General features: G+C 44.4%; 2 protein-coding genes, 1 long non-coding RNA gene and 1 pseudogene across 5 annotated transcripts in view; 2 read left to right on the top strand and 2 right to left on the bottom strand.

Annotated features, from left to right (window-relative positions):
* The window catches only part of SLIT3 (slit guidance ligand 3), a 591,752-nt gene extending 550,922 nt beyond the window's left edge, over positions 1–40,830 (top strand). The window contains exons 24-36 of one of the 2 annotated variants that reach the window (XM_032403687.1): positions 126–197; positions 1,892–2,055; positions 4,451–4,575; positions 10,473–10,570; positions 14,818–14,957; positions 17,934–18,027; positions 22,867–23,004; positions 24,540–24,780; positions 26,196–26,326; positions 34,459–34,613; positions 36,024–36,309; positions 37,034–37,239; positions 38,797–40,830. In XM_032403687.1, coding sequence (XP_032259578.1) covers positions 126–197; positions 1,892–2,055; positions 4,451–4,575; positions 10,473–10,570; positions 14,818–14,957; positions 17,934–18,027; positions 22,867–23,004; positions 24,540–24,780; positions 26,196–26,326; positions 34,459–34,613; positions 36,024–36,309; positions 37,034–37,239; positions 38,797–39,032 — 2,086 coding nt within the window. In that variant the 3' untranslated portion in view covers positions 39,033–40,830. The remainder of the gene's footprint in view (positions 1–125; positions 198–1,891; positions 2,056–4,450; positions 4,576–10,472; positions 10,571–14,817; positions 14,958–17,933; positions 18,028–22,866; positions 23,005–24,539; positions 24,781–26,195; positions 26,327–34,458; positions 34,614–36,023; positions 36,310–37,033; positions 37,240–38,796) is intronic. The other variant, XM_032403688.1, reaches the window with a different exon arrangement.
* Positions 40,831–78,335: 37,505 nt separating this feature from the next.
* On the bottom strand, positions 78,336–119,071 carry LOC116631912. The gene is made up of 3 exons (XR_004299320.1): positions 118,975–119,071; positions 117,511–117,595; positions 78,336–78,456 (listed from the first exon to the last, which is right to left on the bottom strand). It is a non-coding gene; the product is annotated as an uncharacterized LOC116631912 (long non-coding RNA).
* Positions 119,072–119,336: 265 nt separating this feature from the next.
* Positions 119,337–143,375, top strand: PANK3 (pantothenate kinase 3). 2 transcript variants are annotated; one of them, XM_032403685.1, is made up of 7 exons: positions 119,337–119,690; positions 126,496–126,848; positions 129,542–129,795; positions 131,649–131,825; positions 132,871–132,994; positions 135,056–135,181; positions 136,309–143,375. In XM_032403685.1, the coding sequence occupies exons 1-7, from the start codon at positions 119,663–119,665 to the stop codon at positions 136,357–136,359; spliced, it is 1,113 nt and encodes a 370-aa protein (XP_032259576.1). In that variant the 5' UTR covers positions 119,337–119,662; the 3' UTR covers positions 136,360–143,375. The 2 variants fall into 2 exon arrangements, with proteins under 2 accessions (XP_032259576.1, XP_032259577.1); XM_032403686.1 differs by lacking the exons at positions 119,337–119,690; positions 129,542–129,795 and having other exon boundaries at positions 126,765–126,848.
* Positions 123,587–124,503, bottom strand: LOC116632092 (annotated as a pseudogene).
* Positions 143,376–144,179: the final 804 nt, after the last annotated feature.

Raw genomic sequence — 144,179 nt, 5'->3', positions numbered from 1 at the left:
CTGCTAGGAGCAGTGGGGCTCTGAGCACAAATGAGGGGCGTTGGGGCCAGCCTGGGACCCCAAGAGCTTGCTGAGCTCAGAACCATAACTGGGGGTTAACCTCCGCCCTGTGCTTCCACTTTCAGGACCCTCCACGGCAATGACATTTCCAGCGTTCCCGAAGGCTCCTTCAGCGACCTGACATCTCTTTCCCATCTGTAAGTAGCCATAGTTCTCCTTGGTGTGGATCCACTCAATATCGTGATCGTGCCAGGGATCATGCCATCCCTGTTCCCATTTCAGTATATGTTCTTTCCATACGCATAGAGCACGTTCTATAAAAACATACCCACATGGTGCACCTCGTGTGTTCTCTGCTTCAGATGCCTTAAGAGGCGTCATCAATTATGTAAACAATGTAAATGTTTAATAAGAAGAACTGACATAAAACTCTTACTATGTGATAAACACTTTAGATGAATTATCTCATTTACTTCTTACAGCAATAAAGCATTTTTATCCCCTTATTATACACAGCAAAACTTAAATTGAAAAGAACTAAAGACTTTGTCCAAGGGCTGCACAGCGAGTAAGCAGCAGAACCTTGGTTCAAATCCAGGTTCACCTTGACTCTAAAGCACATACTTGCTACCACTCTGCATGAGGTATTCCCTCCCCATTTTACGCAGGGGAGGCCAAGGTCTGTACATGTTAGCTGTTACCTACCTCTGCCAGTGACCGTTTTTGAGTCTGTATACCGACTCTATGCATATTTAATTGTTTTCATATTGCATGCATATACTGTGATACTGATACATTATGTATGCACCTTATAAAACATTTAAGAAATAGAAATGCTAAAGGATATGATTTTTAAAATAAGCCAAAGTTCTTGTATTTTCTCTCCGGACACCCCTGTGCAGAGGTCTGCACCAGCCTGTGCCATCCCCCATCCTGTGCATTTTGAAGCTGACTGGTGTAGTCAGCTTCTACCCCCTTAGGTCCTGTGGCTGGTCTAAGAATTAGACGGACATAAGGCAGAGCAACCGGAGAAAAGCATACAAATGTATTGGGTATTTTTATGTGTACATGGGAGTCTTCAAATGGAAAATGAAGACCTGAAGAAGCCATTGGGCCCAAAAACTTATATACCTTTTTATACAAGGAATGAGAAATTGTGGGGATGGGACAAGACAAAGGGCCTTGGACTGGGGCAGTCCGTTGTGGGGCAGTGGCTAGGAAATATGCGGAGGGACTGTTGGAAGATCAGGTTTGTTTGTACGGGTCCATTTTGGCATTGACTCCCAGTCTCTAGTGATAAGAATCTTCTCATTATGGTTCAGGGAAGGCATCTTTCTCACGGGAAACTTTATGACTTGCTTTTAGGTAGAAAGAGGGAGTTCAGAGAGCCCCTACTGCATCTGCCATTTCTCAGGTACCTTTAGCTCAAAATCATCAATATGCCAACACAGCATATCTAGGGGTGTCATGCTCTGAGCCCTTTCCATGGTCGGAAGCTTCTCCCTAGGTTGCTGTGTATCAACACCTTCTCTGCAGAGTACATCCTTCGATGGACCCTTCAGTAGGGCAACAGAGTCAGATAGTCAGATGGCCAAAGGTTCCGAAGCATCCTGGAAGGGCTAGGATTGGGGTTGAGTTGAGGACTGAATCTTAGCAGGGTAGGTGCGAGCAAAACCTCGGAGGTAGGAGGGCCTTAGGTGGGGTGGAAACATCTGGAGGGATTGGAAGTACTATCTGGAGTCTGGTGGAAACTAGCCCGGTGGAAACTACTTCTCCATTGGGCCTCCAGTCAGACACCCCTAATCTAGCCAGAGTCTGAAGATTCTATTTTTCCACGAAGCCTCTGGGCCAAGCTGAGCAGGGGGCCCTGACTTCCTGCTCTGCCTTCTAGGGCGCTGGGAACCAATCCACTCCACTGTGACTGCAGTCTGCGCTGGCTGTCGGAGTGGGTGAAGGCGGGGTACAAGGAGCCTGGCATCGCCCGCTGCAGTAGCCCCGAGCCCATGGCCGACAGACTCCTGCTCACCACCCCCACCCACCGATTCCAGTGCAAAGGTACCTGCTGACCCTGCCCTGTGCTTCCAGGGGTCTGCTCTGTCTCCGACAGCCTGTCGGAGCTGGGCATCTCAACAGATGCGACATCTGCAACCATCGCCCCATCTCTTCCGTGGGCCACACGGAGAGACTCAGATGCTTTGTCTTCTCTCCTCAAAGTCCCTCTGCTGGCATCTCTAATGTGTTCCTCCCTGACTTCTTTCTCTACGTAGTTTTGCATAGAGAAAAATCTTTAGCCTGTGTTTCTTTACCCAACATTCTTAAAGCATACACATTTTCCCATTTTTACTACAGCAAGCTTTTGGTACATGAGATTTTAATCGACTACATCATTATGATAAACAAACTGCTACTGCGTTCTTCTGTGCTGGGCATGGTGTTAAGCACTTTTTTGTGTGTTATTTCATTTAATTCTCACTTTCCAAGTATTAATTTAATTCCCCGACACTCTCAGCAGACTTCAGTATTACCCTTATTTTTAGAAACAAGAAAGCTGAGGCTTACCAAGGTTAAGTGACTTCTCGAGACTTCTCTTAGGAGGCTCCCAGGTCTTTCTGATTCCAGAGTATACTCTTGCCCACCAGGCTATCATATTCGGCCATAACTTCTTTAACCAGTTCCTGGTTCTGAACCTTTAGTATTCACTGGGTATTTCCAATTGTTTTCTACCACTAATGCATAAAAGTTATTTCTCTATTTAAAATTATATCCTTAGGGGCACCTGGGTGGCTCAGTGGGTTCAGTGTCCAACTCTTGATTTCGGCTCAGGGTCGTGAGATCGAGCCCTGCATCGGGATCCGCACTCCACACAGAGTCTGCTTGGGATTCTTTCCCTCTCCCTCTGCCCCTCCCCCCCCTTCTCCCTACTCTAAAAAAATAAAATTATATCCTCAGATAAGATTCAGAGAAGAGAAACTACTGAGGCAAAGTATGTGATCATCTTTAAGGTCTTCACACATATTGCCAACTGGTTTCCAAAAAGGGTTGTAAACCACTTTATGCCCCAAACAGCACCGTTTGAGCACATTTTTCATCAGACTTTTGCATTATTTTATCTCATATCATCTCATGCTAATTAGAAAGGTTTAAAAAAATTATACCTCCTATTTTGTCTTTTCTTTGATAACTGTTTTTTTTTCAAAAATGTACTTTCAATTTGTATTGTGTATTTGTCTGTTAATGTCCTTTGCTCATCTCTTAGAGCCTTGAGTTTGATTTACATATATAGTTTGATTACCCTATAAACTTCATGTGTCTCACGGTTTTGCTTAAAGCAGGAAAACATTCCACTGGTTTTAAGCTAATTTTTCATGTTCCTCCTCCTGCTTCCAAAACATCTGACTTGATTGATGCTAAAGAGGCCCAGCTCACTCTAAAATAGTAGTTCTCAATCTTAGCTGTACATTTTGGAATCACTTGAGGAGCTTTTTACTGGTGCCTGGGCCCCACACTCTAGGTTTTAGATTAAATCGGTGTGGGGTACAGCCTGGGTGTGCTGGGGATATTTAAAAGCACCTTGGCTGGTTTTACCATGAGGTGACCAATTCATCCCGGTTTGGCTGGGACCTTCTGGTTTTTGCACTGGAAGTTCTGCATCCTGGGAATCCTGGCAAACCAGGACAGATAGTGTCCCTTTTCTAATGTGAAGCTGGGGGTTGAGCCAGCTAGTAGAGACTCTCAATCGGGCCGTTCTTTCTGTTCCCCCTACCCACAAATGGTGAGACTCCCCCTGGGGTTAATCTCAATCCAATCTCCAAAGCTCTGTGCAGGGACCATGATGGCCACCCCTCCAGCCTTTACAGCTGAAGAGAACAGGACACGGTCGGAATTGTCATAGACGCAACGTGTGCCTGAGCATAGTTCGCCATCCATCGTTGACCTCATTGCTGTGTCTTTCGGCATCACTTCTTCCTTCCTCCTGCCAATTCAAGGGTTCCATGAGGAGGAACCTTCCTTTGGCCCAGGCACCATGCCCTCCTTAGCCTAGCCTGAACTATTCCATGGGGAGCGGTGTTTGGGGGCAGAGGAATGGGAGGTCCAAATGGAGGCTGGGCCCAGAGCTCCCAGAACATAAAAAGATACACAAGGGGCTTCTAATTATGGTGCCTTGTTTGTAGATTAGCTCCAAAATCGGATCAGGCTAATTATAGTAATTGATTTGACTGCAAAAGTGCTTCTGAATGATGTCCCACTGTGATTTTTTTCCTCACTGGACAACGGCTGCATTAATGGGACTCTAGCTAGACTGGATGGTGCTGGCTGGGGAGGGCCAACTGCCCTGTGTGTGCGGAGATGGAGAGGAGCTGGCGGCTGGCTGAGGATGGGGCCAGAGAGGAGGGGAAGGGAAGAAGCGGTGACCTCGACCTGCTACCAACAATCTGGTTTTGCCGCCCAGGGCCAGTGGACATCAACCTTGTGGCCAAGTGCAACGCCTGCCTCTCCAGCCCGTGCAAGAACAACGGGACTTGCAGCCAGGATCCCGTGGAGCTCTACCGCTGCACCTGCCCCTATGGCTACAAGGTAAGACGGGAAGCCTCATCCCCACCATTCATGGCCCCAGGAGCGGCCCTGTGCCCTGCTGACCCTCCCTTCTCCGAGGGCGGCCTGGAGAACTCCATTTCGCAGGTCACTCCAGAGACGTCTTTGCCAGTAACACTCCTATTCTACTGCTACCCAGTCGTGCAAAACACAGAGAACCCCTACAGTCTCGACAGTGACACTCAGAGATAAGGAGGAAATGTAATATTTGTATGGTCCTTGCTAAACATGGGGACGCTAAGTCTCAAAGAGTTCACATGCTTCCAAGCAGAGGTGTCCGTGGAACTCACTATCCTGGCTTCCCTTCAAGGGCATTTCCAGACCCTCCCCTCCGCATCCCCAGCTCCACCCTCGGGGTGGCCAGGGCTGGAAGCGCTGGCTCCAGTTCGAGAAGGATACAGGGATGGCGAATTGAAAAGCCTGGGGGCTGGCTGCCAAGCCAGCACACTGTTGAAAGGCTTGGGTCAGCCCGTAAGGGGATGGAGATGCCATTTCTCCTGGGCACCCTTCCCAGAAATCCAGGCTAATTCCAGAACAACTTTTCCTCCTTTCTTCTCACCCAGCACTATCTAGATCATGTTATCCTGCCTCCCTACTAACATCTATATAGAGTATGGACTACATGGCCAGCAGTCTACTTAGCATTTTAGCCACCTTTTCTTTTTAAACACGCCCTATGAGGAAGGCTCATTATTTCCCATCTACAGATGTGGAAACTGCACCTCGGGTTGGTGAAAGGGCTTGACTCAATGTCCCAAAGCTCATAAGCAGTAGGGTTGGGATAGGACCTAGCACTATATGATTCCAAAGTTCCTGGTTTTTCCCCTGGATAGCCGAGCCCCTCACTGTGTCTCACTGGGGTCAGCAAAGCTGTGGCTGAATCCCCTTCCCCAGGACCTTCCCAGCTTCCCACCTCCCCAGGGCGCCCATCCAAATGGAGTGGGCAAGCCAGGAGTTCCAAGACCACCCCAAAGCCCATCTAACACCCATGCCTAGTGTGTGGCAGACTGGGAGGGAGCTGTCATCGCTGGGTCTCCTGTCCCCTGGAGCATTTGTAAGTATAGTGACCAGCTTGAGGGGCAGACTCAACTCTGGGGAACGCACTAGTTGTGCCTCCAGCAGACAGTGTCAGAGTGCCACCTATGGGCCTGGCCGAGGAGAGCCAGAGGAGGCTCTTGGTAGCCAGCCAGCCAGCCAGCCTTGCCCCATCCTATGAGTGCGTATACAGACACTGCAGGGAAGTAGAGAAATTAAGATGACATACTCGGGCCTAGGTCCTCACACTCCCTTGTATTAATTCGGTGGAGGAAACAGGCTGTGGAATTACACAGAGGGCAAGTGTGAACTCCAGCTTTGCTGTGTGGTGACGGCCAGTGGCCTCACCTCAGCCTTCCACTGACACCCCAGGGCCCATCTCACAGGTGTGCTGTGACCATCACAGGGACATCGGCAGTGCACCCAGGAGGGTCCTTCAGTGTGCATTCAGTAAGCCGGCACAGTGCTGCCTTTTCCTTCCCCCTCACTGGCTGGTTTCACCCGGGGTTCTCAGTCCGTGACACTGAATGGCCAGAGACCATCAGTGGCTCTCCTAGAGAGGAGACATGTACATCTATGACATGCCCAGTTCCATACCCGTGTAGTTAGCTTTTTATGCACTGACCGTGTGCCAGACACCCAGCTGGACGTTTGTATTTATTCCCTCCTCTAAGTTTTATAATCGCCTTTGAGGTGGACGGTATCGTCCCTCTTTGAAAGATAAGACCACTTCACATTCTGAGTCTCGCTCCCTTCTCTGTCAAATCAGCCTGAGTCTGAAAGTACTGGAGCTCGGTTTGAAGGCCCGGCTGCTTCCTGCCACACTTCCTGCCACACTTGCGAAACTGGCCTGGCCATGTGTGTCAGAGCAAAGAGTGCAACCACAGGGCTCTTATGGGGTAATGCCGCTTGTTTAGACTTCGCTCGTAAGAGTCTGAATGTCTTGTGGAAGAATCTGAGCAGGGATTTGGACCTTTAGGAAACCGCTGGGGTCACACAGGTCTGGGGTACAAGGGGGAGGAGGATAGTCGTGGGACGGTACATGATGGTGATGATGGTGATGACTATCACACCACCAGGAATATGAGCGGCCAGCATTTAGTGAGTGCCTACTGCATACCAACAGCATACTAAACAAGGTACAGGCATTATCTCGCATACCCCTCCTCAAAGCCCTAGGAGGCCAGGTCCATTTTCCAGTTTAGGAAACTGGGATAGTAGGTGAGACAGTTGGGATTCAGAGCTCAGAACCAACTGATTCCAGAACCCATGCTCTTGACCACTGCATTCATGGCCCACTGTCAAGCACCATAAGTCCCTGGCCATTTGGGACCTGTCAGAGTCTCCAGAACAGGGAAAAGTAGGGTGTGCTGGTGGAAGGAACACCAAGCAGGACCCCCGGAGCTTGTCCCTACCTGACTGTGTGACCTGGAACAGCTCCTACTCTCCTCCCCACCTCAAAATGCAGCAGGTAGAACCAAAGAGGTCCCTTCACTATGGGTTGCATCCTACCCCCTGCCCTGTGTTTGATCCCCCTGCTCTCCCTTCTTCTGGGGTCGGAGCCCACCCGAGCAGTGACTGAAGTAGTAGTTCTGGGTGAGTTGCTAAGTTGACAACAATCAGCAGATACCCACAAAACCATGCTCAACGTTCTGACACTTGTCTAGTTATTTCCCAATATCTCAGTTTTTCCATTGACTATCTGAGTGAACGTGGGAAGCCGCAATATTACCCAAAAAAGCATGGCCCCCCGCTGCGTAATGTTTAGTGACAGCTGCTGTTCATCTGTAATGCCAGGCCTTTGTGAAGCAATTTAAGCACATCACACTCTCTTTTATCCTCTGAAATAAGTTTTGTTATCCTCTTTTGGTAGTTGTAGAAACTGAGGTTCAAAAGGATCAGATAACTTACCCAAGTTCCCACACCTAGGAAGCACGTGAGCTAAACCCAGAGCCCACCTCTCCCTGGCAGGAAAGTCTATCCACTCAGCCCCCCATGAGTAACGAGTTCCATCTGAGCCTCACATCCCCTCCCCCACCTGCACATGGAGGCAGAGCTCCTACAAGGATTGATAGGGTCATGTATGCACTTGGCCTGCCTCAGAGCCAGGATCCAGTAGACACTTCACAGAGAGAACTGGTTTACAGCTATTCTAACACTGGGGGAAATAAAATGTATGTTTGGGCTCATTCTGTTTCAGCCATTTAGCTTCATGTACCTCTGTTCAATGTCCCAACACAGCGCTCCTCACACTGTAATGTGTACTCCACCTGGAGATCTTATTAAATGCAGGTTCTGACCCATTAGATCTGAGGTCAGGCCCAAGTTTGTGCATTTTGACCAAGATCTCAGGGAATGCCAGTGCTTCTAGCCCAAGGACCGTAGTTTGAGTAGCAAGGTCCTGGAGCAGCCCTCCTGGCCCCATCTCAGAGAGAGGGTTCCAATGGGGATAGCTACTCCCAAACTCCTTTAAAAGAAGCCAGAAGCCCCAGCCATGATGTCTGTTCTCCCTCTCTCTCTCTCTCTCTCTCTCTCTCTCACACACACACACACACACACACACACACACAGCGGTGGGAGACCAAGGAGCATCATAAATCTAGTAGATCTGAGCAAAGTGAGGCTGAAGAGAGTTGAACTGAGCTAATTAGCCAGGCATTGACAATGGTGATTATTTCTCAAGGACATGTAAGTGACAGAAATCCCCACCTCCAGGCCCAATTAGCACATCATCAAGAGCTAGGGTCAGCCTCCTGGATTTCTGAGCTCAGCGTAAGAGACTGGAGGAAACATCACCAACTCCACGTCACCCCCATCCCACCCCCAAGGGAAGATCCCACCTGGAGTCCCTGATACTTGAGAGTTCCCCAGAGCAGACAGACTGGCCCGGGCAGGGACTAGGAAGGCCCTGCCTTGACCTTGATCCAGGTTCTCTTGTGCTGCTCTTCACGGCTCATCCATCTAACACACAGTCACACACATACACACACTCACACTCCTGAACAATTCCGTACCAACCAAAGGCCTGAAAAAGTCTTTGGATCACCCCCCTCCAGCCCTGCCTCAGACCCCTGACGTCATCCCCATCTGAAGAGCTCTTACTTCTTACTTCTGGGGCTACCATCACATGCCCGGTGCTTGTTATATACATGTGTGATTTCTAATGGTTCATTCCACAGGGGAGGTTATTATCAGAGAAGTCCCCGGCGCTGGCTTCCCATTGACTGGGTGTCTGGCTGCAGATGCCGCCCCGCCCCACTGGCTGCAGGGCAGTCTGGGACACGTTAGCTCACTCTCCCAGTCTGCCTTTGCGATCTGAAAATGGCAGTAATAACAACCATACCAATCTCACAGGCTTGTTGTGAACATTACGTGTGATCGTGAACACAAAACCCTTAGTGTGAGGCCTGGAATGGGAAATGCGCTCAGTAAATTGAGAATGAGTATTGCAGTTTCCACCGCACACAATGACTCTCCGAAAGGGATCCCGCTTCGCTCTGGTTTAGGATAAGCCCAGATCCCACCCAAAACTGCGTTCTCCTTCTCCCCCTCGAGAATCCCCGGTCTGGCCCTTAGCGGTGAGAGCCGTGAGCGCCAGGCGCACGTGGCCGTGCCTCCCGGCTGCTGGGGACTGCGCCTGTGGCTTCAGGGCTGGAGACAGGAGGAGGGTCGGAGGCCCGCTTGGCAGTGACCTCGGGGCCGGGGAGCCCAGCCCCCCTCCGTCACAGGCACTGGCAGCAGCAGAGGTGGGAAGGGGATTTTCTCAGGCAGATGGTGAGCAGGTGGCATGGCGGTGGGAGGGCTCCCATGATCACCCCCGCTGGGCACGGTGCCCACCCCAAGCCCACAGCCCAGAAACAAATGCCGTAGATGCCTCCGGAGACCCCGCAGGTCCTCCAGGGGACTGCTTGTCAAGACTTAGATGCAGCGCTGGGGCATCAGTCCCAGAGGAGAAGCTGGAGCCAGAGGGCCAAGCATTGGGCTGCTCCCTAGGACACGGGGTCTTAACGTCCACAGTGTCTGCCTTGGCCTCCCTCCTCAGTGCCTTGGCCCCCACTGTCCTTCTGCCTGGCACGCTCCTCCCCACCTGCCGCACAGTTGGCTCCTCCTCAGCTCAAATGTCCCCTTCCGAGGGGCGTGCTCCAGAGGAACGCCCCTCCACCCACAGCTGTCTGTCGCAGAGTCCTCAGTGTGGCCTGGAGATCAGAATCAGAATTTTCAATACCAACAACCAGGCCCACTTCCAAACCAATCGAAGACGGGTGTCTGGGGGGTTGTCACTTTACAGGGGCAAGGTCTGCTCTCCACACTTCAGCCCTAGTCTCAAGTTGTGGATTACATGGGAGCGTCCGTGTGGCTGAGAACACAGTCATCGGCAAACACGTATAGAGTGCCTACTGTGGGCTAGATGTGGCATATACTTTAGGTACTTCCTTACGTGAAAGGCTGCCTTTAATTCTCCAGCAGCTCTGAGAGGTAGGCTGGGAGAGGGTAAAAGGCTTATACAGGTCATGGTCAGCCAACCAGAAAGAGATGAAGCTGGACTGTGAAACCAGGATTTCCTGTGTTCAAAGCCCACGCTCTTGCCCTGCAGTTCAGGATAGAGAACAGGATGTGAATTCTGGGAACTAGTGAAGCTGCGGCCCAAACTCCTGAGTTCTCACTCGCTCCGAGGGCCCCCTTTGGCTTCCTCCAAGCCACACAGCAGACTGGTCCCGGGGCTTCCTTGTGGCCATCTGCCCGGCCTCATCCTGGAGGATGCTGGGGGCTCCAAGGGGCGTCCTGGTCCAGGCTGCCACTGACAGCCTCCCTAACCCGGTGCGTCTCCCTCTTCTGCTCCTCAGGGCAAAGACTGCACTGTGCCCATCAACACCTGCATCCAGAACCCCTGTCAGCACGGAGGCACCTGCCACCTGAGCGAGAGCCACAAGGATGGGTTCAGGTAACAGCTCACCCGTGGGCCTTTCCTCCCTCCCTCCGAGGGCTTTCTGGGCAGACTGCTGGGGCAGGCTGAAGAAGCACAGCTGCTCACCGAGGGCCTACCCTGTGGCCACACTGTGCCAAGCCCATCGTGTGGGTGATCTCAAGGCTCTTCCACCCTATGAGGGAGCTACTGTGATCGCTACGATGCAAATAAGAAGGTCGGGGCGCCCACAGGAGCAATCCTTTGCCTGCAGTGACACGGTTAGTAAGCACGGGTGCAGGGAATTCGGGGAGGCTGTCTCCAGAGCCAGGAGGGCACCAAGGGAGGCCACAGCTGCTGGCAGAGTCAGAGAAGGATGGCATGACGACTCAGAGCCCCACCAGCACGGCAATTCCACCACTCTTCTGTGTGATAAAAACAGTGATAACAGGTGACATTGACTACATGTTCATTATGAGCCAGGCACGAGCTAGTCGTGTAGTATCTCATTTAAACCCTCACAGTGACCCTACCCACTACAGGTTGGGGCTAGCCCCATTTAACGGATGAAGAAACTGAGACACAGAGGTGGATTTGCTCTGGGTCACCTATCCTGACGCTCATTCCTGGGTCTTCCCACCCAACCTTGTTCCTCCTTAAGAGCTCAGGAAGAAAAGAGGATAGAAGCCACTTACGTTTTTCCCATCCGTGTTCTAAAAGCAGGCTTTCAAGGCCTCTGCCAAACCCCAGGCCCCCTTCCTACTTCCCACCCTTCTCAGCTGCTTTCAGATGCCCAGTTTTCCCGACCCCTGGCCCTGGCAAAAGCAGACCAGTGGGAAGTGGTTCCTTTAGCACCCCTAGTGAGTGAGTGGGTCAGGCAGGAGAGGAGGGGTGCCTGGTGCCAAGCTGTGTGTGGATGTGTTAGAGCTCAGATTGCAAACAACTATTGAAGGCACTCTGGCTGTGTGGTCTGCGAAAGAAATCAGGTTCTGGGCTCCCAGTTCTCCTCCCCGGGGAACCCAGTCTACCCCTGTGTCCACCTGCCAAGCCAGTGAAAAGTGAAATTCAAGGCAAGTTTTGTTTTCCTGCCTGAAGTCGGCCAAACCACCCACTCCGACCTTCACACTGGGAGCAGGGGCGAGGAGAAACCACACAGAAATCTCACGGAGGTGGCGATGTGGCCCCAGCCAGGAAACACACCTCCAGGGTCAGAGCCTGGCTCTGCCCTCCCAGCCAAGGGATGGAGGTCTGCAAGAGGGAGGAGTGCCCCCTGCAGGCGACTGTCTCTCCCCTCTCTGGTTCCCTACGCATTGCACCCCGCCCCCCTCTTTGTAGGTATCTCTCTCCATCTCTGAGGCTGCAGGTGAGCAGAAGGATCCTGTTTCCACCCTCAGTCGCTGAGGGGATTCAAATAAACTGGAAATATTTGTAGAATTTCATTTTCAAGGAAAAGGGCCCAGACCTACAGGATTAGGGAAATGGGGTGGAGGATTAAGGCAATGAGGCCCACATACTGGGGATAGCATAGTTTGTGTGGACCTCCCAAGGAGCAGCAACACCCTCCCTCACTAGGTGAGTACCTGATAGGTTGGCAAAGCGAGGGACACCTGTCAGGGAAGCTCTGCTCCCTTTTTCCGTCCTGTGTCTGTTTGCTAGGACGGCTGTAACAAAGTACCACACAGGGCTGGCTTGGAACAACACAAATGTATTCTCTCACATTTCTAGAAGCCAGGAGTCCAAACTCAAGGTGTCAGCAGGGCCATGCCCACCCTTAAACCTGTAGGGGAAGGGCCCCATCCTAGCTTCTGCTGGTGCCTGGCGATTTGGGGCCGTCCTTGGCTTGCAGCCGCCCCACTGTGGTCTCTGTCTTCATCACCACGTGGCGTTCACCCTGTGTCTGTCTCCTCGTGCCTGTGTTTTTGTAAGGACGGCAGTCATAATGGACCAGGGGCCCACCCTCCCCCAATATAACTGCATCTTAAGTTACATCTGCAATGACCCTATTTCCAAATGAGGTCACCTTCTGAGGTGCTGGGGGTTAACATATCTTTTTGAGGGGACACAGTTCAACCCATAACACCTCTTGCACGTCAGAATTCTAGAAGTATCACGCGCCTCTTCATCAGATGCTTCTCCAGTCTTGATGCATTATCTGCTCACAAAAAGAGCAAAGACTAGCAGAGCTGGCCAGGCAGGAGACCAAGACGGGAGATGGGACCCATCCTACAACCCCACAGCTAACTGGATGCTCTTGGAGTCTCCTTGACAACCCCCTGCCAAGGTTTCCAGTTTGGGCAGAGGAGACTTTAGTCTCCTTCCCACCTTCTGTCCACTGCATGAGCAACCCGTTCCCTCACCAGCCATCCGTATCCCACTTTCATGCAATTCTACAGCTCTGGGGACAGCCAGGGTAACTCATTTCAGGAAAATAGGCAACACTATGGTTTCAGACCTTTGAAAGCCTACCCTCCATCCGACTCTGAGGAAATGGCTTTTCATGAACACCCAGAGTCCCTCACAGAAAAAAGGAATGCATCATTTTGCTCCACCTCAAGAGCTCAGACTGAAGAACCCCCTCTGGCCTTCTGTAGAAAATGTGACACAGTTTTCAGGTTGTAGAGGAAAGGAGGTTAAGTAGGATTCTAGAAATCCACTTCCTATCAGTTTAGTTTTGTAGCTAAATCCCAAATCAGAGCAATCTCTAAAACAGAGAAAGGCCTGGAATCCTGGGTCTGAAGCTGGAACAGACGTTCATGAATGGGGTGTAGATCCCTGACGGGGGGCTGGGCTGCAGAGGGAGTAACTCCCTGCAGCTCATTTAATCAGATACTCACCTCCCACCCATGCCCCTTCTCATCTGCTCAGCTTCTCTGTCCCGGCTTAGTTTGCAGGTTGGGCAGAGGATGGCCAGAGGTTTGAGGTTTTTATCCAAGAGATGCAGCACTCCAGAGACAAGTTAAGGGACTGCATCATGCGATCCAGTGTTTTAAGCCAAGCTCACCGGAGAGCCTCAGCGCTGGCATCCTCCTGCCCCATCCACTTATCCCCCAGAAGCTGGAGTGGTCTCAGAAGTAGGCGTACAGGGGCGCCTGGGTGGCTCAGTCGGTTAAGCGTCTGCCTTCGGCTTAGGTCATGATCCCAGGGTCCTGGGATCGAGACCCACATCGGGCTCCCTGCTCAGTGGGAAGCCTGTTTCTCCCTCTCCCACTCCCCCTGCTTGTGTTCCCTTTCTCGCTGTGTCTCTCTCTGTCAAATAAATAAATAAAATCTTTAAAAAAAATAAAATAAAATAAAATTTAAAAAAAGAAGTAGGAGTACATACGGGGACAATGGCATCCCTGAGAAAGAGTAAGGAGGCCAGGTATGGAAGTATCCAGAACTGAAGCCAGCTAACATGTTCTGAGCATTTTCTATGTGCCAGATCCCCTCCTGAGCCTTTTACTTGTTTTTTTTTTTTAATAAAGATTTTATTTACTTATTTGACAGAGAGAGACACAGCGAGAGAGGGAACACAAGCAGAGGGAGTAGGAGAGGGAGAAGCAGGCTTCCCCCTGAGCAGGGAGCCCGATGCGGGGCTCGATCCCAGGACCCTGGGATCATGACCTGAGCCGAAGGCAGACGCTTAACAACTGAGCCACCCAGGTGCCCCTGAGCCTTTTACTTGTATCATCTCCTTACTCCCCACAACCACCACAGCGGGGAAGTAATACTCCCCCAGTCACTAGATGTGGAAACTGAGACACAGAATTTAATTAATTTGCCTAAGGTCTAATAGCCAGGGAGTAGCAGACCCAGAATTCATTCCCCATACTCGGCTGCAGATCCTGATCTTGGCTACCATGTCCTATTCGGGCTCAAGGTAGAAAGCCTGCCCTTGAGTAGAAAGTCACTCAAAGGGGGATGTTTGTTACGCTGTTTGTCTCTTTGTCTATAAACCACTACCCACAGAGGAGCCAAAGGAAGACAGCTGGAGGCATTTAAGCTCTCGCCAGGAAACCACTTCCAGCTGGGGGAATGGTGCGGGAGCAGGCAGCCATCCAGGGCCGGGGGAGATGGGAGTATTGCCCGGAGACAGCGGGCTAGATGAAATGACCTCTCAGGCCCCTAAGGGTCTTCCTGCACCGGCCCCCAAGGCTTCACGTGTACATGGTGCTGCCTCGGACCTCCATCCAGAGAGAAACCTGACTAATTACATGCCCCCCAACCTTCTTTTCTGCCACTCCAACCCCACCCCACTCCCTGACCCCTGGCTCCCCTCCTCCCCACCCTGCACGATCTCCCCAAAGCTGCTCCTGCCCTCTGGGCTTTGAGGGCCAGCGGTGTGAAATCAATCCAGATGACTGTGAGGACAACGACTGTGAGAACAATGCCACCTGTGTGGACGGGATCAACAACTACGTGTGCGTCTGCCCTCCTAACTACACGGGTAAGGTCCCCTGGCACCTGTGCACGGTGGTGGGCCAGCTGTCATGCGCTAAAGATTACTCTTTTCTTAGCTTCTTTCAGGGCCCCCGCCCTCTCCCCCTGTGGACAGATGTGAATCCCCAAAACCCGGTGCTGTGCCAGGAGGGGCTTCCCAGAGGCCTCTCTGCTTGTCAGCCCCTCCTAATCCCCCCCTGCACATCACTAGCTCCTCCTGGCTTTGAAATAGGTTCCCAGGGCACTCGCAGCTGTCTGCTCCGCTAGCTGATGGCCATCCCCTCCTTTGGGAACCCCAGAGACCCAGTGGTGGTTGAGGCCAGCGAGAGGTGTTTGCATTACATTTCTGCTTTGTTCAGGTCTAGTCTGCTTTCTCTGGAAATTTACACTTTCTCGACACTCTGCTAGTTGCTGAGGATACAAAAATGACCAAGACAAAGTTCCCTCTCCTAAGAAGCTCATCGTCAAGTAGAGAGAGACAGTATTCAGTAGAAAGAGAATATAACACCTGTAAGCCCCAGGGGGTCATGGGATCACAGAGGAAGAACCTAACCCAGCCAGAGAATCAAGGAAGGCTCCCCACAGGTTATTCCTCAGGATAATCATCCTACCTACCCACCCCCAAAACGCAGCACCTTTATTTCCTATATTAACAGCCCCTGATGAGAATAGTTAAGTAGACTAGATGATGAAGCAAAATGCCACCCAGTGGTATGAGCACAGCCTCCTTTGTTATAGGATCAACCCGAAGTGGAATATCCCAGAATGGAATTCCATAAATTCCATGAGTTCTTTGAGGAAAAGCCTCCAGGAACAAAAAGTTGGAGCAGCACTGTATGTAATAATACCTCCCTTCCACATGATACAAAGCAGTCTATTAGAGGTTCTGACAATTCTTGCTTGAAAGAATGCTATTTAACTTTGTTTAACCCAGCAAGTCCCAAATTTATTTGAAGTCAGAACTTCCCTCCTACCCTACCCGAGAACTCCTTCCCAATGCAGACTTTGTGTGTTGCAAGAAACACATTTTAGGAAATAGCAACCTAAGGCAAGGATGAAAACAAGGACCAGGCACCCCAGGGACTGCTATGCTCTACCCTATTGGCACCTGGCTTGACATCAGGAATGAGGTAGGAGATGGGAATACACAGACGATGATTAGAGGCAGTCCTGAGGCCTATAGAGAAGGAAGCCAAATAGCCCCCATTGTCCCTCAGGACCCTGTGCCTTATGCAGACCCCTGGCCCGTTAGCCAGGTATTCCCCAAGCACACTCTTGGGACTGTGGTAGAGTACGCCAAGGCCAAATGAGAAAACCACCTGCTAGTCCTCAGCCTCCCGGAGTCCCAGGGAAGGCTTTATGCTGGAACAAAGTGCAGGGATGGCCTGATGGTCTACTCCTCTACATCTTCCACCTTCCCAGAGAGGAGTTGTAGCCAAGAGTTAAGTTAGGAAGAGGCAGCACTTATTATGCATCTACTGTATACAGACCACTGAATTAGCTGCTAGGGATACCAAAAAGTCTACCAAAAAGTCTAAAAGTAGGCTCTCAAGGGGCATCTGGTCTACCTAGATGAGAGGAGTTGTCATATAGGGTTAAATCGTTGGTCCAGAAAAATCTGCTCAGTACCAGAAGAGGGACAGTAAAAATCCCAGCAGTTAAAAAAAGAAGGCAAAAGGACTCAAAATAGGCTTTGGGGCAAAGGAAGGGCGTGAACTGAATTTATGGTAGGCAAATGGGCAGTGGAACGGGGGCTGAGGAGACACTGAGGTGGCTTCCTGCCCCAGTTGAATAGCATGGCCTGTGTCTGCAGTTAACTGAAGTGCATCTCTACCTGCGGATGGGATGTCATGGTTTTCTCTGTCCCAGAAAATGCTAGTCCCACACAGAAGCTTGTCTGCCTCTCTGGGTCTCTCCAGTAAGTGAGGAAGAGGAAACAGCTTATAAAGAACACAGTGCCATCTGTGGTCTTGAGTGGCTGGCAAAATGAGGATAGGGTAGGGGTCAGCTTGCCCCTTTCACAGCACAGAACAGACTCTGGGGCTGCGTTTGTCATCCATTTCCTCCCCAGCCACCCTCAGGACCTTCCTCTGCCCTGCCCCAGCAGCCTTCTCTGTCCGTGTTCCCACCCCCACCTCTGAGAGAAATTCCATGGGTGAAGTTTTCCTCTCTTAGATCACTCTCCACCTGGCTTGACCACGTGGAATTTAAGGGAACCCAAAGCTCAGGGGTGCTTCTGCCACTGCCCTCCCCCCTGCTGTCCTGTCTCACTCAGCTCCACATTCCCAGAATACATCTCAGATGGTATGAGCCTTGGGAGCTTATTATGGAAGTGCCATCCCTGGGTATTTATGACCCATTAGGCATTCCTTGGCACGATGAATTTCAAAGGGAGTGTATTCAGAGACCTAAATTCCAAAATTCCTGTCATAGTTTCTTCTCTGAGAAAATCCAGGGGGCTTACTTATCTACAGCAGGTGGACTATGCTAAGCCACGTCTGCTCTTCCAGGAAGCCTCTGGGTTTCCACGGAGTTTACCTCTGTGGTCACACATCTCTGTGTTACAGTCACCTACTGATTTGTAGATCTGCCCCCCTAGGCCATGGGGAGGACAAGACCAGGTCACTGTTGTGTCCCTAGTACCTGTCACGGTATCTACCACACAAGGATGTGGAATGAAAAAAAGCAATTAAGCATAGCCCGAGGTCAGGGGCTAGCGTCCTGTGGTTTCAGCTGCAGCAGCCCCTGAACAATCAAGTGAAACAACCAAAGGATGGTGCTAGGACAGTGCCCGGGGGAAATGCCAGAGTCTTCCCAGCGCCACTGCTAGGGAGACCGAGGCAGAGGTACAGGAGAAAGGATATGCCGAGAGAGTGAGTGCAGGACGCCTGAGATCCATGACCTCCTGGATGACAGGGCTCGATGGATCTGACCTGCTAGCCAGGGTCTCCCAGGCGCCTGACCTTTCTACCCACCCCCACAGGTGAGCTGTGCGACGAGGTGATTGACCACTGCCTGCCCGGGATGAACCTCTGTCAGCATGAGGCCAAGTGCATCTCCCTGGACAAAGGATTCAGGTGAGGCTTGGCTTTGTGTCCCCAGCAGCATAGGGTCCTGAGGTCTCTGCCTCCAATGGGGCCCTCTCCATTCTCTCCCTCTCCCGATCTCTCTCCGCCTGTTACTTGTTCATTACCATGTGCTTCTCCGTGTCTCTGACTGGTCATGGTCTAATTCTTTCAGTCTCTTCATTTCCCTATGCATGTGCCTCTGTCTCTGTCCCTTTGTGGTTCTCTCTCTTTGTAAGTCTGTCTCTTTCTCTCTGTGTGTCTATAGATAGACAGACAGATGAAGATAAAGATATCCTCTCTTTCCCTTACCCCTCTCCTTCCCCTCCTGCTCCCCCTCCTTCCTCTCTCCCCACCCCACCCCCTCCAACCCCAGCATAGCTTTCCTTTCCAGAGCTAGTACAGTAGAACAATCCCACTGAAGAACTGAGTCTGAGGGTATTTGGTCACCTTCCTCATGTGCATCCTTCACAGCATTCTGCCCTCTGTGGCTCCAGCGAGTTTGCCAGCTTATGCACCTGTGTATGTTGGGGGGCCAGGGAGGGGAGAGGGAGCACTGACTGGGTTCAGCAGCCATGGCCACTGGTGGAGCTGTCTCCTTGGTGAGCAGCAGAGCCCACAGGAGCTCAGGGAGCACAGGAGCAATTCTAAGGGTGGAAGGAGAGTCTGCCTCAGGAGAAAGCACCAGTTCCAGAGCCTGAGGATCAAATGACACCCCCTGGGAAATCACTCCCGGGCTCTGTCCCTACTTCCTCCCCCACCCCTCCTTCATGAAAACATGTACCATTGCCTCTTCTGGAGAAAACCCTGAGATCCTTGAGTCTGGGGTCATCTGACATCAGTAGGGACATCCCAGAACCCTAGGGCCAAGAATAGTCTCCCCTAAACACTCTCCCAAAGCTGCCTTGCACACACAGTTGTCTCCCCTTGTCCCCAACAGGCTCTGTCCAACACTGAAGGGGGGGTGGGAGCCTCTAGCACCAGAGAATCTGGGGGAGCATGCAGACCAGAGCAGCTGGGGGCACCCCAGATGAGCCTTCAGCAAAGGTATCTGAAGTGACTCCACAGAGTCACCCCTAAAGATGAGGCATGTGGGTCTGGAGCTCCATGCCTATGCTGACAAGTCTTTAAAAAGAATCCTGACCAGACTTTCATCCAGTAGCATCTCCAGCCTCTGGAGCTCTGGGTCTAGATGGCTCTAGATCTGTCATCAGTCTGAGTCTGTCCAGCTTTCAGTCATAAGGCAGAGAGTTCCCAGACTCGGAGGAGGGTTTTTGAGACTATGATGCTATGCTGCAAAGCTTAGCACTTCGAGGAAACCCAGGATTTTAGAAATCCTGAGGCTAATGACATCATAAAATCACAGAATCTTAGGGACTTAGGAACTGTGGACTCTTTGATTCATAAATCTCTAAGACCTAAGAACTAGAAAACTCTTAATGATCCTAGAATCTAAGAATTATGGGTTCTAGTTGTTGTCCCTCAGTGAGCCGAATCTTCAGTCCTCAAATTCTCACTGTGATAAGTGCTGTGGGTATTGCAAGAGGTTTCTGATTCCCTCCCTCTTGAGGCCCTTTCTGTGGACCTGAGGGAGGAAAATTTGACACAAAACAAATGTGTAGAAAGAAGGCATTTCTGGGGCCCTTGATTCTGGCTCTGAGTGTTGATGGGGAGCTGAGGGGAGAGGAGAACCTGCTAAAGCAAAGGGAAGTCCTCACACACTTTAGGAGGTGAGCTGAGATGGGTGGGATTTGAATGAGCTGGGGGGGGTGGCCACGAGCAGGAGAAGGGTCTAGAATAGGTGAAGGTGAGAGAGTGACATGAGCATGTCTTATCTGGTGTTTTCCTTTCCTATTTTGACATCTCAAGCCTAGAGCTTGAGAGCATCACCTACAGCATCACCAGGGAAAATGCTAGAGGCCTGTTAGGGCCTCTGGTTTTGCTGACAGCAAAGGAAGCTTCAGTCCTTCCATGCCCGTACCCTCATTCAAATCTGCCTTATCTGCTCTGCTCCCCTCTGAGAGGTGCCACGTGGGCTCTTAGGTAGTTGAGCTGCGGGAGTGTAAGTAAGGGTGAGGGATGCCTCCCAACCCCTCAACCCCACTTTTCCTACTCCTGGATTTGGCTTCAACTCAGGGCTGCTCTTTAACTGAAGGAAGAGGCCAAGGGGAGGCAGAGATGCATAATACAAACCTGAACCCAAAGCAGAGCAGGCTGGACTGCCAAGCAGAGTGCTCTGGGGGTGCCTACGAGGGGCAACAGTGGTGACGAGGCAGCTGAGCTGTGAAGGACAGTAGAAGATCCATAGCTGGAAAGCAGGTCAGTGGCTTCCTCGAGCTCAGAGGACAATGGCCTGACAGAGCACAGTGAGCATGAGAACTGGTCCAAAGTGGTCCATCCAGGGTATAGGTCTGGGGTTGGGGTGTTAGGGACTTGGGACCAGAGACATAAGCAGGGCCAGAGATCATGACCCTCTGGTACTTGTCCCTAGAAACCTCACTCTACTGTAGCCAAGGCCCCTTGAGTTCTAGGGGAATATAGAATATGGAATAGGAAGAATATGGAATATAGCAGGAAACCAGTCTAGCTTTCAAAATCCTGAGATGATATAGTTATGCACAGTGTATCCTAGCATCTTGAAGAGGTCTACGGGCCAGCTTAATAATGTGAATTTTATTAAAATGCATTTAAATCAAAAACCCCTTCTCCCAGGGCAACATCTCCTAATCTTAACCCTCCTCCCCTTCCCTCCCTCTCCTCTCCTCTCCTCTCCTCACCCATATCCCAAGGCAGGCTGCAGGGACAGTAACAAGAGACGTGCAGCCAATGCAACCTTTGCCCAAGTTTGGAAATGCTTATCCTTGAAGATTTCCTTGTATGATGTTCTAATGAGGATTCAACAGAACAGATAAAACTATATAACTATCTGTGATATAAACACATAATCATAATGTACCAATCATAATGTACCAAAACCCAGAAAATAATGAAGCAGACTGCCCGTGAACACTGGGAGTCATAATGACAGAAACACAGATCACGATGATTACCGCGCGCGGAGGACTTCCTGTGCGTCAGGCGCAGTGGCCTATCTCCCGTCGCGCTCCGCAGTCTTAGGCTGTAAAACAACTATCCGCTTGCTAGGCGGGGGCTGAGGTGCCGCGAGGTGAAGCAAGCCACCCGTGTACTCACACACAGAGACAGCTGGGGCTGCGAGTCAGTCCAGGCCTGGCCGATTTATTAGCTAAATCCGGAGACTCCTGATGTCCTGGGACCAAGGACGTCACTTGGTTATGCCCCCTTGTTCAGAATCAAAGTCCTATACATAACAAAACCATCTAAGCCTTACACTTTAGAAGAAAGGCAAGGGGAAAACATTTGAGAACATTAGGAAATGCAGGTGATACCCCCAGACGCTTCTCTTTAGCAGATAAAGAAATGGTGCCTAGATCCTTGCTAAGGGAAGCGAGGTACAGGACCCAGCGGCAGCCGCATCCCAGGGGAGCTTGTGGGGAGTGCAGATTCCCAGGCGCCACCCAGACTCCCTGCTCAGAAGCGGCATTTTAACAGGATCCCCAGGGGGCTTTGTTGGCGAAGCACAGGTGTGAAGAGGGCTGTAGCGTTGTCAGGAAGAAGGACGGGAGCACATTCACCTCCAGATCTGCATGCTGTCTGCGAGGGAGCATGGCATCCCCTCTTGGAGACCTCCTCCGCCATCTTGACCCCATGCCTAACAGGCTGGATCTTACCCTGCAAGGACTGAGTGGCGATTGTTGCCTCAGAGAGGCTCATGCGGCTTGAGTTGTTCGCAGGTACTTCTTAGAATTCAGGAGACACAAAGACAAATGCCTCCAGGGGCCAGCCTTAACACTAACAGGGTATACTGAGCGTATGTCCCCACAAGAGGCTTGCCCAATCGGTCTCTTTAAAAACTGCGGTGGAGTGTGGGCTATGACATGAAAGTTTGCACTTTCTGGGGCAGCAGTAGATCAGATACTTCAAATTTACCCTTCAAATAAGTAAAGGTGAACAGGTCAGATCTTAGCCGATTTCAGTTTCTGAATGCAGGCTCAGTGGATCCTCAGATTCTAGAGCTTGTCCTCCTCCGGCGACCCCCCACGCCCCAAGCGTCTTAGCTAGCCATGAATCCACAGCACACACCGTGCTCTGCCCACAACCCCAACAATGCCAGGATCCACTTGTGATTCTACTCTATCCACTCCTACAGGGGGAGGAGCAAGGAGAGGGCGCAGGGAGGATCATCCCTTTGTCCTGATGCTTCTCAGGCCAGGCTCCTCCGTCCCATGTGTATTCAGAGGTCTCGCTTCCCTCTCCGCGATGGCCACCTGTCCCACCTTCCTCCTCTGACCTGCGTAGGCTGTGGTTATCATCTGTACCCCGCCCAGTAGAATTCAGCTGCCGGGCCCGAAGGGGTACGCGGGCTCCCAGCCTGCAGCCGGCAGAAGCGCCCGGAAGTGTTGGTGTTCGCATGTGCCTGTGTGTGCGTCCGCCCCTGCGAGTAATGCAGTGCCTTCAGGTCTCTTTCTTGCTGGGCTATGGGCGCACCTGGGTGCACCTGGGCCAGCAGGTGGTGGGGGGCTGCAGCACCCACCCTTCTCACTGAGCGCCGCTGCCGGCTCCTAACACAGGAGCCCCCACATGACGCAAGCAGACATCAACCTGCGGGGGGACCCAGAGCCCACGGATGGCTGGTGAAGCCGACCGTGGGCCAGGCTCCGGGGAGCCCTCAAGAAGTGAGAGGGACTTAGGACCATGGGTGCACAGAGAAGACAGGCGGCCCCCTGGAAGCCAGCCTGGCCCACAGAACAGCCTTGCTCTGCTGCGTTCCAGGTGCGAATGTCTCCCCGGCTACGGCGGGAAGCTCTGCGAGGTGGACAACGATGATTGCGTGGCCCACAGCTGCCGCCACGGGGCCCAGTGCATGGATGCGGTCAACGGCTACACGTGCATCTGCCCCCAGGGCTTCAGGTATGGTGGACGGGGCCCTCAGGATGGGGCCTGCAGGCTGGGGGACTGGTGGGCTAAGGCAGGCAGGGGAGACACCCACTCCTAGGCAGCACCAGCCCCTGGCCTCCTGGGCCTCCTTGGAAGGTCAGCCCTTCCATGTCCGAGAGCAGATGTTGTGAAGCCCATGTGACAGACGGAGAGAAGAGCCATCCAGGGCAACTGGGCGGGAGTTGGACTTAGGATCCAGCTCACATGATGTCAAGCTTGGGCATGATTCCTTCCAACGGAAGATGCTACCGTCTCGGAGCTCAGCTTACGAGGTGGGGGTAGTCACACAGTCACCCTGGCAGGGATCTTCTTTTTAGGCTGGGGAACAAAAACATTATTGTGCCCAAATGGTAGAAAAATGGAGGTAAACGGGAGAGCTTGGGGTTAATCACTGGAATCAGTGAAGCCGGAAGAGAAAGAGGAAATGGGAGGCACTGGCCAAGTGGTCAGGAGAGGTCTGTGGGGTATGTGGAAGGAGAGGCTGGGTTCCAGCCCTAGCGCCCACACTGACTGGAAGGGAAGGTGCAGGGGGCACTGGAGGGGAGGCGGGGACCAGACTGAAGGTGGGGGGTGGGGGTCGGATTGGGGACAGTTCCGTGTACATTAGTACTCGCTGCATGGCATAAACCCAACTATGCAAATGACCCTTGGTCACAGACTCTGAGAAGGAATCATGAAGAAGCCCAGTTTTTCCAAAGCCTGAGACCATCTACATGAGGCTTATGAAAATATACATTCCTGAGCCCCACCCCAGAGCTACTCAATTAGAATGGGGCAGGGGGAGAGGGGCTAGGAATCTGCACTTTCTTTTAATGTTTTTAAATTGTGGTAAGATATATATAAGGTAAAATTTACCATCTAACCATGTTTAAGTGTATGGCTCTTTGGCCTTAAGTACAGCCAACACCACCATCCATCTCCAGAACTTTTTTAATCTTGCAAAACTGAAACTCTGTACCCATTAAACACTAACTTCCCATCCCCCTCCCTACGGCCCCTGGTAACCACCATTCTACTTTCTGACCCCATAAACTTGACCACTCTGAAGTACCTCATGTAAGTGGAACCATATAGTATTTGCATTTTTGTGACTGCTTTATTTCACTTAGCATAAGGTCCTCAAGGTTCATCCACCTTGTAACAGGTGTCAGAATGTCTTTTTTCAAGGCTGAATAATATTCTGTTGTATGCATATACCACATTTTGTTTGTCCATTCGTCTGTGGATGGATGAATATCTGTGCTTTTAACAAATTTATCCCAGATGATTCTGATGACACTAAAATGTGGGGACCAGCACTCATCCAACCCCATTATTGTAAAAATGGGGAAGTGGGGGCTTAGAGAAGGAAAAGGGCTTGCCCCAGTTGGTGGGAGGGCTGGAACAAGTCCCAGTTCCCATCTTTCTTCCCTCTCTCTGCCAGTGGCTCTTTGGCCCAAATAACTATGACTGTCTCCTCTCACTGTCCTCCTCTCACCCCTCCCCCATCCTCTCTCCCCTCCTCCCAGCGGGCTCCTCTGTGAGCAGCCCCCACCCATGGTCCTGCTTCAGACCAGTCCCTGTGACCAGTACGAGTGCCAGAATGGGGCCCAGTGCATCGTGGTGCAGCAGGAGCCGACCTGTCGCTGCCCCCCAGGCTTCGCCGGCCCGAGGTGCGAGAAGCTCATCACCGTCAACTTTGTGGGCAAAGACTCCTACGTGGAACTAGCCTCTGCCAAGGTCCGGCCCCAGGCCAACATCTCCCTGCAGGTGCGCTTCACTCCAACATGCCCCCAAGCTCCGACTGTTCTGAGAACGGCCACTGGTATTCGGCCGACTCCTGACTGGCTCTCACCGCAGATGGCAGCCCCCACTCCTATTCATTTACCTAGAAAATACTCAGATGTTTTATGTCAGAAACTGTGCTGGCCCTGGGGATTCAATGGCGGACAAGACAGACAGCGCCCCTTGTCTAGGGCAAGATGACAAGCAGAGGGCCAGTGCCAACCCTGGGTGTTGTGGGAGCACATGGGTGGGACAGAGCTCCTCACCTGCTGGGAAGAAGGAGGAAGGTTCCCCAGAGGCAGTGATAACTAAACTGAGATCTGAAGGACGAGTAGGAGTTTGCCTGGAGAAGGATAGAAGGGTGAGGGGATGCCGTCTAGCCTGAGAGATCAGCACGTACAAAGGCCCAGAGGCACAAACAGGCAGGGCATTTTTCAGGGAATGAAAAACCATTCAGTATGAACCAAATTCTTTGCTAACTAACTTCTTTCAGGCTCCTTACCTGTGGACCTGAGCACATTTATTCCAAAATGCATCTCTGGGTAACCTATATGCCTTCCTCTCTGTGTCCCACCGACCCAGGGACCCGAATTTTGGGTCCCAGCTAACCAGAGCAGCACGTGTGCCGCACACATCCAGAGGTCCCATCAGACTGTCGGCCCCATTTCCGGGCCTTCAGGCTGCACCTGTGCTGGGTGGTGAGCGCTGACAGGCTAGTCAGAGGATCCCATCCCTGAAGCATGGTGCCCTCTGGGCGGCAACTTCTGAAACCAGGGGCTCTCGGCCTTGGCACCACATGAGAATCACCTGGAGAACTCCTAAAATTATACTTGCCGGGGCCCCACCCCCCAGAGGTTCATCTGGAGTTGGTTTGGGGTAAAGCCTAGACATGGGTGTTTTTAAAAATTCCCCAGATGACTCTTTAACACAGTGCCTAGTTCATAGTAAACACTGAATGCAATGGTCATTGTTAGCATTTTGTTCATAATTATTATCATACTTTATACAGAGAGACTGAGGCCCTGAGAGGGGCAAGGATTTGGGTGGGATCACATTGTATGCTGGTGGGAGAGGCGATTAGAACTCAAGGCTCCTGACCCTACCCCACCCCCACACACAATAAAATAATATACATGTTATATGTAATAATCTAATATTTATATACATAAACAAAGTGGCACATAGTGGGTCCTCAGTAAATATTTACTGAATTGAATTACTCGATCAGCATTTGCTGGAGTGTAAGTATATGCCCTCTTGGAAATTCCCAGACTAGACAGGGACATGGGTTCAGATCTGGGGTTCATCCAGAAGATGCCGCCTGCAAGAGGTCTCTGTGGGGAGGTGGGGTTGGGGAGGCTAGGCCTCAGGGGAGCCCTAACCCACCTGCCTCTCTCCAGGTGGCCACGGACAAGGACAACGGCATCCTTCTCTACAAGGGGGACAATGACCCCCTGGCGCTGGAGCTGTACCAGGGCCACGTGAGGCTCGTCTATGACAGTCTGAGCTCCCCACCGACCACGGTGTACAGGTAAGAACCCAGCCCCTCCCGCCTGCCTGCCCTCCGCGCCGAGACAGGATGCCCAGGGCCGCTTCTCCCTGCCCCCTGCACACTCGCACACTGTCCCTCGCTCAGAGCTGCAGCGGGGAGGGGGAGAGGCAGTGCTGGAGGAAGAGGCAGGAGCTCATTACTGTAGGATAAATGGCCAGCTGGCTACTATGCGGGAGCGTGTGCGCCAGTGGGGATGAGGCCGCTTAATGAGGTGCTCTTTTCAAAATGTCATCCTAATCTTTTATTAGTTTAAGAAAGAAAACAGGGGGAGATTAGCATGCAACTCAAGGGGAAGAAATCCCAGAGCCCGAGGGAGCAGGACTATTCCTTAAGTGACTTTCAAACTGTCCTGAAGGATGGTTTTCCTCTAAACTTCAGTCTTTCCAACAGTCACCCTGATTTTTACGTAAAACTGTAAAAACACGGTATGTCAGCCGTATGTTACATAGCGGGCTACCTTACATCAGCTTTTAAATCTGCGCACTCTTTACATTTAGTTTCATCTTAAGTAAGATCATCGGTGAAATCACAGATATGCTAGATTTTTTCTTCTACCCCTCAGTAAAATAAATACTAAACTGTTAGTTACATTTTTGTAATAATTATAAAAATCACCAGTAAAATGAGAAATATTTGTGTTACACCTCAAATCACATAAACCTGACTGTGGCAGGAAAGCCATTTCTTGGGAGGGGAAGCACGTCCACGAGAGAGACCCACATCCAGAGGCCGGCCGTCCCCTCCGGAAGCAGAAACACATTTGACTGGGATTGGTGAAGGCTAGCAGTTTTCAGACTTTTTTTCCCAGGAACTAAGTCATTTAGTCAATCACAACTTTATATTGAAATCAAAATACTAAATACACAGAAGCAAAACTGTCCCACAGGTCTGAGAGGGAGCAAAGTTTCTTCCCTCACACTTACTCTCATGAAGGCCCCCAAAACAACTCCAACAAGCCCAGCTGAAAACCATCGGTTTAAACCAGTGGTTCTCAAAGTGGGGTCCCAGAGCAACAGCCCCGGTCAGGAACTTGTCAGACATGCACGTCTTCAGACCTCACCCCAGGCCTACCGACAGAAGCTCTGGGGTAGGGCCCAGCCATCTGTTTTAAGGAGCCTCCAGGTGATTCGATGCCCAAGTCTGAGAAGTGCCAGCTTACACAGAATGCCCAAGCCTGAGAATGCCATTTGTGATGGGTTTTGAAGAAAGGGTGGAGTTACATGAGCAGGGAGAACAGGTGGGCAAGCGGGCTGGGAGAAGAGCAATGACAAGCCTAAAGGACAATACAAAGGGGTGGACCAGAACAGAGGTGCACAGCAGACGGTGGGTGGAGGGAACCGGCCAGGTTAGGACAGTTGGGTACAATGGACACCAGGAGAAGGAGCTCACCTCAGGAGCCTCAGAGTTCCCTGGAGTCAGGGCCTCCCAGCATCTGTGTTTCTGGAGCGCTCATCATGGTCATGGGCCTGTGGTGTCAGACACACCTGAAATCCTGTATTTAAAATGGGTTTGTTTCCAAACAGTCTTGTCGGTGGCAGGACTGTTGGTGTCCCTAGTGCGCTCTTTCACGCACTCTGGAAACATCACTTTCCTCCCCTGTGCACTGTGCAGAATCGCAGGATGCATTTCAGGGGATGTTGTTGAGGGCTGGGGGGTGAGAAAGTGCTTGGCAAAATGAGCCTTGATGTGGGCATGTCGCAGACAGAAGGTGACAGCCAGGCTTCGAGAGAGGCTGGGCTCTGTCCAGAGCTGGGAGCTGGGAGCCCGCACTGACGTTAGCTGTTGGGGGGTGGTTCGGTAAAGGGGTGATGTTGTCGGTGAGAATGCTGGAACCCTTTGCTGACGCCTGCCTTGGGATGTGAGAATGAAATGGGAACCTAGGGAATTGCTCTCTCCTCCAGCCCTTGTCAGGGAGCCAGGGGGCTGAGGGTTAGCACGGAGCCCTGGGGAGACCCCAGGCTCTTTCTCTTACCCATGGGACAAACCCAGTGAAGGATGCCCATGCCTAGGTCCGCATGCCAAGCCTAGCGACAGACCCTTAGTGTCCTGCAGCCCACAGACTAAAGGGCCCGAGGCTCCAGAAATCCTGCATTTAAAATGGGTTTGTTTCTAGACTTCTCGGCGGCAGCACCCGCTCTGCCCCCGCAGTGCGCTCTTCCGCTCACTCAGTAAACATCTCCCGGGTGCCTTGTGTGGGCCGGGTCCTGGGCGAGGGATGGGGGACACAGAGTTAGACAAAACACAGTCCAGGGAAGAAGGCAGGTGTATAAACAAGCAGTAGTCACACAGGCAGGATAAAATAGGTCTCCCAGAAGACACTGGTAGATGCTATGGGACATCGAAGGAGCAGACATTTCTGCTCTGAGGATCAGGAAAGGTTCCCTGGAAGAAGAGGTAACATCTGAGCTGAGGCTGGGGCCAGGGCTGACAAGCATTTCCACAGGTGGAGAAGTGAGAAGGCCCTGGGCGGGGGAGACCCCATCAGTATGCACAGAAGCCATGCTGTGGGGGGCTGGGGTTAATGGAGGGCACAGAGTCGCTGTGGTGACCTTTGGCCATCTAGAAAGGCCTCCTCAGCCTCAGGGCCAGGGTGTCAAACCAAAGCTGATTTACTCAGGGGAACTGGCAGCTTGCAAAGTTCTGCCCACTGAGGGCCCCCGGACAGCCCCCTGAGTGAGAATGAGCAGTCAGCACTCCCAGCAGGGATTTACAGGCCTGTGGCAGCTGGACACTGAACCACCTTTATGGGGTGCCTGATATTTTTCATCTGCCCAGCTGCATTCACAGGTGGGGGTGCTGGTGCTTCAAGGTCCTACTCCAGGCCCTAAGGCAAACACCCAGAAAAGCCTGTCTGAGCCTCTACCAGCATGGGAACAGGCTGCACTATTCCTGAGTTCCAAGACTTGTCAGAGGGACTTCAGGCATTATTTCCTACGGTGAGGCCCAGGGGCCAAGTGAGGTAACAGACTTGGGGCAAGTGGACGGTGGAAGCCTGGAGAGCATAGGCTTTGTCCGAAGGGACCGTTGACCTCAGCTCCAGCAGATCCTGCCATGTGAGAATGCAGATCATCAAGAGAAGCTAGAAACTCGGGGTTTCTATGTGAAATAGCTCAGTGTTTAAATGTGGGCCACAAGAGAGCTCTATCTAGCCCACAGTGCATGCTCCCCGAGTCTAAATTACCACAATCCCATCCACTGCCAAGGTCTTTGTCTCACTTGCCCCTCACCACAAGCCCCAGGCAAGCGTCATCACTCCTATTTTAGGGATGAGAAACATGATGCTCAGATGAAGTCTTTGGCCCCAAAGCACACAAGCCAGTAAAGTGGCAGAGCTGAGATTCAAACCCAGGTCAGGCTCCCACCAGAACCCACTTTCCCACCATGCTGAGGCATGAAGGCCAGGGCGGGAGAGAGTGGGACCATGCAGCCAGGGTCCAGGAGTTGGGGGCGGGGCGGGGGCGGGGCAGGGGGCGGGTGTCCCTGCAGTGTGGTCTTGAGGTCTCAGGCTACTGCTTAACTGAAATCCAAGGGACTATTTGGTCCTGTGAGGCTCTATCGCCACCTAGTGGCCACAACTCGGCATCCAGGTGAACATGCCCAGTACCTGGAGGAATGACGGTTCATCCCCCAGTGGAGTAGAGTCCTGTGGCTTCGGAGCTTGGGTTTCAGTCTTGCCTGCACCACTTCCACTTTAAGACTGTGAGCTGGACACCTTAAGTCTCTGAGCCTTAGGCCTCTTATCTCTAAAATGGAGAAAAAATTGTACCTCCCGTGTGGGGGTTGTTAGGGTTAAATGAGAGAATGCAGGTCAAGTGCTTAGCACAGAGTAGCACAGTGCCAAGCCCTGTAAAGCACTCGATATTAAAAGCAGAAGAGAGGGGGCGCCTGGGTGGCTCAGTCGTTAAGCGTCTGCCTTCGGCTCAGGTCATAATCCCAGGGTCCTGGGATTGAGCCCCACATCAGGCTCCCTGCTCTGCGGGAAGCCTGCTTCTCCCTCTCCCACTCCCCCTGCTTGTGTTCCCTCTCTCGCTGTCTCTCTCTCTCTGTCAAATAAATAAATAAAATCTTTAAAAAAAAAAAGAAGAGAGGGGCATCTGGGTGGCCCAGTCGGTTAAGTGTCTGACTCTTGGTCTCAGCTCAGGTCTTGATCTCAGGGTTGTGAGTTCAAGCCCTGTGTTGGGCTCCACCAGGGCAAGGAGCCTACTTAAAAAAAAAAAAAAAAAAAAGGAAGGAAGGCTCTCAGAGCCCAGTTGTCTCCCCTGTAATCCCTACATGTCTCTCCAGGAGACTAATTATGGGGCTTGGAACCACAGTAGGAAAAGTGGAAAAAAAGTAAGAAACGGAGCCATCCTGATTTGTGAGATAATGGTGAAAAATCAGGGACTGCAGCATCACCTACCCCAAACCTCCAGGGACCTACAGTCTGAAAACCACTGGCTTTAGGCATCACTTCCAGGACCCTATTAACCCATGAGCACCTACTGTCACAGGTTATGGGAAGTTTGGATTTGGAACCAGTCCTGACTGAACCTCAATTCCACCACTTCCTAGCAATGTGTCCTTGGTCAAGTTATTTAGATTTCCTCCCTGTAAAATGGGGCTCATGAGTGCCTTCCTCAGAGATGGTTATGAGCCAGTGGAAGCAGACAGAAACCCAAAGCCCTGGGCAGCTGGAAGGTTGCGAGTCAGTAGAAGAGTTCTTCCAGGGTCCACGAACCTGCCCCCCGACTCTGTCCCTCCTGCCACACCCAGCTCCTGCAAGCCCAGGGTCAGGGTGGAGGAGATCATCATTCCACCTTCGAGCGCTTGCTAGGTATCAGGGACCGTGTGTTGTCCATCAGAACATGGCGAGGTCGACATCCGCACCATCGCTGTAGTGTGTAAGTAGAAACTCGGGTTTACGGAGTGATGGGACTTGCCCAGGGTCCCTCAGTTGGAAGACCCATGTGAGACCAGATCTCTCCACTCCCGAGCATGAACTAGCAGAAGAGTATAGCTGGAGGAAGGGGCCTGCCTAGGACTCTCCCTTGTGGGAATCAGAGGAGACCCTCCACAGACTCAAGCGGCTGGGGCACTGGGGAGCCTAGCACTTAATCGGGGGCAGGGGGGTGGCTCACATGCGCTCTGCTCCTGCAGCTCCTACCAAACCACTGTCTCCAGGCTGGGGCCCTCAGTGGAGGTATACCAGGGCCTGGGCCAGCACAGGGAGCACAGGAAGGAAAGCAGCAATGGGCTTGGAGCCCGTGGCCAGGAAGGGGTTAGTGGTGTGTGTTTGCTGTGTCTGTGTGTGTTTATAATGGAAAAGCAGCTGCCTCGGACTCCCTGAATTTTAATGTTGGAAGGGAATGCCAAGACCACCCACCCAGAGTCCCAGCCTCTCTACGACTCCCTGACAGGTGGCTACCCAGCGTTAGTTACACGGCTCGGGATGGGGAGCTCATTCAGGACAGCATCAGTTTACCAAATGGTTTGGGGATACAGCTGCATGTTCTTGCATGTATGTTTAAAAACTGTGCTAGGACTCCAAGTCAGAAGCTTGTAGTCTCTGCACACCAGCCCTCATTCCCCCACCCACCATCGACTCGTCTGTGGGAACACAGGTCTCCGCCTTATCCTCAGCTCACTACTTAGAGTAGTCAGAAGCTACTGAAATAGAACAGCTCTACCTTCGTATGACTTCTTGGCTCCCCATCACAAATGAGATCCTCCAATGGACTCTTAGCTACCACTCCACCCCCCATTGCCCTATTTCTTGACCTGACCTTACACTGATATGTTGGTCGTTTGGTTTAGAGGAAAGGCTAAGGAAATGTGAGCTTCCTGAGTGTCCTGTTTGCCACCGATCCCTAGCACCTAGGACGATGCGGTTCCTAGCAGACATTCAGTGGGTGGGTGGGTGGGTGGGTGGATGGATGGATGGGAAATGGAGGCTTGGAAGGGTAGATGATGGATGGAGGATGGATGGATGGGAGAGAAGAGAAAGTTCATGATGGGTTTGGGAGGGTCCTGAGCTCCTGCATGTCCCCCTCCACCACCACTTTCTCCCAGAGCAGGAGTCCCTAGGTTTGCCGGCAATGGTAGGTTCTTACAGTTGTTAATACTCCCAACTAACACTACTGATAATGGCTCACGTTTTCCCAGGAGTTTACAGTTTACAAAGCACTTTCAAGTACGTCCTCTGATTCAATCATCACGGTAATTCTGTCAGGTTGTTCTCCCCCTTTTACAGACTGAGACCAGACGGGTTCTGTTTCTGAGTGGTCACAGTCCCGCCAAGGGGCTAGGACAGACTATGCTTTCTCTGCTCCACCCCAATTTAGCCTCTCTTCCCCCAAGTATTTTCCTCACCTCTTTGCTGAAATTCACTTCAGTCACTGAGGCTGCTCCTGCCTGCCAGGTGATCTGGCACGGGATCCTCTTATTGGAGCCAGTTTACTAGGGGATTCGTCAGGGAGATCTCAAGTGGACACGGAGCCTCCGTATTCACCACCCACATTTGAATGGATAAGGCAGAGTTCAGCCGCCTCCTCAGAGGGCCCTTTTCAGAGAGGAGTACCACATTTCCAAATGCCTATCACCTGCACTCACTGCTCCCTCCCAGCCCCAGCCAAGGATTGAATTGTGGAAAGAGCAGAACTTTGGGAGTCCAAAGTTTTGCCTATGCATTCTATCTCTGGAACATACTAGCTGGGTGAACTCCGACAAATCCTTTCACCTCTCTGGGCCTCAGTCGTCTTACCTTTGAAATGGGGTATCTGACACCACTTTATAGAATGATGATGAGGGTCCAGTAATAGGAGAGAGCCATTCAGCACGATGCCTGGCTCTTGGGCCTCATCAGCCCTCGCTGAGGGCCTGCTGGGACTGCGGGAGGCAACATGGGAAAGGGGCATACACGCGGGCTTTGAAGCCAGATGTACCTCAGTGTACAGTCCTGCTCTAGGACTCATTAGTTGTGGGGACTTAGGAGCATTAGTTGACCTCCCTGAGCTTCTGTTTCCTCATCTTTTTTTTAAATTTCATTCATTTATTTATTACTTATTATTTATTTATTTATTTATTTGAGAGACAGACAGTAGCAGTGGGGGCGGGGGGGGGGGGGAGAGGGAGAAGCAGACTCTGTGCTGAGCAAGGAGCCCAACATGGGACTCGATCCCAGGACCCTGGGATCATGCCCTTAACCAACTGAGCCCCCCAGGAGCCCGTTTCCTCGTTTCTATAATGCTATTAACATGTGGAGCAGCGTTGTACGGTATTAGTAATCCACATTCGGTAAGAATACTGCGGGAGGTGCAGGAGATGAATTTAGATGGGACAAACTATTGACACTTTGAGATCCTTTTTTTTTCCTTATGTACTAGGAAAAATATAAATAACCCTGAAATATTCTTTTCATGGACAGTATTCTTTAGAACAATGCTAGCTTATATTCTTACTGATGTTTAAGGGGGAAATGGAGCAACTGAAGAAAAACATGTTAATAATGGTCCTAGTGGCATGCCGTAGAGGAAAAATTGAGAAGGCGGTCTAAGGAAGGCATTTGCTTAACTCTGTAAAATTCTAGAAAGAAATGCGAATAATATAACCGAGTGCACAACCTGACCCTAGGCTGAATCTTGTACTGGAAGGGGAAAAATGCTATAAAGATATTTTTGGATCCACTGAAAAATTAAAATTCAGCCTGATTAAATACAAGTGTGGTACCAATGTTCCAAAGTTGAAAACTGCAGTGTGCTTATGTAGGAGATTATCCACGTCCTCAGGAAATGCACACTGAGGCATCTGGGGATAAGGGTCAGGTATGTAACTTCTAAAGGATTCAGAAAAACTATGTACATATGTATATACATATATGTGTATGCATGGCTATGGAGATGGACATACAGACAGAAAATAAATGATAAAGCAAATGGGGCTGATAGGAGAATCTATGGGTGTAACAAGTACTCTCTGTACTGTTTCTACGTTTGCAACTTATTTAAGTTTGAAGTTATTTCCAAATGAAAAATAAAGCAAAATGCAAGTAATGCTGGCCAAGTTCATGGCCCAGTGCCTGGCTGTGGGAGGCACCCAGCAAACCCTCTCATTCTCACCCCTTCTCTTCTGCCCAGTGTGGAGACTGTGAATGATGGGCAGTTTCACAGCGTGGAGCTGGTGATGCTAAACCAGACCCTGAACCTGGTGGTGGATAAAGGAGCCCCCAAGAGCCTGGGAAAGCTCCAGAAGCAGCCGGCAGTAGGCATCAACAGTCCCCTCTACCTCGGAGGTAAGGCCCTTCTCCCCTCCCATCTCCACCTCCTCCACCTCCACCTCCCACCCACCCTCTGTGTTTGGGCACCCACCCCGGCCTACTGGCTGGGGTTCCCCTGATCTCAGCATCCACTGCCAAAGCATATCAGGGAAGGCTTCCTGGAGGAAGTGACAACCAAGCTGATCCCTAAAGGGTAAACAGCCAGATCGCGGGGAGGAGGAGGAAAAAGGAGAGAAGACAGGCTCCTTCTGGGGAAGTACAAGTGTTTCAGGAGATGAAGATGGTGGGAATGGTGGGAAGAGGTGAAGATGGAATGGGGAGGGAGGAGATGGAGGTCAATCCAGGCCCCACCATCTGCAGACTTCAGTCACATTCCCTCTGCTCTGCCACCATGTCAGACACTGTGAGGCTCAGGTGACACATGTAGTCCGTGTTTGAGATGAAGGCCGGAAAGGAAGTAACCACCTGGCTGGCAGAGCCTGGGCCTGAAATGCAGCCCAGGGTCTGTACTAAAAGGGTTATGTGCAAAAAAAAAAAAAAAAAAAAAAAAAACATCACCAGAGCAGCTTGTTCAACAAAGAGATTCCCAAAACCTCCCTGCCAAGGAATGCCCCCTCTGGAAGGCCCAGGAATGTGCATTGTTAACAGCTGGTCCAGGTGCCAAGGGCCCAGGGAAAGCCTTCAGTCAAGAGCAGTCCCAGGGGGCGCCTGGGTGGCTCAGCTGGTTAAGCTACTGCCTTCCAGCTCAGGTCATGATCCTGGAGTCCCTGGATCGAGTCCCACATCGGGCTCCCTGGTCAGCGGGGAGTCTGCTTCTCCCTCTGACCCTCCCCCCTCTCATGTGCTCTCTCTCTCTCTCAAATAAAATCTTTAAAAAAAAAAAAAAGTCCCAGAAGGGACACAGTTTCTCCCCCCACTGAAGATCCCCAAAGTTCCACACATCAAGGCTGCTCCCCCACACCCGTTCTCTCCCAAACTCTCGCTCTCCCACCCTGTGCTCTGCAGGGCTGTGACAAGGGGAAGGGGAGGCCTGGTGGGGACAGCAGAGGAATGGGATACACCCTCTGTTCCCTGCCTGGAGGGGGTGGTCCTCCTCTTTCCCCCACTGTGGCCCTGTGGCTAGCCAGATCTTCTCTTGTTTTCTAGAGAAGCTTGAAATAAGGGTTTTTGTGGGACGTTTTCTATATTTAAAATGTTGGCAACAAATTCACATTTTTTTAAAGAGAGTGCAAGGCAAAGGATAGGAGCCCTTGTGTGGACAAGGTCCCAGGTTTTGGTCCCTTCCCTCTACCTGAACAGCAGAGGCCCAGAGCTGGGAGTGCTTAACTGTGAGCACGTGGAGACCTCCTTGGCGCTCTGAGGAGAGGCCTGGGCTGGTGGGCAGGGGAGGGTCTTCAGGCGGCTGTCCTGGCACCCCTCCCCCAGGCATCCCCACCTCCACGGGCCTCTCGGCCCTGCGCCAGGGCACGGACCGGCCCCTGGGTGGCTTCCACGGCTGCATCCACGAGGTGCGCATCAACAACGAGCTGCAAGACTTCAAGGCCCTCCCGCCACAGTCCCTGGGAGTGTCACCGGGCTGCAAGTCCTGCACCGTGTGCAAGCACGGCCTGTGCCACTCCGTGGAGAAGGACAGCGTGGTGTGTGAGTGCCACCCAGGCTGGACGGGCCCACTGTGCGACCAGGAGGCCCGGGACCCCTGTCTGGGCCACAGGTCAGTGTCCTGCGAGCCCAGGCTCCCCGCACGGACTCAGTCCCTGCCTCTAGCCCGTCCCCACCCGAGAAGTGGCCCTGGGGAAAGCCGGAGGGAGTGCAGTCAGACCATACCCAGAACCTGTGTCAGTGTGACTGCTCAAGCGGGCAGGAGCAGCTCCCTCTTAGAGACACCGTGTGTGAGCACCTAGCTGAGAGTACCTGTCTCCGTCAAGCAGAAGGACGGTGAATTTCAGCATCCGTTTCTCCGTCTTGGAGATGTGCCTAAGACTATCTGCGGCATCGAAGCAGCAGAGGAGAGGGGGACTGTAGAAGGTTAAGAATGATGTCCGGTGTAAAGCACTCAGCCCAATGCCTGGCACTGCCGCGGGTGGTGGCGGTGACAGTGACATTGTTAATTCAGGTGTCAGAGCAATTAAAACGTTTAGAGACTGCTTCGCTGCTTCGGAGCAGGGACCCGCCACTTGGATAGGTGACTTCTAATGCCTGTAAAATGGCCAGCCAGCCAGCCTCGTGGCCCCAGCTGGCGGCTGACTTTGGGGGATCCGAGCCTCCAGCAGGTCGGACGCTGGGCTAGCAGGGGGCGGACCGTGGGATGGAGAAGACCTAAGCTCCACAGCTCTGGGCGCCCCGCTCGGAGCCTGGGCCCCGGCTGCGGTGGACAGAGAAAGCCTCCGCGGCCCGCTCTCTGCCCTCCCCCTTCTCATCCTGTCCTCTGCCAACAGCTGCAACCATGGGAAATGTGTAGCAACCAGGACCTCGTATGTGTGCAAGTGTGCAGAAGGCTACGGCGGGGCCACGTGTGACCGCAAGAATGACTCCAGCGCCTGCTCTGCCTTCAAGTGTCACCAGGGCCAGTGCCATTCCTCAGATCGAGGGGAGCCCTACTGCCTGTGCCAGCCTGGCTTCAGTGGGGAGCACTGCGAGCAAGGTGGGTCCACTGTGCGCAGGGGAGGGGCCGGAGAGGGCCACGGGGGCAGAGGTGGGCTGCAGGATCTTGTGACGTCGCTTTCTAAGCTTCAGTCCCTTCACCTTGAAAATGGGGGCAACACCGTCCCTCTCTGAAGCAGTTGTGCACTCTATGTAACTAATTAGCCCCGCACCACAGCGCAGCAAGGCCCTCCTTCCTCCCCCCTCCTCCCCTCCATGCCTTGGCCCGTGTAGTGTGTTCAGTTTTTATTTTCCTGTATTTGAGCCTATTTCAGAATGAACTATATCAAAATTCAAATCTACCTCCCCTTGGAGGGTTTTTTCCCCTGCATGGAAACAGAGAGGTCTTCCTCCCTGCGCCCAGATTCCTAGGCAGACCACCCTGTCGGTCTCTAAAGGACTTTCACATTTATATGTCATTGAAATACTGTTCTCAACCCAAACTGACCAGGTTTTAAAAATTTTTATTAAGTAATATATTTTGAAATAATTTGAGATTTAACAGAAAACTTGTCAGAAGATAAAGAGCGCTCACATTCCCTTCACCAGACTGCCCAGTGACCACGTTGCCACATCGGCTCTCGTCCCCTGCCCCACATTGTTACAAGATAGTGAGTGCCTGTGTGTACAATCTCATAATCTAAAGAAATTACATCATGTTTACCATAATTCATTAAAATGCATTCAGCCCTTTCTCATTCAGTCTTCTCTGAGGCTCGTAACCTGTGAAGCAGTAGGAAGAACAGGGAAATGGGTCACCATTTTCCAGACAAGGAAACCGGCTCAAGGATGGCCAATGTCTTCCTTCAGGCTGCAGGGCTGGGGATCTAAGCTCGTCATTCTCCTCAGGGCCTTGCTCTAGCCTTCTTCCCAATGTCACAGGGACAGTACGGCGGGGAGTGGAAGATTCAAGCAGCTATCAGCATTCATTAATTCCTCATTCAGCTCTCCTCTCAGGCAGCATGTCCCAGAGACACACCCCTGGGCTGCATCAGGCGCTTCGCCCTGTTCTGTTCCTGTGTAGCCCCGACCTCAGTTTATCCTTACAAACACATTCACTTTGGGGATTATAGAATTAGTATCTCAACTCTATACCAGTGGGGACTGGGCCAAACTGGACACTTCTGGTTTTCAGCAAAGCCAGGAATCCCAGTATGTAATTGATCACCTGGGGTTTTTAATGGTGACATTTAATTTGGTTTCTAAGTATAGGTGGCACAATCAAGATCTGGGGACAGGATTTAGCCCACAGCCTAGTACTTGGCCACATCTAGTGTGCTGTTTGAGTTCCTTGAAGGAAAGGACGGGGCCTGCTTTTGTCACCATGCAATGCTCAGGACTTAGTTATAGATCTAGCAGCGAGGCTGGCCCAGAAAAGGCACTCCGTATTTGTAGGACCGCTGGATGGGTTAGTGGGCGGGCAGATGGAGGGACGCATGAAGAAGTACAAAGGGTCTTCACGCCACACAAATGTTTCCCAACAGCCTGCCCAGGAACGGACCCTGGCTGATTATCTGTACCACCCATGCCCTGACCTTACCTCTTCCGCCCTCTGCAGAGAACCCGTGCCGGGGGGAGGTCGTCCGAGAGGTGATCCACCGCCAGAAAGGTTATGCCTCGTGTGCCACGGCCTCCAGGGTGCCCATCATGGAATGTCGTGGGGGCTGTGGGCCCCAGTGCTGCCAGCCCACCCGCAGCAAGCGGCGGAAATACGTCTTCCAGTGCACCGACGGCTCCTCGTTCGTGGAAGAGGTGGAAAGACACCTCGAGTGTGGCTGCCGCCAGTGTTCCTAAGGCCGTCGGCCCGCCTGCCCCCCACCTCTCAGACTCCAGCTTCGTGGGGCTGGGACAGCCATGTGGGACCCCCTCGAGATTCGAGGTGAAGAAGTAGAAGCTGGAGAGGAAGCAGAAGAAGAGAATATTAAGTATATTGTAAAATAAACAAAAAATAGAACTTATTTTTATTATGGAAAGTGACTATTTTCATCTTTTATTATATAAATATATCACACCGTCTGAGTATATGTACCATATAGTGAGTTATTTTTACCAAGTCTTGTGTATTTGTCACGTTTTTATAAACAGCTGTTAAAAATTTTAAGAAAAAAGACTAATAAAAATGTTTTAAAACAAAAGGGTAAGAATAAAGAAGTGCTAGCCTGTCCGAGGAGGAAGAAGGAAGTTTTTATGTTGATGAAACTGTATCGTGTCAGCAGAAACCAAGACCTGCTTACTGAGCTCAGGAAAAGGAATGATAAGAGGAAGAGAAGGAAAAGATTTTTCTTTGTTTCTTCTTATTTTTAATGACTCTTTTTCTCTTCCCTAAAAGCACCCAGCTTTTAAGTCCTGGTTGCCGAAGCCCGTCCTTGCAGGAAAAGCCGCTGCAGCCCCGCCGCGTCCGCCTCACAGTCGCCGCCCCCACCTGCCCCAGGCCGCCAGCGGGGTCTGAACCTACTGCAGACCCCTCTTTTCCCTCCGGGCTGGCCCTGCCTGCCACTACAGGGCTGTTCGAAACTCTGCCACAGGCTTCATCTGAGCCTGCTTTGCCACATTTAAAACACCTCCTCTTTCCCTGCCCCTCTCCAGGTGAGTCAACGGAAGAAGGGTCAAAGCCATCTCCTCAGGCCCCAACCACCGGCACTTCCTCTCAAAGTTCTGACCCATCCTCTTCCCTCCAGCCCATTTCACACTGGAGTGCAGTACTAGGAGAGCAGGCAGCCAGGGCTGCAGAGATGAGGAAGGCCAGGAACCCAGCCTGCCCATAGCCCTGGTAGAAGTCCAACTCTGGAAAGTTCTGGGAGGATCTTGCTATAGGACAAACAAGCCTCTGCCACCTGATCACCAGGCCACCCTCATAAGTTGTCATCACAACGCCTTGCTCATCTGCAACACTTTCCAACTCATATCTGTACTGTACCTGATTTTATCCATGTAATCCATGCTCCGTGCAATCCCTGCTCCCATAAAAAGGGTAAAGCCAGATGGCCCCATTTCACAGACAAGGAAACACGCCTCTCTCAAACTCTGTATCTTGCCTTAAGCCACATCTTTGATTAAGTAGAAGAGTAAGACTCAAAGCTCTAGATGCCTTTTCTAAAGAGCAGAAACGCAAGAGATTCAGGTTGTTCATAGGACAAGCCCTACCAGGAAAAGAAAGTAGATGTTCTTTACTATTTTTCCTGCTTGTGTTCAAGTCTTGTTCTGTTCCCCAGTATCCAGAAAGCTTCTAGACAGAGTTACATATCAGGGAATGTGAGCAAAGGCAGCCTGCCTGAGGGAGACTTGCCCCTGTCTCTCAGCTCCCCTCAGCCTAGTACAGATGGCTCAGCGGCTCAGCTGCTCACACCAACTCCTTGTCTCTCACTCATCCCTCCTTTGCCCTGGGAGCCTCCCCTGTGGAAGTGTCAGGCAGGAAAATGTGGGGCTCAGAGGACCTTCCAGCATGGAGGTTCCCCAGAGGAGCCTAGTGGTTCTGTGAGGACCAACAGTGGGCTAAAGATTCCAAGAATCAAGAAGGAGGCAGAAAAGGAAGATGGAAGAGCACAAGGGAAGGGGAAAATAAGGAGGGAAGGAGGAAGGGAAAGAAGGGATAGGGAGGGAAGAACATAAGGAAGAGCGGGATGACGAGAAGGAAGGAGGGAAAAGGAGGGAGAAATAAAATGGAAGAGTTTACTTAAAAATGTGTGTACTAATATACATTATGTTCCAGGTACTTAGTGTACTTATGGTGGATGTGTTTCTAATATTAACAGATAGATTCACTTAGTACTTACATTATACATCAGATACCATTCTAATTTATATATATATATATACACACACATATTTAATTCTCAAAACCACCCTGTAGTAAAGACATTAGTAACCCATTTTACAGTTGAGAAAGTTGAGGCACAGAGGAGTTAAGGAACTTGCACAAAAACAGATGCCTAATAAATTATAGAGCCAGGATTTGGGCCCAGTTTGCCTAACTCCAGAAGTTACTCCTCATGGGAAGGAAACATCTGCCTTTGAGGATCCTACAGTCCAGGGCAAAAACAATCATGGGACAACAACTTTATTATAGGAGTCCCCTCGTGGCAGTATAAACAAGGGAAGTCACTGTCCAGACTAGGAAATCTCCAATCCTGGGTCTTCAGGGATGAATAGGAGTTTGCCGGGGCAGGGGTAAGAAAGGGAGTTGAACTTTCCAGGGAATGGCCTGTTAAAAAGCAGTGAAACAGGGAAAAGACCCAGTATGGGGAACAGTCAAGAGGTCCACGGTGGCAGGAGTGTGGGATGCACATTGGGGAGCAGAAATCAAGGGGGGCAGACATGAAGGCAAGGGTTCAACCAGTAAGAGCCATGTATGGCAGGCTAGAACACAGGGACCCTGCAGTGTTTTTAAGTAGGGGAATAGCAAGACAAGCTCTGATTTAGGAAGAGAACTGGTGGCAAAGATGACACAGGCTTGGAAGAGGAGAGAGCGCTCTGCCATCCAAAATGGCTCTGGGGGCTTCCCAGTTGTTCACTTGAGTTTGTTGTCGCTAAACAATGCCAATTTCCAGATAGGTCCCAAAAGTCTTTGTGGTAGCTCCGAAGTTCTCTCCTGAAAGGGGTCTTTCTGAGATCTGTCCCATACCCTTCCCCATCCCTCATGCCGTCAGCCCACCTCACCCACGCAGGTAAACCCTAGGCTTATTCTACCGTCAACACTCCCAGCTAGCCACTCTCCACAGAACATGAAGCCCACTCGGCCTACCATCTTGAGAGCCGCGCAACCAGGGTCACGGACCTCTGGGAAGACTTGCCAGGCTACCAGCGTTCCCTTGGCCTCCCCCACAGAATCCAAGGCCTGCCTCTGCCAACCATGCCCTGCGCCCCCCGCCGAACCCAGCTGCAATCAGCCGGCCCAGCCAAAAGGACCAGGTCCTTAATGTGGCTTGAGGGTGGTTTTGAGCCTTCCCCTCAATTTTGGAAGCCCTGACTTTATGAAATGCCTAATGCAAGATGAAGAAAATTCTCCCCAAAAGGAAGTTTCTCTAACAAACGCAGATTAAAACGCTCTTATTTCAACAGCCAAATTCTAGAAACAAAGTCCTCCAGGGCAGGAAGAGTTCAGTCAGGTAACTTGCATGCTTCAAAGTATGGGTCCCGTGTTTGCGTGTGGGGACCGGCATATGTGAAAGGGGGCTTGGGCTCGGTTCCCCCTGAGCAGGATTCAGGGGAAGGGAGAACCCCTTTGACTCAACCAAGGGACCCTAAAATGGCTGATGAGATGATGTATTTAAAAGCTCTTTGTAAAGTGTAAACTAACAATCTTTAATGTAAGCTGTTACGACTATCGTTGTTGCCGTGACTGACATGCCAACAGGCCCATGTAGAAGATGGCTTTGCCTTTTCAATTTCAGAAGGGAACCTGAGTCTGATGCTTCAGAAAGAGGACGGGACAAGGAAAAGAGGGGCAAGGAAAGAGGGCGATTTCCTAGGGCCAGAGAAAGAGGGGCAATCCCCCAGAATGACCCTTCGGAGCCCAGGAGCAGCCCGGAGGGTGATGGCTCACCTCGCCTTCCACCAGGTACAAAGCTACCATCAGATTGAACCCTGTGGCCGAGCAGCCACCCGTCGCCTTTGCTGGGAGGAGAAGCCCCTAGCCTAAGTGGACCTGCCCCTCAAAACTCACAGGGCCTCAGGTATCAGAGCTGAAGGAACCTGAGAGAATCCCTGGTGAGGGATAAACCTGAGAATCAGAGAAAGGGAGTGTCTAAACCAGAGACCAAGGTCATCCAACAAATTAACACCAGAGGCAGGAACAGACCCAGGGGTCTACCCAGGACATCTTTCTTCCTGCTACTCCACTGTGAGCATCCAGGAAGAGTGAAAGTTGAGACAGACCCCATGATACCTTCTAGGTGGCCAGAAAAGTATCCCCCCTTCCCCCACAGTGCACTCAGATGGCTGGGAAGCTGGGCAGTGCCTGGTTTGGTGGCACTTACCCTTATGTTCTAGTCAGGATCAGACTGTGCCAAAGGAAACGCCTGGGGAAAGTGGGTGCAAGATGCCAGCTAGCCAGAACAAGCAAAGACAGAATTGGGCATTTGGCAAAGCCTATTTCTCTAACTCAACAAGAGGTTCTAAGAAAAAACTAAGATGGTTTTTAAAAGTGTTACAGTGCCACTTCACCATTATGGGATAAATAATGTGCATTTTTTGATTCAACAGACTGTCATTATCTGATATCATTAAAATGAGTCACAGGAGAGCTATCAAATGTTCTTGTGAATACCATAAACTCAGCCCTACTCCCTGGTGTGTGTTTTATTTTTATTCCTGACTTTCACTCCCTGGGGCAAAGATTACTCCATTCATGGGGTTTGGACAAGTCTGGTGTGGAGTCAGTGAAAACTACTGGTTTCTTGAAACATGAAGTGAGGGGAAAAAAAGGATCAAGAGTTCCCGAGAGACATGGGAGAGAAGGCCCAACACAAGGCTTGAGGTCTGCAGGGTGTGTGATTTGTATGGTCACAGACTGGGTGCCAAGGATCATGGGGGAAGAAGCCACTCGGGGTAGAGAACACTTAGTAAGATGTGGAGGAAGATTGGTCCTGGTTAATTAAACCCCATCTTTTATTCATTCCTTCCCAAGCATTTATTGAACATTTACTATGTGCCAGGTCCTGGTCTAGGCATTGAGGACAACACAAAGATGATCAAGACAAAGTCTTTGTTCTTTTGGAACTTAACTTCTGAGTGTCAATTAAAAAAAAAAGAGAGAGAGGTGACATGACCGAATAGCTGGTGGGTACTTTCCACGGTGAAGTCAAGGAAAGCTTCTCTGAAGAACTGGGACATGGGGGCGGTGAAGTACCAAGAAATGGGAAGGAGGAAGCCTGACCCCACAGCACTCACTAGATAACTGCCCCCACGCAGGTGGCATCTGAGAGAGGTAGAGAGCCCAAGCATCTTAGGAGTCTAGAGGGGATGACATGGGCAAGCGAGCACGATGAGTGGGCTTGCAGGCGAGGGTGAGGGCAGAACTCCCCCCTCAGCTTCCCAGCCCTGAGGCATCCTTGGGAGTTCATGGCCCTTCTAAATGAAGAATGCCATGGGTCTGGAGGCCACCACCAGCTGACTGAAGGTCACTTTTGCTTCCCAGCAGATAGCCCTATATCTCAATGAAGAGCACCACTGGGAGCAAGATAATGGTGGGCAGCAGATGCACCAAGTGTTGGAAAAGGGCCCAGCCTGTCATTCCTTCTCCCCCTGGTATTTCCTGAGCAAGACAGGGCCACATAGGCCAGGGGCACTGAGTCTCCATCAAGATGCCCTTAATATTAGCTTCAAAGCTGTGAGCGTGAAAGAATCTGAAATGGAAGGGGGGGGAGTAGATTTTGTGCTGACACATCCTATACCAGACTGCCTGGGCATCCCTGCCAGGAGAAGCTGCTGGCCAGGAACCAACAGCCTCCACTTTCCAAGCTTAGACCAAGTAGCCCCTCCTCCCAGGTTTGGGACCTATAGTTCTTTTTTTTTAAATATTTTTTTTTTTTTTTTTAAAGATTTATTTATTTATTTATTTGAGAGAGAATGAGAGACAGAGAGCATGAGAGGGAGGAGGGTCAGAGGGAGAAGCAGACTCCCCGCCGAGCAGGGAGCCCGATGCGGGACTCGATCCCGGGACTCCAGGATCATGACCTGAGCCGAAGGCAGTCGCCCAACCAACTGAGCCACCCAGGCGCCCCAGGGACCTATAGTTCTGATGATCCCTGTCAAATTCCCTTTTTCGTCAATTGCAGAGCTCCTCAACTGGGAGAGACTTTGCCACCAAAGGAGACATTTGGCAATGTCTAAAGACACTTCTGATTGTATGACTAGGGCAGGGGAGCTCCTGGCATCTAGTGGGAGGCCCAGGGATGCTGCTAAACACCCGACAATGCGCAGGACAGTCTCCACAACAGAGAACTATCCCGCCAAGGGATCAGTAGTCTTAAGATTGAGAAATCCTATCTGGGACTAATCAGATCCTTCCTATAAGACCTGAACGGAATCATTTACAAAGGAAGAAGGGGGTGAAAGTGCTCAATAGGTAACAAATAATGGCCTCCTCAGGGGAGCTGGGTCCCTTGGTGAGAATACATGGCAGGGTGGCGGTCTATACTTGTATTTAGAACACAATTATTGATGGGAAATGGACCGAGACATTTCTGGCAATGAGGTGCCACCATCATCCTTCCTTTGCTACTCTGCGCTTACTACCCAGGCATGGCAAATGGGTGCAGAACAATGGATCATGCACTTATTACACTTAGGTGACACATATAAAATATGGTGGAGTGGGAGGCATTCATCTTTGGACCTGCTACTGGCAGGAAAATAAGTAATAGGATCAATAAAAATGTTGTTTCTATTTCCTGGAACTCTAGCCCTCAGGTAGGCCCCAGCAGGAAGACCAGTGAGAAAGTTATCAAATCAAGACATGAGGACTGTGACTGTGGCTGTGGAATGTCAGAGGTGAGTGAATAAAGTATAGGTCAAAAGGCTTAAGCAGCCCAAGCTCTAAGATGGGGCAAGAGATGTTGGGCCAACTCCCAATAATGATGGCAGGATTAACTCATCAGAGTAAACTTGCTCACTCACAGTGATCTTAGAAATTGCTGCAGGGATAGGAGAGGCTCTCAGCACCTGACTAGAACTCTGTAAATAGACCTTGTACATGTCCATGTTTGCAGGGGTGGTAGAGGTGAGGCAAGCCATGAGAGTAGGATGGGGGGAAGGTCTGAGTGATAAGTGAGCAGGCCTCCATCTGGCTCAGCTCCACTGGCCCTAAAGAGCTCCACATCCTCTCCCCTATCCAGCTGTTTGACTTTGGCAATATCACTGTGAGATTCAGTTTCCCCTTCTAAAAATCAAGGATGGCAGTACTTGACATAAAGCTCTGAAGATTACAAGTGGCAAAAAGCAATTCAAATTAACTTAAGCCACAAAAGGAGTATGTTGGCTCAAGTCATTGGAAAAATCTAAGATAGTTCTCACTGCATCAGACAGAGATGCAAATATGCATCTCTGGTCCTACGGGTTCTGGGTCTCTCGTGTATGCTTGGCTTTCTTCTGCATGGGCTTCATCCTCAAGAAGGCCTTCCTGAGGAGTTGGCAAAGTGACTCTCAGCCACTGCTCAAATGAAAGCAATACATACTACTAATTTCAAGTCCAGGAGAAAAGGGCTTCTCTTTTCCGATAATTCCAAGACACAGCCCAGCAGAGTCACAGCTTCTGACCAGCCTCGATTCAGGCAAATATCCATCACTGAACCAGACATTATGGGCAAAGAATAAGAGTCATTGGATTGACCAAGCCTGTATCACATGACCATCCCTCGAGCCAGAAACAGGTAGTCCAAGGTGAGGACAAGTGTTTCCCCAAGGAAAATAAGTAATAGATGCTGGGTGGGCAAAAATGGCAAATAGTAACTGATCACTACAAGGAATTATTTAGAAAACTATTTAGGGGAGCCTGGGTGACTCAGTCAGTTAAGCGTCTGCCTTCGGCTCAGGTCATGATCCCAGGGTCCTGGGATCGAGCCCCGCATCGGGCTCCCTGCTCAGCGGGGAGCCTGCTTCTCTTCTCCCTCTCCCTGTCCCTCTGCTGCTCGCCCTGCTTGTGCGCTCTCTTGCGCGCTGTCAAATAAATAAATAGAATCTTCAAAAAAAAAAGAAAATTTAGAAAATTATTTCAAATATTAATTATTTAGAGGGTGCCTGGGTGGCTCAGTCAGTTAAGCATCTGCCTTCAGCTCAGGTCATGATCTTGGGGTCCTGGGCTCCCTGCTCAGTGCAGACTGCTTCTCCCTCTGCCTTTGCCCCCCCCCCCCCCCCCCCCGCTCTCTTGCTCTAATAAATAAAATCTTAAAAAAATAAAAGAATTATCTAGAAAATTATTTTTTTAAGATTTTATTTATTTATTTGACAGAGAGCACAAGCAGGGGGAGCGGAAGGCAGAAGGAGAAGGAGAAGCAGGCTCCACGCTCATCCTGAGCTCTCCTGAGCTCATCTCTTCCCACAGACACAACAAATCTACAACCACATATGTAACAGTTTCTACCAAAAGAAACCCCAAAACTAGTTGACCCACTCCTTCACAACAGGTGAACAAGAAAAACCCACATCAAAACACATAAGGAAAAGCCTAGACACAATCTCATCAAAAATGCCAGCCCCCAGCAGAGAGACCCACAATCAGAAGCAAACTAACAACCCTGAGCTTCTCACTGAGGAGAAGGGTTTGAAGCCCACATCTGGCACCTCAATTTTTAAGACCTGCACTTGAGAGGTAAGCCCCCAAAACATCCAGCTTTGAAAACAAACAGGGCTTGCATCCCTGAGACCCACAAAGCTATAGCAAACTGAGAAACAGTTCTTAAAGGGCCCACGCCTACAGACTCACCCACCCCAGAACACAGCACAGAGGCAGGAAAGCGACCAGTATTTCTGTATATGAGGCTTATCTTAAAGCATCCACCTAAAGGGCAGGCATCTGATTGAACACACATAGGGGCTTACTGATACACTCACCAAAGACGGAGGCAGGAGGTGCCACCTTTGCCCTCTCCCTCTGCCTGCATCCTGGTCACCAGGGTCCACTGGAAAGGAGCTTGTGCACCCACCTGGCATCCCAGTGTTGGTGCTGCCACTCAGGGAACAATTCTTGACCACCTGACTCTGGGGGCCAGTGGGGCTTATGCTCATGGGTAAAGAGTTCTTCACTGGCGACACCCCAGGGCACAGTGGGGAAAGAAGCCAATTACTTTATAGCTTTAGACTCTGGGACAAGAGTCTAATTAAACACACATCTAAGGGCTGACTACAATCCCCTACAGAAACCCTGGAGGGCAGGTGCTATCTTCACACCCTCCCCAGTGTACTTCAGACCACCAGTGTCTCCCAGGAAGAAGCTTGTGCCCATGTCAGGTGCCCTGATTTTTTTGTGGCTGCCACCCAGGGGATGACCCTTGATCGCCTGGCTCAGGTGGCCAGCAGAGCTGATGTTCACAGGTTCTCACTATCAAAGTGCTGAAAGTAAAAACTGCCAACAAGGTGCCCTGTTGAGGGTGGAGATTACTTAGGTAAATAACATTGTTTTTTTTAAAAAAAAACTGCCAACCAAGAATACTCTACATGGCAAAGTTGTTCTTCGGAACTGGAGAAATAAACTTTTCCAGGCAAGCAAAAGCTAAAAGGAATTCACTACCACTAGACTGACTTTACAAAAAATGTTAAAGAGACTCTTTAAGTGGGAATTAAAGGGTACTAACTAGTAACAGGAAAACATATGAAAGTATAAATTTCACTGGTAAGAGTGAATATATGGAACTCAGAATCATCTGATGTTGTAAAGATGGTGGGTTAATCACTTATAAATTATTAGGAAGGTTAAAAGACAAAAGGAATAAAGCACCTATAACTATAATAAATACACAAGATAAAAATGTAAATTGTGGGGCTCCTGGGTGGCTCAGTCATTGAGCATCTGCCTTCAGCTCAGGTCATGATCCTGGTGTGCTGGGATCGAGCGCCGAATTGCTTCTCCCTCTCCCACTCCCCCTGCTTGTGTTCCCTCTCTGACTGTCTCTCTCTGTCAAACAAATAAATAAAATCTTTAAAAAAAAAAAAAATGTAAACTGTGACATCAAAGCCATAAAACATGGGGGCAGCAGGGAGTAAATATTATAGCTTTAGAATGTATTCAAACTTTTTATTTTTCAATTTTTTTTAAAGATTTTATTTGAGAGAGAGAGAGTGAGATTTTTATTTTTTAATTTTTTTTAAAGATTTTATTTGAGAGAGGATGAGAGAGGGGAGGGTCAGAGGGAGAAGCAGACTCCCCACAGAGAAGGGACTCTGGGATCATGACCTGAGCCAAAGGCAGACACTTAACTGAGCCACCAGGGGCCCCCAAACTTAAGTTATTTTTAACTGAAACTATAAATCATTTTATGTAAACCTCAGAGCAAAAACCTATAGTAGACAGAAAAAAAGATAAAGGAATCTAAGCATAACACTACAGAAAATCATCAAATCACAAAGGAAGAGAGCAAGAGAAAAAGAAAGGAATTACAAAACAGCCAGAAAACAATTAACAAAATACCAGCAGGTATCAATAATTACTTTACATATAAATGGATTAAATTCTCTGACCAAAAGACAGAATGGCGGAATGAATTCAAAAAAAAAAAAAAATCCCATCTATACAGTGTCCACAAGAAACTCACTTCAGATGTAAGAACACACACACACAGTGCAGGAATAGAAAAAGATATTCCAAGCTAACGAAAACAAAAAGAAAGCTAGAGTAGCTATACTTACATTAGACAAATTAGACTTTAAGACAAAAACTAATAAGAGACAAAAAAGATCATTATATAATGAAAAAGGGGTATATCAAACAAGAAGATAGGGGCGCCTGGGTGGCTCAGTCGGTTAAGCGTCTGCCTTCAGCTCAGGTCATGATCCCAGGGTCCTGGGATCGAGCCCCGCATCAGGCTCCCTGCTCAGCGGGGAGTCTGCTTCTCCCTCTCCCACTCCCCCTGCTTGTGTTCCCTCTCTCACTGTGTCTCTCTCTGTCAAATAAATAAATAAAATCTTAAAAAAAAACAACAACAAGAAGATAAAACATTTGTAAATATTTCTACGCAAAACACCAGAGCATCTAAACATATAAAGCAAATATTAACAGACCTGGAGGGAGAAAAAGTCAGCAATACATTAATGACTGGGGACTTTAATACCTCACTTTCATCAATGGATAGATCATCCAGAGAGAAAAATCAATCAGAAAACATTGGCCTTAAATGACACATTAGACCAAATGGACTTAACAGACATATACAGAACATTCCATCCTAAAGCAACAGAATAGACATTCTACTAAAGAACACATGAAACATTCTTCAGAACAGGTTACAGGCTAGGCCACAAAACAAGTCTTAATAAATTTCAAAAGACTGGAATCGTATGCTATGAAACTAGAAATCAATTACAAGAAGAAAATTAGAAAATTCCCAAAAGTGGAAATTAAACACGCTACTGAACAACCAACAGACCACATTAGAATTCAGAGAAATCAAAAAAATACCTTCAAACATATGAAATTGGAAATATAACATGCCAAGACTTAAAAATACAGTGAAAGCAGTTCTAAGAGGGAAGTTCATAGCAATAAATGCCTACATTAAGAAATAAGAAAGATGTCAAATAAACTTTACACCACAAGGAACTAGGAAAAAAAAAAAGAACAAATCAAGCCCATTAGTAGAAAAAAATAAAGACCAGAGCAGAAATAAATGATATACAAACAAACAAAAAACCAATGTAATGTATCAATTAAACTAAAAGCCGGTTTTTTGAAAAGATAAACAAAATAGGCTACCTTTAGCTAGACTCAGTAAAAGAAAGAGCATGGACTCAAAATGAGAAATGAAAGAGGGGACATTACAACTGATACCACAGAAATACAAAGGATCATAAGAGGCTATTATAAACAATAATAAGCCAACAAATTGAACAACCTAAAAGAAATGGTTCAATTCCTAGAACATACAACCTACAAGGATTGTATGAAGAGTAGAAAATTTGAACAGACCATGAACAGACCGGTAAAGAGACTGAATCAGTAATCAAAAACCTCCCAATAGACAAAAGTCCAGGCCAAAATAATTTCATTGGTAAATTCTACCAAACACTTAAAAGTAGCAGCAATCTTCCTCAAACTCTTCCAAAAAATAGAAGAGGATGGAACACTTCCAAACTCATTTTACAAGGCCAGAATCACCCTGATACTGAAACCAGACAAGAATATAAGAAAATTATGCATCAATATCTCAGATGAAAATACAAAATTCCTCAACAAGATATTAGCAAACCAAATTCAAAAATACATTAGAAGGATCATACAAGGGAGGCCTGGGTGGCTCAGTCAGTTAAGCATCTGCCTTCAATTCAGGTCATGATCCCAGGGTCCTGGGATTGAGTCCTGCATCCAGCTCCTTGCTCAGCGAGGAGCCTGCTTCTCCCTCTGCCTGCTGCTCCCCCAGCTTGTGCGCTCTCTCACTCGCTCGCTCTCTGACAAATAAAGCCTTTAAACAAAAAACAAACAAAAAAAGGATCGTACAAGAGTGACATCACCAACATGGAGACATAGGTCATTCCTGACTTTGCTTCTCATCACAAGGAAAACTAACAACTCTTCATGGATGAGACCCCACCTAGAAAGTGGGGGTGAGGCTAAAGCATCCTCCTGTACCTGAGACCAAGATGGACATTAGAACGGTAAGAAAAGTGGTTACATGCTGACTGCACTGTCCCTTCCCCAGACCACTGAAACACACATCAAGAGGTCTCCCCAGAGCCTACAGTTCCTCTAGTAGGAAAAGAGAACCCAGCACGAAGATCTAGCCTCCCCAGCACTGTGGGTTCCTTCTTGGGAACCCCCACTCTGGTCTCATACCACGAGGATTTCAAGAGAATTTGCAAGCACTGACTCCTGGTAATCTGACTGTGACGAAGAAAGGGGAAGGGGCTTGCAACAAGCAGCACTCAAGTCTTGGCAGACCAATTTCTTACAGTACCCAGACAGATGTCCCAACCAGCACCTCTGCTGAGCTGCAGAGCCAAAACAGGAGCGAAGTCTGACCAGGGCTCCACAGTGCAGAGCCAAAACAGGAGCACAGGTCTGCCTGATTTGGCACCTTAAATCAAGAGCCATGAAGCCTGTATGCTGACCCCACCATTCCCCACCCCCACAGGCCCCTGTAGGCAGAGGAGTGAAGTCTTATCCTCACCCCTACTAAGTGTAGCTCCTGGCCCTGCTCAAGCAGGAAGAGCCTCGCTGGCCTTGAAGCCAGCTACTCTGCTGGGATCCGATAGATGAGCTAATTCATAACCTTGCCCACTGCCTGAGTATAGCTCCTGATCCCTCCCAACCACAAAGCCTCATACTTGGAAATTCTTGAAAACTGCTTGGATCTGGCCCTCCCATCCTGTGAAGAGCTAATCATAGCCCTGTCCACAACTGAATGAAGCTTCCAGACCCACCCAAACAGAAAGCCTGGCCAGAACACAGGCAAAGCTATGTAGCCCAGCAACACTGAAGCAGAGAGTCCAACAGGCAGGGCTCATGGTCTCCAAAACAAAGCCAGGGGCCCCATTAGGCCAGGGAAATTAGGGGGCTGCATGCCTAGAGTCAAGACCACAAAGGGTCTTTCCAGCCTTAGAACTAGTTTTCTTGCTTAGCTGGGCAGGGAAACCAATCTGTAGCTCGGCCATTTGCTGAATACAGCCTTCAACCCACCTGAACAGAGAACCTAACCAGAGTACACAGGAAGCTACATAGCCCATCAAACAGCACTCTTTACAGAGGCCTTAAGCACAGAACATGGACTTTGCTGTCTGCTGAGCAAAACCAGGGGCTCTGTCTGGTCAGCAAATTCAGTGCAGTCTTGTCTGATTTGGATCCCCAAAAAACAAACTATGCAGGCCCTCAGACCCATCTTACTTCCCGAGCGATGCAGAGAAGCTAATTCATAGCCCCACCCACTGCTGAGTATATTACCCAATCCCAACCACCTAGTAAGCCTGACTAGAGAACCCAGATAACATCCTATAGCCTCACTTAGGCAGGGGAAACAGCCAGCAGTACTAGCCAACAGTTCTCAGCCAAGAACACACCCACCCCAACCTTTGAGCTTGGGCAGTGGCCTTGTCCAAAAACAGACCATGACTGAAAGCCTCACCTATCCAAAGACATTACAGTCAGACACGCCCAGAAACCCAAACAGATCAGAATGGTGAAGAAATGTCTCTGCCAAAGCAAATCTGGAACATGAAGCCACCAAAGGAAAACAGTAAAGCTCCAATCACTGACCCTAAAGGAGCAGAGATATATGAATCAACAGATAATAATTCAAAATAGTTTGGAGCACCTGGGTGGGACAGTCAAGTTAGCATCTGACTCTTGGTTTCAGCTCAGGTGAGGATCTCAGGGTCATGGGATCGAGCCCCACATTGGGCTCCACACTCAGTGTGGAGTCTGCTTGAGATTCTCTCTCCCTCTCCCTCTGCCCCTCCCACTCGTGCATTCTCTCTCTCTCTCTCTCTCTCCCCCCTCCCTAAAATAAATAAATCTTAAAAAAAATTCAAATTATTTCTTTTAAGTCTACTGAAAATCTAGTGAACTACAAAAACACGGACAACAAATGAAATAACAAAAACTGCATGTGAATAAAATGAGTAGTTCAAGAAATAGAAAATAAAAGAACCAAAGGCAAATCCTAAAGCTGAAAAATACAAAGATTAAAATGAATAATTCGATAGAAAGCTTCAAAAGCAAACTTGACCACACAGAAGAATCCTTGATTTAGAAGACAGGACATTTGAAATTATCCAGTCAGTGGAGTAAAAAAGAAAAAAGAGGGTACCTGGGTGGCTCAGTCGGTTAAGCGGCTGCCTTCGGCTCAGGTCATGATCCCAGGGTCCTGGGATCAAGTCCCACATTGGGCTCCCTGCTCCGCGGGGAGCCTGCTTCTCCCTCTGCCTGCCGCGCCCCCTGCTCGTGCTCACACATGCACACTCTTGCTCTTGCTCTCTCTCAAATAAATATCAAATAAATAAAATCTTAAAAAAAAAGAATGAAAAAAGTGATGAAAGCCTATGGGTCTTATGGGACACAATCAAAATAAATAATATCCATATTATGAGAATTCCAGAAGAGAAAGAAAGAGACAGAAGGTATATTTAAAGCAATAATGACTGAAAATTGCCCAAACCTGAGGGGAGAGATGGACATCCAGCTCCATGAGGCCCCAAAACATCCCAAATAGGTTGAATCCAAATAGGGTTAAACCAAGATTATAATTTTTTTTTAAAGATTTTATTTATTTGACATACAGAGACACAGCGAGAGAGGGAACACAAGTAGGGGGAGTGGGAGAGGGAGAAGCAGACTCCCCACGAAGCAGGGAGCCCAATGCGGGGCTCGATCCTAGGACCCTGGGATCATGACCTGCGCCAAAGGCAGACGTTTAATGACTGAGCCACCCAGGCGCCACCCCTCCAAGATTAGAATTAATCAAAATCAGTCAAAAGTTAAAGACAAAGAAAATTTTAAAAGCAGCAAGAGAAAAGAGAAATTACACAAAAGGGAACCCCGTATCAGCAGATTTCTCAACAAAAATGTTGCAGGCCAGGAAAGAATGGAATGATATACTGAAAATATTAAAAGAAAATATTAAAAGAAAAAAATTCTGAACCAAGAATTCTATACCAAGCAAAGCTGTCCTTCAGAGATAAAGGAGAGAAAAAGGCTTTCCCAAACAAACAAAAGCTGAGGGAATTTAGGACAATGAGACCTGCTTTACAAGAAATGCTAAAAGGAGTTCTCTGACTAGAAGTAAAAGGGTTAAACCGTAAGAATGGAGTGTAGGGCGCCTGGGTGGCTCAGTTGGTTAAGCGACTGCCTTCGGCTCAGGTCATGATCCTGGAGTCCCTGGATCGAGTCCCGCATCGGGCTCCCTGCTCGGCAGGGAGCCTGCTTCTCCCTCTGACCCTCCCCCCTCTCATGTGCTCTCTCTCTCTCTCTCTCTCATTCTCTCTGTCTCAAATAAATAAATAAAATCTTTAAAAAAAAAAAAAAAAAAGAATGGAGTGTAAAATTCCCTGGTAAAGGTAAATATATATTCAAAGTTAGATTCTGTAATATAATACTGGTGGTGCATAACTTACAAGTCTAGTTGAAAAGTTAAATATCCATATCTACCTTAACCTTTATTAGTTACACAATGTAAAAAATATGTAAATTAGAACATCAAACCTAAAATGTGAGAGGATAAATAAAAATGTAAAGTTTTGGGGCGCCTGGGTGGCTCAGTTGGTTAAGCGACTGCCTTCGGCTCAGGTCATGATCCTGGAGTCCCGGGATCGAGTCCCGCATCGGGCTCCCTGCTCAGCAGGGAGTCTGCTTCTCCCTCTCCCGCTCCCCCTTCTTGTGCTCTCTCTCTCTCTCACTGTCTCTCAAATAAATAAATAAAATCTTTAAAAAAAAAAAAAAAAAAAATGTAAAGTTTTGGAATTCTATTGAAGGTAAATTGTTAGCAGTTTAAAATAAGGTTTTACAATTTTAAGATATTTTATGTAAGCCTAATGGTAACCACAGTGGAAAAACCTGTGGTAATTACACAAAAGAACATGATAAAGTCAAAGTATACTGATACCACAAGACATCAAAAGCAAAAACAATACAGCAGGGGGGATAAAAGTCACAATGGATCTACAAGCCAGCCAGAAAATAAAATGGTAACAGTAATTTCATACCTCTCAATAATTACTTTAAATACAAATGGTTTAAATTCTCCAAAAGTCACAGAATGGCTGAATGGATTTTTTAAAAAGACACAATGATATGCTACCTACAAAAGACTTAGCCTTTTAGACACACATAGATTGAGAGTGAAGGCACTTAAAAAGATATTTCAAACAAATAGTAACAACAACAACAACAACAAAACAGGGACAGCTATACTTGTATCGGACAAAATAGACATTAAACCAAAAAAGGGTAAAAAAGAGACAATGAAGGTCATTATATAATGATAAAGGGGTCAATCCACCAAGATGATAGAACAATTGTAAATATTTATGTACCCAACATCAGAGCACCCAAACATATAAAGCAAAAGCTAACATAGCTAAAAGGAGAAATAAACAGGAATACAGTAATAGTATTGTATACCCATCTCCCAATTATGAATAGATCATCCAATAGAAACAGTGGATTTGAACAACATTATAGACTCAATGAACCTAACAGCCACATACAGAATATTCTATCAAAAACAACAGAATACCCATTACAGAATACCCATTACTCTCACACACACATGGAACATTTTCTAGGACTGTATGTTAGGCCACAAAACAAATTCAAGAAGTCCGAAATCATACCAAGAATCTTCTCTACCTTAGTATGAAACTACAAATCAATAACAAGAAGGAAACTAGGAAAAAAAAAAAAGAAATCACAAATACATGGAAACTAAACAACAATCTCTTGAACAACCAATAAATGAAGAAAAAAGGGAGGAAATAAAAAGTATCTTGAGATAAACAAAAATGGAAACACACTATACCAAAATGGATGAGATGCAGCAAAAGCAAATCTAAGAGGGAAGCCCATAGGAATAAACGTCTACATTAAAGGGCGCCTGGGTGGCTCAGTTGGTTAAGCGACTGCCTTCAGCTCAGGTCATGATCCTGGAGTCCCTGGATCGAGTCCCGCATCGGGCTCCCTGCTCGGCAGGGTGTCTGCTTCTCCCTCTGACCCTCCCCCCTCTCATGCTCTCTCTCTCATTCTCTCTCTCTCAAATAAATAAATAAATAAAATCTTTAAAAAAAAAAAAAGTCTACATTAAGAAAAAAGAAAGACCTCAAATGGGCAACCTAACTCTGCCCTAAGGAACCAGAACAAAAATAAAATGAACCCAACAGTTGGAAGGAAGTAATAAAGATTATAGCAGAAATAAGTGAAATAAAGAGGAAGGCAATAGAAAAAATTAAATCAAACTAAGGATAGGTTCTTTGAAACAAAATTGGGAAAACTTTAGATAGACTAACCAAAAAAAAAGGGGGAGAGGACCCAAACCAACAAAATTCAAAATGAAAAAGAAGACATTACAACTGATCATAAGAGACTACTGTGGGGACACCTGGGTGGCTCAGTCGTTAAGCGTCTGCCTTCGGCTCAGGTCATGATCCCAGGGTCCTGGGATCGAGTCCCACATCGGGCTCCTTGCTCACCGGGGAGCCTGTTTCTCCCTCTACTGCTCTGCCTGCCGCTCCCCCTCCTTGTGCTCTCTCTCTCTCTGACAAATAAATAAATAAATAAAATCTTTAAAAAAAAAAGAGAGACTACTGTGAATAATAATATATGCCAACAAACTGGACAACCTAGAATAGAAAAATTCTTAAAAACATATGGACCAAAATTGAATCATGATTGGGGCACCTAGGTGGCTCAGTCGTTCAGCGTCTGCCTTTGGCTCAGGTCATGATCCCAGGGTCCTGGGATCGAGCCCCGCATGGGGCTCCCTGCTCAGCCAGGAGCCTGCTTCTCCCTCTCCCACTCCCCCGCTTGTGTTCCCTCTCTAGCTGTCTCTCTCTCTCTCTGTCAAATAAATAAATAAAATCTTTAAAAAAAAAAACAAAAACACTGAACAGACCAATTTCTGGTAAGGAGACTGAATCAGTAATTTTAAATATCCCAAAAAAAGAAAAGCGGAATAATGACCTCACTGGTGGATTTTACAAACATTTGAAGAATTAATGCCAATTCTTCTCAAAACCTTCAAAAAACAAATAAAAAACAAAAATGAAACAAAAACAAAGAGGGAACAGTCCTAAACTTATTTTACCAGAACATTACACTAATATGAAAGCCAAAAAAAAGACACTACCAAAAAAGAAAACTACAGGCTGATATTCCTCATTGATATAAAACCAAAAATTCTCAATAAATATTAGCAAACTGAATTCAGCAGCACATTAAAAGGATTATTCACAATGATCAAGTGACATTTATCCCTGGGATGCAAGGACAGTTTAACATATGCAAATCAGTGTGACACATCACATAAATAGAAAGGTAAGGGGTGCCTGGGTGGCTCGGTCCTTAGGCATCTGCCTTTGGCTCAGGTCAGGATCCTAGGGTCCTGGGATCGAGCCATGCCATCAGGCTCCCTGCTCAGCGGGAAGCCTGCTTCTCCCTCTCCTACTCCCCCTGCTTGTGTTCCCTCTCTCGCTGTGTCTCTCTGTCAAATAAATAAATAAAAATCTTTAAAAAAAAAATAGAAAGGTAAAAATTTTATCATCTTAACACACACAGAAAAAAATCATTTGACAAAGTTTAATACCCATTTATGATAAAAACGTAACAAATTGGGAATAGGAGGATTTTACCTCAACATATGATAAAGGCCACAAATGACAAACCCATACCTACCATCATACTCAATGGTAAAAGCTGAAAGTTCTTCCTCTAAAATCAGGAAGGATACAAGAGTACCCATTCTCACCACTTTTATTCAACATAATACTGGAAGTCTTAGCCACAGCAATTAGGCAATAAAAATAAACTGGATCAGAATTGGAAAGGAAAAACTAAAATGGTCTCTATTTGCAGATGACATGATTTTATACATAGAAAATCTTTAAAACTCCACCAAAAAAAAAAAAAAAAAAGGTTAGATCTAATAAAAAAAATTCAGTAAAGTTACAGGATTACAAAACTAACATGGAAAACAATAGCATTTTTTAGGATTTATGTAGAGAGAGAAAGAGAGAGAGCACATGCACACGAGTGGGGTAAGGGACAGAGGGACAGAATCTCAAGAAGACTCCCCACTGAGCATGGAGCCCAAGGCTGGGCTCAATTTCACAACCCAAGAGATCATGAACTGAGCCAAAACCAAGAGCCTGACGCTCAACCAGTATTGCTATAGTATTTCTATACACTAACAATGAATTACATGAAAAAGAAATAAAGAAAATTATCCCATTTATAATAGCATCAACAATAAAATACTTTGGTACAAATCTAACCAAAGAGGTGAAAGATCTCTACTCTGAGAACTACAAGACATTGATGACAAATCAAAGACGACATAAGGAAATGGAAAGAATTCTTTGTGCTCATGAATTTGGAAGAAAATTGTTAAAATGTCCTAAGCTCACCTCATGTCCCACAAATACAACTGGATAACACACCAGGGTAAATGACCTGAAAACTGGGAGAACAAACTCCATGGCTAAATGCAGAAAAGAGGCCACACTGAAGAGGGCAGGAAGGGTGGGGACACATTACGGTGCTAAATGGACTCTCAAGTCTGTCCACTGGAGGGAGGGAGCAACCGGCACAGAGAAAGGAAAGAAACAGACCCTCAGTGCACAGAAGTCAGTTGCATTTCTATACACTAACAATGAGGCAGAAGAAAGAGAACTCAAGGAATCGATCCCATTTACAACTACAACAAAAACCTAGGAATAAACCTAACCAAAGAGGTAAAGGATCTGTACTCTGAAAACTATAGAACACTTATGAAAGAAATTGAGGAAAACACAAAGAAATGGAAAAACATTCCATGCTCATGGATTGGAAGAACAAATACTGTTAAGATGTCTATGCTACCCAGAGCAATCTACAGATTCAATGCAATTCCTACCAAAATACCATCAATTTTTTCACAGAGCTGGAAAAAAATGATCCTAAAATTTGTATGGAACCAGAAAAGACCCCAAATAGCCAAAGCAATCTTGAAAAAGAAAACCAAAGCTAGTGGCATCACAATCCTGGACTTCAAGTTGTATGACAAAGCTATAATCATCAAGACAATATGGTACTGGCATAAAAACAGCCACATAGGTCAATGGAACAGAATGAAGAACCCAGAAATGGACCTTCAACTCTATGGTCAACTAATCTTCGACAGAGCAAGAAAGAACATCCAATGGAAAAAAGACAGTCACTTCAACAAATGATGTTGGGAAAATTGGACAGCTATATGTAGAAGAATGAAAATGGACCACTTTCTTACACTATACACAAAAATAGACTCAAAATGGATGAAAGACCTAAACGTGAGACATGAATCCATCGAAATCCTAGAGAAAACCAAAGGCAGCAACCTCTTTCACTTTGGCTGCAGCAACTTCTGCCTAAAGGCAAGAAAAACAGAAGCAAAATGAACTACTGGGACTTCATCGAGATAAAAAGCTTTTGCACCTTAATGGAAACAGTCAACAAAACTAAAAGGCAACCTAAAGAATGTGAGAAGATATCTGCAAATGTCTTATCAGATACAGGCTAGTATCTAAGATCTATAAAGAACTTTTCTAACTCAACACCCAAAAAACAAGTACGTCAAGAAATGGGCAGAAGACATGAACAGACATTTCTTCAAAAGAAGACATCCAAATGGGCAACAGACACATGAAAAAATGCTCCTCACTTGGCATCAGGGAAACACAAATCAAAATCACAATGAGAGGGCTCCTGGGTGGCTCAGTCGTTGGGTATCTGCTTTCGGCTCAGGTCATGGTCCCAGGGTCCTGGGATCGAACCCCACATCGGGCTCCCTGCTCAGCAGGAAGCCTGCTTCTCTCCCACTCCCCCTGCTTGTGTTCTCTGTCGCTGTGTCTCTCTCTGTCAAATAAATAAAATCTTTGGGAAAAAAAAATCACAATGAGATACCACCTCACACCAGTCAGAATGGCTAAAATTAACCACTCAGGAAACGACAGATGCTGGCGAGGATGCAGAGAACAGTGTACCTCTTACACTGTTGGTGGGAATGCAAGCTGGTGCAGCCACTCTGGAAAACAGTGTGGAGGTTCCTCAAAAAGTTGAAAACAGAGCTACCCTATGACCCAGCAATTGTACTACTAGGTATTTACCCCAAAGACACAGATGTAGTGAAAAGAAGGGCACATGCACCACAATGTTCATAGCAGCAATGTCCACAATAACCAAACTGTGGAAGGAGCCACGATGTCCTTCAACAGATGAATGGATAAAGAAGATGTGGTATACACACGCACACACACTGGGATACTACTCAGCAGTCAAAAAAAAAAAGAAAAGAAATCTTGCCATGTGCAAGATGGATGGCCTCTTAGTTTTGTTGACTGTTTCCTCTGCTGAGCAGAAGCTTTTTAACTTGATGAACTCCCAAAAGTTCATTTTTGCTTTTGTTTCCTTTGCCTTTGGAGACATGTCTTGAAAGAAGTTGCTGTGGCCTCAATAATTACTTTGAATGTAAAAGGACTAAATGCTCCAATCAAAAGACACAGGGTGACAGAAGGGATTAAAAAAAAAAAAAAGACCCATCCAAATGCTGCCTACAAGAGACTCATTTCAGATGTAAAGACATGTGCAGATTCAAAGTGAGGGGATGGAGAAACATTTACAATGCAAATGGATGTGAAGAGAGCGCCAGAGTAACAATATTTATATCACACAAAATAGACTTTAAAACAAAGAATGTAACATGAGACAAAGAAGGACACTATATAATAATTAAGAGGACAATCCAACAAGAAATAATAATTGTAAATATTTATGGACCCAACATGGGAGCACCCAAATACATTAAGCAGTTGATAACAAACATAAAAGTATTTGATAATAATACAATAATAGTAGGGGACTTTCACACCCAGCTGACATCAATGCACGAATCACCTAAACAGAAATCCACAAGGAAACTGTAGCTTTCAATGACACATTGGACTTGGTGGATTTAATAGATATATTCAGAACATTCCACACTAAAACAACAGAATACACATTCTTTAAGTTCAAACAAACCCTCTCTAGAATAGATCACATAGTAAGCCACAAAACAGGTCTCAACAAATTCAAAAAAAATAATAATAATAATAATCAAAATCATACAATGCATCTTTTCTGACCACAATACAGTAAGGCCAGAGATAAATCACAGGAAAAAAAATCTGGAAAGAGCACAAATACATGGAGGTTAAACAATATGGTACTAAACAATGAATGAGTCAACCAGGAAATAAAAAAGAAATCAAGGGGCGCCTGGGTGGCTCAGTCGGTTAAGCGGCTGCCTTCAGCTCAGGTCATGATCCCAGGGTCCTGGGATCGAGTCCCGCATCGGGCTCCCTGCTCTGCGGGGAGCCTGCTTCTCCCTCTCCCTCTGCCTGCTTCTCTGCCTACTTGTGTTTTCTTTCTATCTCTCTGTCAAATAAATAAATAAAATCTTAAAAAAAAAAAAGAAATCAAAAAATATATGGAGACAAAAATAAAAACACAATGGTCCAAAATCTTTGGAATGCAGCAAAAGTGGTTCTAAGAGGGAAGTTTATAAGCAATACAAGCCAACCTCAAGATTTCAAATAAACAATCTAACATTACACCTAAAGGAGCTAGAAAAAGAACAAATAAATCCCAAAACCAGGGACGCCTGGGTGGCTCCGTGGGTTAAGCGTCTGCCTTCAGCTCAGGTCATGAATGGAGTCCCAGATCGGGCTCCTTGTTCAGCAGGGAGCCCGTTTCTCCCTCTTCCTGCCGCTCCCCCTGCTTGTGTGCACACGCTCTCATTCGCTCTCTCTCTGACAAATAAACAAAAGTTTAAATAAATAAATCCCAAAACCAGCAGAAGGAAGGATAATAATAAACATTAGAGCAGAAATAAAGGATATAGAAACTAAAACACAGGGGCGCCTGGGTGGCTCAGTCGTTAAGCGTCTGCCTTGGGCTCAGGTCATGATCACAGAGTCCTGGGATCGAGCCCCGCATCGGGCTCCCTGCTCTACGGGAAGCCAGCTTCTGCTTCTCCCTCTCCGTCTCCCACTCCCCCTGCTTGTGTTCCTTCTCTTGCTGTGTCTCTCTCTAAATAAATAAAATCTTTAAAAAAAAAAAAAAACTAAAAAAACAAAACAAAGCACAGATCAATGAAACCAGGAGCTGGTTCTGTGAAAAGATAAACAAAACTGATGAGCCTCTACCCAGATTCATCAGAACAAGACCCAAATAAAATCACAAATGCAGGAGGAGAAATAACAGCTGACATCATAGAAATACAAAGGATTCCAAGAATACTATAAAAAATTATATGCCAACTAACTGGACACCTAGAAGAAATGGATAAATTCCTAGAAACACATAATGTACCAAAACTGAAACAGGAAGAAATAGAAAATTTGAACAGACTGATAGCCAGCAAAGAAATTGAGTCAGTAATACAAAACTCCCTCCCCCGCACCCCCCCCCTCGCAAAAAAAAGTCCAGGACCAGATGGTTTCACATGTGACTTCTACCAAACATTTAAAACAAGAGTTAATACCTATTCTTCTCAAACTTTCCAAAAAAATAGAAGAGAAGGAAAACTTCCAAATTCATTCTGTGAGGCCAGCATTACCCAGATAACAAAACCAGATAAAGATACCACAAAAAAAAAAAGAGAGAGAGAGAGAGAGAGGGAATTACAGGCCAATATATCTGATGAACAGAGTTGCGAAAATCCTCAACAAAATACTAGCAAACGGACTCCAACAATATATTAAAAAGAAATCATTCACCACCATCAAGTGGGATTTATTCCCAGGATGCAAAGGTGGTTCAGTATTCACAAATCAACATGATACATCATACCAATAAAGAAAGGATAAATACCATATGACCATTTCAAAAGACGCAGATAAAGCATTTGATGAAATACAAAATCCATTCATGAGAAAAATCCTCAAAGTGGGTTCAGAGGGAACATACCTCAACATAATAAAGGACGTATATGAAAAACCCACAGAGAACAGCATACTCAATGGGGAAAACTGAGGGCTATTCCCCTAAGGTCAGGAATAAGACAAGGATGTCCACTCTCAACACTTTTACTCAAAATAGTACTCAAAGTCCGAGCCACAGGAATAGTACAACAAAAAGAAATAAAAGACCTCCAAATCAGGAAGAAATAAATTGTTCACTCTTTGCAGATGACATGAGACTATATATAGAAAATCCAAAAGACTCCACCAAAAAAACTGCTAGAAAGGATTACTGAATTCAGTAAAGCCACAGGATACAAAATCAATGTACAGAAATCTGCTGCATTTCTTCTATACACTAATAATGAAGCAGCAGAAAGAGAAACTAAGAAAAAAAAATCCCACTTACAATTCCATCAAAAATAATACAATACCTAGGAATAAACTTAACCAAGGAAGTGAAAGACCTGTACTATGTAAATTATAAAACACTGGTGAGGGGCGCCTGGGTGGCTCAGTCATTAAGCGTCTGCCTTAGGCTCAGGTCATGATCCCAGAGTCCTGGGATTGAGCCCTGCATCGGGCTCCCTGCTCTGCAAGAAGCAGGTCCCTCTTCTACTCCCCCTGCTTGTGTTCCCTCTCTGGCTGTGTCTCTCTCTGGCAAATAAATAAATAAAATCTTTAAAAAAAAAAAAAACACTGGTGAAAGAAATTGAAGATGACATAAAGAAACGGAAAGACATTCCATGCTCATGGATTGGAAGAATATTGCTAAAATGTCCATAGTACCCAAAACAACCTATACATTTAATATAATCCCTATCAAAATACCACCAGTATTTCTCACAGAACTAGAACAAATCCTAAAATTTGTATGGAACCACAAAAGACCCTAAACAGCCACAACAATCTTGAAAAAGAAAAACGAAGCTGGAGGTATCATAATTCCAGATTTCAAATTATATTACATAGCTGTAGTAATCAAAACAGTATGGTACTGGCACCAAAACAGACATACAGATCAATGGAACAGAACAGAAAGACCAGAAATAAATCCACAATTATATGGTCAATTATCTTCGACAAAGCAGGAAAGAATATCCAATGGGAAAATGTCTCTACAACAAATGCTGTTGGCGGGGCGCCTGGGTGGCTCAGTTGGTTAAGCAGCTGCCTTTGGCTCAGGTCATGATCCCAGGGTCCCAGGATTGAGTCTGCATCAGTCTCTCTGCCCAGCAGGGAGCCTGCTTCTCCCTCTCCCTCTACCTGCCGCTCTGCCTACTTGTAATCTCACTCTCTGTCAAATAAATAAATAAAATCTTTTAAAAAAAAATGATGTTGGGAAAACTGAACAGCTACATGCAAAAGAATGAAAGTGAACCACTTTCTTACACCATAGACAAAAACTCAAAATAGATTAAAGACCTAATGTGAGACCTGAAACCATAAAAATCCTAAGAGACAGCACAGGCAGTAATTTCTTTGACATCAGCCATAGCAACATCTTTCTAGATAGGTATCCTGAGGCAAGGAAACAAAAGCAAAAATACAATATTGGGACTATATCAAAATAAAAGGCTTCTGCACAGAAAAGGAATCAATCAACAAAACCAAAAGACAACCCACTGAATGAGAAGAGATAATTGCTAATGACATACCCAATTAAGGGTTAGTATCCAAAATATATAAAGCACTTATAAAACTCAACACCCAAAAAACAAAAAATGGGCCGAAAACATGAATAGACATTTCTCCAAAGACATATAGATGGCCAACAGGCACATGAAAAGATGCTCAACATCACTCATCATCAGGAAAATGCTAATCAAAACCACAATGAGATACCACCTTACACCTGTCAGAATGGCTAAAACCAAAAACACAAGAAACAAGTGTTGGCGAGGATGTGTGGAAGAAGGAACCCTTGTATACTATTGGTGGGAGTGCAAACCATAGAAGATAGTACAGACGTTCCTCAAAAAATTAAAAATAGAGGGGCGCCTGGGTGGCTCAGTCGTTAAGCATCTGCCTTCGGCTCAGGTCATGATCCCAGGGTCCTGGGATAGAGCCCCACATCAGGCTCCCTGCTCAGCAGGAAGCCTGCTTCTCCCTCTCCCACTCCCCCTGCTTGTGTTCCCTCTCTCTCTGTCTCTCTGTCAAATAAATATTTTTTTAAAATTTTTTAAAAATAATAAATTAATTAATTTAAAATAGAATTCCCATATTGCAGTATTGGATATTTACCCAAAGAATTTGAAAACACTGGGGTGCCTGGGTGGTTCAGTTGGTTAAGCGACTGCCTTCGGCTCAGGTCGTGATCCTGGAGTCCCGGGATCGAGCCCCACATCGGGCTCCCTGCTCAGCAGGGAGTCTGCTTCTCCTTCTGACCCTGCCCCCTCTCATGCTCTCTCTCTCTATCTCATTCTCTCTCTCAAATAAATAAATAAAATCTTTAAAAAAAAAAGAATTTGAAAACACTAATTTGAAGGGATACATACACCCCTATATTTACTGCAGCATTACCTACAATAGCCGAGATATGGAAGCAGCCCAAGTGTCCACAGACAGATGAATGGATAAAGAAGATGTGCTATACATATGCAATAGAGTATTATTCAGCCATAAAAAAAGAATGAAATCCTGCCATTTGCAACAACATGGATGGATCTAGAGAGTATAATGCTAAAGGAAATAAGCCAGTCAGAGAAAGACAAATACCATGATTTCACTCACATGTGGAATTTAAGGAACAAAGGGGAAAAAGACAAATAAAAAAAACCCAGAGATGATTACCATAAGGGAGGTGGGGGTGGGGAAGGGGATGGGTGAACCAAGTGAAGGGGATTAAGAGCACCCTTATCACAATGAGCGCTGAATAATATATGGAATTGCTGAATCACTATATTGTACACCTGAAACTAACACTGTATATTAACTAAACTAGAATTTAAAAATTTTAAGTTTTCTTAAACTATTGATCTTCTCTTAATAAGACATTGTAAATACTTTTATCTTTAAAATTAACTGCCTACAAAACAAGGATTCTGTGTTTTGCCAGATTACCTATGTTTAGCAGATCTTTGATTTACCTTAAAAGAAAAAAAAAAACTCAACATTCTACAAAGCTAAATTTGCTTACAGCTATTTGACCTGATGTATTTGTCTTTGGTATCTTTTATTGTCATTTTAAGTGAATGAACACTGTTTCATCCTGAAAACAAAAGCCAAACTCACAGAAAAAGATTATATTTGTGCTTACCAGAGGCAGGAGGTGTGGGGAGGGAGGAATGGATACAAAGGCACAAACTCCATTCTAAGATAAATCAGTATTAGCGATGTAATGTACAACATGATAATTATAGTTAACACTGCTGTATGGTATTTACAAAAGAGAATAAACCCTAAGGGTTCTCGTAACAAGGAAAAAAAATTTTTTTTGTTTTTATCAGATAATGATGTTAACTAAACTTTCTGTGATGATCATTTCATAATACATGTAAGTTGAATCATTGTGCTATATGCTGTCAAGTTACACAATGCTATATATCAATCATATCTCAATTGAAAAAAAAAAGGACACCTGGGTTAAGAGTCTGCCTTCGGCTCAGGTCATGATCCCAGGGTCCTGGAATCAAACCCCCGCCTCGGGCTCCCTGCTCAGCAGAGAGCCTGCTTCTCCCTCTCTCTCTCTGACAAATAAATAAAAATCTTTAAGAAAAAAAAACAGGATCACCATAATCAAGTGGGATTTATTCCAAAGATGCATGAATGGTTCAACTTTATCAATTGATGCGACCTTCCATATTAACTAAATGAAGGATAAAAATCATATCTCAATAGATGCAGAAAAAGCATTTGACAACATTTAACATCCATTTGTGATAAAAACTCCCAACAAAGTGGGTACAAAGGTAACATACTTCAACATAATAAAGGCCACATACAACATACCTACAACTAACATCATACTCAATGCTGAAAAGCTAAAAGCTTTTCCTCTAAGATCGGAACAAAACAAAGATGCTCACTCTTGATTTTATTTCAGCATAGTATTGGAAATCTTAGCTAGAGCAATTAGGCAACAACAACAAAAAAAGGCCTCCAAAATGGAAAAGAGAAGTAAAACTGTCACTATTTGCAGATGACATATTACATATAGAAAACCCTAACTCCACAAAAAAAAAAAAAGAAGAAGAAGAAAGAAAGAAATTAGATCAATGAATTCAGTAAAGTTGCAGGATACAAAATGGGCATATAAAAATCTTATGTTTGTATACACTGAAAATGAACTATCAGAGAAATTTCTTATTTACAATTCCATCAGAAAGAATACCTAGGAATAAATTCAACTAAGGAAGTGAAAGACCTGTACACTGCCAACTCTAAGACCCTTATCAAAGAAACTGAAGACCCCAATGAATGGAAAGTATTTCCACTTATGAGTTGGAAGAATATTTTTTTATTTTTTTATTTTTTTTTTAAAGATTTTATTTATTTATCTGACAGAGAGAGACACAGCGAGAGAGGGAACACAAGCAGGGGGAGTGGGAGAGGGAGAAGCAGGCTCCCCGCTGAGCAGGGAGCCCGATGCGGGGCTTGATCCCAGGACCCTGAGATCATGACCTGGGCCGAAGGCAGACACTTAACGACTGAGCCACCCAGGCGCCCCGGAAGAATATTTTTTTAAAGATTATATTTAAAAAATAAAGATTTTATTGATTGATTAATGGATTGATTGAGAGAGGGAGAGAGAGAGCGCACATGAGCACACAAGCAGCTGGAGGAGGGGTAGAGGGAAAGCGAGAAAGAATTCCAAGCAGACTCCACTTCAAGCTCAGAACCTGACATGGGGCTGGATCTCATGACCTTGAGGACATGACCCAAGAGTAAATCAAGAATTGGACACTTAACCAAATGAGCCACCCAGGTGCCCCAGAAGAATATTCTTAAAAGAATATTCTTAAAATGTCCATACTGCCCAAAGCAATCTACACATTCAATGCAATCTCTATCCAAATTCCAATGGCATTTTTCAGAGAAATAGAACAATCCTGAAATTTGCATAAACCACCAAAGACCCCAAATAGCCAAAGCAATCTTTTTTTTTTTTTTTTTTAAGATTTTATTTAGTCATTTGACAGAGAGAGACACAGCGAGAGAGGGAACACAAGCAGGGGGAGTGGGAGAGGGAGAAGCAGGCTTCCCACTGAGCAGGGAGCCCGATGTGGGGCTCGATCCCAGGACCCTGGGATCACGACCTGAGCCGAAGGCAGACGCTTAACGACTGAGCCACCCAGGCGCCCCAATAGCCAAAGCAATCTTAAGAAGAATAAAGTTGGATGCATCATACTTACTGATTTCAAACTATATTATAAAGTTATAGTAATCAGAACTATGGCATTGGCATAAAAACGGACACAGATTAGTGGAAAAGAATTGAGAACCCAGAAATAAATGCATGCATATATGGTTAATTAATTTTAGGAAAAGGAGCTAAAAGTATATGATGGGGAAAGTACAATCTCTTTTAATAAATGGTGTTGGGAAAACTAGACAACCACATGCAAAAGAATGAAATTAGGTTGCTATCCAAAACTTATCTCAAAATGGATTAAAGACTTAAATGTAAGACCTGAAACCATAAAACTAGAAGGAAACAGGTGATAAATGCCTTGATGTTGGTCTTGACAATCATATTTTGGATTTGACACCAAAGTCAAAGACAACCAAAGAAAAAACAAAAACAACAAACAAACAAAAAAACAGTGAGACTACATCAAACTAAAATGCTTCTGCACAGCAAAGGAAATCATGATCAAAGTTTTCTGAAAAGGCAAACTACTGAGAGAAAATATTTGCAAATCATATATATAAGGGTTTATTATCCAAAATATATAAAGAACTCATATGACAGGGATGCCTGGGTGGCTCAGTCATTAAGCATCTGCCTTCGGCTCAGGTCATGATCCCGGGGTCCTGGGATTGAGTCCCACATCGGGCTTCCTGCTCAGCGGGAAGTCTGCTTCTCCCTCTCCCACTCCCACTGCTTGTGTTCCCTCTCTCGCTGTCTCTATCAAATAACTAAATATAATCTTTAAAAAAAAACCTCACATGACAACTTAGTAGCAATAAAACGATCAATTAAATGGGCAGAGAATTTGAATAAGCATTTTTCCAAAGACAACATACAGATGGCCAACAGGCTCATAAAAAGATGCTCAACATCACTAATCATCAGGGAAATGCAGATTAAAACCACAAGATATCATCTCACACCAGTCAGGATGGCTATAAAAAAAAGGCAAGAAATAACAATTGTTGGTAAAGATGTGGGAAAAAAAGTGACCCTTGTGCACCATTGGTGGGAATGTAAGTTGGTGCAACCGTTATGGAAAACAGAATGGAGATTCCTCAAAAAATTAAACTATCCTATGACCCAGCAATTCTGCTTCCAGGTATGTATCAAAAGGAAATGAGAACACTATATCAAAGAGATGTATGCACTAGCCCATGTTCACTGCAGCATTACATATAATAGCCGAGACATGGAAATAACCTAAGTGTCCACTGATGGATGAATGGATAAAGAATATGTGAAAGAGAAATGATCATTAATATATATAATTAGTTATTAAAATAATAAATCTAATATTCCACTGTGTATATTTATGTACATATAGTGTGTATATATGTATACACATACATAATGGAATATTATTTAGCCATAAAAAAGAAGGCAATCTCACCATTTGCAACAACCTAGATACACCTTGTGGGCATTAGGTTAACTAAAAATAAGACAGAAAAGACAACATATGATCATACATGTAGAATCTAAAGAAAAAAAAACTGAACTAGAGAACAGACTGGTGGTTCAGGGCAAGGATTCGCAGCTATTCTGTCACCACCACCCTCCTCCAATGTAGGGAAAGATACATTTTTAGGCTTTAGAGGTGGGGGGTGGGTGAAAAGGGAGAAGATGGTCAAAAGTTACAAATTTCGTTATAAAATCAGTCAGTCCTGGGAATGTAATGCACAGCATGATAACTACAGGACTGCACTGTAGATCTGAAGTTGAAAATAATACTGTACTGGATATGTGCAAGTTGCTTAATCTTAAAAATTATCTTTATAAGTGTGTTAACCATGTACGGTGATGGAGGTTAACTAGACTTATCATGGTGATCATCTCACAATGTACAAATACCAAATCACTATGTTACACATCTGAAACTTAGGTAATGTTATGTCAATTATCTCAATGAAAACAACTATGACACAATATGGATATGATAAGCTAAGTCCAGGAATTTACAAAGTGGATTCCAGCTCCCCGAGTATCTGTGAACATATGACAGAGGCCAACATTTGGCAGCTAAAAAATAACATGAACTTTCTTTCCTTCCCTTTCTTTTTTTTCTTTTTTTTAAGATTTTCTCTCTCCATTTGACAGACAGAGCATGCTCCAGACCACAAGCAGGGGGAGGTACGGAGGGAGAGGGAGAAGCAGGCTCCCCACTGAGCAGGGAGCCCGATGCGGGGCTCGATCCCAGGACTCTGGGATCATGACCTGAGCCAAAGGCAGACGCTTAACCGACTGAGCCACCCAGCAGCCTCTAACACAAAGTTTCTTATTAACGTTTTTGAATGTCTAGAAGTTTCATCATTGGACTCAAGATGCTATTTTCGTGTGGTATTAAAATTTAAATTTAAAAATGCAGCCTAGGGGTCCCTGGGTGGCTTAGTTGGTTGGGCGTCCAACTCTTGATTTCCCCTCAGGTCTTGGTCTCAGGTCATAGGTTCAAGCCGCACAATGGGCTCCATACTGAGTGTGGAAACTGCTTAAAAAAAATAAAATAAAAATGCATCTTTCCCTACATCGGAGTGGAGGTGGGGGTGACAATAGCCATGAACCCCTGCAAGGAGTCCTAGAATAAAACAGAATGAGCTGAGGACAGATTCTCAGGCTGACCACTTCGCCAGTGACCTTGTTTTGAAAATGACCTCATCTTCCGTCTCCTTTTGACGGCAGCTAATAGGACGTCAGAGCAGTGTTTGGAGAAGTGGATGATTGCCTAGTCACGAGAGAAGGTGGATTCACAGAATGAGGTGACAAAACCAACATTCGTGAAGCACATGCTCTTTATCACAAACCCAGTTTGTGTTAAGACCAAAGCAATGCTGCCTTCAGGTTCTGTTCTCCCCACTTCACCAATGAGTGAGAAAGACTGGAATTCCACAGGTAGGAAATGGGAGAGGGGTGATCTGAATAAGGTTTGAAGGAGAACAATGCCCGTGTCCTTTCCACTATTACACCATACTTTGCACAAGCCCTTGGTAAATGTCTCTTGTTGGATGCCTTCCCACATACAGGGGGTCTTGTGCAAGATACCGGAGCTCATGGGATTAAGGAAAGCTGCCGAGCTAATTAGTTCAAGACTGAAAGCAGACCTTGTGTAAGCCCTGGAGTCAAGCCAATGCAACTATTAGGGGGAAATAAGGGGAACAGCTTTTATAGAGTGGTGGCTGTGGGCCAGAGGTATTACACATTTATCCCCACTCCTCACAAAAATTCTGCATGGTTGGGATTGTTATCTCCATATTATAGCTGAAGAACCTGAATCTTGGAGAAGTGAGTCATTACCCAGGGGTTCCACAGCTAGTAAACTGCAGAGCTGGGATTCAAACCTAGGCCTGCTATGCTTTTTCACTCCACCACGCTATCCCACCTTTGGCCTCAAGAACAGTGATCTCTATTTACCATGGGTGGGGGGCAGGAGCGCAGGAAGTGTTTCTAAAGATAGGAGGAGGCTATGAGTCCCTGGAAGCTGAGACCGGAGTCTCACTAGCACCTCACCACCCAGGTGCAACTGGTGAGGCTGGCCCTTCCCCCAAACAGCCTTCGCCTTATGCCTAGGAGAGCCCTTTTCCATATACACCCTCGTGGATCAGAACTTTTCAGCTCATGGGAACCACTGCACTAGAGAAAGCATACAAACTGGACGCCGAGGGCTGCCCCTGACTTACTTGGTCACTTCAGTAAATAGGTCATCTCTCTGAGCAACTGCAAAAAAAGGGAATGGGTTGGTAAAATCTACCTGAAGCCCAGAAATGTTACCTGGTTAAAAGATTCTGCATTAACCCAATTTCCAATGAGGCCGGGGGGAGGGTGTTATCCCCCACACACCACCAAAAATTCTCAGGCACCAGCTGGATGTCTTACACTTTAACTCAGTTCTAACACTACCCTAATATAGCATCAGATTCCACGAGTTAAGGGTTCAGTCTTTAAAGACTGTCAATCCCCCCACACACACACACAAACACATTTCAGAAGCTACTCTTAAGTCCAGGTTGTTAGCAACAGGCTGCAGACTGCAGGTTCTAACGGCTCCCTCCTTGGGTTCAATAAATGTGCTAGAGTGTCTCAGAGAACTCAGAAATACCTCTTACTTACTACATTACGGGTTTACTATGTAAGAATGTAACTCAGGAACAACCGGATGAAAGAGACGTTGAAGGCAAGGTGTGGAGAAAGGACAGAGTTCCCATGCTCCCTCCGAGTGCACGGCTCTCTCCAAACCTCCATGCATTCATCAACCCAGAAGCTCTCCAAACCCAGGCCTTTTGGGTATTTTACTGTGGCCTCATTACATAGGTGTGATTAAGTCATTGGTTGTTGGTGACTGAACTCAATCTCCAGCCCCTCTCCCCTCCCTGGAGGGTCAGGTGATATGTCTGAAAGTTCCAACCTTCTAATCACTTGGTTGGTTCCACTGGCCACCAGCCCCCATCCTTCTGCTTTCCAAAAGTCACCTCATTAACATAACAAAAGGCACCTTTATGGCCCTCATCACAGAGGATTTCAAAGGTTTTCGGAGCTCTGTGCTACGAACAAGAAGGAAGACTAAATATTATAAACCACAGTATCACACCTGGCAAGAATTTACCACGAGAAATAAATTATGTGAATACACTTTGTAAAAACTACAAGCACCATGAAGAAATGGATTAATCCTAGAAACAGTATCTAATCTGTATCAATTTCCTAGTGCTACCACAACAAAGCACCACAAACTGGCTTAAAACAGAGAAATCTATTCTCTCCACAGTTCAAGAGGCCAATAGTGCGAAATAAAAGTGTCCGCAAAACTGATTCCTACTGGAGGCTGAGAGAAACTCCCTGCCTCTCCCCTAACTTCTGCTGCTTGCCCACAACCTTTGGCATTCCTTGGCTTGTAGACATATCCCTCCAATCTCTGCCTACCTCCTCTTCTTCCCTGTGTGTCTCTGTTCCCTTTTCTGTCTCTTATTGAAAGACCCCTCCATTTGGACCTCAAACTTTCTGATTAAGTTCTTTCCAGCTTATCTCTTAAGTCAGGCAAAAGACCCTGCAGGCAAAGCATATTGTGACAGGAACTAGGAACCGAAACTACCCCGTCGTGCAATAAGGACTGCCCTGAGCCAGCAAGATCCTGCCAGTGATTGACCCCACGATAATGACTGACCTGCCCTTTACTGCCCACCTGCATGTACCCACCGACCTTTGTCCCACATTCTCCTTATATGAACCTAGAAACACTTCAGCACTTCAGAGACAGTCTTTGAGCTGTTAGTTCACTATCTTCCCGGTTGGACATCACTAAAATAAATTCTTGTTTGGCTACCACTCATCTCTCTCCTTTTGATTTTGTTAGTGGCAAGTGGCTGAGCCTGGTCTATTTGGGACCCCTGGAGCCAGGTGTTTTTGCACCCCTGTGCTCCAACTACATTATAAGGGCACTCTCCTTTGGATTTAGGGCCCATCCTAATCCAGTAGGATCTCATCTCAATCCTTGCCTTAGTTAACATCTGCGAAGACTCCAAATCCAAATAAAGTCACATTCTGAGGTTCTGGGTGGACATGAACTTTGGGGGAGACACTATTTAACCCACTACACAATCTAATTTCTTCACTTAGAGCTGAGAAAACTACTAAAGTTTTATCCCAAGGCCATACAGCTGACATGTATAGCCAATGTTGGAGGGAGGAGAAGCATGGACACTGGGATTTTCATCAGTGCACAGGCCTTCATAGGTCAAGGTAAATAACCCCATCCTTAATGAAGACAACCAGAGGGAGTCTGCTCAAAACATGTTCTATAATTTCAACCCCTATTCCTCCCTCCCAGGAAAGAAAGGGAGGCATCTCACTCCACAGAAAAACCACTGAAGCCAGAGAAACCGCAGAGCCAGCAATGGGTCACGAGCCCACTCCTTTACCAGACACAGAGAAGCCGCCACCTCTAATTTCCTCCCACCTACAATTTCCTCCACTTCAGAGTTTAAAAACTCTGCCATAATATTAGAGAAGTGGCGGTCCTGGGCCACAAGTTTATGATGTGCTTCTCCGCAGCATCCCCAGTTCTTAGGGCCAGGTGTGGCCACTGGGGATGGAAGGGGCAACTTGACCCTTTTCGCTGTTTCCCCCTGGTTTTCTGTCTGATCATAAACAACAGCTTTGTGAAACTCTAGCTGCACCACTGTCAGTAGGGCTGCATTTTTTCCAAAACCCAACTTTTCCTTCAAGGGCACAGAGCATCTCAAGTCAGGAGCCAGGGCAAGCCTGTCTCACCCGTGGCATGGCTCAGAAGCCGCAGCCACGGTACTTAAACCCCAGTGACCCAAGATAATTGGCCTCTAAACCAAATTCGGCGGCCAGGACCTGATCAGAAATTGTTGGCATTTTTTTTCCTAACCCAATTTAATTCTCCCCCACCCCCAACCCCCACCCTCTGACCTTTACTTTCTCTGGCCTAAGTCCTGGAAAATGGAGTTTGGAAATGCCTGAGGGACTTCTTGGGTGGGCCCCAAAGCTTCAGGGAGGAGATAGGACTGAAAGGTACAAGATGGATGAGGAAAGAAGCCAGACACAAAAGGTCACAAATTGTGCAATTTCATTTGTATGGAATGTGCAGAATAGGTAAATCCACAGAGAAAGGAAGCACATTGGTGGTGGCCAGGATCTTTTGGGAGTGACTAAGTTGGAGAGTCCCTTTGGAGAATGATGAAAATGTTTTGGAACTGGAGAGAGGTGATAGTTGTACAACAGTGTGAAAAAGGACACTGAGTTGTTTACTTCCAAGTGGTTACTTCTCTGTTCTGTGAATTTCACCTCAATTTAAAAAACATTCAGGGGTGCCTCGGTGGCTCAGCCGGTTACACATCAGACTTTTTGGTTTCGGCTCAGGTCATGATCTCAGGGTCATGAGATCAAGCCCTGTGTTAGGCTCCGCGGCGGTTTGCTTGTCTTTCTCCCTCTGCTCTTCCCCCCACCCCCCTACCCCCGCTCACGTTCTCTTTCTCTCTCTCTCTCTCTCTCAAATAAATAAATAACAAAAACATTCAAAATGGAAGGGAACAAGGGTGGGAGGAGGATGAGGAAGGAAGCCCTGCAGCTGAGAACAGCCAGCCTCCAGAACAGCCCAGACCAAGTGTAAGCTAACCCCTCCCCTTCCAGTGCAGAGCGGCTGGCTGAGTGCCTGCAGCCAGTTTCCCTAGGAACTTCAGCTGAGAAACTGAGCCAGCTGGTCCACCCCCTAAAGCTACAAAGTTCTGCGTCTTCAGTGCATCAACTCAATCATGGGCTCTGAGAGAGAGGCGAGGCCGTATTTCAGGAGCTTAAAATGAAATAAAGTGGAATGACGTACAGTGGGGAAAAGAAGTTTAAGTTAGGACTCTCTGCTTACCTATTCAAAGTGCTTAAAATGTACACTGCATTTTCTAAACCGAATTCCTGTTTTGAGCCCCCATCCTGTAGCACTAGGCAAAATCTTTAACCTCAGTTCAGCATCTGCCACTCCGTTTCTCTGGGATCTCATCTGAGTTCTAGGTATCTTAGGGTAACCTCTGAAGGTATCTGCCCCTTGCTGCTTCCATGTATTCCTGGGAGCTGCCAAAATGTGCCCAGTGCCCATACTCTGGACCTCTGGACATCTGTCTACTTTTGCCCTATCAATCTGGCAGGTCTTCTCTAAGTTTGCAGGTTCTCTATGCCACTTTGCTCTTCTCCAAGAATGTCTGGGAACACCTGGTGCCCCTATGCCATGCTGGGGCCATGCCATGATAAGAAATGAGGTGGAGGGGCACCTGGGTAGCTCAACTGGTTGGTTAAGCATCTGCCTTTGGCTTAGGTCATGATCCCAGTGTTGTGGTTTTAGAATATAAGTGAGGTTCAGTGGGGTGGAGCCTGGAGCCGACGACCAAGAAAGAATTCTTGAGACGTCTTTGGTGCAAACTGGTGGTTTATTAAAGCACGGGGACAAGACACCTGGGCAGAAAGAGCAGCTGCACTGGGGTTGTGAGGGATGGTTGATTATATACTATGGGGTTGGGGGAGGTAAGGAAAAAGGGAGGTCTCCAAAGAACTTTCATATGCTAAAGAAGACTCACAGGACACCAGAGGCCTTGCCATTGTCAAGTTAAGGTTGTTTACCCCTCTAGTAAGTCATTAACATTAAGATAGATGGGAACTTCCTGGAGGAACATTACACTCTGCCCACTTCAAGTATCTGTTGATGGGCTGCAGGTTATAAAGACATTTAATTGTATTTACATTCCCTTCTGGAAGCTATTGCTAAGGCTTTTGTAAGTAAACTGAGGGAGGCTCAGGTCTTGCAGGATTGTGGTCTCTACACATTAACTATTTGTTTTTCCTTTAGGGCAGCCAGGAGTGCTTGAGGAATGTCACATATATCCCATGGGGGGGGGGGGAAGGTTGCAGGGGTCAGCTTCTGCTTTGTCCTCAGCTTGCCTTCTGTTCCCTCATCACCGGGGTCCTGGGATCAAGTCCCGCATCAGGCTCCTTGCTCAGCGGGAGCCTGCTTCTCCCTCCGCCTGCCGCTCCCCCTGCTTGTACTCTGTCAAATAAATAAATAAAATCTTAAAAAAAAAAGAAGAAGAAGAAGAAATGAGGTGGAGCTAAGTCTGTTCACCCACTTGCTTGCTACTCTGAGACACACAGAAAAGTCATTTAATTGCTCCCCCACTGCACAGGGCTTTGGGAACTCTTCAAGGCTGACTCAGTCATGGTATCCAGCAGCTCTTTCTACTCCTTTCACGCCATGTTATGGCATATGTAATATCCGTAGGGATACACCCCATTCCTACATCTGCTTGCAAAAGTGGACACAGGTCTCCCCTACTCTGGAATTCCCCAAACCTATATGCAGTCTCTGAGGTGGGATTCAAATCCAATCTGACTTTAAAACATAGGTACTTCCTCCTGTATATTACCTTGTTACATTTAATTGGGTGCCTTAGAAAGACATCAATCTTTTGACTACAGTTGAGATGAGGGGATTTTCAGGTGGAAAAGTGAAATGGATACTCCAACAGAAGAGCCTCAAGAGCACTGTAAATGGGGTGCAGAAACAGAAGTGTGTCAATGTGTTAGAGGATTTTTTTCTCTGTCTGTACCCATGGTTCTTGTCATGCTGCTTCGAAGAATGAAGAGGTAGACCAGACAGAGTGGTGGGTAGCAAAGCACGGTTTATTGAAAAATAGCAAAGTGATAGTACAAAGCTCGTGAGGAGGGAGGGGACATGAGAGGGTTGCCAGAGGAGTTTCTAAGTTTAGGGGTGTTTATGGGCTTGTTAGTGGGTCATTTTAATCTGATTAACCCTCCATGAGCCTGTCATCCAATCAGGTTTTTGTCACCTATCTATCACGTGGGAAAGGGTGGAGGGCTCCTTTCAGGGTGGTGTAAAATCCTTTTAAGGGGAGTTGGTGGAGGGTGCCGCGCTGGTCCCTGCCTGCCTGCCTTCCAATTATCCTTCATCAAATGTGCCCCCGCGTTTGCACCCACCATCCTCCATGTTCACTTCTTCAAGGTTCTCTGTTCCCTATAGGAAACCCTCATGCAGGAGGTAACCTGAAAAAAGACACAGGAGTTTATACAAAAATTAGTATCTAAAAAATTCCAGGCAATGGACGAACCTTGAAGACATTATGCCAAGTGAAAGAAGCCAAACACAAACAGTCACATATAGTGTGATTCCATTTACATGAAATGTCCAGAATACATGAATCATAGAAACAGAAAGTAGATTAGTGGTTGGCAGGGGCTGAGAGGAAGGGGGGAATGTGGACTATTAAACAGGTATGGGGTTTCTTTCTGGGGTGATAAAAATGTTCTGGAATTAGTGATGAAGGATGCATAACATCATAAATGTACTAGAAGTCACTGAATTATACACTTTAAAATGGTTAAAATGGGGATTTTCTATTATATGAATTTTAACCTCTGTAAAGGAATCTTTCCGGACATGCTTGGGTTTGGGAATTAAGACTACTTTATGTCTGGTTGGAGTGCTCAGAAAAGAGACCTGTACTGGAACAGGGTTTGGGGGGAAGTGTCATCTCCTAGCCTTTGCCCTTGATATGCACTTCAGTCAGCTTCTTGTTTAACTCTATCTCTGTCCCTTTAAAATTCTGGATAGATCTGGTTCAGACCCTCCAGCTCTTGATAAGCCCCACCTGGAACACACACAAAAAAGGAATGCTAAGGGGTGGGACTGTGCTTATTTCCAAACAACTGTGAATGTCTTCGGTTAGAGGCATAGACTTCTAGTCCAAAAAGCCCCAGTAGACGTCACCCACCTACTGTCTGGAGAAGAGATCTAGCCTTGTCCCTCTCCTTTAAGCCCTCTGTGAAAGAACACCTGGTTCTCTTAGCGGTAGTGACTACCTTTGGTTATGATAATATACCAGATTTGGTACTAAGCACTTCATTTAATCCTCACTCCCCCAAAAAACTATGAAAACAATATTACCATTCCCATTCTGCAGATAAGGATATATAGACCCCATTGGTGGAGCATCTTGTGTTAAGTTCATACAGCTGATGGGTGGCAGGGTCATTTGCCGCCACAGTCTATGCTCTTAACCATTGTGCACACGGCCACTTTCCAGTTAGCCCTGTTGAGTGTCCCCTCTGGGCTTGGTGTCACTGCTTCTCTGACTTCTTAGTTCTCCCATATTCACTGGTGTTGAGATTGTAGGGAGAAAAGCGAGGAGGAGATTCTGGTTCTGGTAATAGGGAACAGCCTGTGTCAAACTAACCCTCCCACATGACAATTATATACTCTGTATGAAAAAACAATTACCTGAAGGCACTGGGCAGCAGCCAGAGCAGGCAGAAACTAGGGGGATCCAACCCCTTCAGAGAAATGAAGCACATTGGGTAAGATCTTCCCCTAAAGGCACATCCCTTTAATTTACACTGTGTGTGGGGCTGGAGTGACTGGAAATTGAGGAATGAAATCCAGCAAATGATAGAAGCACAAAAGAGGCTTCCTTTTAAAATCTGTGTGCCAATTCTCCTCAATACTTGGCTGACTGCTCATAGTTCATGCACAGGGTAAGACTCTAAATTACCCAGAGGAAAGCAAATGCAGGGAGATTAAAAAGCCGAGCAATCAAGTTCTACCGCGTTAGAGAAGCTAGAGAAGTTAAAGAACACGATGACCTTTCCACTGGCACTCTTTCAGAACCATGCGTTAGGAGTAAGGACCACATCCTAGGACTAAGGTCTACACCCCAGGACTAGGATAGAACTGGAAGAGACAACTCTAATAAAGGCTGAAACTACACTTCCATGGGATAAAGGTGATCTGTCAGCAAGTGAACCAGCCAATGGGACAAAACCCAATACTTTTCAGAGAAAGATAACAGAATCAAGAGACTCTGGAGTATATTACATACAATAAGCACACAATAAAAATTACCTGGCATATAAAGAACCCAGAAGGTGAATCAGATATTGGAATTAGCAGACAAGGATCTTGAAATTAAACATAATAGACATGTTTAAAATATTTTTTAGGAAAAGATGAATGTAATAGCTAGAGAGCTGGTGAATTTCAAGATAGATAAGAAAATTCTAAAAAGTAAGCCAAATGTCAACTCAAAAACCAAAAGTACAATATTTGAAATAAAAAAATTCCCTAGCTAAGATAACAGCATACTGCATACTCTAAAAATAGAAGTGAAGGTAAAGATACGTCAGCAGAAATTACCCAAACGGAACCACAGAGGAAGAAATACTTTTCAAACATGAACAAAGCCTCAATGGGAAACATTAGGTAATCTGACACTTGTGTCATAGGAATCCCAGAAGAAAAGGAAAGAGAAAACTAGGCAGAAAGCAAATATATGAAGATATAATGGCTGAAAATTTTGCAAATTCAATAGGAAAAATTGCAATCTACAGATTTAAGAAATTCAGAAAACCCCAAACGTGACAAATACACACACACCCCCACACAAAACCATGCCTAAGCACATCATAATCAAGTTACTAGTGACTAAAGACAAGGAGAAAATCTTTAATATATCCAGAAGGAAAAAAAAAAAGACACATGACATAAACAGAAGAACAAATATAATTACAGATTACTACTTTTCAGAAACAATGGAGGCTAGAAGACAATGGTGTGACATCTTTAAAATGCTTAGAGAAAGGGGGACCACCTCTGCAACACCTGTGAAAAACCTACTCATACATGAAAATTATTTTCTTTAAGCATCTGCTCTTAAGAGAGTTAGAGTTTAAAGTTTTATCATCGATACAAAGGCAGTCTGGAGCTTTTAGTCTAAGGCCCAGCTCTGGCAGTGCACTAGCTGTGTGCTATCTCACCTCTCTGACCCAGGGTTCTCATGTAAACGGAGATGATAACAGTACCTTCAGCTCCTAGAGCTGTTGTGAAAACGAAATGAAATTGTAACCACAATGCCTAGCAGATAATGAGCTATAGGCCACAGGGTGGACAGGGAATGGAAAAGGTATAGACAATGGGGTCCAGGCCTCTCAAAGCCCTTTCCAACTAGCTAGGCAACCAAGCTCTATGGCCAAGGATACTGATACGCTGAGGGACCCAGACTGTGGTCACGAGCACCTCTATGATACCAGGTGAATGGGACCACACCTGAGCTACCTGGACGCAGAGTGCAGGAAAGGTAGCTCCCTGGATTAATCCTAGGGGCTGTTACTAAAAGAGGGGATGATGGAAGTGGGAAGGTAAAGAACAAATGTTCACCCTAGATGGTAAAGGTGGGTCACAGTTTTCCCTCAAGGACCTTGTACATAAGGAAACAATTTGGTATAGGAGACAGAATACAAGACACTAAGCATGATGATAGAGGCATGCATGGGTTATAAAGGGGCAAAAAGGGAGAGGAGAAAGGGGTGATCACGGAAGACTTCTTGGAAAAGCTATTCATTTGAAATGAATATTCAGGGAAAAGTAGAAGTCCACAAACAAAAGAGAGGAAAAAGATTTTTCAGGCAAGCCAAGAGAAGACACTGGGAGAGCGGGTGGGAGTTGAGATAGTAGAGATAGAAGCATGTCATGCCCTGCTTTGTGAGCCATGCTAAAGAATTTGACTTTCTCTTCTAACGAGTAGCTTTTGTTGTGTGTGGGTTTTTGTTTTGTTTTTTTTAACCAAGACCCACAATAATAAAATCATTTTACGTGACAACCTAGACCATAGGTATATACACACATACATCATACATGTATGTGAACATATGCACATATAAATCTCAAATGTAACTACTCTGGAAAACTGGTAGTTTTAATAGTTATCATACATCTACCCCGTGACCCAGAGATTTTACTCCTATTAGTATGGCCAAAAGAAATTAGTAGAGATGAAAAGACATGTGTAAGAATATTCACAGGAGCTTTGTTCATAACAGCCAAAAAGTAGAAACAACTCAAATGTCCATCAACAGAAGTGGATAAGGAAATTGTGGTGCAGTCACACAATAGAATACAATAATGAAAACGGACTAACTACAGCTACATGAAACGTCACAAATGTTGAGTTAAAGAAGCCAATACCCAAAACCCTATTTAGTTCAAGAACAAGCCAAAAAAACCCCACCCCTAATTGATGATTAGAGCAATCAGAATAGTAATTATCTTGCAGGCAGGGTGGGACAGTTTTGACTGGGAAGGGGCATGGGCGAGCCTTCCGGGCTACCAGATATGTTTCATGTCTTGGGCTAGGTGGTAGCTAAATGAGAGTGTGCACGTATAAAAAACCCATCAAGCTGCACACTTAATACTTGTGCACTTTACTGAATATGTTATACCTGTTGGGAAATGTCATTAAAAAGATGTAACCGCCAGTTGACCTATAAGCATGACCTGGGCACTTCGAGGACTCCTCACCCCCTCCCCCGTCCTGGGAATGTGGGTTCCGCTTGCCTTTCCCACTCCCAGAGGCTGCTCCAAGGACATAGCCTTGATATGGTGATGTGGTGTTGAGAACACCTGCATGGTAAATGTGACTGAGCCTAGTTAAGTCCCCTTTATAAGCTATAGGGAGTCTATTCTCCCTCTCCCTCTGCCTCTGCCCTAGATTTGAGGGATGGATTCGGGGGTCCATTCATCTTGAAGCTGACCAAGACAAGCCTTGTATGTAAGTTCCCTTTGCTTATTAAAACTGCCACCTACCAACCTGGAGCACCCTGCCCTTCAAGTGGGGCGGCGGGGGGGGGGAGGGACGCAGTGCAGATAACACTCAGGAAGCTCCCAACAGAGTTGTGAACCCACAACACCTCAATACAAAATTACATGCTTACATTTAAAATAATCTGAGGGACGCCTGGGTGGCTCAGTTAGTTAAGCGACTGCCTTCGGCTCAGGTCATGATCCTGGAGTCCCGGGATCGAGTCCCACATCGGGCTCCCTGCTCAGCAGGGAGTCTGCTTCTCCCTCTGACCCTCCCCCGTCTCTCATGTGCACTCTCTCTCACTCATTCTCTCTCTCTGAAATAAATAAAATCTTAATAAATAAATAAATAAATAAATAAAATAATCTGAAATAAATGTTTTGCAAAACAATACTTACATGTGACTGAGGCTGACATTTAATCTATTCAGTTTTTTTAATGATGATTGCAATTCACTAAATTGATTTCATAACCCACTAAAGGTCATATTCCATTATTTGAAAAGCACAGTTTTAAGCACTAGGGAGCCACTGAGGGTTTCCAGAAGAGGAGGGATGCGAACGGGCTAGCATTTCAAAAAGCGCCCTCTGGGGCAGCATGGAAGATGGGCTCCAGGTGTGAGTCTGGAACTGGGAGGCCAGGTGAGGGCCCAGTAGATCTGAGGATGGGTGCCAGAGGAGAGGGTCTTGAGCTGGGTCTTTCTTTCAGGTTGTGAGTTTTTGTCTGCACTCCTCACAGACCTCTCACCCTGCATCACGCCTGGCCCCCAGTGCCTGCAGAACTGATGCCCCTTCTGCAGGCGGAGGCATCGCCTGGGAGCGGCTGGCTCAGAGGAGCAGGCCCATTCTCCCCACCACCCACCATCACAGCAAGCACACAGGGCGTGGGACAGAGGTTGCCCTCCCTCTTCCCAGCAAGCAGTGCTCACCCCACACGCACTATTAGGAGCCAGGTTCTAGGTAGAGCTGACAAGGAAAGAAAGCAGTTTGTGTGTCCTGTTTTTTTCCAGACATCGTGCAAGTCACTTTATGTGTGTTATCTCATTTCATTCCTACAACAACGCTTTAGAATAGATCTGATCATCTCCAAGGATGAAGAAAGTGAGGGTGGGAGGGGAAGTGACACACACACATACACAGGATCACGCAGCTGTTAAGTGATAAAGCCAGGCTTAGAATCCTGTAGGCTGACAGAAGGTGCAATCCTTTCTGAACCAAAGGCCTAATAATGTGAGTGGGTCCCATCTTGACTTGAGATGCTGGCGACAGAAGGGGAGCCTGAGTCATCACACATAGCAGTGCCCCTGGGCTCGGTGAAAGTTTCCAGCGAGGGTGGAGAAACCTCCACGAAGCAGTCTGCTCTCTGCATGGTACTAGGATTTCACACTCCATGTCTCAAGTGTGGTCAACTATGACTTTTCCCAATCTTTAATCCTTGCTTCAGCTGGGCGGGCAGTTCTGCCAGCAGCTGATCTAACAGGGCTTGTAACCCAGCACTGGGCAGCACTGGCAATGGCTGTGTTACCTCATCTCTCTGGCCGGGGATAACAGGCCAGAGAACTGGTGATGAACAGCAGGATGTCTGGAGGTTTGAGGAGAGTGGAGGTCAGGAAAGGCCATGTCCCTGGCTACCAGGCCCAGACTGGCCCAACAACGTGCCTCTATTTCTACATGAGTATCACAAGGTGTGGAGAAGCTGCTGAAATGCCTTGGCTCTGAGGCACATGTTTCCTTCTAGTCACCTCCAGAGAATTCTGGAGGCAGAAGAGGATTCTAGTTGGAAGTGTTGAGGCCACTGTAAGCTGGAGCTCTCCGAAGGAGAAACTCAGTATAATGAGTATCTCCCAACAGCCCTTGTTGCTGTGCCCACAGAGAATAAACTTCCAGTTCACACACGGGCATGCATGCGTATGCACATCCACATCCACGCACGCGCACACACACACACACCAACCAACTCCATCGCTACTGTCTCTGTCCTGGACAGTATCCTTTGGGTTTCTTTGCCAGTTGCCTTGGTGAAAGCCCATGCCACTCCCGTGGTAGCCTTGACTCCTTAGGCAGGCTCTAGCCAACTTCTTGCCTTCAGTTTTAGGAAGGAAGAGGTATCTTTTCCAGATGGCCCTCTGAACTCCAGGCATACTTGTCACTGTCTTTCAGTGGTTCTCAGGGAGCCCCCGCCCTTCACTTCAGGTACGTGTGGGCAAGGAGCCCTGCTCTAGGTCAATCTCTCTCCATCATCTACAGCCTCTTTTTTTTTTTTTTTTTAAGATTTTATTTATTTATTCATGAGAGACAGAGAGAGAGAGAGAGAGAGAGGCAGAGGAAGAAGCAGGCTCCCAAGGAGCAGGAAGCCCGATGTGGGACTCGATCCCAGGACCCTGAGATCATGACCTGAGCCGAAGGCAGACGCTTAACCATCTGAGCCACCCAGGCGCCCATCTACATGCCTCTTTATACTCCCAAAGCAGCAATGGGACCAGATTTTTTGATCCCCATTTAGCAAGTTCTGCATAGCTGGTCTAGCTCCTCCCTTTAAAAATTAGAGGTTATTAACACCTTTTGTTCTCAGCTTTATGGGTATTTATGAACAAGATAAGCATAATATTAGAAAATCAAGAACGCTGGGGCACCTGGGAGGCTTAGTCAGTTAAGTGTCTGACTCTTGGTTTTGGCTCAGGTTGTGATCTCATAGCTCCATGCTCAGCCTCTCTCCCTCTGCCCCTCCCCCCACTCGCTCAAGGGCATGCGCACACACACACTCTCTCTCTTTCTCTCAAATAAATAAATCTTTTTAAAAAAATCAAGCATGTTGTACACCCCTCATCTACCTTTCTTTTTTGCACTTCTGCATTTAGTGGATGAATTCCAGACCCCCCAAACACATGTGCATATCTGCACACATGCATCCAAAAACACATGCATTTCCCATACACATACAATTACAAGTAGCTGAAAACGGAGTCTAGTGGTTGAGGCAGTATCTCCACAAATATCATCTGGGCCCAAAATACCTGTCATGTGTCAACCTGTGGAGACATTTGGCCTGTGTATAGGTGAAGTTTTGAGGCTAGGATATACTCAGCCCCCCTCCAGCTGCACTTTGATTTGATCATTTCAGTATGGGACTATGGGAGGCCATCTGACTCCCTCATTTCTAAGCAATCAGGGGAACTTCATAATAGTCCCCTAATACTTACAATAAAATCATTCCAAAAAGGAAGTGTCAGGCCATGATCCCTGTGCCTGGGTCCCCCCTGGGGTCATCACTAGATCTGATCCTGTGTCACTGAGTCCTGGCATCATCTGAGCAAATAACCAGGCAAAACTACATATTTTCAGTGAATGTCTTTCCCCTGCCATCAATTCATGGCTCTCAGTTCACAGCGCCCTTCATATACCACCTCACTTTAACCCAGTCTTGTGCAGAGCTCTGTGAGAAGAGAATATTACCCATCTCTGGGAAAGATGAAGATGCCCATTTCAAGCCTACTGATGCTCTTAATAAGCCAACTAAACACAATGGAAGAAACCCTGATTACTTTCCTCCCCTGCCCCATTCCCCCCCATTGCAAACCTACCTACATTGATACCCACTGATACCACTCCTCCCCTCCTGCAACACTGGGCAAGGATGCAAGGCCCACCTGGACTTGGGACCCCATTGCTCTACCTCCTCAGTGCAAGTGCCCTTCATGGCTTATCCCCCCCTCCTCAAGTACCTTCGATCTCTCTCTCTCTCTCTCCTAGAGCTTCTAAGTCACCTGCTTCATTTCCAGAAGGATACAAAGTTAGGCTTAGAGAAGAGAACTAGAAGGAGGTAGGAAGGAAGGGGTGAAGAAGAAGGGAAGAAGGAAGGAGGAAGAGATGAGAAAGATGTAACTGGCTCTTTCCTTATAAGAAACAAACCCACTTGTGTTTCTTCTGACTAGACACTTCCTCCAGCCATTGCCTTAATCTCTCTCCTTCTTTTCACAGCCAAACATTTTGGGAGAAAGGTCTATACTTGTCTCTACTTCTTCACCTCCAACTTATTTCTCAACTGGCTATAACCTGGCTTCTGTCCCCTCCTCTCCACTGAAACTGATCTAAGTTCACCAGGGAGCATCTAAGTACAAAATCCAATTGACAAAAAAAAAAAAAGGTGGTTTCTCCAGAGCCTATGGTTCTGAGGATGACCCCCTTCCTTCTCTTGAGACTCAACTTTCTCCTGGCCTCTGTGGCCCTACCTTTTCCTAGGATACACCATCCCTCTCCATCTCCTTTTCTTTCTTTGTCCACTAATCCTTAAATGCCAAGACCACTCCCTAACACCACCTTCATTCCTTACTCTATTCACTCCCATAGTGATGTGACATTCAAATCCACAACACCAACCACCAGCCTTGGCTCCCTGCTCAGCAAGGAGTCTATTCTCCCTCTTCCTCTCCCTCTGCCTCTGCCCTCGAACTCATGCTCTCCCTTTCTCTCTCTCTCAAATGAATAAATAAAATCTTAAAAAAAGAAAAAAAAAAGAAAAACAAATCAGTTGCATTTCTATACACTAACAATGAGGCAGAGGAAAGAGAAATCAAGGGATCAAACCCATTTACAATTGCACCAAAAACCAAAAGATACCTAGGAATAAACCTAACCAAAGAGGCAAAGGATCTGTACTCAAGAAACTATAAAACATTCATGAAAGAAATTGAGAAAGACACAAAGAAATGGTAAAACAGTCCATGCTCATGGATTAGAAGAACAAATATTGTAAATTGTCTATGATACCTAAAGCAATCTATACATTGAATGCAATCCCTACAAAATACCATCAACTTTTTCCCAGAGCTGGAAAAAAACGATCCTAAAATTTGTATGGAACCAGAAAAGACCCCAAATAGCCAAAGCAATCTTGAAAAAGAAAACCAAAGCTAGTGGTATCACAATCCTGGACCTCAAGCTGTATGACAAAGCTGTAATCATCAAGACAATATGGTACTGGCATAAAAACAGGCACATAGATCAATGGAACAGAATAAAGAACCCAGAAATGGACGCTCAACTCTATGGTCAACTAATCTTCGACAAAGCAGAAAAGAACATCCAATGGAAAAAAGACAGTCGCTTCAACAAATGGTGTTGGGAAAATGGCACAACCACATGCAGAAGAATTAAACTGGACCATTTCCTTACACCATACACAAAAATAGACTCAAAATGGATGAAAGACCTAAATGTGAGATAGGAATCCATCGAAATCCTAGAGAAGAACATAGGCAGCAACCTCTTTCACTTTGGCCGCAGCAACTTTGGCCTATAAGTCTGCAAAGACAAGAAAAACAAAAGCAAAAATGAACTATTGGGACTTCAAGATAAAAAGCTTTTGCACAACAAAGGAAACAGTCAACAAAACCAAAAGACAACAGACAGAATGGGAGAAGATATTTGCAAACGTCTTATCAGATAAAAGGTTAGTATCCAAGATCTATAAAGAACTTATCTAACTCAACACCCAAAGAACAAAAAACCCAATCAAGAAATGGGCAGAAGATATGAACAGACATTTCTCCAAAGAAGACATCCAAATGGCCAACAGACACATGAAAAAATACTCAACATCACTTGGCATCAGGGAAATACAAATCAAAACCACAATGAGATACCACCTCACACCAGTCAGAATGGCTAAAATTAACCACTCAGGAAATGACAGATGTTGGAAAGGATATGGAGAAAGGGGAACCTCCTACAGTATTGGTGGGAATGCAAGCTAGTGCAGCCACTCTGGAAAACAGTATGGAGGTTCCTCAAAAAGTTGAAAATAGAGTTACCCTACAGCCCAGCAATTGCACTACTACGTATTTACCCCAAAGATACAGATGGAGTAATCTGAAGGGGCACATATACCCCAATGTTTATAGCAGCAATGTCCACAATAGCCAAACTATGGAAAGAGCCTAGATGTCCATCAACAGATGAACGGATAAAGAAGATGTCGTGGGGCGCCTGGGTGGCTCAGTTGGTTAAGCGACTGCCTTCGGCTCAGGTCATGATCCTGGAGTCCCTGGATCGAGTCCCGCATCGGGCTCCCTGCTCGGCAGGGAGCCTGCTTCTCCCTCTGACCCTCCCCTCTCTCATGTGCTCTCTCTCATTCTCTCTCAAATAAATAAATAAAATCTAAAAAAAAAAAAAAAAAAAAAAGAAGATGTCGTGTATATATATAAATGGAATATTATGCAGCCATCAAAAAAATGAAATCTTGCCATTAGCAACGACGTGGATGGAACTAGAGGGTATTATGCTAAGCAAAATAAGTCAATCAGAGAAAGACAATTATCATATGATCTCACTCATATGTGGAATTTAAGAAATAAAACAAAGGATCATAGGGGAAGAGAGGAAAAAATTAAGTAAGACGAAATCAGAGAGGGAGACATACCATAAGAGACTCTCAATCATAGGAAACAAACTGAGGGTTGCTGGAGGGGAGTGGGGGGGTGGAGGGAGGGGGTAACTGGGTGACAGACATTAAGGAGGGCATGTCATATAATGATCACTGGGTATCATATAAGACTGATGGGGGCGCCTGGGTGGCTCAGTCATTAAGTGTCTGCCTTCCGCTTGGGTCATGATCCCACGGCCTCGGATCAAGCCCCGCTTCAGGCTCTCTACTCTGCGGAAAGCCTGCTTCTCCCTCTCCTACTCCCCCTGCTTGTGTTACCTCTCTTGCTGTGTCTCTCTCTGTCAAATAAATAAATAAAATCTTTGGGGAAAAAAAAAAGACTGATGAATCACGGACCGGTACCTCTGAAACTAATAATACATTATATGTTAATTAATTGAATTTAAATTTTAAAAAATAAATTTTTATTGGGGGGAAAAACTACAATGACACACAACCACCTAAATTAATCATACCAAAAAAAGGTTGAGCACTAGATACAAAATACATACTGATGATTCCTTGTATACAAAATGCAAAAACTGACAAAACGATACACAGCAATAAAAAAATATTTACTTCTTTAGAAGTCAGAATTGTGATTTACCTTAGCGACAGTGTGAGTAGTGATAGGCATAAGGGAAATTTCGAGCGTTAGTAATGTTTTGGTTTTTTATTTTGCTAGTTACATTGGTGTGTTCATTTTCTGAAAATTCATTGAGCTGTACCTTATTATATGTTTGCATTTCTATATGCATATAACATCAGTTAAAATTTTTATTTATTTTTTTTAAAGATTTTATTTATTTATTCATAAGAGACAGAGAGAGAGAGGCAGAGGGAGAAGCAGGCTCCCCGCTGAGCAGGGAGCCCAATGCAGGACTCGATCCCAGGACCCTGGGATCATGACCTGAGCCGAAGGCAGATGCTTAACCATCTGAGCCACCCAGTCACCCCAATTAAAATTTTTAAAACGTCATGCAGTAAGTGACTGAGGCAGGATTCAAACTCAGCCAGTCATACTTAAGAAAATGAATCTTAAATCTTAATTCTAGAATCAGGGTTACACCATTCTCTAGAACAGCTGAGGAAAAAGATCTAAGTATATCCCTAGCTTAGTCAGGGTTCTGTGAAAAATAGAACACTAGGATGTATATAGAGAGAAAGTGAAAGAGGTAGAGAGCAGTTTTTTTTTTTTTAAAGAAATTGGCTCGTGCAATTGAAGTTGGGGTTGCCAAGTCCAAACTCCGCAGGAAAGACCAGCATGCTGGAGACTGAGGAAGGAGCTGATGTTTTAGAAGGCAGTCTGGAGGCCGAATTCCCTCTCCCTCAGAGGACCTCTGACTTTTTTTTCTCCTAAGGCCTCTAATTGATTGGATGAGGCCCACCCACATTATGTAGTATAATCTGCTTTACTCAAAGCCTATTTATTTATTTGTTTGTTTATTTATTTAAGTAGGCTCCACGCCCAATGTGGGACTTGAACTCACAATCCCAAGACTGAGACCTGAACTGAGATCAAGGGTCAGATGCTCAACCACTCAACCGACTGAGCCACCCTGGTGCCCCAAGCCTATTGATTTAAATGCTAATCTTATCTTAAAAAATGCCTTCACAGAAACATTTAGACTGCCTTTTGACCAAATATCTGGGTACTGTGGTCTGAGTCAGTTGACACATAAAATTAACTGTAACAATCCCTAACAATTCAAAACAAAAATTCTAGACAACGTCACCATAAGTAAGAGGGTGTGGGAGGGGATTAGCAGGGACAAAAGAGAAAAAATAAGGGAAGTGAAAGCATGTTAATATGTTTGTCTTGTTCAGAAGGGAAATAGTAATAGTAACACATTTAAGAAATTATTAGGGAAGATAACTACCAATATTTGTCTTACTTCCTTAAAAATAGAACACGTATATTTCAAGCCAACAGAACAAAATTCAATTTAAAGGAAGGCAGGAAAAGAAAAAAGGAATAAAATATAAAGTTTAGTAAACATAAAATACAATAAAAATAAATTCATATATTATATGAACCTTAGTTTCAACAAAAGTTAACTCACTACTCAAAAGGCAGACTATTAGATATTATTTTTGAAAGATTTATCAAATGTATTTCTTATAAGTGACTGGTAGAATTTATGTCTACAAACAGCTAAGCAAATTTTGAAAGAAAAAAAAAAAAAGAGCCAAGAAAGAGTACCCATGTTACTAGACATTAAGGCATATTTTAAACCACAATAATAAATCCAGTGCATTGATATTAAGGAGCAATTAACCAATGGATCAGAATTGAGCACTCAGAAATAGACCCAGGTATACATGGCAATTTGTTAGGTAATAATAAATGGACGTGGGTGGATTTTCTTGGAGATTATGTTGGGATAGCTAGTTTACCATATGATGAAAAATAAAGTTGGATCTCTACTTCAGACCATATGCAAGGGTGAATCACAGAAAAATTAAAGGTATAAATATAAAGGTAAAATTATAAAGTTAATAGAAACTCCTATCTGTGTGACCTATGAGGAAGGACATGTTAAAACTCTAAAAGCAGATATCACACAGAGGAAAATATTACATTTGACTAGACCAAAATTACAGATTTCATAGATAAAATACAGAAGACAAACTGGGAAAAGATAGTTGCAATATTTAAAGATGGTAAGAGATCAATACCGACAACACTCAAAAACTCCTTCAAAATCAACAAGAAAAGAAGAGGAAGCCCAATAGAAAAATGAGCAGATGATATGCACTGGAATTTACAGAGGAGGAATCTTGAGTGGCTAACCAGCAAAAAAAGAGAAGGAAAGAAAAAGCCTAAACTTACTGGTAAAAAATGAATTGCAAACTGTCATTGGATTAGCACAAATGAAAAAGTCAGGAAATACCAAGTGTTGGCAGAGATATGGGAAAACACCAAGCAATCCTCTTGCACTGCTGATGGGAGAGAATATCAGAACAGCTAAACTGGAAAGCAGTCCAGCAGGACTTTGGTACTTGATCAGTTCTAAGATACATGTGTTTTGTGTCTATGAATTGAGGGGGTGGTGATTGCCAAGAACTGTATGTGCATCCAAGTGATTCCCACTGGGGCTTAAATTCATCATGATCTAATTTAACTCATCATTTTGCCCTACCCTCTCACTCCACACCTACTCTGTTTCTTGCACTGAAGTTCCTGCCAGGTTAATGGTATCACCACCTACTCAGTCACCTAGGAAGGTAACTTGAGACAACTTGTACTATTCCCATGCCCTCACTGCCACTCCTCAGTGGGTTCCCTCATCTGATGATTCCACTTCTAAAGTGTCTACAGTGGTCTTGAATCCCTTCACTTCTGTCCATCCTCACTGCTACAAATGTGGTGCAAGATCCAGTTACTCCCCTTTTAAATGACTCCAGTAGCCTCAGTCCTGCATCTTCCCCATCCCTCTCCTATTTACACTGCACACCAGCTGCTAGAGTGATCATTCTAAAATATAAATGGGTTCACAGAACTCCTCTTTCCTTAACAAGCTTTCAGCAGCTTCCCAAAGTTCAAGTCCATTAAGTTGGGAATAGCATCTTCAGCATCTGGCTCCTGCCTCTCTCCAGCCTCACTGCCTTCTGCTCTTCCACACTCAACCCATGATCCTGAAACACCAACCTGGTGGCACCGTTCTCTCTGCTCTTGCCCTGGAAGCTCCAGGGTTGACCAATTAAAAGGAAATTTGATTATCAAAATAATTAGAATAGATTATAAAAATAAATCTACATTTTTATTGTATGCACTTTTATATCATTGCAATCTCATAGAAACTTTGCATGAGGAATACAATACCCAGATTTAGCAATTTTTATATTTAGCCCCATTTGTCTTCATTATTCCCTCTGTATTTTCTTCGTGTCACTTTTTCTGAACTATTTTAAAGTATGTTGGAGGGGTGCCTGGGTGGCTCAGTCGGTTAAGCATCTGCCTTCGGCTCAGGTCATGATCCCAGGGTCCTGGGATCAAGTCCCGTGCCGGGCTCCCCGCTCAGCGGGGAGTCTGCTTCTCCCTCTGCCTCTGCCTGCCACTCTGCCTACTTGTGCTCTCTCTATTTCTCTGTCAAATAAATAAATAAAATCTTTAAAAAAAAAAAAAGAAAGTATGTTGGAGACATCATGCCCCTTTAACCCTAAATATCTCAGAGTGTATTTTCTAACAAGGACATTCTCTCACACAATCATGTACAATTATCAAAATCAGGAAATTTGACATTGATGAGATACTATTATGTAATCCACAGTCCATTTTCAAATTTTATCAATTGTCCTAAAAACATCTTTATTTATTTATTTATTTATTTAAAGATTTTATTTATTTGACAGAGAGAGACACAGCCAGAGAGGGAACACAAGCAGGGGGAGTGGGAGAGGGAGAAGCAGGCTTCCCGCGCAGCAGAGAGCCTGATGTGGGGCTCGATCCCAGGACCCTGGGATCACGACCCGAGCCGAAGGCAGACGCTTAACGACTGAGCCACCCAGGCGCCCCCTAAAAACATCTTTAAGAGATAGTTGAGTTTTGCCAGTTTGGGACCCAATCCAGAACCAATCTAGTTGCTATGTCTCTTTGGTCACCTTTACTCAACCTTTTGTTGTCTTTTTTGACTTTGACGTGTTTGAATTGTTCAGGCCAATTATTTTGTAACCCCCCCCCCTCCAACCAACTTGGGTTTATCTCATGTTTCCTTATGAGTAGACTGACATTTTACATTTTTGGCAGAAATACCACTGCAGTGACATGGTACCCTTCTCGGTGCATCCCATCCAGTACTGGTGATGTCAACTTTATCATTTGGTTAAGTGGCAACTGCCAGGTTTCTGCACTTTAAGGTTAGTATTTAGCCATTTTATTTTTGCTTTAAACATAAATATGCACTTATTCACCAATTTTTCATTCAGGCCAAAGCTTTTTCTTTGAGAATTGGTCTGCTGACTGGCTCTTTAAGCCCCTTCCAATGCATTTCCTAGAATGCATTGTTTAAAACTTTCAATTTCAATTTTTTTAGAGACCAAGAACTGAAAGCCACTTTCAAAGCAATCTGAGTGCTGAATTATTCTAGAGTTTGTGTTTTCCCATAAGCAAACTGACTTTATCCACTTTTCCCCCAACGTTTTCAATTTGGTTTCAATGGAAACAATTCTCTTTTCACACTCAAATTCATTGGTAGATACAATTTTTAACTAATTTGTATAATTCCAATAACAGGTGCAACTGGTATAAGCTTGGGAACAAATGTAATTGACTGATATTGATAAGCAAACAACTCAACTAATAGAAATAAAAGCTATGGGTATTCCTATCCATGGGCACTTAGAATGCTGTGAGCAGGGGCACCTGGGTGGCTCAGTCGTTAAGCGTCTGCCTTCGACTCGGGTCATGATCCCAGGGTCCGGGGATCAAGCCCCGCATCGGGCTCCCTGCTCCGTGGGAAGCCTGCTTCTCCCTCTCCCACTCCCCCTGCTTGTGCTCCTGCTCTCGCTATCTCTCTCTCTGTCAAATAAATAAATGAAATATTAAAAAAAAAAAAAAGAATGCTGTGAGCAATTGTCAATATATTTTTCAGACAAAAGGGAGGGTGTGGGTTAATCTAGCAAGGTAGTTAAGTAGAAAGTCAGTCAACAGAACTGTTGCTGGAAATTAAATTTCCCAAAATTGAGGGACACAAGTTTTTACATTGAAAAATTTCACCAAGCACCCAGCAAAATAAATTTAATCTATCATTGAGAAATGTCACTCTGCTGGGATAAAGAGAAAATCCTAAAAGAACCCAGAGGGGAAAAAAAAACAATATTCACATATATAGCAAAGAAAGTCATAATGGCATCAGATTTTTCAACAGGCTTCAAAATTCTGATGGAAAATTATTTTCAATCGAGACCTTTATACAAAGACAAACCATGAACCAAGTATGAGGAAAGCCCAGTGACATACTCAGTTATGCAAAATCTCCCAAGCGATCTTTCTACAGAGGTAGTGAAGAATATACAAGCATCACTATAACACAAGGGAAGACTCAGGAGCCAGGAAACAGGGGGTCCAACCCACAAGTGTGGCCAAGTATCAGCTGTCCAGATTAGAGAAGGAAGATATAGGGAAGCAGGAGAGAGGTCTCTGGTTGGGGAGTTGGGGAAAACAAAGCATGGAATTGATTACCTGATGTCTTTGAACATTTAGAAATATTATTGATAGGCATTTGACAGATTTTAGCAGCAATGGGAATAAAAAGCAATAAATACCTTGGAAACTAAGCAAATGATAAATACTGAAGCACCTCACCAACCAGAGAAAACAGCAGTTGTACAAAAAAAACCCAAAAAAACAGGGCGCCTGGGTGGCTCAGTTGGTTAAGCGACTGCCTTCGGCTCAGGTCATGATCCTGGAGTCCCGGGATCGAGTCCCGCATCGGGCTCCCTGCTCGGCAGGGAGTCTGCTTCTCCCTCTGACCCTCCCCCCTCTCATGTACTCGCTCTCTCTCATTCTCTCTCTCTCAAATAAATAAATAAAAATCTTTAAAAAAAAAAACAAAAAAAACAAAAAAACCCAAAAAAACAAAAAAAAGTATCATAGCATAGTTTTTGGCTGAACAAAGAACAATATTTATACAGAATAATACAAACTCTATTGACTTTAAAAAATGATGTAGAACTAGAACGGAAGCTTTATGAGAACTGAAACTGGGGCTGCCTGGCTGGCTCAGCCAGTGGAACATGCAACTCTTGATCTTGGAGTTTTCTGAGTCCCACGTTGGGTATAGAGATTACTTAAAAACAAAATCTTAAAAAAAAAAGAAAAAAGAAAAAAGAACTGAAGCCTCATCCTATTCACTGCTATATCCTAGTATTTAGAGCAGTGTTTAGCACATTGAAAATGTTTGATTTACTGTTTTTTTGTTGTTGTTTTTTGGGGTTTTTTTTAAGATTTTATTTATTTATTTGACAGAGAGAGAGATAGCGAGAGCAGGAACACAAGCAGGGCAAGTGGGAGAGGGAGAAGCAGGCTTCCTGCCGAGCAGGAAGCCTCATGTGGTACTCGATCCCAGGACCCTGGGATCATGACCTGAGCCGAAGGCAGACGCTTAACAACTGAGCCACCCAGGCGCCCTGTTTTGCTTTTTTTAAATGATAGTATTTGAGCTCAAAATTTTCAATGAAAGCTAACAGAGCTGCTTTTTTTAAGATATCTAATGTGAGAATATCTGGGGCCATAAAGAATGCTAGCGAGAAGTGGTCTGCCATTCTCCCAGGCATCTCATCTACATAAAAACATTCTCACGGACTGTCCTGCACATCAGTCTCCCATCTTGGTGTCCCGGCCCTGGATATTCACAGCTGGCAGTCACGCTGCCCTCAAGATGCACCTATTAGACTAATTCACTGGATCTGAAACTATGTCAGTCACCATTGGCGGGGCAAATATGTTGTTCCAAAGGCACACTTATTCATGAATTTAGCCTGTGTTAACAAACAAAAGAAGTTTCTGATGGATTCTGGCCCCCCGATCTGGGTTCTACAAGTGTTTATTTTCTATGCAATCGTAGATCTCTGATCACTAACAACACACAAGATCATTTTTCCCAATTATCCTTAACGTTGTTGCTTCTGATCACCAACATAATAAGTAAAGATTATGGAAATTTTGGAAGAAGAAAAAGAAGTTAAAATAAAGAAGTAACCCTTCCAAATAACCAGAGATAACACTATTAGCATTTTCTTTTTTCTAAGTGACTTTTTTCTTCTCACCACTGAGATTTTACTATTGTAAATATAATTTCATGTCTAGTTTATTAACCATAGGAAATAAGCATTTCTCCAAATAAACCTTATGAGCAGTATGAAAGATTGTTTTAAACTTATTCCCCTTAGAGGAGAATTTTAGCTGCTAGGAAAACCCCTTTTTATAAAAGTGGTAAGGGATTCTGTGTTTCTCAGAGAAGCACTCACAGAGCATTTCCTCAGAGTGCTGGCCTGTGGGAAGTCCATGTAATATACTGGGGTATGGCTCTATCACCTGGGACTCCATACTCAGACTTTGATTTTTTTTTAAGATTTATTTATTTATTTGGAGAGAGAGGGGTAGAGAGAGAGAGGGAGAGCACAAGCAGGAGGGGTAGAGGGAGAGGGAGAGAGAGAATCCCAAGCAGACTCCTCGCTGAGTGTGGAGCCTGTCATGGGGCTCGATCTCATGACCCTGAGATCATGACCTGAGCCAAAACCAAAAGTTGGACACTTACCCAATCCGCCACCCAGGAACCCCTCAGACTTTGATTCTAATACTAGTGTGCCTCTTACCAGCCAATGACCTTGGAAGTTTCCTCCTCTGAGACTCAACTTTTCTTATCTGTAAAATGGGGATAATAATATCTCCCTCATAAGGTTATTAAAAAGATTAAAAGAAATATGACATGTCAAGTGCTTAGTACTGCATCTAGGAAAGAATAAGGACCCAGTGAATACCACTGCCATCATCCTGCTCCCTTCCACCATCATCCTAATTAAGGGTTAAGGCAAGCAGACACTCCTAAAGATCGGTTACATCTCCTGCTGTTAAAATGGCATCTCAGAGCTTGTTGTCTTTGCTTATTTGAGCCTGAATATTTCTGTTCCAATTAATAGTTAGTTTCCTTTTGGAATGCAGTAGTATTTTGTCTTCCAAAGCCAGCGTTTAATTAATGGTCTCACCCATTCTGTGCCCTACCTTGAGAAACTTTAAAAAATCTAATTGCCAACTTTGGCCCCAAGTCACATGTGAGGAAATAAAGGCATGAGCTAAACATTCTGTTGTTGTAAAATGAGAAGAAGAAAGAGAACTGAGTAAGTTCTGAGTGAGCCATAATCTGGGCTGGATGCTTTCTCCACCAAAACTCTGCAATGCAGTTATTTTCCTCCTTCTCGGCAGATCAGAGAGGGAAAGTAAATTGCCCACAGTCACAGAGCTAGGCAGTGGCAGAGTCAGAAATGGAAGCGAATTCTCTCAGATTTCAAAGACCTGACTTCTTCCGCACTATCATGCTGCCTCCAGAATATGCACTGCCCAAAAAAGGTTCAGATAACACTCTGCTATCAATAATAGTTGGTATTCGGGGTGCCTGGGTGGCTCAGTCGTTAAGCGTCTGCCTTCGGCTCAGGTCATGATCCCAGGGTCCTGGGATCCAGTCCTGCATCGGGCTCCTTGCTCAGCGGGGAGCCTGCTTCTCTCTCTGCCTGCCGCTGCCCCTGCTTGTGCTCTCTCTCTCTCTCTCTGACAAATGAATAAATAAAATCTTTAAAAAAAAAATAATAGTTGGTATTCACTAGGCAGTCACTAGATGCCCAGTGCTCAATCTGTTTCATGCAGAATCCCATTTAAGCCTTTTATCAGCTCTATGAAGTAAAAACGGGTGTCATCCCCAAGAGGAAAAGTAAGACTCAGAGAATTGAAGCCACATGCTCGAGGTCATGCTGCTATGAGGAGTCACTGCTGGGATTCCAACTCAGGTCCATGTGAATCCGGGGACCAGGCTCTGAACCATCACACCCTCCTCCTTCCCTGTCATCCCTGCCTCTCATGCCCACTTAAAATATTTGGTTGAAAAACAGAAAATCAATTCTTTTTTTTTTTCTTTGTAAGATTTTATTTACTTATTAGAGAGAGAGAGAGCACAAGCAGGGGAGCGGCAGAGGAAGAGGGAGAAGCAGGCTCCCCACTGAGCAGGGAGCCGGACACAGGGCTCCATTCCAGGACCCTGGGATCATGACCTGAGCCGAAGGCAGATGCTTAGCCGACTGAGCCGCCCATGCGCCCCAGAAAATCAATTATTATACTCTACATTCTTCAGGTTTCATATTGATTCTCCAACTCAGTCGGTAATTAATAAACATGTAGTGAACATCCCAGGAACCAAAGGGAAACAAAGACAAAGTCCTTTCCAACATGATCCATGTGGTGTCCATAATTGTCCAGCTTTGGGATCCCAGAAAGCAAACCTAGCTGCACACCACATTTTGCCAGGCCTCCTCATTGTCCCTGGGGCAAAAGCCATCCCAGTAGAGACAGTATCAGTGACATGCATTACAATGAATTAAAAGGTCTTCAATCCCGAAATCATTTTCCAGAGAAATTGGGCCAAAGGCCAAAGAACTTCTTCGATCTTCTCTCCCCTGAGTCTAAGGATCTGCTTTCCGCTGAGACAGGTTTCTGAGAAGGAGGAGAGAAAAGCAGAGTGCGCTCCTTGATTGGAGAGAGGAGGCCAATGACTGATGGATAGAGGAGGATGTGAAAGGCAGGTTGCCAGGCTGGGGCCAACTCTGTGATCCCATGAGGGCTCCAGAGTGCCCCAGGGAAATCAGGCTACAACTACACTCCTGTTGAGACCACATTCTTGCTTAGCTTTTTGCCACCTTGTCTTGCTTCTTCATTCCCCTTCTATTTTTGCTCCCTCAAAAAATTATTTAAACAATGAACCCTATCTCAGGTTCTGCTTCTAGGGAAACCAACCCAAAACCATTGATACTGGAAAGTGTCCTAGGAAACCAAATGCCTGTTGCAGCAGGTGCCATTTCTAAGACTTTCACCTTCAGAGAATAGGCAGGGGGAAGTGGGAGGGGAGCACCAGCTGCTACAGTCCCTCTGGCATCTGCAAGGTCTGGGACAAATGCTGACCAAATAGACCATGGAACTGGGTGTGCTAAGATGTGTTGAAGACAGAAGCTGACAGACTGATTGATAAACAATTTCAGAGGGCCTGATTGGCAGCATTTAAAGGGACCCTTACCTCCCACAGCTGGAAGGCTGACAAAGAGCTGAAGAGCAGGCAGCCCATTTCTCTGCTAGGAACATCCTTTTACCCCAAAGACAAGGCCCTGACAGGGAAAGAGGGGATGCAGATTCTTGGGAGGGGCTATCTGAAGAGATAAGCCCAGATACACCTGAACCCTCTGGGTCTACCAAAGTGTCCCTGTTCCCTTGCTGGAAGATAAGCCCTCACCTCCACTCTACCTTGCTGAAAAATGAGTCAGGTGCTTTATAAAACAATGTTTGCCCTTCTAGAGATTTGCCCCACCTCCACTCCTGGCCATCAGACTGATCATCAGGGTAAAACCTTAGCATGGACCAACTCAGAAAGTGCTAGGCTTACTGAGGAAAGAAAGGGATTATATATCAGACCTGGCCAATATGCACAAGCCCCAACTGGGGGAGGGGAAAATGTCTGTGGAGGATTCCAAGGGTGATGGATCAAGGAAGGTGAGATATTAGCTGGATAATGTAGAGTTTGTTGATAAAGAGGGGCCTTCTCTCCAGTGTCACAGGATGACCCCAGGGGATGTTTCCGATATGCTGAAGGGAGGCTCTTGAAAGACTGGAAAAAGCAATGAGCCAAACAACAATGCAGAGATGCCAGAAAACTGCCATTGCAAACTGGAGGGAAGGTTTGACGGGCTCAGAGTAGTAGGCATGCTAGAATGGGCCTACCATATAAGACAGGAAAACCCATCAGCCGACCATGTTCCTTGAGAAGGCCTGGAGGACTCTCCCTTTACCAGGGAGATAAGAAAGTATTGGTGAGGGGCACCTGAGTGGCACAGTCGGTTAAGCGTCTGCCTCTGGCTCAGGTCATGATCTCAGGGTCCTGGGATTTCATGCTCTCAGATCAGCAGCGAGCCTGCTTCTCCCTCTCCCTCTGCCCTTCCGCCAGCTCGCACTTGCTCACTCTCTCAAATAAATAAATAAAATCTTAAAAAAAAAAAAGTATTGGTAAGGTTGGCAACAGTTCCTCACGAAGCTCCGTAGTGGCTGTCTCCTATAGGAAGTGCTGTAACAGAACTGGGCTCCCTAGAAAAAAACTGGATAATAAAATTCCAGAATAGTAAAGACCAACAGAAGCACTCAACCATGAGAAACAAGATGGGTGCAATTACCATAAAGGGCAACAAGGGTGGAATGGTGGCCAGGGGCCCTGACCTGCAAGGATCTAGATAGATGGCTCATCGAACATAGTAATCTTGGGAGCAAATTAGGACATCCAACTAGGGTACTGCTTAATATACACAATGAAAAGAGATCAAGAATTGATGAGCCAAAGAATGAGGTCAGAGATATTCTCAAGCCTAAGACCAAGGCAGTCACATAGGGTCCAATGCTCACCTTGCTTGGAGTTTACTGCTCTGCACCTGCCATCTTGAAATTCTTAAAAAGTTTATCTTTAAATCTGTTTTGTAGGGGAAGTCCTATGAAATTAATAAGGATGACCAGGGACTTGGAGCCTTGGCTCACAGGCAGTGCCACCTCCCAGCACCTTCCCACCTCCTCTACCCCCTAACACCCTTCCTTCTGCCGCACCTCTCCCTCCCTGCCCTGTGCAGTGACGGCAGCAGCCCTCTGCCCCCAGCAAGGGCCTGAGTGCAGACACAAGGAAAGGTAGAGCTGGGCAAGGTGGTAGCTGTCCCTGCCTCTGGCCGGCAATGCCACAGCACATTTGGCAAGCAATGTGGCAAGAACAAGCCTCTCACCTACCCCCAGTGAAGGGACAGAGGCTGAAATAAGCTTAGGGTCTCCTTCCACTGTGGGTCAGAATGGGTGACCTATGGGAAGGGGACATTCCTGGCTCAAATTCCTCAGCCAGGACGCAGCATGTCAGGTGCTGGTGTATCTTTCTGCCTTGCACACCCTCCCTTCCAACTTTCCTGGGTCTGGCTTGTGTTTGTGTCTTCTGACTAGCTAGAGGCACCTTCTGGGGATGAACCACAAAAATACTAATTAATATAATTTTGGTGATATTTGCAATTAAAATTGGCATTGCACAAAGTGAAGATAAATGGTAAAATTCATGCTAATAATTTAAATTTTTATTTTTGCTTTACTTAGAACTATATTAAATAGCAAATAAAAAATACCATGGCAAGTTGAAAGAAAAATGGTAGAAGAAAGAAAAAGGTTTTATATGTTAGTATCCTTAATAACACTTTTTCCCTGTTCTTTTGAAAATGGGGCTCCTCATTTTCATTTTGCTCTGGACCCAAAAAATTGTGTAGCCAGTCCTGCTCACTCTCCATCTCCTGGGAGCACTGTCCCTCATAAATCACTTGAACAGTGTCTCTATCCTCCTCCCACTCAGCTTCTAGAGAACCTGACATAAGATACATGCCAATTTATCCAGGAAAGAAGAAACTAGAATTCAGGCATTGTGTCCCATCAACAAGAGCAGAACTGAGCCCTCCTTGACTGTCACACTTTTTCTTCCTCCCAAATTCACCCTGAGTTCCTTTCTAAAACCAGTTGGCAGGGTTTTCTCTGGGGTTCTCCCAGCACCTTTGTTCATTCACTCCACAGGCAGGGGCTGAGCAATTAGTAATAACAGCTGTCAGACAAGTGCTTACGATGCCTTATGGCCAACCCACATGCCAACCCTAAGCAGTAGGTATAATAGGATCCCCATGTTACATAGAGGACACAACCTTACTGGTATGGAGTCACTTGCCCAAGGTCACTCATCAAACAAGTGACAGACTCAGGATTAGATGGCAGGGCATTTGATTTTCATCACCAAGTTACCTGCCCTCTATCTGCCCTAAGCTAGAGAGGTAAGCAAGACACAGTCCTCACAAGAGCACATCTTGTTAGTGAAATATTGGCTTATTTATACATGTTGCAGGCTAAATAATATATTCAAACAATTTGCATCTAATCAGAAACTCCCAAAATAGAAATGGGGCTCAAAGTCAGTCTAAATATGTCTCCCCTCCACCAGCCATGCTTAACATTCCCAGCGGGGTCAGTCCAGCTTCCTGGAATCAGACAGCTCTAGTGATGGGGCACTCACTCCCCCACTAGAAATTTCCACCTATTTTCTTCAGTAATCACTATTGGAAATAACATACTTACCATCTGTTCTTTCTTAACCACCTGTCTTTGGTCTAGTTCTACTCCCAAGAGCACAAACTAGGTAAGACAAACAACAGCCCCAACCAGCAGCAGCCCCTCAGACAGAGGTGAACACTGCTGGTCTCCCTATGATTTCTATAGGACATGGTTTCCCATCCCCCCTCACATCTTGGCTGCCTCATCTGCTCATTCCAGTTCCACAAAGTCAGATGTATTACTCCCTTGGACTCTCTTGACTCCAAGTGTCAAAAACCAAAATCAACTTGATTTAAGAAAAGAAAAAATGAAGGAACTGGGTTTATTCGTTCAAGTAACTGAAAATGGAAGCCTGATAAGATGGAGGAACTGGAATGATATTGTGAGGTCTCTTGCCTCATTGCCTCCACTCTGGGCTAAACTCTCTCTAGAGGGTTGAGGCAGAAGAAGCAGGATTACATGCCCAGAGTTTAGCATACCTGAGGGGAAAGAAGGCCAATAAAAGCACAGAAATTGAGCCTCATTGGCCCAGCTTTGGATTATACTGCCATCCTGGAACCAATCACTGTGGAAAGAGGAATGGAACACACTAATTGCTAGGCCTGGCTACAGACTTACCTGGACCTGGAACAGCGACTAAGAGTGGGAGAAGATTAGTTTCCCAAAGAAAAAACAGTCAAGTTATTTTTATAAGAAGTGAGAATGAATATTCAGCAGGCACAACCCACAGCCTTCTAAACACCCACAGCCAAAAGCATGATACCACGTGGTCTGACAAGCCAGTGATGGCAAGATTCTAATTCTTTCTGTCCTGCCCAAGGGAAAGAGAGAGTTTCTGGGGCTCCATTGGGAACTGGGTATAACTTGGACCCATGCTCAATTTTTTTTCTTTTTCCTCCTCTCACTTCTTCCTTATCCAACCCACTAACACTGACCCAGACTTCTTCCTGTTGAATCTAGAGGCAGAGAGAAAGACACATGCCAAGGGACCTGGATTCCTTTGACCTCCCAGAACCTCGGAAGACTGCCAGTCCCAAAGATACTCCTTCTAGGGGAAAGGGAATCTAGGACTGATGAAATTATCTTGAGGCATTCAGGGAAACTGATGGAGAAATAGCTGCTTCCAAGTGATCAGGTTACACAACTCAAGTCTTCCAGGTTAGCCTCACTTTATGTAACACACATGATTCTGAACAGGTTAATTGTTTAAAAATCAAATTATAGTTTATTTTTTAAAAGATTTTATTTATTTATAATAGAGAGAAAGAGAGAAAGCATGAGCAGGGGGAGGGGCAGAGCGAGAAGCAGACTTCCCACTGAGCAGGGAGCCCAACGTGGGGCTCCATCCTAGCACCCCGGGATCATGACCTGAGCCAAAACAGACACTTAACTGACTGAGCTACCCAGGCGCCCCTCAAATTATAGTTTAAATGCACTGTGAAAATAATATAGTAAAAGCTAACTACCATTCATTAAGTATCCTCTATTTGCAGGGATATTTTAACACTTTATGAAGTGGGTATTATAATCCCCATTTCACAGCTAAGAAAACTCAGTCTCAGAACCTGCTCAAGGTTCCAAGGGCAGTAAATGACAGAGCAAAGATATGAATCCAAGTCTGCTCCCAAATCCCCCTGCCTGCCTCCAAAGGCCCCACTGGGTTTTCTATCACACACTCTAAAGGAAAGGAATCCCATGGGCAGTGATTTTTTTTTTATAACATTCTTAATAATGCCTCAGAATATCAATCTTGTGCATGTAGGTTTTTATACCCAAACTTGTTTTGGATATATAACCGCTGGTTAATGGGAATAATCAGTATTGAATACTTTTTGATATTAAGGTTACAGCCATACGTGATTTTGTTCATCCCCTCAATGTACTCTACTGTGTCTTCCATATGCAGTTTAGGATAGTGGTCAAGAGCATCAACTATGGCCCCAGACTGTAGGACCCAGCTCCAACTAGTTGAATGACTTTGAAAAAGTGGCTTATCCATGTGGGGCCTAATGGTCCCTTTCATAAAATTAATGAAACAATAGGACCTACATCATAGGATTTTTATAAAGATCAAGTGAGATAATCTAAGTTAAATTCTCAGCACCATACCTGGTACCTAGTAAGTATTCAATAAATGCTCCTACAACACCGTAAGCAATATGAGGGCAGGGAGTATGCATACTTTTCTTCATCACTGCAACCCTAGAACCGAGTCCAGTGCCTTGCACACTGTAGGCACAAAATAAAAATTTGTGGAATGAATAATTTATTTAAGCAAGCTCATTTAATCATTAACTCATCTAAGACGTAGGGACAGAAAATAAACACCACTCGTGTAATGTAAAATAATTTTAGGTGGTATTAAGTGCAGGAAGAAAAACAAAGCAGAGAAGGACAGTGAGTGACAGAAAAAAAGGGGAGGGAAGATGTGTTGTAGATAGCCAAGAACTAAACCAATTTAGACCTAATGGGGAGTGTTATGGACTGAATGTTTGTGTCTTCCCTCCCTTCAAATTCATATAGTAAAGCCCTAACCCTCAGTGTGGCTGTATTTGGAGAGGGGGCCACTAAGGAAGAAATTAAGGTTGCATGAAGTCATAAGGGTGGGTCTCTGATCCAACAGTGTCCTTAGAAGAAGAGACATCAGAGAGCTTACTCTTCTCACCTGTCTGTGCACATGCACATAGGAAAGGCTGTGTGAGCACACAGAGAGATGGAGGCCACCAGTCAGCCAAGAGAGGAGGCTTCTGAATGAAACTACCTTGTTAGCACCTTGACTTTGGACTTCCTCGCCTCCAGAACTGTGAGAAATAAGTTTCTGTTGTTTAAGCCACCCAGCCTGTTATGGCATTTTGTTATGGCAGCCCACACCAGCTAAGACAGGGCAAGTTCTAAGAAAAGGAAACATCAAGTACAAAGGCCTTAAGGGAACTTGGTGTTCAGGAACAGCAGAAGGCGAGTAAATGAACAAGAGAGAAAGTGGTAAGACGGAGAGTCAGAGAGCCACGCCAGTCTTACCCCATAGGCCCTAATAGTACCGTGCCAGAAGAAAGCCCCAGCCCAAACAAAACTGTTATCATAGCACTATAATATTTAAAATGAACTGACTTTTTCCCCAAACTTATGTAGAGTGTAAATAAAGGCCTTTTAGAAAACTAAGATACTTGTATAGTTCTTTTAAACAGAATCTATGGATAATTCATATTCTTGCCATGCAAATTTAGTTTCTATACAAATCAGACTGCTAGGCCCATGCCCCCCCTACTGTGAAATTCTGTGCTTACCACTCGAAACAGAACCCTTTTCCTCTCCCTCAGGTAATGACAAGTGTGTTCCAGCTATAAGCCACCAAAGCTATGACCCTCAACCCCCAGATGAGGCCTGTGTAAACAGTGCTAGGGAAAGCCTCCAATTTCTCTGCACTATCAGATCTGGCCAACTCTGTTATTTCTCATGCCAGGGTGGATCAACAGACCTGATTAATGCTGAAATCACTGGAGGTAATTAAACAGGCAAAACTGGGCTTGGCCTCAGAGAAGGAAGGAGGGATGGGGCTATGTAGATTTTCCTTTCTTCAGCATTAATACTACAAAATTGGCATTAGTATCTACTTTCCTCCTGATGCCATTTAGTTTTGGAAGCAAAAACAAACAAAGAAACAAAAAAACAAAACAAAACCATGAAAGGGAGTCAGGCGGATTGGGAAGTCAAACTTAGAGGTAGATGTTAGAGTCTGTAGCTTTAGGCATAAATGTCTGCCTTTTATCTGATGTAATGGTTTGCAACAGGCAGCCATTTTGCCCACCCAATCTCTACCCCTTGGCCCATCTAGCAGTATGTGGAAACATTTTTGGTTATCACAACTTGGGGTCAGAGGGAGTGCTATCACCATCTTGTGGGTAGAGGCCAGGGATGCTGCTCAACATCTTGCAGAGCAGAGGGTAGCCTTCCACAACAAAGTATTATCCAGCCCCCAGTTTAAGAAAACAACACAAGGAAAAATAAACCCAAATATTTAAGGGTCTTTCATGTGCCATATGGTCTCCACATCTCCATGCAAATACACAGATGTCATTTAATCTTCACACTGGGTCCACAAAGTGCTGCCCATTTCCCAGGTGAAAAGTGGGGACTTCACCCAGCTAGTACCTGACACAGGAGGAATTTGAACTTGGCTCTGGGTGATTCTCACTAGACTGTGAGCTCCATGAGGACAGGAACCTTGCCAACCTTGTTTACCTCCACATACCCAGTTCCTAGCAGAATTTGGTACCTAAGGGAAGTACAATGGAGATTTCCTTGCATTCATAATGGGTAATAACACGAATATCTCAATCAATGGCCCTGAAGTACATACTCATTTCTTCCCACCACTCCTTGAGAATAATAAAGATCCTCACAACATCCCTCCAGGGGTCCAGTCAGGTCAATATGTTGCATGTCAGAAACAGAAATCTCCTTAGGCCAACGCAGCAAAAATGGAAGTTTATGGTAAGAATGCAGAGGTATAATGGAAACAAAGCACAGCCAGGACTTATGGGCTTGGAAAGCCACCAGGAATCAGAGTGCCCAGTGCTCTCTGTCATCTTTACATCTTGGTTTTCTTTTCCAACAGATGACTTGCTTTGTTTAACCATCTTGCATATGACCCAATATACCAGCCTCAGCAACATTTTGACTCTGAAAGTCCCCATGGCCTCTCAGCTTGGCTCTCCTTAGTTAACTAGCTTAGTCTATCCATATCCCAGTTATTATACATTCTCCGAGGAGGGATGAGATCGGTATAGCCTAGGCTAACCTTCAAGATGACTCTGGCCCCAGCCAGACAATTGCAACTTCATGAGACACGCAGACACCGGACTCAATCTCACAACCCTGAGATCATGACCTGAGCTGAAATCAAGAGTCAGATGCTTAACCAACTGAGCCACCCAGGCGTCCCAATAATCTGTCTTTTTGTTCACAGCTACTCAGATCAAGAAGTATCATTCTTGAAGAGCTATAACTAAAGATCCATACTCAAGGCACCTCATCTACACCTAGAAGTAATACAGAAGACAAGGTCCTGGACTTCATGTCTGTCCCTGATGGCACAAGATGTTTGGGAGGGTCTTTGGATAGGACAACTGCATTTTGAGTGAAGGAAGAACATAATTTGTGGTCAGATGCAGACTATGGCAGTTTTAAAATCTGACCTCCCAATTTTTTGATATTCCTACCATGTAAGAGTGGGATCTGTCTCCTTCCCTTCAACCTTGGTTCTGCAACTGCTTGATCAATAGAAAACAGCAGAAGTGGTACTATGTCAGTTTCTGGCCCAGGCCTTAAGAAATGAGCAGCTTCTATTTCCTCTTTCTTGGGATTCTCACTTTTGGATCCCACCCATCATGCTGTGAGGAAAGCCCAGGCCACAGGGAGAGGCCAAGGGATTGTGTTCCAGTAGACAGCCCCACTAAGGTCCCAGTCTATAGTCAGCATGGGAATAAGAAAACTTTAAGAAGATTCTAGCCCCAGCCAATATCCAACTATAACCACATAGGAGACAATGAGTGAGATAGGACTAGATGAACCCAGGCAGGCCCCAGAACCATGAGAGAGAATTAAATTATTGCTTTCTTTTTCCAAGTGTTGTCTGTTTATTTATTTATTTATTTTTTAAAGATTTTATTTATTTATTTGACAGAGAGACACAGCGAGAGAGGGAACACAAGCAGGGGGAGTAGGAGAGGGAGAAGCAGGCTTCCCGCGGAGCAGGGAGCCCGATGCGGGGCTCGATCCCAGGACCCTAGGATCATGACCTGAGACGAAGGCAGACGCCTAACGACTGAGCCACCCAGGCGCCCCTTGTCTGTTTATTGATAGAAAACAGGCAAGTCTAGAAGGGCCTGGGGCCAAAGCATCTTCTCAAAGGCAAAAGGTAGAGTCAGCTGGGCTCCATCTTGCCAGGATGAGTGGGATCCTCGTCCTCACCCCCTTCTGGAGCAGTGGCGGATTTGGGGTTCCCTGCAGCCTCTAAAACCAGCTCTACAGCCCCGTCACCAGCCACTCAGCACACCTTCTCCCCTCTGACCTCCAGGATTTCTTTAATATTCCTCTTCCTATCCAGGTCCAACAACCAGCCCAGGTTGTCTATGATGATGTAGTGCTTCTGGCAGCTGGGGCATGTCACAGTGACCACGTCCTGGTGATAGGCCAGCTTGGAGATGTGCTTGGAGAACCGTGTCCAACAGACTTTGCAAGCGTAGACAAGTTGGTAGTGCGTGGCCCCGGGCCCCGGCTCCAAGCTCAAGTGCTGCCAGCCCCTGACCCCAGCCCCAGCCTGCCTTCTCCCCATGGCCTCCAAGCCAGCCCCACATCCCCACAGCCACCTCACACCTCGCCCCTGGGGTCATGTGCTACTCAGCAGCCATGGCCCGCAGCATCCCCTAAATCATTGCCATTTTTTTTAAAGTCACTAAGCATTGGAGTGATTTTTTACACAGCAATAGATAACCAGAACAGATAGTTCCCATAATTACCCTATATAATCTTAAATTGCCTGAGTTATGATAATAAGCATATATAACCTTAATAATTATAAAGAGTCACTAACATATAAAATAAATTAGGGGCGCCTGGGTGGCTCAGTCGGTTAAGCAGCTGCCTTCGGCTCAGGTCATGATCCCAGGATCCTGGGATGGAGCCCCACATCAGGCTCCCTGCTCAGCGGAGAGCCTGCTTCTCCCTTTCCCTCTGCCTGCCGCTCTGCCTACTTGTGCTCTCTATCTCTCTGTCAAATAAATAAATTAAAAAAAAAAACTTAAAAAAAATAAATAAATAAAAATAAAATAAATTAAAAATTACTATTAAAATGACACAAGGTTTTGGAATCAAAGAGAACTAGGTATAAATCCTGGTCAGCATCCTATTAGTTATATGACATTAGATAAGTTACTTAGTCTCTCTGATTCTCAATTTCTTTCTCTTTAAAATGGTGTTAAGAGGTGCCTGGCTGGCTCAGTTGGTAGAGCATGTGACTCTTGATCTCAAGGTTGTAAGTTCGAGCCCCATGTTGGGTGTAGAGATTACTTAAAAAAAAATCTTAAAAAAAAAAACCCTCACACATGTAAAATTAAATAAATAAATAAAATAAAATGGAGTTAGTTAAGAATGCCTATTGTATAAGATTGTTGTGAGGTTTAAAATGAGAAAAAAAAAATGTAAATCCTTAGCCCAGTGCCTGGTACACAGTAGCTGCTCAATAAACATTACTCATCATTGTTACTTGATATTGATTGAGCCAATGCTGGCTAGCAAAGCCTCTGGTAATGAATAGGTCTTCTCTCATGTAGAAGCACTGACAATTCTATTAAGCAGGCCAAGTGCCAGTTTGCCTTGTGCAACAGACTCTGTGGCTGGATGACTCTAGAAGCAGACATTCCAAACAGAGCTTAGGCATTTATTTGGTTCCAGATGTTAATTGCCCCAGTTCAGTTGCTGCTGGAAACTGACTCACCTGTGGCCTTGAGCATCAGTGGGCGTCAATGTAAACAGGTAAGAAGTGAACAAGGTAGGGGCACCTGGGTGGCTCAGTCATTAAGCATCTGGCTCAGGTCATGATCCCAGGGTCCTGGGATTGAGCCCCGCATCAGACTCCCTGCTCCGCGGGAAGCCTGCTTCTCTCTCTCTCCCACTCCCCCTGCTTGTGTTCCTGCTCTCGCTATCTCTCTCTCTGTCAAATAAATAAATAAAATCTTAAAAAAAAAAAGAAGAAGAAGTGAACAAGGTAAAGGAGACAGACATCTACATCACGGTAAGATCAGAGCTCTGTGCAATGACTCAGCTTCTGCAGAGGAGATGGAGAAGCTAGGTTGACTTTCTGTTAGCTAGTCAATTCAACTAGTTGGATATGAATTAAACATTGATTTTCACAAAGACCTAATGTTTGTGTTGTGAAACATCCAAAGCAAGAGTTGGTGAGGCTCACAACATAAGGAAGCTTGTGGTCTAGTTAATGATATTAACTCAATCACTCTTATACTTATTCACTCATTCCATGGCCAGAATGTCTTCCCCTAGCTGGTCTCTTTGCCTGAGCCCCATCTAAGCTGTTACCTTTACCACAGCCAAAGTAAACTTTCTAAAACCTGGTTCTAATCCTGACACTCCCCTGCTTTGATGGGTCTCTATTGTTCTCTGGAGTAAATCCAAACTCTTTAGCATGGTTTCCAAGAAATTTTATGACCTGGTTTAAAACCCTCCAAGGGTTTTGCTTTGCTTTAAGATTGGAATCCAGGGGCACCTGGGTGGCTCAGTTGTTAAGCGTCTGCCTTCAGCTCAGGTCATGATCCCAGTGTCCTAGGATCGAGTCCCGCATCGGGCTCCCTGCTCAGTGGGAAGCCTGCTTCTCCCTCTCCCACTCCCCCTGCTTGTGTTCCCTCTCTCGCTGTGTCCCTCTCTGTCAAATAAATAAAATCTTAAAAAAAAAAAAAAAAGATTGGAATCCAAACCCTTTCTCTGTGTTCTGCTAGGCCTGCATGAACTGGATCCTCTCTGACCTCATCTCCCCACCCTCTACCTCCCTCCTTCACTCCACTTCAGACACACTGGTCACCTTGTTTCCCCAAAATGCCTCAGAGCCTTGGTACATGCTCTTCCCTCTGCCTGGAACCTCATCCTCAAGTTTTTTGCATAACTGGTTGCTTCTTAAACTTCTCAAGTCAACCATTCCCTAATCAATCAATCTGTTACTTACACATCAAAGTTAGTTGACTTTTTTTTATTCTTTTTTTTTTAAGATTTTATTTATTTATTTGAGAAAGAGAGAGCAAGAGAGCGCAAGCAAGGGCACCTGGGTGACTCGGTCGTTAAGCATCTGCCTTCGCTCAGGTCATGATCCCGGGGTCCTGGGATCGAGCCCTGCATCGGGCTCCCCGCTCGGCGGGAAGCCTGCTTCTCCCTCCTCCACTCCCCCTGCTTGTGTTCCCTCTCTGGCTGTCTCTCTCTCTCTCTGTGTCAAATAAATAAATAAAATCTTTAAAAAAAAAAAAAAGAGAGCACAAGCAGGGAGTAGGGGGAGAGGGAGAGGAAGAAGCAGACTCCCTGCTAAGCAGGGAGCCCCGCGCGGGGCTCATCCCAGGACCCTAAGATCATGACCTGAGCTGAAGATAGACGCTTAAAGGACTGAGCCACCCAGGTGCCCCATTAGTTGACTTTCTTAATAGCATGTATTGTAAACTGTAATTATCTCACTTCTTTGTCAGTAGGCCCCTTGAAAGCAAGAATCCTATCAGCCAAGGTCACTGCAATATCCTCAACTCGTAGAACAGTACCTAAAATATAGTATGTGCTCAAAACATTGGTGGGTAAGAATGAATTGCCATTTTCCAGATTTGGAATCCAAAGCTTAAGTAGTACAGTCAAGTCTGACTGATTTCAAAGTCCATCCTCTAGACCTATATTGCTAAAGTAGCTGGTCAGTAAACTATTTGTTACTGGTCCAAGCCTAAGGCAGTGACAGATAGGGCCAAAATGTAAAATAAAGAAGGGCTACCTTCATGGAGTATATCTCACTATGGAAAAGACTATCAGCTGAACTAAAAACAGTGTGCTCAGTGAGGCAGTTGATACACATTCTGCTGCAAGCTCCATATCCCACTGGGAACTAATGACAGTCCGGGGTCAGCACCCACCTGTGTGCCACACTTTGCCTAGCATTCCTCTAGTCTGGCCACCACACTATACTCTTTACTCTTCCTTATCCCTCATTTGATGACTTCATGTGAAGCACTTGGTTTATTCCTGGCTCCTTCCTTCCTCTCATCTGTGGGTTTGTGCATAGGAAGTGTCTGATAATTTATATTGTAGATAAAGAGAATATTGAAAAGGTGGGTAGGGTTTTTTTAATCCTGCTTTTCAAAGTAAGTAAAAAAAATATTTTTTTTTTGATTATTCCCCAGTTTTGGAATTTTTAAAAGGCTCTAAGCTCCAGAAAACTAGCTATTCTTGCTGGGTAATTGGCTAAGCTCTGTCAAAGCCCTGATTTACAAAGTAGAACTGTGCAAACTATTCTTATCCTACACACAGGCCTCACAGCCTAAGGCAGTGATAGCCTGAAAAATCCTATGCTGCCGGGGTCTGTCCTTATGTGCTCTTAGTCTCTTGTCTCATTGGTGCAGAGGTCCCTAACCATTCTCCATTACCATGGACTTTCTACCAGTGCTTTTACTTCTAATCCCACCAAACAGCCCCCCTATACACACACACACACACACACACACACAAACACCCCATGTCAACATAACATGCCAGTAGGAAAGGCTTCTTCACTCATTCAATAGTCAGTGAGAGCTTTCTATGGGCCAGGAACTGTGTTAAGAGTTGAGGAATAGGGGCACCTGGGTGGTATAGTTGGTTAAGCGTCCGACTCTTGGTTTCGACTCAGGTCATGATTTCAGGGTCCTGGGATCGAGCCCCACATCGGGCTCCACACTCAGCGGGGAGTCTGCTTCTCCCTCTCCCCCTGCTCATGCTATCTCTCTTTCTCTCTCTCAAATAAATAAAGTCTTTATTAAAAAAAAAAAAAAAAAAGAAGAGTTGAGGGTTAAAGAACAGAGTCCTTGCCCTCTGGGAGCTTTCTGAGCTGAGTGAGGAAGTCAGACTAAATGTGACACAATAGTCTCATGATGAAAGCTATGAACAAAGTATTCAAGTTTTACAAGAAAGTCAAACCGACACCCTAATCTAGTCAGCTTGTGTGCACTAGCGAGGGAAAAAGGGACCTTTACACTGAGGCTCAAATATCAGCAAGAATGCTTTGTCTTTCTAATAGTCACCAACAAGGCCACCCTTTTGCTCCCATATGTCAGCTACTTTGTTAAGCACTTTAGATGCAGGAAGTCATTTCATTTTTACAAAGGATGGATGGCGTGGGAGCCTTTTTTATCCTCCTTCTACAGATGAGGAGGCCAAGACATAGATAAATTAGCACTCCAAAGTTGCACAACCAATGAAAGATCAAAACCTAATCCTGCCTAATTTGATGCCTAGCTTTTACCATTGAACTCTACTCTAACCTGGTCAAGGCCTTGATAAATATACTCCTGTAGGTATCTCAGGCCCAGCAAGAGGCCCAGCTGTAATAAGAGGTGCCCCTGATTACACACAATGTTAGGAAGCCCATGATGGCTCCCAGGCCATACTCTCTTCAATATTAACCCTATAAAGTACAATGATTCACTGCTACTAAGCTGCCTTTGTTGTCAATAATTACTGGTTGTTGGAAGTTTCTAGAAGGCTCCTAGAGTTTCCAGGTTGTATTTGAAGGACTTGGACCCAAACCATCCAATTTACTTATTTGTGAGCCACCATTCTGTGTCAGACCCCATGCTAAGCTTGGGGAGACCAAGCAGAGTATGTCACAATCCTAGCATTCAAAGAATTCATCTGATATTGAAGGAGACAGGCAAGTGAAGGGATCACTATATTACTATGCAAAGAGAGGCAAAGAGAAGCTTGTGCAGAAACTAGAAGTAGCATGGAGGAAAGGAAGTCTTTCCAGAGGAGGGGATTTCTGGGTTGGGCTTAAAGTATGAATAGGTGTTCAATGGGAAGTCAAGAAGAGAGCCTTACAAATACAAAAGGGATAAAGGCATCAGGCAATAGCATGTACTCCATTTGTTATAAGCAGTTTTTGTCTTATCACAGCATACAATGAGGGTGCATGGATGCAAGGGATGCAGCTAAAGAAGTTTAGACCAGCCAGTCATAATGGGTCTTATATCCTAGGCTAAGGGGCTGGGATTTTATCCTGAAGACAACATGAGGGGAGAGACATGGTTCTGAGCCCTGGAAATGATACAGTCCAGTTTGCTTTTGAAAAAACTCACTCTGGTATCAGTAAGGAGGGTAGATGGAAAAAAGCCAGTCAAGAGGCAGGAAGGGCCTTTAAGAGTGTACATGGGAGATGTGGAGGCTGGTGCTTGGATGAAAGCAGTGAGGTTGGACAGGAAGGAAGAGACACAAGGACAGCAGCGAGAGGACTTAGTGACTGGTCAGATGTGGGCTAGGAGGGGGTGAGAGGAGTCCAGGATGACTCCCAGCTTTCTGTGTTGGGCAAGCGTGTGGATGCTGTCTACTTGTTTACTCTCTATGTCCCCCCTTGAAATGTAAACTCCAGGAGAGTGGGACTTTGTCCTGTTCTTCACCACACCCCAAACACCTATAATAGTGCCTGGCACATTGTAGGAGCTCAGTAAGCTGTTGTTAAATGAAGTTCTCATCCCAGCACTTCTCTCCATCTCTGCTGCCACCACACAGATTCAAGTTCCCACACAGTTCCCAGAGTGCTCCTGGAGCCTCCCCTGCTTGCATGGGGGCCAGGAGGGTGAGGGAGAAGCTGGGGGTGACTAGTCTTTCCATTTCCAAGTCATGGCACCTCTCTGGTCCACCCAATCTCCACAGAGCAGCCAGAGTGGCTTTCTAAAATCATAGATCATGTCAATGCCCTGCTTAAAGTCTTCCAGGGGTCCTCAAGGCCCAGCGTGCCCACTTCTCCAACTTCACCTCCTTTACTTTGACACACTTTATTCTCAACTGCCCATGCTTTGCTCTGTTCCTAAAGCCAAATATACCTCCAGTGTCAGTCACACCTCTGTCTTCCCCAGCAATTTGCAAGGATTCCAGCTCATATACTACCTCCTCAGAGAGGCCTTCTCTGACTATCCAAACTAAAATAGAGCCTTCCTTCTCTGCCCTAGCACATCAACCTGATTAATTCTTTTACATCACTTATCTCAGCCTATTCTTGTTTGCTGATATGTTGACTTGATTATTATTTCTCTCTTTTTCACCCCTCTCTCCTCCTACCATGTATTCTAGTGCCCAGAACATAGTTATAGCTCAATTAACATTTCTGGACACAATTGTGCTTCCACTATTATGATGGTGATGCTGGTGATGCTCATATAAATGATGCTCTCCCACAGTGAGATGCTGGTTTGCGTTTGTGGATCCAAGGACTGACTGTAACATATTCTCGACCATCTAATTAGAGACAGAATCCATTGTCACAAGCTTGGTCTGCGCTTTGAAGCTAGGGTGTGTGTGTGTCTTTACTTCATGCCAGGAGACCTCATAATCGTCATTAGGTACAATCTACCACCTGCCTCCATGGATACCCACTCGGTAAAAGCAAAATGAGGATGTGGCAGTTCTCCTCTATTCCTTTGCAAGACAGGTTGAATTTATTGTGTCTTGTAAACTATAAATATTGAGACAGGAAGACAGTCTCTTGGCCCCTTCAGATATTCTCCCCAGCTCCCACGCTGGTTCTGCTGGGAGGGGTTTTTAGGACATGCTAGAGAAGAGAGAAAATGCAGTTACCCAGACAGTACTGGAGGGAGGGATTGGGCAGACAGCCAACAGGGGCTGCAGAAGAAACTTTCTGGTCAAAAACTGAAGCAGGATAACCTATCAGTTTCAATAACACTGGGAAAAACCTAAAGGAAAGCACAGTTGAATACATCTCATAATGTTCCTGAAAAAGAGACATTTTAGTGAACCTCAAAAATCAGAAAGGGAAGAAACCTCAATTGTTTCATTTTAAAGATGGGTAATCCGAAACCCAGAGAGAAGAAAGGACTTTCTCAGGATCACACAGAAATTCTGTGGCTGATCTAGGACTAGAATTCTCATTATTCAAAATTCAGGGGGCCCCTGGGCGGCTCAGTTGGTTAAGTGACTGCCTTTAGCTAAGGTCATGATCCCAGAGTCCCAGGATCGAGTCCCGCATCGGGCTCTCTGCTCAGCTGTGAGTCTGTTTCTCCCTCTGACGCTCCCCCCCTCTCATGTGCTCTCTCTGTCCCTCATTCTGTCTCTCTCAAATAAATAAATAAAATCTTTAAAAAAAAATTCAGTATTTTTCTGGCACATAACATCTCCAATGTAAACCTAACTTTTAAGCTAAATTAAGCTAAGTCATTTCTGTGGCCACAGAAGCTAGCAAGTGCCTGTGTCCAAAACTCACGCAAATTCTTATGACTTCTCATTTCTAGCTCTCCTTCCTCTCAGTCCATGGCCAGCCTATCACAAGACACACATATCACTTCCCCTTTGATTTCCAAGTTGATGCTATCAGAAAGAGGCAGGAAATAACCAAAAGATATATGCTGGTAGAGAACAGAGTGTGTACACGATACTTACAAAAACAGCAGGTGAACCCATATTAGATACTGAACACTCTTTGAAGCCATATCCGATCAGAAATCATGACTCTCATCCAGTAAACCTATGGGCAAACAGAACCATTTGAGAACATCTACAGTTCTGTATGGGATAGAATGGCAAGAGGGGAAAAAAGAGGAAAAGAAGGTTAAGTCTACCAGTCATGGTTCAGAGTTACCTGGTTACATATCTGAGAACTCAAAAGAATACTTCTATAAAAGATATAAATAAAAATATATTTCTAAACAATAAATGTGGAACCTGGGGTCAAAGTAACAAAAAATAAGGTAACTCAAAGTACCAATTAGACCTGAGGTCCAGTCCTAAATAATTACCTTAGCCAAACAGCATAGATAACCATTCTTCATATTTACAATAAGGATAACAATAGCAATAACAGACGTAGTCATCACTTACTGCCCATATGACAGGCAATGAGTTAACCACTTTATATCCCTTCTTTCTTGTAATCCCCATGCCAATCCCATGGAATGCAGACATCATTTATTTCCAATGAGAATCAGAGAGATGAAGTAATTTGCCCAAATGTATTGCCAAGTTATAGGACCAAGATGTAAATTCAAATTTGGAGTTCTTAATCATTATATTTCAAAGGGTGGTTGTGAGCATTAAATCTAAATTAAAATTTTAAAAGTAAGGAAAGCACCTTGCACAGTGCCAGCTCTCAGTACATGCTCCCTGGTAGTTTGTGTCCCTTCCTGTCTATATTCGCAATCCTTGTCTCATCCTTCACAAGGGAGGGACAGTAAGGCTCAATCGTCCATGGCCAACTCTCAAACCATCTGAATGGTGGCCAAAGTCACTGAATTCCTGGTCAACTTACTGGGGGACAGATGTGGAGGGGTGGAAGGGAGGCCAGGAGAAGATCCCCAATGCCATCCGTTCCTGTTCCAGCTAGAACTCAGAATCTAGGAGGCATAGGGAAAGGGGTCTCTGGCTTTGCTGTGAGAACTGGAGCATCTAATTTTCTTCTCTGGAAATTTTCCCCTTTGTAAGGACGGAGCTGGGCTGCACGGCCCCTGAGGGGACCACGGAACTGTGGCAAAGAGCTCGTGTCCCGCAAGTTATTTAACTTCTCAGATCCCACCCCATCTTCAAAATGAGTGGTAATGATCGTAAGGCAGTTTACAAGGTTGCTTAACTGAACTAAGTAATTCCACAAAATGTGCTTAGCGGAGTGCCTAGGACATGGTAAGCATTCAATAAATGTTGGTTATTATTTCTATTGCCATTATTTTTATGATTCCAACCCCAACAACACTCGAGGTGTCTCTATTAAGCCAGGGGGTCCCGATGTGAATGACTTGAATTTACAAATGCATTCAATGGTCTGCCCAAACAGCGGGTCTACAGCCCTTCATTTAGGGCTTTCCATGGTACAATGACCAGGTTTTCTCCCTCCGGGGAAAGTCCGCGACTTACAGAACAGCCACGACAGTGCCTGCAGAGAGTACCCTTCCCCTTATCTTTCAGAGGCCGGGTGAGGCCTGAGCCCGACTTCCACAGCCCGCCCATCTCAGCCACCATTGGTGGCCTCGTCGCTGGCGTGATTAAGGCCCTTCCCCCTTCTCTCTGGGACCACGCTGAGGCGATCTCCGGAAGCGGAGGGGCCTCAAAGGAGGGACCGCGACGCATCCTGGGCTTTGTAGTCCAACCCTACAGCGGCAGCCAAAGATCGGGGCGTCAGGACCCGGAGAACTACAATCCCCAGCAGCCGGCGGCGAGCGGAGAGAGGGGGAGCTCGCGTCACGTGGGCTCTCGGCCTGGGCGGGCTATTTCTCAGTGCGGCGGCGGCGGCGGCGGCGGCGGCGTCGGCTCGGGGGACCGGGGCCTTTTGTTTGGAGCGGCTGCGGGGGGCGGCCCCGGAGCGGCGAGGCCGGCGGCCTTCCCCAGCTCGCTCGGTCCCGGCACACCCTCGCGGGGGTGGGGAGGCCGCCCCCTGGGCCGGGCCTCGCCTCAAGCGCCGCCGCCCCGCCCTGGGCCCGCCCCGCCCGGCCTGAGGGGAGGAACCGGCTGGGCCTTCCCGCGCGGCCCAGGCACCTCCGGAGTCGCAGCCACTACCCTGCGTGGTCCGGACCCGAAGCTTCGCCTGGTTCCTTCCGCAGACGCCATGAAGATCAAGGATGCCAAGAAACCCTGTAAGATGGGGTTTGGGCCTGTCGGGTTGGGAGAGCACTTTGGGCGCCGTGTGGAAGCGCCTTAGCGGAGCGGCCTCGTTCCCGGCCTGTCGCTCCTCGCCGGCGCCTAGCACGGCATGGGGGCGCAAGGACCATTTCAGCATCGGGATGGAGGCTCCCTCTCCATCCTCCTGTGCGCGCGTGACGAACGCCTGCCGCCCCCTGGCCCTTTCCTCCCACTTCCTCCTCGAGATCTGGGACGCGCTTGGAGGAATTTTTGATTCGGTTTTTGCCAGGCAAGACTAGAGCTACCAGTCCACTCACCCAGCTTCCTCTGAAGTCGGGTTGAAAATGGGTGTCGTTTGCGTGGGGGCATTTGCCATCCTTCCCCCCCCCCCCTTTTTTTTCCCACTAATTTCTGTGCTTCCCGCTTGTGACCTTGAAATATTGGTGTGTTCCTGGGAGTTGCCACTGCTGTTACAATTAGTCTTTTTAAAACACGCCTGTAACTTACCAGTGGGTAATTGCCTTGGCTTGTTTTTGTTTAGAATAACAACTAGGTCGTGTTTGCTTAAAAAAAAAAATTTGATAAAAATCATGGGTATTCCTGCCACTCCGAGCTAACCGCTATTAATATTTTGGTGAATGCTCTTATTAGAGATTTTTCTACGACTACGTATGTACGTACTTTTTAATAAAACATTCTTTACATGTTTTAAGAGACCAGATCAACTTTCATTTCCTTGTTATTTTTAGCCTTTTAAAAACCTTTTACTCCTATAAATAGTTTATTTAATCACTCATGATTTTCATACTTTGTAAGTAATTCTCCCAGGGGAACTAGGAATGTGGGGAAGCATGCTTATCTTAGAATTGTATTGGTATTTAACAGTTTTTAGTGTCTCATGTGATCTTAGAGTTCTAAGAAATCTATAAAAGGGAGCATTGACACCTTCCCTCCTGGCCCTTCAGGGTTCTCTTAATCTCACCCGAAAGGCAACATACCAAAGCACTCTGAAAACGACTAATCACTATTTAAATGTGAGATAATTTGGTCTTAATTTTACAGATGAGGAAATTGAATTTATTTAGCCCCAGAGTAACTTTTCCGAGGCTGTACCAACCAACCCTGTGCTAATGAGGTTCCCCTAAGTCGACTGACTCATAGTCCAGGGTTCGTTCTTCTGCACCCATAGGGGTATAGATTAGTTGAAATGCTTAGAGAAACCTTTCAGATCTGGTGGTTTTATCTGCCTGCTGAAGAAAAAAATATTTTAATGATGATTTCTTGTGGTAACTAAAGAGTTCTTGTTCAAGGAGTCTATAAGTGAAGGCTTAAGTGACAGTACTATAGAACCACTTCTAATTTTTTTTTATATTTGCTGAATTAAACTAATCTTGAACAGATGCAGTAATGTAAAACACTTGGACATCTTCCATTAACACATATATTTTCCCTGCTTGTCTTAGAACTTCCATTTAGTAAAATAAGTTTAACTATGATAAGCTCATGCAGACTCTTAACGGTTTTTTCTTTTTGCCATGGTAGTGGTTTGATTTGTTAGATTTGGGCACACCTAAGTATTAGAAAACATTGCTTTTAAATACATCACTAATATATTAGGAGATTATAAATCAAATGCATGTATTTAACCAGAAAATAAGAAAAGGAATTAGTTTCATCTGCTGGATTGTATGAGTAAAAGGTTAGAATCTGAAATATGTGTTAATTCAACTCCAAGGAAAGGATGAAGTCAAACATTAACCTAGTGAAAAATTTTTGCTAGTGAAAATATGGAAACCTGAAAAATGGCAATGTTTGTTTGCTTTACCTTTACTTAAATATTTCACACTGCTTAAATATTAGATATTAAAAAGCCAGACAATCATGGGTTCCTTTGTACCTCAGCTGACAGGATGTCTTAAGGTATGTTCAACCTTTGTTTTTGTTTTTGTTTTGATTATTTATTTATTTATTTGACAGAGAGATCACAAGTAGGCAGGCAGGCAGGCAGAGAGAGAGGGAGAAGGAGAAGCAGGCTCCCTGCTGAGCTCAGAGCCCGATGTGGGGCTCCATCCCAGGACCTCGGATCATGACCTGAGCCAAAGGCAGATGAGCCACCCAGGCACCCCTCAACCTTTGTTTTGCTTACCTTTGTGGCATGTAGCCTAATTAACAAGATGATAGTAAAAGATACATTTTTTATTTTTAATTTGATAAGATAAAGGTTTTTGAGTCTCTGCTTTGCCTAACCCAAGCTGTTACCTGAAGCTTTTGTCAAGAGCAGAGGGAAGTATATGACATATGTGTGTAGTTTGCTTCTATATAATTTGATTGGCCTGTTTGTAAATTGAATCATTACTTAAGAATTATCCCTTCCATGGGTGCCTGGTGGCTCAATTGGTTGAACATCTGACTCTTGATCTCAGCTCAGGTCTTGATCTCAGGATTGTGAGTTCAAGCCCCATGTTGGGCTCCATGCTGGGTGTGGAGCCTACTTTAAAAAAAAAATCCCTTCCAATAGATAATAAGGTACAATAGAATATGATAGTTTCTAATATTCCCTTAGATGTACTAATATACCAAAGGAAAAAAAATATTTACCTAACACTCTTCTAAGGAATTACGATACTAAAGGTGTGAAGGTGGTTATTTTCTTAGTCTATTTCAAAACACCAACATTTTTATTTGGAATGATTATTGGGAAGAGCAAAATGAATGTCTTCTTTTATCCAAGAACTTGAAGCATACCTGGAATTTACCAGTGCACATGCCCATTTTAGAATTTTGTTTCTTAAAATAATCCACTAATGTTTTAAACATTTTCAACATTTGGTCCCTCTTTCTGCTAAAGAACAATTAAATCCTAATTTGGCATAGGATCCCTTTGGGCTGAAATCTGCATGGAGCCAATAGCAATTAAACAGTTCTTTAATGTTTCTCCCCCACCCCTTTACAACACCTAGCAAGACACCAAACTCTTAAAACACATTTTGTTAGAAATCAGCAGTTTGCCTTGTGGCAAGATATCTTCTGCTAGATATCAAAGGGATTGGACTTGGCAGGTTTCTTCATACACAATCTACCTGGTAAGAAAGATAATTCTTGGTAGCACTTTATGCTTATGCTAGTTCTGGATATTTTTGTTACTGATGGGGAGCTATTGACAGCTCTCTTAGGCTCAGCTGAGAAACGAGTTATTTTTTTGAAGGCCGAATAGATTCTAGGAAAGTCTGGAGAAGGCAGTGCATATTTCCCATCATCAAAGTACTCATTTGTAGTTATGGAATGTGTGTTTTATTTTTTAAATGTGTGTTTTGGTTCATTATTTTCACCTTGGCAGAGGAGAGTTTTATTACCAAAGAATAAAAAATGTTGAGGTTATATGCAGTAAGTAGCCTGCTCATGCACTGGTGACCGACCTTTAACCTGTCTCTTGGCTAGAAGCAACAAAGCTATAGGTATAGATACTTGCCTGATTTTTTAGGAAACCGTTATTTTTCTTACTTCATGAGCTATTAGTGGACCTGTGGTTGTACTTAATAACCTTATATTTATTTGCCTCATACTTAGAATTGCAAATAAAGTTTGAGCTCCATGTCCCTTTCCCCCTCCTGTTTTGGTCAGTGACAAAATATGTATTTTTTTTTTTAATGTACTGGAAAATGTAAAGATCGGTAATCAGACCACTTACTAAATGATAGGAATGGATTATAATTAAGAATTTGTGTTTTCTGTGGGACACACCTTCCTGGCTCAGTCGGTAGAGCATGGGATTCTTGATCTCAGGGTCGTGAGTTCGATCGAGCCCCACATTGGGTGTAGAGATTACCTAAAAATAAAATTCTTAAAAAATTACTATTTTTTTCTTTTTTCAGTTCCAAAGAGGCTTTATTACATACAGAGGGGAGGGGGTTCAGTCCTTCTTGGCTGCTGCTTTTTTCCCCCTGGCTGCCAGGACGTTGCTCATTTCCTCTCGGCACGGATGTGTGTCCCCACCCTTTTCTTGATGAATTTGAGGGTGCACTTGTCCTTGGAGACCTTGCGCATGCCGCTCGTGTGGGGAAGTGGTACACCTCTGGGATCATATCCCGCACAAACTTGGTGTGCTTGGTGAGGCGCCCCTGGCGGCGGCTCTGCCTCAGCTTGCCCATGTTCTAAGTGACCTTGTGGCCCGTGTTGAGGCCCATGGTCATAGGGTAGCACAGAGAGGCTGCTGCTCCTCCATGACTCCCGCGGCAGAGGCGCCCATACTTTTCTAATGTGATTTTTTTCTCCCCCTCTGGCATAAGGAAAGGAAATCCAGAACTCTGCTGAGTTAAAAGGCTCACTATGCCAAAGGTGGCTGTCACCAGCTTTTTTTCTTTGGAGTCACTGGCAAGGCTGAGTTCTTTCAGTCCCTACCTTCCTGATTTTAAGAAGAAAACTGTCATAATTGAGATTTAGTAAGAAATAGAAAGGACATGTAATGTTCTCGTTTGCACATGATTACTGAGATATTCATCATCTACAATATAGCATCTCTAGTTACCCTTCCCTTAAGAACAGGTAGCACTAAAAGAACAGATGTATCTCATAGGCTAGATGTGAAATGAGTCTTGGGCTTTTTGCATTCTTAATTTTAAAAACCTACCTCTGTAGGCAATAACCGTTAAAGAAATCATACAATTTTCCAATTTAATTTGCAGTTTTTTCATAGAACCTTCTGTTCCTCTAGTCAGTGTACAAAAGTGGGTCACACAAAGATTTAAAATTGAATGGTAGTAATTGTTTCATGAGTTTGTGGTTGTTGGTGGTTGTTATTTTTCTTTTTTTTAAGATTTATTTATTTGAGAGAGGGAGAGAGAGAATCTTCAAGCAGATTCCCCACTGAGCGCAGAGCCCAGTGAGGGGCTTGAACTCACAACCTAAGCTGAAACCAAGAGTCAGTTAACTGACCGAGCCACCCAGGCACCCCTGGTGGTGGTTATTCTTTATGTGTTACATGTCATACATATCTTAAAATATTCTTTAGTAATTAATGTAATTTAAAAGAAATGAGGGATTTGATATACTGTAATACTAAAACATAGTTTTGTTTACAAATTCTTTTTACTTTCTGTGTGGAGTTTTCTTTTTCAGATAGGACAAGTTTGGTTGTTTGATGCAAATATATCAACAAAAGCCTTTTTTTCCCCCCCCAGATTTTATTTATTTATTTATCAGAGAGAGAGAGAGAGCACAAGCAGGGGGAGCGGCAGGCAGAGCACGCACGGGAGAAGCAGGCTCCCGGCTGAGCAAGGAGCCCAATGCCATGCCGACTTGATCCCAGAACCCTGGGATCATGACCTGAGCCAAAGGCAGACGCTTAACTGACTGAGCCATCCAGGCGCCCCTTAAAAATGATTTTAGTTATATAATGTCAGAAGCATTCCTATGTTTTATCTAATGTCCATTGAAAAGTGCCCTAATTACATACCTGTGTAACAGATTGGGAAAATTCTGAAGTTATCTCTCATTTATTGGATCAGTAGAGCTACTCCATATTGTTTTTTCTTTCAGTGTGTTGTCCAAGCAAACAGTTGCTGTGAATTTTCTCTCTGTAACTGTTAGTATTGGGGCTTGCTACTAGGGATTTAAAAATTGAGAAAATTTAGTCTTGTTTCTTTTACGTTTTAGTTACTTATAAAAGTCTATAGGTGACACAAAAGTGTTGTGCCTGTTTGGGGTCTTACTGCCCCCCAGGTTATGGTCTTAAGTCATTTCACTTTTTTTTTTTTTTTTTTAAGTTTCTTTTTTAACACTGTCTTTAGTGTAGATCTGTATCTGGAACTCGGGTTTCAAATACAAAAACAAGTGAGCTAAAAAAAAAAAAAGAATGAACTATTTCTCCAGGAGAAGAGAATGAGAATTACTCCTTCCTCATTTAATATTACTTACTAATTTCGGTAAACATAAATTCTGAAATGGAGAAATGGATAGAATCTTTTCTTGTTGAATTGTATGTACCTGGTTTCTAATAGTCAGATATATCAAATAAAATATTAATATTTAAGAAACAGATTTTGGAGGGAACTAGTTTTCCTTGACAACTTACACATAAACTGTTAAATACAATTTATTCTGAAGCATTCTGTAATACGTATATCTTAAGTATTAAATTATTCTTGAGTCTCTCTCATTTTGTTTAAGATCCCAGAGAATAGAAACAGACGTTAAATAAACTAAGATTCAGAGAAGTTAATGGCTTTTCCAAAGTCATATTAAGTCCAGTTAGTGAGAGAGCACCAAGTTCCAAACCCAAATGATATAACTGCCTGCCCAAATGTGCCCAAGTAGACTTTATCTTCAACGTTAACAGCTAATTTTATTAACCAGATGTACCAAAGAAATACATTGTTCAATGAGCAAAGAATAAGATTTCTTTTTAAGGAGGTACTTTTTCCCTTGGGTTACTTGAAGTAATTATAGGCCAGTTTTATTGCATTAAAATCTTATTAGAAACATTATCAAGCCGTAGGTGATGACCTATTTATTAAAACAGAATTGGTCCAAATTTTTCCTGGTCGTCTGGGGCATATGACAAGTATTTAATAAATGAAAAGGAATACCTACCTGACCAGGAATTAAAAGGCCCTGGGCCAGCTCTAAGCATCCTATGTTACAGGTTTTTAGAAAATGTATAAAGTAATACTTCGAAGGGAAGAAGTTGAGTTGCACATAGAAGAAGCATCTTACCCCAAAAATACTGACTGCATGATTCAGGATATATGAAGTTTGTGGCTAATTAGCTCCTAAATTGCATTTCTAAAGTTGATATATATGTATTTTTTTTTTAATCCACAGCTTTCCCATGGTTTGGCATGGACATTGGGGGGACTCTAGTAAAGCTCTCATATTTTGAACCTATTGATATCACAGCAGAGGAAGAACAAGAAGAAGTTGAGAGCTTAAAAAGTATCCGGAAATATTTGACTTCTAATGTAGCATATGGATCCACTGGTATTCGGGATGTACACCTTGAACTGAAGGATTTAACACTTTTTGGGCGAAGAGGGAACTTGCACTTTATCAGATTTCCGACTCACGACCTGCCTACTTTTATTCAAATGGGAAGAGATAAAAACTTCTCAACATTACACACGGTGCTATGTGCTACAGGAGGTGGTGCTTACAAGTTTGAAGAAGATTTTCGCACAGTAGGTATCTTACTCAAAACCAAAAATTGATACCCATTCTCTCTTTTTTTTTTAAAATATTTATTAGAGTGTGGGAGCAAGAGGCAGCGGGGGGGGGGGGGTGCGCGGCGGCGGTGGTGGCCAGGAGCAGAGGGAGAGAGGGACTAGCAGGCTCCGCACTGAGCACAGACCCCGTTACGGGGCTCAGTCTCAAAACCTTGAGATCGTGGCCTGAGCCGAAACCAAGAGTCAGACTCTCAACCCACTGAGCTACCCAGGCACCCCCTCTTTAATTTTTAAAATACGAGGCTGTTTCCTAGATTAGTTCCCCATGCTGGATATGGAGGAAGTATGTATTCATGACCAGCTTTTCATTTGGGGCACTTAAATAGCTTTTATAGGCTGCGTAAAAAATTGCCCAGATTTGGGCTTATTGTACATAATATTTGGTAAAACCTGCTAAGTTCAGGGACTGCTATAAAGCTACAATAAAAGGGGATTTCAATGAATTTGGCAGCATACAAAGCCAAATATAAGTGGCGTTTGAATTATTTTCTCTATTACTGTCCTATGTATGCATTGCTTTTATGTATTATTCATACAGTCCTCTCTCCCAGGGCCATCTCTTTCCTTGCCCCCCCCCCCAAAAAATCAGCTGAAGCCCGCGTCTTTTGATTAAGTAGACATCTGAGTGAGAGTCACGTTAGCCCTTTTTTCTGGTTTTATCCACCAACCTTACCATGTTCCTATCTCAAAGGGGGTCATTTGGATATAGCAAGAGGACTACGTAAACACTGATTAAGTGCTAGTGGGGGTTTGCCAAGCTTCTAATCCTTTCCTGTAGAATAAAGATTAGAAAGTTGGCATTTGGAAGTACTGAAATTTGTTTTCTTTGAAAATATGCATGTGAACCATTTAATTTCTTAAATTCATATAAGAAAAGTCTGTTAATAGAAGATAAGTTATCGCTTATGGCTGACATAAGTGAGCCCCTTAAACTTTGGGATAGTTTAAAAGTCTAAATTGTTACTAATTTTTTTCTTTTGATGGATAATACTGATTTGTATTCAATTTATTGAGTAATTTGAACATAAATTTCATAGATTTGAGACTAGTTTGCTTGAACATGTGATATTTAGTGTTTGCTAGAATTCTTACCAGAAGCAGTATCCTTGAAGCCAGCTTTCACCTGACATTGAAGTATCAATTATTTTCTTTTTTTTTTTTATGATTTTTATTCCTATATTAGCATGAACTAGGGGAGGGGCAGAGGGTGAAGCTGACTCCCCACTGAGCAGGAGCCCTGCGGGGCTCAATCCCAGGACCCTGGGATCATGACCCTAGCTGAAGGCCAAGGCTTAACTGACTGAACCACCCAGGCGACCCAGAAGTATCAATAATTTCTAGTGATGAAGTTCTCTAATAACTTTATGTTGATGCTCAATCATTTATTAAGCTAAATATTTGAGCTTAATATGTGTCGGGTAATATGTGTCAGGTATTATGCTAGACACAGAACTCAGCTGGGAATAAGACACATTCTTAGCCTTGAAAGAGTGCAGTATTCTAGACCACACAGATAAGTGAGTTATAAGTAAAAGTACAACGCCTCAAGTATTGATACGAAAAGCAGTGCCATGGGAACACCAGAGTAGTATTAACCTAACAAGTTCTGGAGAATGAAAGCTTCCCAGAGGAAGTGATCTCTAAGCTGAGATCTTTTTTACGAATAGTTTATAATATATTCTTTACTAACCTGAAATGAATTTAATAATTTCAGACTAGTACCCAAACTATAGTATAGAAATTGGTAGATTCTCTGGTATGATCACATGAGAAGGCATAATGAGAGAGTTAGATGCTGGCACTTCAACATAAATTCACCATGAATTTTAAAGGCACAAATGCTAGTAGATTGATACGGTATGTTTTATTGGAGAATCTTGTACCATAAGTGGTGTTGCTGTTTGTGACACAACACTCTTAAGATGCTAAATAACACTTGGGAAAATTCCAAACAATAAAAAAGTCCAATATTTCCTCAGTTTATATGGTGGTTGCATTCCTAGCAAATTTAGCATGTATATAAAGAATACTTTGTGCTTACATAGGCTCAGATAATTATAAAGAATTTTTTTTTTTTTTTAATTTATTTGAGACAGAGCACAAGCAGGGAACGGGCAGAGGGAGAAGCAGGCTCCCCGCTGAGCAGGAAGCCCAATGTGGAACTTGATCCCAGGACCCTGGGATCATGACCTGAGCTGAAGGCAGACACTTAACCAATTGAGCCACCCAGGCACCCTTACAAACAAATTTTCTTACTGCTCCCTAAAAAAATGTCTGTCAGAAGGCTCAAAGATAAGACAGGAATAGGATAATAACTTTGTTTTTGCACAACTGCCCTACCCATTGCAGATATCGGGCGTCCCAAATCCCTGCCCACTAAATGTTAGTTTGGTCCTCTTCTCCACTCCATCTTTGTGAAAACTGAAATATCCCTAAAAATTTTCAGAATGCATCCAGAGGTAATACCACTATCACTGAGAACCATTGGACTAAGATTCTGACACAAAACAAAAGAAGGGAAAATGTATGGGTCATAGATGATTTTGAAGTTTTATAAAGTTCATGAAAATTATACAGTGCAGTTGAGTCAAATATTTTGAATACTGTCCCTTGTTCACTTTATAAAACTTCTGTGGTGTTTTTTATAGATTGGAAACCTCCACCTGCACAAACTGGATGAACTTGACTGCCTTGTAAAGGGCTTGCTGTATATAGATTCTGTCAGTTTCAATGGACAAGCAGAGTGCTATTATTTTGCTAATGCCTCAGAACCTGAGCGATGCCAAAAGATGCCTTTTAACCTGGATGATCCCTATCCACTGCTGATAGTGAACATTGGTTCAGGAGTCAGTATTTTAGCAGTCCATTCCAAAGACAACTATAAACGAGTAACCGGGACAAGGTAGTGACCTTTCTGTTCTTATTGCAGCATTCATGTTGTTTTATACCCACAAGTTGTGAAATCAAGCCTCTAACATGCATTTGTGCAATAGCAAAAAATGTAGCTGTGCAAGTATAAGTTAAAGTGTTGCAAATAATACTGTTTTATAAGGTATGTGTATAAAGACTCAAACTAAAATAATTAAATATTTATATTTGCTTGACATCAATTGGCATCAAAATTTCCATAATCGTAAAAGGAAATTTTTATCTGGACTGATTCCAATAACTTTTTTTTTTTATTATGTTAGTCACCATATAGTACATCATTAGTTTTTGATGGTAGTGTTCATGATTCACTGTGTCCCATAACTTCCTATTTTCCAAAGCATTCCTCTCCTTGTTTCTCCACTGTTGTATGATCGATCTATTTAAGCCTGAAGTTTGCCACTGGTCAGCTTGCATGCTGGTTGGATTAGATTCACATTTTAAGTGTCCTATTGGGCAACATTGTAATAATTCTTTTTGCTTTAAGATTTATTTTATTTATTTGAGAGAGAGTGGGGGGAGGGGCAGAGAGAGAGAGAATCTCAAGCAGACTCTCAGTTGAGCATGGAGCCCCATGCAGGGCTTAATCTCATTAGCCTGAGATAATTACCTGAGCCGAAATCAAGAATCAGATGCTCAACCAACTGAGCCACCCAGGTGCCCCTGTAATAATTCTTATAAGATGAATTTAACATGAGCTCATTATGGGATAACATTGCTGTTCTAAATATCCCATAAGATTTTCTATGATGCCTGAAATATTGTGAAATAAAAATTTTTAAAAATTGTTCTTATGATTCTGATACTTTATCAGCTTTTAAGGGTAGAAGCTCCTAATTATTTGAGGAAGAAAGATAGGGGTTTATGAAAAAAAACTCATTGCCATTTTAAAGTAGTACTCTTATTACTAAAGTGATACTTAAATTTTTTGTTGCAAGTAAACTCTACCCCCATGTGGGGCTCAGACTCATGACCCTGAGATCAAGAGTCAGTGCTCAGCTGGCCAGGCACCTCTAAGTGATACTTAAATTTAATTAGTATTTTATCTCTGTGGTGGCTAAAAATCTACCTCCATTATGACTCTATGCCAAAGACTTACAGGGAAATATTACCTATTTCATTCTAAAAGAAATTCAGTCTGTTAACTAAATTCTAGCAGTGATCAGGGATACATGGAGTCTGTTAGAAATTTAGGTGAGACTGGGGAGCAAAGGTTTTGATTTTAGGGATTAGAGAGGCATGATTTCATTTTATCAGTATATCCAAAAAAATAGTAGAACCAAGTAAATTTTTATCATTAACGTACTGACCAGCCTGACATAAATTTTCTCACCATATTCATTTCTGGGTCATTTTAAATGCTAATGTGTCACACTGAATTGATTTCAGCCTTGTCAGACCAAGTAAATAGGCCTTTCACTAAATCATTTCCTGGAAACCATTTAGAGTTGCAAGCTTTCTCCTTTTAATTCATATGGTACTAATTTTTAACACTTACTGCTTCCCCCCCCACATGTAAAAGCATTTATTTTTAGCAATTACAAAGTGTAAGGATTTGGGTAAAGATATTAGAAGATATTCAACATCTCTTCCTGCCTTCATGTTGCTATCACCAACTGATTTTTCCCCCTTTGGTTTATTCTTTCATCTGACAAGTTTAGTTTGGCATTTTTCTTCATTATGTTGATATTTCAGCACTTGGCATTAGCAATGTGTTCTTTCTTTGTGTTTATTAATTACATGGATATTCCATCTTTTTACTCTGGAGAAAGAATACAGTGTGTTAATGTAACTTACCCAGTTTTCTTTATTTCTTTTTTTTTTCAGCCTTGGAGGGGGTACTTTTCTGGGTTTATGCTGTTTATTGACTGGCTGTGAAAGTTTTGAAGAGGCTCTTGAAATGGCATCCAAAGGCGACAGCACCCAAGCTGACAAGCTGGTCCGTGATATTTACGGAGGAGATTATGAAAGATTTGGTCTGCCAGGTTGGGCTGTAGCATCTAGGTAAGTTTAATATTTATATTGTAATTAAAGTTGCTTATTTAGTTTTTAGAAAGCAACATATCAGGAAGTTTTTAGGGGGCTTACTGTTATCCAGTTTAGGTTCCAAGTTTTGAACACGTATGTAGTTCAAAAATAAGATACACATTAAGGGGGCACCTGGGTGTCTCAGTCAGTTAAGCATCTGCGTTCAACTCAGATCATGATCTCAGGGTCTTGGGATCGAGCTCTGCATTGGGCTGTCCTATCACCGGTGAGTCTGCTTCTCCCTCTCCTCCTGTGATCTCTCTCGCTTTTGCTTTTTTTTTTTTTTTTAAAGATTTTGTTTATTTATTTGACAGAGAGAGACACAGCGAGAGAGGCAATACAAGCAGGGGGAGTGGGAGAGGGAGAAGCAGGCTTCCCACTGAGCAGGGAGCCCGATGCGGGGCTCAATCCCAGGACTCTGGGATCATGACCTGAGCTGAAGGCAGACGCTTAACGACTGAGCCACCCAGGCGCCCCACGCTTTTGCTGTTCTTAATGTTTATATACATTAAGAAGTCTCCCCTGGTGTACCCCATAGGAAACCATTTTTATTAATTCTTGAATATCCTTTCAGTATTTCTTCATGCAAATATAAATACATATCCTTATCCTCCCCTTATACAGAAGGTAGCTTTCAGAAGGTAGTATTAATATACCATTATACAGCATACTACTATATGTACTCTTCAATAGGCAATGTATCCTAGTCTCTGTGCCGCCCTCCCTCCCTCCCTTTCTCTCTTTCTCCCCCCTTCTTCTCTCCCCCTTCTCTTCCTTTACCTTCCCCTCTCCTACCCTCCCTCCCTTATTAACAGCCTCTTGGTATTTTATTGTGTGGATTTATCAGAGTTTGATGGTGGTTTCCGGTATTCTGCTTTGTATAGTTCAATGGGTCAGTCAGTAACCTTGCTACTACATACCTTATTTTGTACTTGTGTAAATTTATCTGTAGGATAAATTCCAAAAATGTATGAAGTGTTTCTTAATTATCAACAGAATTTTGTTTTTCATTTCTCTGCAGTTTTGGGAATATGATTTATAAGGAGAAACGAGAATCTGTTAGTAAAGAAGATCTAGCAAGAGCTACTTTAGTTACTATCACCAATAACATTGGTTCTGTGGCACGAATGTGTGCTGTTAATGAGGTAAAAAAAATTAACTATTTGAAAAATGTGGATTGGAGCTTTATGTACATGTAGCAGGGCTTCTTTGTGTTCCTTAGAGACCTGTAGGATTGAGATCTCCTCCATTAAATCCCAAGGCTCATTAGCTGTATATGCCATGTGTACCTAATTGTTATGTTACCTTTAAGGAAAGTAGCAGATAATTCAAGTTGGAAATAGAACAAAGAGATACTTATATTTCAAATTTATCTAGAAACTTTTTCAGAAATACACAACCTAAATTTCTTGAAGATAGAAAATTCTTTCCAAACGTAGGACGTTTTTGAAGTAACTAATTATTGAAAGGGGTATTTTTTGCTGCTAATGTTGCATTTGATTAGCGAGGTGCTTAGAAGCTTTCTTACTGCCTTCGGCTTCTTTACAGTGCTGCCTTGTTGCATATGGATCAAGCAGCATTGTACAGGGCTATGAAGGCATTGAGACTTGTTCTTCACCTGAACTTTGAATGATGTATACTTACAAAAAGCATGTACTCCTATATTTACCCTCACTGTTGGGTTATTTTTATTTGAAGGAGATTATATATACAATTCTGCCTTCATGTAATAGATGTATTTCCCACTTAATTTTTGTAAATATCAAATACTTTAAATGAAGTGGGAATTTTACTTTTTGAGGGAATCCTGCATTTATTCATTCATTTATTCATGAAGTATTTACAGAGTACCATGTGCCAGGCATTGTTCTAGGCACTTGGGATACATTAGCGAAAAAAACAAAGATCCCTGACTTTATGCAACTTCATCCATTCTAGTGATTTAATAAATTTTTAGTATGTATTTGGTGATAAATGCAATTTTTTAAAAAAGAAAATCAAACAAGATGAAGAGAATTGAGAGTAGACCAGCAGAAGACAAATTGTTGAGTAATTGGATTGTTGAAGGAAGGCTTTATTGAAAATGTAATCCTTGGATAAATATTGAAAGGAGGTGAGATAATCAGCATGCAGATATTTGGGGAAAGAGAAGCTCCAGCAGAGAACAACTGTGAAAAGACCCAAATTAATTATTTGAATTATTCTGTTTAAATCCAGAATTCTAAGTTTCTCAGTAACAGCGTAGTAAGTTGGTTGAGAGAGCCACTAACAGATGTTCTAACCCAGGTTTAGGGAATATTTCACACTGGGGGGCTGACAATAATCTGGGACCTTTTTTCTTAGCCTTGTAGATCTAGATTTTCACTGGCCACTTAACAGTAACTAAGGCCATAGTTTACACTACCCAAACTCAGTGTGCAAAAATGTATACTCAAAGTTCAGTATATTGTGAGAGTAGAAAGGTTTTCTCGAGACTGAAACACCAGTTCCTCCATATAAGACTTCCTTCAAGGTATATATGGAACCAAATTAGTGAGTGGAATCTTAGCGGAGAGTGACTTGATAGGGTAGGCTGGGGCCGGAGATGCTGGAAGCCTCAAGTTTACAGTGTTTTAATCCTAAACCCATTTAAAATACTCTTCCTTGGTTTTTCTCCTTTAATCTCAATACTGTTTCTCCAAATTACTTTCTTAATAGATTATTTACTGGCCATTTTCAAAAACCAGTCTCACCTAAAATCATTTACTAAAGTCTTTCCAGAACTTTTTTAAAAAATAGACTATATTTTTTAGAGAAGTTTTAGGTTCACAGCAAAATTGAATAGAAAATACAGAGTTCCCATATATACACTTGAACCCCACACCTACACAGCTTCCCCCACTGTCAACATCCAGAACCAGATTGGTACCTTTGTTAGTCGCTGAACTTGCAGTGACACATCACTATCACCCAAAGCCCACAGTTTACATTTGGGCTCACTCTTGTGTACATTCTTTGGGTTTTCACAAATGTGTAGTGTCATATCCTGAACTAAATTTTAAATATTCAGGATTGTGGAGATATATGTACTAGGAATGTAATAGACACTAAAAAATAGGGTAGTAGTTGTTTACATTTTTAAGTAGAGATTTTCTAAACCCTACTCTATTATAAATTCTACTTGATAATTCTTACTTCAACTCATTTTCTTTGTTCTTTTCTTTTAGAAAATAAACCGAGTTGTCTTTGTTGGGAACTTTTTACGTGTCAATACTCTCTCAATGAAACTTTTGGCATATGCACTGGATTATTGGTCAAAAGGTCAACTGAAAGCATTGTTTCTAGAGCATGAGGTATGATAGGAAAGTAATGCTTTGCAAATTTTAATAGCATGCTTTTATATACAGGTTTCATACATTGCTTCTTACTGTGTACTCTTAAGTATAAAACTGATTTACCTAAATAGTATATTGAGTCCCCCATTTCAGTTTGAGTTGGGGGGGTAGGCGTTAACTATAACCTGGTAGGCACCCCATTAAGATGGAGTTTCCCATTTCCTCTGACCAAGAGAGAGAGGGATATTAGGTCTTATGAGCTCCTTAAATATTGGGGCTGCTTGTGTACTTAAATTGTATATTTTTGTTTTTCTTTTTTTTTTCTCCCCTGAGATAACAAATATTAAATGTGAACACCACAAAAATAAATAATTTAGCAATGAAAATTCTTCTGAATCCTCCCACCACAACCTCATCCCCCACCTCCACAGGGACCACTGTTAAAATTTTGAAGATTCTTCAAGATTTTTTTCCTATTCATTCACTACATCCAGTTACTCTGATCTGAAATTATCAGTTCATACGGTGTTTTGGATTAAGTAAATTTACCTTGAATTGTTTTGTTTCTAGTCAAATGGACATATTAATAATTTAATAACACAGATTCAGAGTATTCTCTTGCGTTTGTTTCGCTGTCACTGCTCTCACTGTGGTGTACTACTGGGTGCGGGGAGAGCGGCAGGTGGAACCAAAGGACTTGTACTGAGGAAAGAGGAGAGGGGCTCAGAATTGTAGTAACAGCCCTAGAAGCTTTTCAGTGTCTACAAGCCACACTTTAAAAAATGTGTATTTCAGAGTGCCTGGGTTGCTGAGTTGGTTAAGTGACTGCCTTCGGCTCAGGTCATGATTCTGGAGTTCCAGGATCAAGTCCCCCGTCAGGCTCCCTGCTCAACAGGGAGTCTGCTTCTCCCTCTGACCCTCCGCCCTCATTCTCTCTCTTTCTCTCTCTTTCTCTCTCAAATAAAATCTTTAAAAAAATAAATGTATTTCATATTTTTCAAATATTAGCTGACAACACAGAAGTTGGTAGGTTTCTGAATAAAAGTTCTTAAATAGATTATACATAAGTATCTGTTCCTAATAGTTAATATTGTATGCTAATTTAAAAGCTGAACTGCATTAATAATTGTTTTAAAATTATACAGGGATACTTTGGAGCAGTTGGTGCACTTCTTGGGCTGCCAAATTTCAGCTAAAAAGCATCAGGTTTTTCTCTGCTAATAAATGTCATCCATGAGGAACTGAAAACCAGAGGCATTATTACTGCATTATTGTCACTGGGAACCAAAGGATAACAGAGTAGCACTATTCCTGTTGATTTTTAAATGTCACAATGGTAAGCTGCTAAAAGTTGCCATATTAAAAGAGGGAGCTCGGTAACATGTGAAGTATTTCTAATTGAAATGCTTTCCCTTCTGTATATATCCAGTGTTAAATCCTTAAAATGCAATACAGCCTCTGATTATTGAGCTTCCTCTCAGAAGATTTTCTATTTATTTTATGTAGCCAACTCTTGCAGTACTGTATGCTCAAACACAAATCTTAAAGTCTCTGAAATGTTAAGCTCCTGAAGATAATTGGATCTGGATATTTGTTGCAAGTGCGTTCTGTGTGTCTTGGTTACTAGTAAGTGGGCAGTAACATACCCTGTATCAAACTTATTGAAATGGCTATCAAAGATGATCGTTTTGATGTGATTTTAGAAATGTTAAGGCAATATGAATTATTCATGGTTGTAGTTTTCTCAACATTTCTCCCACCAAAAAAGCATGTTTATGTGATCTTCTCCCAGAAGTACAAGCTTTTTCAAATGCCATAATTTGATTGAAATACTATTGTTAAATATTAGCCTGAATTTTAAGATGAATCCTAGAAAATCACATAATTGGTGATAATTGCACTTTCTGTATTTTATGTTAATCATTATATTTAAAAAATGTTTTGTATTTTATAGAGACTTAGTTACATATTTGAAAATCCATTTAATGAGGTCCCAGGACTACACTAATAGAATATGGTTTGTGTGCATTGATAGAGACCTGTGCTCTCTCTATACCACATTTATCTCGGGCCTGAACTTAGTCATTTCTGTTTAATTAGGTCTGAAACTTCAAAGCTAGAGACTTTAATCTATTACGAACAGCAACAAAATCACATTTATTCTAAAGAGATGTCATGGAAATCTAAAAGATGAGTTGTTTTGAAACTGTAGGGGTCTGAGGCAGTATTGCAAAATTAGAAAAGGATCAGTGTTTTGTACATTCTGGTAATAAAGACATTATAGTTCCAAAATTTGTAAATCCTTTTCCCTTGGAATTTGTTCTCTATTTTGAAGTCACTTTTTATAATGTTACTAATTTTTTCAGATACTTTGGCAGTAACATTTTTGGAGGTCCAGTAGTTCAGCAAAGTTGTTCAAGCCTGTTAATTAATTAGTTTAAGAAGTAGACTTGGGGAAAACATTCACTTCCTTAAATTACCAGTAAATGTGGATATACTTTGAAGAGCTTAAAAATTGTTTACATTATAGGAAGAAAGAAGTATTAATATGTTTTTACGGAACATAATTTTCCTCCATAAGGAACAATTTGCAGTAGAGGTGCTTGAAAAAGACATTTCTCCTTACAGTTCTCAAGTTTTGTGCTCAAATATTTAAAATTCAGTTTTATTTAATCTAAAGACATGAACATATGAATAATAGGAGTGACTATTCAGAGGGAAAAGCATGTAAGGTAATTTTTTAGAATTTAGAATATTTGGAAGTTTGAATTCATGTCGAGTCAGTAAGTCACTTTGAAAACCTACAATGACTAAATGTTTCTTACTTTAATGTTTCCATTGTTATGGCAAGATATTTCTGTCACTACAAAGAGCCATGTGTTCAATTTATTTTAAAATTTTGTGATTTGGACATTTGTACAAAAAGTTTTTATTTTTAAATGATAATTTCAAGTTCATGGCAAACTGTATTAGCAGCTATAGATCTGGGGCTGTCTTTAAGAAAGAAATTAAATGGTCAGAGTCCATGTAAATTAATTTGATCAATGTTTTGGTTAATTTCGGACTGTGATTCATACTTTTGTCCTTTGAAACTGAAGTTACCGGTTAAAATGCATATACAGTGAACAACCATTTCACCACTGTTGCTCTTGGCTATTCTCATGTATAATCAAGAATTACTGGAGCAATAAGCATGAACACGAAGTTGTGATAAAGACTGACAAGATTCTAGTTTTTTATTATAATCTCACAAAATTCTTTATAAGCATACAGTGGTAAATAGGTTTAGTTCTTAGCCCGATCAGCATAATGCCTCAAAGCTCTATTTCTATTAGACTGTACAATTTAAGAACATGAAGTGTAAGCCATACGTAATTTTACATTTTCTAGTAAGCATATTTAAAAAGTAAAAAGAAACTGGTGAAAATCATTTCTATTTAACCCAGTATACCTGGTATGTCACCATTTCAACATATAATCACTATAAAACGTTATTTAGGAAATAATGTATTGTTTTTTAACTCTGTCTTCAAAACCCGTGTATATTTATACTTTGGGTGGGCACACTTCAGTTTAGGCTAACCACATTCCAGGTTCTCAAGCCACATTTGGATAGTGGCTTCTGTACTAGACAGTGCAGTTCCAGAAGTAGCTCTTAAAAAAAAAAATGAACACTATCATGTATCCATTAAAACTTTATGAATAAAGGCTTTTTAAAGACTGTTTGAGAGGGGATATGGGAAATACTATTTTTTATGGAAAAAAATACGGGAACTTTTTTTTTTAAATACAGAAGGAGGTTAAGAAGTAGCTAATTTGGGTTAGTTTATTTTACAGACTAGCTGTATTTCTGACCAATCCAAAAATGTCTTACATTGGATCCTGCCATTTTATCATACTGTATATCATTTTTCTAGTGATACTGATAAGTTGCCCAAGACCCATCCTGACTGTCCTCAACAATCTCCAAAATGTCAGTTTCCTTCACTGAAGCAAATTTGATGATTCCAGGACTTAAATCCACCCAACCTTATGTAATTGAACTTTGAGAAGACAATTTTAAAGGACTAAAAAGAGACCCTTTTAATTCTTGAGTTCTGTACACACAAGTTCTTTACAACTTTTGGATTTAATTTCCATTCTTAAAAACTGGTAAAATATTTTCAAATACAAAGAGCACTATCAGGTTGTTTTGGGGCTTGATGAAGAACACAAGGTCTAGAACTTTCCACCACCAGCCACCCCCCCCCCCAAAAAAAGATTGCCTTTTAACTAGAGATGTTTAGAAATAATGGCCTTCAGTTCTATACCCAGTTTCTCCAAAGACATAGTATTAGACTTGCTTGCCTGTCAACGGGGGCATTCCTTGCTCAGCTACTCTAAATAGGTGGGCTCTTCATTTGGGTTAAGTCAGTGCCATTGCCAATAATATACATGGCCATTGACAGTCTTTCAAGAGGTTCAGATTCTTTGCCAAATAGTAGACTCTGTAAAGATTCCTGAGCTTTTTACCTTTGCATGCAAATGTGATTATTGTAGGTACCAGTTCCTGAAAGTCCCATTTCTATAAGAAAAATGATGCAGCTAAAGGGAAAGGTTTTCCTCTATGTCTGATGGAACTCTTGCCTTGTAAGAGCAGTCTCTCACATCTTGCCTTGACTTCTAAGGTTGCATTCTTGGGTGGAAAGCTTAGCAAGGCAATAGTTTCCAGATACCCTTTATAACCACTCTGCTTGTTATATGCAAAAATGTTCATATTTTGTATAGTGTATATTTTTTTTCTGTTAAGCACTTTATGCTTTTTAGTCCATTGCATTTGAGAAAATATAGTTTAGAAATCCTTATTTAAAGCCATGTAAAAACCGTTCAAAGGGTAATAACCAGAAAAAATGAGTGTGCATTATTTTGCATTTAACTCATTGTTTTGTGGTATATATAAGCAAAATATTAGAAATAGATTGCCTTTTTGTAATACTCTTTGACCTTATTTAAGATGATTTGCCAGGAAATGTCACTGATGCCCTATTTTCCTAATGAGTTTATTAAATGTGGGTTTTATTCTAATACTGAAGGAATTCAGCCAACTTTGTTTCTGTCATCAGATAACCTCAGAAAATAATGTGCTTTATCTATATTACTGTCTGTTTTCCATATTTGAGACAGTAATGGTCTTATATTTTCTACAGAGCCTAGTAATAATCAAAGACCAAAAGAGGTAATTTTTTTCTTCCTTTAAGGTATTTTTAATAGCCTAATAAAAATGATGGTGGTATAAAAAGTAAATCACCCCACCTTTTTGACCATGTCTAAAATTCTGAGTAATTGCCACTTCCAAAAAGTCTTCTCAAAGCAGTCTCTATTGCTTGTGTTATCGCTTGTGTATTCAAGGGATGTGGGATCTTAACTTGGTATTATATTAGAAACAGTGCCAGCCACTGGTCTAAATTCTTTGAATGTTATTTTATTTCATTGTAAAATGAGGGAATTGATTTGATACAATGGGAAACAACTCAGTTATCGTCAGGATCTTGAAAAAAGTTGCTCCATTCATGGCAGCATTTGGAAAGACTAAAATAATTTGTTCAGATATGTTGTGTCCTGTTTTGGAGTTAATTTGATTTGTATATGTTGATAGAGGCACTAGATTCTGGATTCTCACCAAGCCAGTAGAATGGTATTAGTTACTCTCATAAGGTTATGTTCTTGTCTGTAATAGCCTAGTAGATAAAGTATTATGAGGGGTTTTATATATATTATTATTAAAGTGGGTGTGTGTATGTGCACACGCATGGTTGCACACTTTAATCTGTGGGAGTATCTGGAATTTTTATTGTGTTAACTTTTAAATTATGTGGACATTATTATAGCTTTTCCATTGTACAAAAAGAAACACCCTGCTAGATTCATGAATGTTTGAATATTAGATATATTTGGGATTTTTAGTGGCCCTTTTCTTTAAGCTGTTTCTTCTTTCTGATCATTATGAGTAGGAACAGATGCGGGATAAACCCCCTCTAGGAATTACTTACTGCTTTTGTCAAACACATTTTGTAGCAAAATTTATAAAACAATTTTAATTACCTCCAAGTGAGTTGAAATATCATGTGTTCTAGCCATTTACATCAAATATGAAGACCCAAAATGCTTTTATCCTTAGAATTGTCTGAGAATAATCAGACTCTACATGGTTCTGACATTCCCAGCTTATTATTTAAAATAAATATAGCAGTGAGTTGATACTGGGACTTCCAAGTACTAAATAGTTGTGCCGAATGATGTGTATGAGGGGAAATAATTTTTTTTCCGTAAAAAAAAAAATTCAGAAATCTTTATATTCTGGCTCTTTGAGTTGTTAAGAGATTATTTTTCTTTGAAATTTTCAGTCATTTTGCTGCAGCTGCCACTAATTTTGTGTTTAAAAGAACTAATGAGGAATATATTTTTCAAAGGAGTAAATGAAGTTAATATGCAACTGAATTTCTAAGATATTGCTGACTTTTTTTGCTATTAACATCTTTCATTCATTGCATTGCTTACAGTTTCAGTAGCTTTCAAAGAAAACGTTTGAGTTTTTACATAATTTGTAAAGTATACATAAGTAATGCAAATAGTTTGAAATTATTTTAGCCTTACGTTGTATCTCTGAATCATGGACATCATACCTGGCGTAATCAGTAGTTACTGCAGATACTAAGTAAGCCATTTTTAAATTTATAATTTTTTTCTGAGATGCCCTTTTTAGTTTGCAATGTTTAGAAACAAAAGGTAACTTTATACACCTAACATCAATATCTTAGTCTCTTTGTCCCATATATAATTAATGGAATTAGGATGTAAGTCCTATTAAGACGGTTTTATTTTATTTTTATATATTGTATGCTTTCCTTTTTATTTGAACTACATTGAGACTGACTTTTTGACTGAAGTTGAATGGCATTTGTCTTAATCCTGCCCAGTTATTGACCAAATCATATCTAGATGTTTGTATGTTTTAATTTTACTTACACGAGCCATTTCAGTTTAAGTTGCCTTATTCTATCACATTGTTCTTGTCACGTCTAAGCTTTGTCATGTTGGAATTCTTTTAACACTGAATCTGTGATGTAAAAATGTATGATGTGCTACAAATTTTATTCATAATTAACTTATAGCCTATTGTAACCTATAAAACATTTCTTGTAAATTGTCCAGTTTATTTTTTATGTACATTTTCTTTTGTAAATTTTTAAAACACTTGTTGTGGCCTGTTGTATAAACATTCCTGTGCTCTTCTTAATGCTTATTTGCATGAAAGAAACTTAGGTTTTGCTTGTTTATATTGGATGGCCATTAAGCCAACTTTGGTACTCTCTGCCTTCTTTCCTGTAGTTTAACTTTTTCTAGTTTTGTTCATATTCTAAATAAATGTTAAAATCATTCTTTTTATTTCCTACTTTCCAAATAAATTCTCTAAGTTGTTTAATATGTGTATCTTTTTATTATTTCATTTTATATATTGTACTCCCGCGTTTTCACTCTGAATTAAAGTTGTAATTGAAATTACCTATAATAGAATGTAAACTCTGAGCGCGAGGACACACGGCACAGTCTTAGCTCTCTCCCCAGTAGTTGGCACAGAGAAGGCGTTCAGTACATAAATACTTGCTGAGTGAATTCACTGTAGAGAAAGTGTCCTTACCTAGTCTGCCTCTATAAGATAGAATTACAGTTTTTCCCCACCTTCCTCTTCCCATCATATTCTGGTAGGACTTTCAATTATTAAAATGTTTAAACTTAACTTCTTCTCAAAATGAGGCCATGTTACCCTGCACCAGGAATGCATGTCAACAACAGAGGGCTTTTTCCAAACTCTTGGATATGCTCCACAGGAGATGACAGAACCTTGTGGTACTTTGGACGTGTCATTTCATACATGCTTCCTCTAAACCAAAACTTCATTTACTTACTTTTAATAGACAATGACTGTTAGCTTTGTTTAAAGAAAAAAAAGGAAAAGAGATGATCTTAATATGTGAGGAATTAATTTGGAAAGTTCGTCTCTATTTTCAAATTGAATGATTGTTGATTCCAGGCATACAGGAATGGTTGACAACATGAAGACTACCAATATGCCTCCGGGAAGTACATAGCCTTTGTGTTTAAGGGGAGAAAAAAAATCCCCCGGATGCCTGGGTGGTGCAGTCATTTAAGTGGTTAAGTGTCAGACTCTTCGTTTCAGCTCAGGGTTGTAAGATCAAGCCCTGCATTGGGCTCCTCATTGAGCGCTGAGTCTATTTGAGATTCTCTCTCCCTGTCCCTCCCCACCCTTCTCTCTCTCTCTCTCTCTCTCTCTCTCTCTCTCTCTGAAATAATTAAACCCTTAAAAGAAGAAAAATCCAGTAAATAGCAACTAGGATGAAAAAAGTGTGAGATGGTGACTAAGGGGGAAGATGATGAGTTTGGTGTGGAAATACAGATTTGAGGCGTAGTTTAGCTCCAAGGATAGAAGTACCACAAGCAATTGGAAATAAGCCACTGAAGAGCAAAAGTAGTTCAAGGCTACACACATAAGTGAGTATCTAAGTGCTTCATTCAAAATTCACTTACTCCAGGAGGGAAAGAGTTCATATTGGATTCTATACACAGAGCTTATACATTTTGAAAGCAAGATGGCTCTTCTCTGTTGACATGTTCCTCAATTAAGGGTATTGTGTATTGAGCAAACAAATGTTTCTGCATCTAAAGTCTGTTGATCACTTCCTATTTTTTTTTTAAGATTTTCAAACTATTTTTAAGTAACCCCTACACCCAACATGGGGCTCAAGCTCACAAACCCGAGACCAAGACCGAGAATCACACATTCTACCAACCACGCCAGCCAGATACTTCCTATTATAAAAGCTTTGTTTATTTCTATGTTAAGATATTCCTATGCTTCTGGGATTTGAGGTTTTTTTTTTTTTTAAGATTTTATTTATTTGACAGGGGACACAAGCAGGGGGAGTGGGAGAGGGAGAAGCATGCTTTCCGCTAAGCA

The sequence above is a fragment of the Phoca vitulina genome, unplaced genomic scaffold (genome assembly GCF_004348235.1).
Source record: "Phoca vitulina isolate PV1807 unplaced genomic scaffold, GSC_HSeal_1.0 scaffold6, whole genome shotgun sequence".
Classification (NCBI taxonomy): Eukaryota; Metazoa; Chordata; class Mammalia; order Carnivora; family Phocidae; genus Phoca; species Phoca vitulina.
The sequence above is the reverse complement of the archived record's forward strand: the minus strand, read 5'-3'. Positions and strand labels throughout refer to the sequence as shown.

Coding starts and splice junctions, on each gene's coding strand:
- PANK3 (XM_032403685.1), top strand. CDS start 119,663: ATGAAGATCAAGGATGCCAAGAAACCCT. Junction 119,691..126,495: donor CAAGGATGCCAAGAAACCCT/GTAAGATGGGGT, acceptor TTTAATCCACAG/CTTTCCCATGGTTTGGCATG. Junction 129,796..131,648: donor AAACGAGTAACCGGGACAAG/GTAGTGACCTTT, acceptor TTTTTTTTTCAG/CCTTGGAGGGGGTACTTTTC.